At 47.2% G+C, this 118497-nt stretch overlaps 2 protein-coding genes and 1 long non-coding RNA gene across 5 annotated transcripts; 1 reads left to right on the top strand and 2 right to left on the bottom strand.

Annotated features, from left to right (window-relative positions):
- Positions 1–27693: 27693 nt before the first annotated feature.
- On the top strand, positions 27694–64417 carry GSPT1 (G1 to S phase transition 1). Of its 3 annotated transcripts, none has more exons than XM_029049633.1 (15): positions 27694–27968; positions 44366–44410; positions 44498–44539; positions 45197–45421; positions 46502–46535; positions 48406–48483; positions 51226–51406; positions 52417–52571; positions 53030–53170; positions 53703–53796; positions 54226–54306; positions 55823–55996; positions 56690–56779; positions 57032–57200; positions 59173–64417. In XM_029049633.1, exons 1-15 carry the CDS (start codon positions 27719–27721, stop codon positions 59223–59225), a joined length of 1812 nt encoding a protein of 603 aa, XP_028905466.1. In that variant the 5' UTR covers positions 27694–27718; the 3' UTR covers positions 59226–64417. The 3 variants fall into 3 exon arrangements, with proteins under 3 accessions (XP_028905466.1, XP_028905465.1, XP_028905467.1); XM_029049632.1 differs by having other exon boundaries at positions 45194–45421; XM_029049634.2 differs by lacking the exon at positions 27694–27968 and adding an exon at positions 40385–40612 and having other exon boundaries at positions 45194–45421.
- A 4328-nt stretch (positions 64418–68745) lies between these two features.
- Positions 68746–74413, bottom strand: LOC114809169. The gene is made up of 2 exons (XR_003756935.1): positions 74264–74413; positions 68746–69284 (listed from the first exon to the last, which is right to left on the bottom strand). It is a non-coding gene; the product is annotated as an uncharacterized LOC114809169 (long non-coding RNA).
- An 8275-nt stretch (positions 74414–82688) lies between these two features.
- Positions 82689–96779, bottom strand: RSL1D1 (ribosomal L1 domain containing 1). Its single transcript, XM_029083130.1, has 11 exons — positions 96704–96779; positions 95292–95310; positions 94224–94368; positions 90205–90338; positions 88526–88661; positions 86787–86935; positions 86589–86690; positions 85849–85942; positions 85639–85764; positions 84670–84909; positions 82689–83729 (listed from the first exon to the last, which is right to left on the bottom strand). The coding sequence occupies exons 1-11, from the start codon at positions 96777–96779 to the stop codon at positions 82872–82874; spliced, it is 2079 nt and encodes a 692-aa protein (XP_028938963.1). The 3' UTR covers positions 82689–82871.
- Positions 96780–118497: the final 21718 nt, after the last annotated feature.

The raw sequence follows: 118497 nt of genomic DNA, 5'->3' as shown, positions 1-118497 counted from the left end.
ACCAATCAACCAGTCACGGTATTTATCGAGCGCTTACCACGTGCAGAGCGCTGTAATAGCACTCACCCCACCCTCCACCTTCACAGCCCTTATACCGCATTTTTATACTCTTTTGCTTCCCCTTATCTGTAACTTATTTTACTTTCTACTGCATACCGAAAGCAGTCTTTAAAAACGATTGAATGAATAAGAGGAGGGAGTTTGCCTACTTATTTTATTTTAGTTTCCCAAGCCCTTAGTTAGTGCTGGGCAAACACTAAGCATTCAAAAAATACTACCGATTGATTGATTGATCGATCTCATCGAATCCCAGCTCTGCCTCTTGTCAGCTGGGTGACCCTGGGCAAGTCCCTTAACTTCTCTGTGCCTCAGTTACCTCATCTGTAAAAAGGGTTTAAGACTGTGAACCTCACGTGGGACAACCTGATTACCCTGTATCTACCCCAGTGCTTAGAACAGTGCTCTGCACATAGTAAGCGCTTAACAAATACCAACATTATTATTACTGAGAACAACTCTGCTTCCCACCTTTTAACTCTAGTCTTCAAACCTCTGTTCTGGGCCCTCTTCTCTTCTCAGTTTATATTCACTGCCTTCTGTGTAAGTCCCACGGTTTCAACTCCCATCTCCACTTGGCTGACTCCCGAATCATTAGGGAAGCAGCGTGGCTCAGTGGAAAGAACACGGGCTTAGGAGTCAGAGGTCATGGGTTCGAATTCCGGCTCCGCCATCTGTCAGCTGTGTGACTTTGGGCAAGTCACTTCACTTCTCGGTGCCTCAGTTACCTCGTCTGTAAAATGGGGATGAAGACTGTGAGCCTCACGTGGGACAACCTGATTATCCTGTATCTACCTCAGCGCTTAGAACAGTGCTCGGCACATAGTAAGCGCTTAACAAATACCAACATCATTATTATTATTATTATTATTACTATCTACCTCCCTTGTTCTGACTTCTTTCCTCTGCAGTCCTATCTCCAGGTCATCTCTACATGGAAGTCCTGCCAGAACCTCAAGCTAAATTAAGGCCAAACTAAGCTCCTTACCTTCTTTCTCAAACCCTCTCTTCCACCCAACTTTCCCATCACAGCTGGCACCACCACCACCACCCTCCCTGAATCTCCAGCTGGCACCTTGGCCTTATCTTTATCCTTATTCAAAGCCTTATCGAAGGTACGTCTCCAAGATGCCTTCCCTGACTGAGCCCTCTTTACCTTTTCTTCCACTCCCCTGACTTGCTCCTTTTATTCATCCTCACAGCACTGATGTGTATATCTGTGATTTATTTATTTTTATTAATGTCTCCCCCCTAGACCATAAGCTCACTGTGGGCAAGGAATGTGTCTGTTCATTGTTATAATGTACTCTCCCAAGTGCTCAGTTCATTGTATTGCACACAGTAAGCGCTCAAAAAATACAATTGACTGACCGACTGATTTATTCATATTCACATTCAGTTTGTCATTAAATCCTGCCAGTACTTCCCCGACAAAATTTCCAGAACCCATCCCTTCCCCTCCATCTAAGTGGCCACTGTGCTGGTCCAGACGCTCATCCCATCCTCCCTCTACTTTCAGAACATCGAAAAAGCTGTAACTTCCTCCGGGCCTGGGACTGTGGCTGTGGCCACTGCTGTAATTTGGGGCTCTGAATCACACGGAGCCCGAAACTGTGACCAGATGAGTATCTTGGAACACCAGGATTCAAAACAGTCCTTGTGTACACTAAGATACCCACCCAGACAAGCGGGCGCACACACACAGATGCACAGAATTTCTCTGAGGCTACGAGGAAATCTTCGGACAGCCACAGGCCGTGTTTGAGACGCTGCGGGACGAATCTGGACTTTTGGGAGACAGAACGGCAGGCAGCCCAAATTGGCATGTGGCACTCAGGAATGGGATAATTCTCTCATAAAGTGACCAGACACCCTGCCCTGCATTTCAGGATTCCACCCCACCACCTAAAGGGCCCTTTTCTTCCTATGGGATTTGTTAAATGCTTAGTATGTGCCAGGCATTGTACTAAGCACTGGGGTATTCATTCATTCGTTCAATCACATTTACTAAGTGCTTACTTACTTAAATCATTCATTCACTTGTATTTACTAAGTCCTTACTGTGTGCAGAGCGCTGTACTAAGTTCTTGGGAAAGTACGTTACAACAATAAACCATGACATTCCCTGCCCACAAGGTTGGACGCAGTCCATGTCCCTCATGGGGCTCACATTCTCAACCCCCATTTGACAGATGAGGTAACTAAAGCACAAAGAAGTGAAGTTATCCGCCCAAGGTCCCACAGCAGACAAGTGGCAGAACCGGGATTAGAACCCAGGTCCTTCTGACTCCCTGTGCTCTATCCACTAGGCCACGCTGCCTCTGCCTCTTAGCAGCTCCCATCAGGGAGGGCACCCAACAGTCGCAACAGAACTGGAGACAACCCAGCAGCAGGGAAGAAGAGTGTCTAAAAGCTGACCTATTTCCTCCTCTCTTTGCACCGGTTCCCGTTCCTCCTTCTGAAAATCATTCTGTGCACCTCACCCCCTTCCTGAAAGATCTCCAATGGTCTGTCCAACCGTCTCTGCATCAGACAGAAACTTCTCGGGGTCGGCTTAAAGGCCCTCGATCATCTATTTCCCTCCTACCTCACCTTAGTCTCACCCACCTCACGATAACCCAGCCCCAAAACACTTCACTCCTCTAGACCCAACCTACTCACTGGGTCTCCGTCTTGTCTCTCTCGCTGCCAACTCCTTGCCCATTATCCCCCACTCTGGAATTCCCTACCCTGTTGTATCTGACAGATCACCACTTTCCCCATCTTAAAAAACCCTATTAAAACCATAATTCCTCCAGGAAGCCTTCCCAGACTAACGTCTCTTTTCCTTCGACGTCACCATACGCTTGGGTCTGTACCTTTTAAGCACTTCGACACTCAACCCCCACTCCCACCCCCAGAATACATTTGTACACGAGAAACGGCACGGCCTAGTGGAGAGAGCACGGGCCTGAGAGTCAGAATGAGCTGGGTTCTAATCCTGGGCACTTGTCCGCTGTGTGACCTTGAGCAAGTCACTTCACTTCTCTGGGCCTCGGTTACCTCATCTGTAAAATGGGGAGGGAGACTGTGAGCCCTGCGTGGGACAAGAACTGTTTCCAACCCCATTACCTCGTTTCTCCTCCAGTGCTTAGTACAGTTCCCGGTACATAGTGACTGCTGATTCTATTTGTTTGCTATTGTTTTTACGAGATGTTCTTCCCCTCGACGCTGTTTAGTGCCATTGTTCTTGTCCGTCCGTCTCCCCCGATTAGACTGTAAGCCCGTCAAAGGGCAGGGACTGTCTCTATCTGTTACCGATTTGTACATTCCAAGCGCTTAGTACAGTGCTCTGCACATAGTAAGCGATCAATAAATACTATTGAATGAATGAATGAATGAATGAATGAATGCTGAATTAATACCACAGTCATTGTTATATATCTCTATATATTGCCAGTTCCCACATCTGTAGTTGATTTGAATGTAATTGACATTAGAATCATTCAAATCTGCCTCCCCTACTAGATGGTGAGCTTCTGAAGGGCAGGGATCATTTCTACCAACCCTATTGTACTTTACTTTCCTATGTGCCTGGTATTGTGTGCTTTGGACTCAGTAAATACCATCGATTAACTGATTAAGGACTCTTATTAATGTCTGCTTCCTTCTCTAGACTGTAAGCTCGCTATGAGCAGGGAACTGTTGTATTGTACTCAACCACATACTTAGTACAGTTCTCTGCACATAGTAAGTGCTTAATAAATAGCATCGATGATGACAATGTGAATATATATGTATATTTATATTTTAATGGTATTTGTTAATAATAATGATGACTCTTACTATGTGCAAAGCACCGTTCTAAGCACTGGGGGGATACAAGGTGATGAGGTTGTCCCACGTGAGGCTCACAGTCTTAATCCCCATTTTACAGATGAGGGAACTGAGGCACAGTGAAGTCAAGTGACAAGTGTCGGAACTGGGATTAGAACCCATGACCGCTGACTCCCAAGCCCGGGCTCTTTCCACTGAGCCACGCTGCTTCAAAGGGCTTACTATGTGCCAGGCACTGTACTAAGCACTGGGATAGTTAGTATGGATCCAGTCCACGTCCCACACGGGGCTCCTGTTTTTCATCCCCATTTTACAGATGAGGTAAATTAAGCACAGAGAGGTGAAGTGACTTTCCCAAGGTCACACAGCAGGCGTGTGGTGGAGCCAGGATTAGAATCCAGGTCTTTCTGCCTCCCAGGCCCATGCTCTACCCACTAGGCAGGACTACTTCTCATATTTCTCTTTCACTCATATACTCCTATACTCTCATATACTCTTTCACAGAAGACCACTTCCTTTTCCTTCCTGAAAACTGGAGTGGAGAATAAGACATCCCCATGAAGCCAAAATGCCTTCTCAAACACTTAAGGAAGCCAGAGTCGACAGGACAAGATTTCTCCAACTCACACACGTATGTATTTTTATATATGTGTGTGTGCTTGTATAGTGTGTGAATGTGTATTTAGTATATCTATAGATATATAAGAATACCATATATAGGTAGATATATGATATATACCTATACATATATAAGAATACAATTTTATTAGTCAATTTCAAAGTTTAAAAAGTGACCCAAAATGTTTCTGTTTGACGTAAAAGGCACTGGTTAAAAGCAGGCTGTTCAGATCACCCCCCCAATGTGTCAAAAACTGAACCACTCTTCATGTTCCCTCCTAAATCTACTCTTTCCTTCCCCTCGGCTCTTGCCATCGAATTCCTCGGCTTGGAAGCAGCATTCAGAGGAATTTGGGAGAAGAACACAGTGGCTCCGGAGTCCTTGGGATGAGTCGGGATCTCCTGGAGAGACCTTCGAGGAACAGGTGGATTAAGGTAGACTAGAGCAATGACAACCTGGACATTCAGTCCAGGTTGAGAAGCAGCGTGGCTCAGCGGAAAGAGCCCAGGCTTGAGAGTCAGAGGTCATGGATTCTAATCCCGGCTCTGCCACTTAGCTGTGTGACTGTGGGCAAGTCACTTCACTTCCCTGTGCCTCAGTTACCTCCTCTGTAAAATGGGGATTAAGACTGTGAGCCTCACGCGGGACAACCTGATCACCCTGTATCTACGCCAGCACTTAGAACAGTGCTCTGCACATAATGAGCACTTAACAAATACCAAAATTATTATCCTTATGACATCATCAGATCAGGCCATGTCTCGACATAACACATGAGTTCGCATGCATCTCTGAGCACATTTCCCTCAGGGAGCGCAAAGTGCTCACGTACAGGGAGTTTTCCTAAAAATTGGGGATTGGGTTCTTGAAGAACCTCGGATTTGGGGGGAATCGTATTATAGTAACCACTGATTTCAGTAGGAATTAATGGTTTTGGGTAGATGATTTGAAGAGACCACCGTGACTGACATTTTTCTTAAATAAATGTGCACACTATTGCTTCACCCGGCCCTACGTGAATGCCTTCCAGCCTTGTCACTCCTTGGAGAAGCAGCATGGCCTCCTGGAAAGAACCCGGGCCTCAGAGGACCTGGATTCTAATCTTGGCTCTGCCACATGTTTGCTGGGTGACCTTGGGCAGGTCACTTAACTTTTCTGTGCCTCCGTTATCTCATCGGTAAAAGGGGAATTAAAGCTGTGACCCCCCCCATGTGGGACATGGAGTGTGTCCAACCTGATAAACTTGTATCTACCCTAGCGCTTAGCACAGTGCCTGGCAGATAGTTAAGTGCTTAACAAATACTATAAAAAGTACTGCAAAGTGGCAAAAACCCAAAGGGACACAAAGAACGGAATGGCACGCGACAGCGAGGCCTAGGCAGAGGCTGAGAAGCAAAGCCGCATCACGCCTTGACCGACACAATCAATCGACGATATTTATTGGATGCTTTCTACACAGGATCAGCTCGCCTCATCTTGCAGATCGTTTTCGACCCAGAACAGACCCGGACTTTGGAAAGAACCTTCCCTAATTCTTCTACAGCCTTAGGGCCGCACCGCGTGATAAATTCACGTGTTGGAGCAGAAGTGGTGTATGTGGGCCTATTTGTCCTTCTTCACTGGAGCCGGATAGCAACCGATGTCTGCCTCGATGTAGCACGACTAGGCTCATGTTCACTGGAAAAGAAAATAACTCGAACCTCAGCGATCGCCTCAGCGAGCTTCAACGAAAGCTTGGAAATGTCTGTAAATCCCCGACCTCTAGACATGCAGAGGTCAGATTCACGTAGAGCCTATCGTCCTGAAAGGAGGGGACAGAATAACCGACCGATTCCCGATCTGTGGAGACCTAGAATTACTCCTCCCACCAAAGACCACTTCCTTTTCCATCCTGAAAACTGGAGTGGAGAATAAAACTTCCCCGTGAAGCCAAAATGCTTTCTCAAACACTTAAGGAAGCCAGAGCCGACTGGACAAGATTTCTCCCACTCTCAGCTTCCTCTGCTTTTCCACAGAGACTGCTTTGTTCTCTTTTTTGGGACAGAAGTGCCTTGGGGGCTTTTTTGCCAAATGAGAAAAGGAAACAAGCAACAGTTAAGACAAGCATCATCTGATTCAGAGATCGCACGGTGTAGTGGATAGAGCACGGGCTTGGGAGTCAGAAGGTCATGGGTTCTAATCCCTGCTCCACCACTTGTCTGTGTGACCTTTGGCAAGGCTCTTCACTTCTCTGTGCCGCAGTCACCTCATCTGTAAAATGGGGATTGAGACCGTGGGCCCCACATGGGACAAGGACTGTGTCCAACCCAATTTCCTTGTAATAATAATAATAATGTTGGTATTTGTTAAGCGCTTACTATGCACCAAGCACTGTTCTAAGCTCTGGGGGAGATATAAGGTAATCAGGTTGTCCCACATGGGGCTCACAGCCTTCATCCCCATTTTACAGATGAGGTAACTGAGGCACAGAGAAGTTAAGTGACTTGCCCAAGGTCACACAGCAGACAAGTGGCGGAGGTGGAATTAGAACCCATGACCTCTGACTCCCAAGCCCGGGCTCCTTCCACCCCAGCGCATAGAGTAAGCACTGAACAAATACCATAATTTTATTATTATAATCATTAGAAGTAAAATAATCACTGTGAGCTGAAAACATTCCCTAGACAGGAGGTGCGTATGTCAGGAGAGGGGAAGCTCTATAGAGGTTTTAGCACAGAACTTTTCACAGTTCCGACTCCAGTTCTTCTGGGTGACCTTGAACCAGTTGTCTTCATTCTCGGAGCCTTTCTGATATCACTAGTAGCGGATTCATTAGCTCTCAGCCCTTTTTAAAATAACTATTCCACCAGGAGGGTACGAAAACCAGTCCAGATGGAGATGGGCGATCTTGAAGAATCTTTGCAGAGTTCTGCCCAAAATAGGAGTTCAATAAACGTGGAAAAGTGGGATGTTTCCAGTTCAGAGATGCAATAATAACAATTATGGTATCTGATAAGCGCTTAACTACGTAGAGCCGATCGTCCTGAAAGGAGGGAACAGAATAACTGACCGATGCCCAACCTGTGGAGACCTAGAATTACTCCTCCCACAAAAGACCACTTCCTTTTCCACCCTGAAAACTGGAGTGGAGTATTAAACTTCCCCGTGAAGCCAAAATGCTTTCTCAAACCCTTAAGGAAGCCAGAGCCGTACTGTACTAAGCGCTGGGATGGATACAGGCAAGTCGGTTGAACACAGTCCCTGTCCCACGTGGGGCTCAGTCTCAATCCCCATTTTGCAGATGAGGTAACTGAGGCCCAGAGAAGTGAATTGCCCCAGGTCACAGAGCAGACAAGTAGCAGAGTCAGGATTAGAACCCATGTCCTTCTGACTCCCAGCCCTGTGCTCTACCACTACGCCATGCTGCTTCTTGTAGGTGATCCCTGAGCCTCTCTAAACATTATTAAAATTAAATCTCCTGCAGGAAGCCTCTCCTGACTAATCTCTCACCTCCCCAACCTATTTTCCCTCCTTACTCCTTCACCCACATCCTTGGATCCATAGTCCCTAAATACTTACGTATTTCTCTTTATACTTGGTTACTTCCCCTAGCTGTAATTTATTTCCGTGGCTGTCATCCCCTCCAAACTGTAAGTTCCTCGAGGGCAGGGATCGTGTCTTTATTGTACTCCCGTCAAGCTTAAACGCAGTAGGCGCTCAATAATCAATCGGTGGGATTTAGTTGGTCAGTCAGTGAGTCAACCGTATTTAGTGAGCGCTTACTGCGTGAGGAGCACTGTGCTTAGCGCTTGGGAGAGTACAGTATAACAGACACGTTCTCTGCCCACAATGAGCTTACAGTCTGGTGAGGGAGATAGACATTAATATAAATAAATAAATTACAGATATTCATTCAATAGTATTTACTGAGCGCTGACTATGTGCAGAGCACTGTACTAAGCGCTTGGAATGGACAATTCGGCAACAGATAGAGACGATCCCTGCCTAATGACGGTCTCACAGTCTAATCGGGGGAGGCAGATGGACAAAAACAAGGCAACGTAATCATGATAAATGGAATCAAGGGGCAGGTATATGCATAAGTGCTGTGGAGCTGGGAGGGGTGGGATGAGTAAAAGGAGCAAGTCAGAGCGATGCTTACTGTGTGCAGAACACTGTACTAAGCACTTGGGAGACTACACTACCACAGAGTTGGTAGGCGGGTTCCTTGTCCACAACAAGCTTACACTCCACTCTAGAGGGAGAGACAGACATTAATATAAATTAAATAATTACAGATATGTACGTGTGTTGTCCCCTCTCATGGTCGCACCTGGAGAGTTTCCAGGACTCTACCTGTCTCGGCTACGGGAGGGAGAGTCAAGCAGAGGCCTGTCCACTCCATTCCTAGCTTGGGCAGCGGTTAGGGAGCGGAAGGCCATCTGCCACAAGTCAAAACTCACCCGTGCTGGGCAGCAGCGCCATTGGAGAGAGTCGAGGCCGGAGACTCACGTTGACAGCGCGGAAGGAGGAGGTGGTAAACCAAGTCCGTATTTTTACCGAGAAAACTCTAGGGAGACGCTACCAGAACGATTGCAGATGGAGAGCGGAGGGGTCCGGGAGGGATGTCTCCATGGAGCCGCTGTAGGTCGGAGATGGCTCAACGGCATAAGACAAGAGAGGAGAGTGCGAGGTGGGCTGCAGTAGGAGGTCAGTGAGTAAGGAGTTTCTGTTTGCTATAGAGGTGGCTGGGCATCCACTGGAGATTCCTGAGGAATGGGGAGACGTGGACTGAACAGTTTTTTTAGAAAAATGATCCAGGCAGCAAGGTGAAGTATGGATGGGAGTAGGGAAAGACAGGATGCAGGAAGTTCAGCAAGGAAGCTGATGTTGTAAATGCTTGGATCAATGTGGTGGCTGGATGGATGGAGAGGAAAGGGTGTCCAACCTGATTAACTTGTGTCTACCCCAGCACATAGGAAGCGCTAAACAAATACCACTGAAAAAAAAATTTTAGTTTTAGTTTGGTCTTATTCAGATTGAGCCCTAACCTCACTCTCATAAAGTTCCTGCTTCTGGACTAACAAACTGTGGGTGAGGAGAAGCAGCGTGGCTCAGTGGAAAGAGCACGGGCTTTGGAGTCAGAGGTCATGGGTTCGAATCCCGGCTCGGCCACTTGTCAGCTGTGTGACTGTGGGCAAGTCACTTCACTTCTCTGGGCCTCAGTTACCTCATCTGTAAAATGGGGATTAATTGTGAGCGTCACGTGGGACAATCTGATTACCCTGTATCTACCCCAGCGCTTAGAACGGTGCTCTGCACATAGTAAGCACTTAACAAATACCAACATTGTTATTATTATTATTATTATTATTAAAAATGACAAATATGAGGTACCGCCCTGACACTCCTACTTCTCAGAACCTTACTTTGGTGTTATGCAGATAGGTAGCCCAATCACAGTCTCACAAAGTTCCGCTTCTAGGACCAACAAAAATCAAACTGTGGGTAAGAATCTCAGTAAAAATGACAAAAACTTCTTAGAGTTACCGGTGCTCGCTGCCTTCAGAATCGTTGTCCCTAGGGTACCCGTAAATGCAGAAAGGGATGACGAGACCTCTGCAGGTTGATGGGTTTTCCGGATTTAACCGAAAGGCCGGCCGTTAATCTCATAAACTAAGGTTATTACAGCGAGCAACATTATAAGGTTAATAGATTGTCTCGTGAGTTATAGTTTATGGCCTACATCTATTCTACGTGAGATGCTATGTTAGAGTGAAGACATCAATAACCATCCCGAAAACTTTCTATTTTCAAGATAGTTGGCCATTAATAATGTACACATCCTGCCTGAGAGGGAGGTCCACATCCTCATGCCTGAGTCATCGGGAGACGAGAGAACTGCTAAGTGCCGTGGTCGTTAGAGTGGGTTCATTCTCTGGCTCCAATTCCCCCTATTCCCTCACTCAAGAGATCCAGGATGTGGGTGACACTTGTGGTATTTGACAAGCGCTTACTATGTGCTGAGCACTATGCTAAGTGCTGGGATCGATTCAAAGTTAGGTGTCATCTTTGACTCGTCTCTCTCGTTCACCCAACACATCCGATCCGTTACCAAGATCTGCCGGTCTCACCTTTATAATATCGCCAAGATCCGCCCTTTCCTCTCCACCCAAATGGCTACCTTACTGCTGCGGGCTCTCGTAATATCCGGCTAGATTACTGTGTCAGCCTTCTCTCTGATCTCCCTTCCTCCTCTCTCGCCCCGCTCCAGTCTATTCTTCGCTCCGCTGCCCGGCTCATCTTCCTGCAGAAACGCTCTGGGCATGTCACTCCCCTTCTTAAAAACCTCCAGTGGTTGCCTATCGACCTCTGCATGAAACAAAAACTTCTCACTCTGTGCTTCAAGGCTCTCCATCCCTTTGCCCCCTCCTACCTCTCCTCCCTTCTCTCTTTCCACTGCCCACTCCGCACGCTCCGCTCCTCCGCCGCCCACCTCCTCACCGTCCCCCATTCTCGCCTATCCCGCCGTCGAACCCCGGGCTACGTCCTCCTGCGGTCCTGGAATGCCCTCCCTCCTCACCTCTGCCAAACTCATTCTCTTCCCCTCTTCAAATCCCTACTTAAAGCTCACCTCCTCCAAGAGGCCTTCCCAGACTGAGCTTCCCCTTTTCCCTCTGCTCCCTCTGCTCCCCTTCTACTCCCCCTTCACCTCTCCTCAGCTAAGCCCTCTCTTCTCCCCTTTCCCTCTGCTCCTCCCCCTCTCCCTTCCCCTCCCCTCAGCACCGTACTCGTCCGCTCAACTGTATATATCTTCATCACCCTATTTATTTTGTTTAATGAGATGTACATCACCTTGATTCTATTTATTTGCTATTGTTTTAATGAGATGTTCTTCCCCTCGACTCTATTTATTGCCATTGTTCTTGTCTGTCCGTCTCCCCCGATTAGACTGTGAGCCCGTCAAAGGGCAGAGACTGTCTCTATCTGTTGCCGATTTGTACATTCTAAGCGCTTAGTACAGTGCTGTGCACATAGTAAGTACTCAATAAATACTATTGAATGAATGAATTATTGAATGAATGAATGAAAAATATCATGTCAGACACAGTCCCTGTCCTACAAGTGGCTCCCTGACTAGAGGAGCATGAGCCTGACAGTCAGAAGGACCTGTGTTCTAGTCCTTGCTCCGCCACTGGTCTTGCTGTGTGACCTTGGCAAGTCATTTCACTTCTCTGGGCCTCAATTCCCTCATCTGTAAAATGGGGATTAAGATTGTGAGCCCCTTGTGGGAACTGGACTCTATCCAACCCAATTTGCTTGTATCAAAGCCAGCGCTTAATACAATGCCTGACACATAGTAAGCACTTAACCAATACCGCCATTATTTATTATAAGGCAGCCTGGCTTAGTGGACGGAGCCCGGGCCTGAGAGTCAGGAGGATCTGGGTTCTAGTCCGGTCCGTGACGTATCTGCTGTGTGACACTGGGCAAGCCACTTCACTTCTCTGGGCCTCAGTTACCTCATCTGTAAAATGGGGCTTAAGAATGTGAGCCCCATAGGGGACGGAGTCTGTGTTCAAACTGATTAACCTGTATCCATCCTAGTGTTTAGAACCGTGCCTGGCACATAGGTACCATTATTATTGTTATTAATATTGTCATAATTATTGTTAAGGGAGAGGGAGAGCAGGAATTTAAGATATGTGACCTTCTTCCTTGGACTCCCTGCAGGAATAAGCATGTGAGCCAAAAGGCCCACAGCCCTGACATTCTCTCCAGGATGAGAAGATGATGGTCTTGCCCATTCTGGAGAGGAAAATGGCTCCCAGGGGCCGAGGCGGGAGACCTGCCTCGAGGAAAAGAGGGGTGGAATAAGGACTTAAGGCAGATGGAAATTCAGAGAGGGATAGTGGAGGCTAGACTTGGTCCTAGTGGCCCCCAAGCTTCTGTTACCCAGGATTCTTCTGAACTGGAAAGTCAGTCACTCAGTCAGTTGTATTTACTGAGCACTGCCTGTGCACAGAGCACTGTACTAAGCACTTGGGAGAACACAATAGAACATAATAACAGACACATTCAACGGGCCTGTGGCCCGAGACCGAGGAAGAGGAGGATGGGCAGGGTGACTGTTGTGGCCAACGAGTCCCCAAGCTGAGGGAGGAGACCGTGGTGTCATGGAGCCCCCGGAGATCCCGGAGCAGCTCCACACCCGCACCGTCCCCTCGGGCCGCTGCCGCCCGCCAGGCTGGAAGCTGACCGGAACCGGGTTCAAGTTGCTCTTCTCCACCGATCACCTCGAGCCCGATTCCAGTCAGGTTCAGGTTCGGGGCCCTGAGAGGCGGAGAGCCGGACGGGACCGATCCCCAGGCGGGGCCAACCGGCTCTCCTCACCGGGACCAGACTGGCGGAAATCTGGGGAGAGGAGCGACGCCACGGGGATTCTTCATCCATCCCCGGCACAGACCTGCCACCGGCTCCAAAAACGGCTCTCGGCCAGTCTGGGACACCTGCCGGGAAGGCAGTTATGGTGGCCTAGGCCCCTCGCTGCCCCCCGCCAGACTACGCGATGCTTGGCAGACGGCCTCCCCCGGCCTCGGCGCGGAGCGGCCTTTTGGCAGGAAACTCGAACCAGGCTGGTGGAGTCTGCGGGGTTGGCACAGCAATGACAGCTCAGGACAAATGCTGAGTCCTACAGCAAGCTCTAACCATCTCTGCCTGAGGATTTTTTTTATTTTTTCATTTTTCAGTTTGTTTGTTCTCCTAATGGTATTTGTTAAGCACTTACTACGTGCCAGGCACTGTACTAAGCAAGGGGAAAAATACAAGATATTCAGGTTGGACACAGTCCGGGTCCCACGTGGGGCTCCCGGTCTTAATTCCCAGTCTAATTTGAGAAGCATCACGACCTATTCATTCATTCAATCGTATTTACTGAGCACTTACTATGTCCAGACCACTAAATTAAGTGCTTGGAAAGTACAATTTCAACAGGGAGAGACAATCCCTAACCAACAAGGGGCTCACAATCTAGAAGGGGGAGACGGACAACAAAACAAAACAAGTAAACAGGCATCACTACCATCAAAATAGATAAATAGAACCATAGATAAATGCACATCATTAATAAAATAGAGCAATAAATATGTACAAATATATACAAGTACATATTTGGATGGTGGATGGATCCCAGTGGATGGATCATGGACCTGGAAGTCGGAAGGACCTGACTCTAATCCCATCTCTGCCACTTGCCTGCCGTGTGATCTCGGGCAAGTCACTTCACTTCTCTGTGCCTCAGTGACCTGTAAAATGGGGATTAAAACTGTGACCCCCCATGTGGGACACAGATTGGGTCCAACCTCCCTAAGCTTGTATCTACCTCAGCGGTTCGTACAGTGCCTGGCACGTAGTAAATGCTTAATACATACCAGTAAAAAAATTTCCCATTTTACAGATGAGGTTACCTGAGGCCCAGAGAAGTTAAGTGACTTACCCAAGGACGCACAGGCCGAAGAGTGGTGGAGCCGATATTAGAACACGGAAGCCGAACGGCTCTTACCAATTTTTAGAAATCCCGCAAATCGCTGGTATTGGAAGATAGCTAAACCACCACGATAACAGTTAATGGTTTCTGGCTGGATGCTGAAGTGAGAATACCCGATTTTAGGGACGCACTGGCTTTTCTACCTGCCTCCGGTAGCGAGCCCATTTAGAAAATCAATCCCAGCAGAGGAGACACCTGGGAATACATGGCTATGCCTCGGGACCACTGACAGATTCTCCCACACCGATACCAAGAGGGCAGGGATGGAGGTCTTGGCTGAGATGGCTCAGCCAACCCAGCTTTCCCTCCCAGAATGATCCGAGGCAGCCTGTTGGCCCCGAACCTTTCACCGTCCCTGGCTTCAACAAGAGCCGCTTCTGATTCCATTTTCCACTGGGCTCTTGCCCAACGATTGACGCCGACAGCTGCTCCCACCGAAGATTTAATCATTTTAATGACAAGGACAAGAGAAGGAGGAAAGCTCTCTCTTGGCCCCCCACCCCCGGCCTCGTTCCTCTCCCACTTCAACCTTAATCCCAGTCTTAATCCCCATTTTGCAGATGGGGCGATCGAGGCCCAGAGAAGTGAAGCAACTTGCTCAACGTCACGCAGCAGACGAGTGAGGGAGCCGGGATTAGAACCAGGTCCCAGGTCATCGTGGGCAAGGAACGGGTCTATCAAATCTGTCGTATCGTACTCTGCCAAGTGCTTAGTACAGTGCTCTTCACACAGTAAGCCATTCGTTCAGTCATATTTATTGAGCGCTTACTGTGTGCAGAACACTGTACTAAGCACTTGGAAAGTACAATTCAGCAACAAATAGAGACAATCCTCGCCCACAAAGGCTCACAGTCTAGAAGTGGGGAGACAGACAACAAAACAAGTAAACAGGCATCAATAGTATCAATATAAATAAACGGAATTATAGATATACACATGGCATTAATATAAATGAATAGAATTATAAATACATACATATATACACAAGTGCTGTGGGGCAGGGAGGTGGGTAGGGCAAAGGGAGGGAGTCGGGGTGATGGGGAGGGGAGAGGGAGTAGAGGAAAAGGGGGGCTCAGTCTGGGAAGGCCTCCGGGAGGAGGTGAGCTCTCAGGAGGGCTTTGAAGAAGGGAAGAGAGTTAGTTTGGCGGTTGTGAGGAGGGAGGCCGTTCCAGGACAGAGGGGGATGTGGGCCAGAGGTCGACAGCGGGACAGGAGGGAACGAGGCCCAGTGAGGAGGAGAGCGGCGGCAGAGGAGCGGAGCGTGCGGGATGGGCAGGAGAAGGAGAGAAGGGAGGTGAGGTAGGATGGGGCCAGGTGATGGAGAGCTTTGAAGCCAAGAGTGAGGAATTTTTGTTTGAAATAGAGGTGGAGAGTTTTGAGGAGGGGGTTGACATGAGTCTGAGTACTTTGGATGCTGATTGTGATGAATATACACTGATCTTACACTGAGATACTCATAAAGAGCCAAAGGCATATTTGAAACCACTTTACTTCTCATTAACTAGAGATTATGTCTTGATTCTATTTATTGCTCTTGATTCTATTTATTGCTATTGTTCTTGTCTGTCCGTCTCCCCCGATTAGACCGTAAGCCCGTCAAAGGGCAGGGACTGTCTCTATCTGTTACCGATTTGTACATTCCAAGCGCCTAGTACAGTGCTCTGCACATAGTAAGCGCTCAATAAATACTATTGAATGAATGAATGAATGAATATGTCAAAGCCAGCCAATGGCTGGCAGTGTTAGAAGCTATCTGTTACTCAGGAAAAAGAAAAGCTGTTTGGGAACAAATTTATTCATAAAATTATTGTAAAACTTTCCAAAGCTCTTCATACTTCTACCCCACTAGACACAAACTCTCAGTGGGTAGCCATCACGCCTACCCACTGTTTCGTACTCTCCAAGTTCTTAGTACAGTGGTCTGCTCAAGAAAGCGCTCAATAAATACCAGTGATTGATTGATTGATTGATTAAACCATTACTATGCACCAAACAATCTCCTGAGCGCTGAACGTTTCGGTAGAAAAATGATCCAGGCAGCTGAGAGAAGTATGGACTGGAGAGGGGAAAGACGGGAGGCAGGAAGGTCAGCGAGGAGGCCGATCTAGTAATCAAGGTGGGATGGATAAGCGGTTAGTTTAACTTGGTAGAAGTTTGGATGGAGAAGAAAGGGCAGAATTTAGCGGTTCCTATTCCAGTGAGGTGGGATTTGGTAATTTGGCCTGTCCACATCCTTCAGGATTTTGAAGATTTCACTCATGTCCCTCCTCAGCCTTCCTCTTTCCAGCCTGAAGAAGCAGCATGCCCTAGTGGAAATAGCAGGCACCCGTGAGTCAGAAGGACCTGCTTTCTAATACCGGTTCCACCGCTTGCCTGCCACGTGACCTTGGGCGAGTCACTTAACTTCTCTATACCTCAGTTACCTCATCTGCAGAATGGGAAATAAGACTGTGAGCCCCCAGATGGGACATGGACTGTGTCCAACCTGATAAGCTTACATTCATTCATTCATTCATTCAATCAATCGTATTTATTGAGCCCTTACTGTGGGCAGAGCACTGTACTAAGCGCTTGGAAGGTACATCTTGGCAACAGAGACAATCCCTACCCAACGACGGGCTTATATCTACCCCAGGGCTTAGTACGGTGCCTGGCACCCAGTAAGCACTTAATAAATTCCATAAAATAAATAAATAGATAGATAACAGTCTTTTCTAACATACAAGTTTCCCCATCTCGCAATTGCCTTCTTATCTTTCTCTGAACCTTCCTAAAACTCAGGGACAAAAGGGAATGTGCACTACACCGTTAATTTAGAAGTCACAGGGATGCTGACATCACTTTCCTGACTGGTGACTAATATAGAGAGAGCTCATCATCATCATCATCATGTAGTTGGAATTAGAAATATTTCTCCCCAAGCACCTCACCTTGTCCTTGTTCACATCAAAACTTCATCTGCCATTTTTCAGTCCACTCGTTAAGGTTTATGAGGTTTCCCTGCATTTTTTTTAATGGAATTTGTCAACTTACTACATGTCAAGCACTGTTCTAAGCCCTTCAGGTCAGACACAGTCCCTACCCCACATGAGGCTCACAGTACAAGTAGGAGGGAGACAATGTAATGAATATCCAATTTGCAGATGAGGAAACTGAAGCAGAGAGCAGTTAAGTGACTTGCCCAAGGTCTCACAGCAGGTAAACGGTGGAGTCGGGATTTGAAGCCAGGGCCTCTGACTCCCAGGCCTGCGTGCTTTCCACTAGGCCATGCTATTTCTCTAGCTTATCTTCATGGTATCTCATTTTCATGGTAATTCACCACCCAGAAATGTTTAATGTCACCTGCACACCTGGACATTACACAGCACACCTCCTCTCCCTTCCGGACTCTACCCAGATTTTACCCTAAACTGGTCCTAGCATCAACCTGGGAATCCCTACTCTTTAAGCTTCTCTATCTCAAAAAGTGTAATTTTGTCTCCCCCTTTGTTTCCTAGCTTTTAGCTGATTTTCTACCCTCCAATTCCAAGATGAATCAATTTTTTAAAAAAAGCTCTCATCAAAAACATTTAGAAAATTGAGCAGCTTTGGCCCCTGTGTCTACATGCTTATGGCCAAGGAACCCCAGCAGCTGGGGGAAATGGGCTCTCCCCTCTCTGAAACCATGGCATCTTTCCCCCAACAGTTTCTGGTTTTCTAAGCAGTGTGGTGGGTAGAACCCAGACCTGGGAGTCTGAAGGTCAGGGGTTCTAATCCTGGCTTCGCCATGTGTCTGCTGTGTGACCTTGGGCAAGTCACTTCACTTCTCTGTGCCTCAGTTACCTCATCTGTAAAATGGGGATTGAGACTGTGAGCCCCAGGTGGGACAGGAACTGTGTCCCACCGGATTTGCTTACATCCACCCCAGTGCTTGGCACATAGTAAGCACTTAACAAATACCATTATTATTATTATTGCAACTTTGGGTGTCCCATATGGCTCTTTTCCGAGTTCTCTCTTTCTTCTCCCTTAACATTCACTCTGTTGAAGAGCTCTTCCACTTGAATCGCTTCAACTTCCACCGCTTTGGAGATTTTTTTTTGTGGTATCTGTTAAGAATTCACACCATGCCAGGCACTGTACTGAGCGCTGCGGTACATACAAACTAATCAGATTGGACAGAGCCCATGTCTCACATGGGACTCACAGTCCTAATCCCCATTTTACAGATGAGGTTCCTGAGGTCCAGAGAAGCCAAGTGACTTGCTCAAGGTCACGCGGCGGACAAGTGGCGGAACCGGGATTAGAACTCAGGTCCTCCTATTCCCAGGACCATGTTCCTTCCGCTAGGCCTCGCTGCTTGACGAGGCTTGAATCTACCTGATTAGCCTCGACCTGGAGCTATTCAACATCAGATTTCCTGTTGCCTCCAGGACATTTCCCCTTCCGAGGTTCTGTCAACATTTCCAAATCAACCCGTCTTCCCTCCTGAATCCTCTCCTCCTATCTCATCCCTGTCACCAACCCCACCATCTGTTACATCTACATCCTTCATCCTGCTTCTGCTATTTGTAAATCATTCATGTCTGCAGGTCACCCCACATTAAATAATAACAAGAATAATAATATTTGTTATGTGCTTACTAGGTGCCAAGCACTGTACTAAGATCAGGGGTAACTACAAGCGAATCAGGTCAGACACAATCCCTGCCCCACAATCCTTAAATAGGAGGGAGATCAGGGATTAAATCCCCATTTTACAGTTGGGGAAATTGAGACACGGAGCAGTCAAGTGTCTCAATTAAGCTCACACAGCAGACAAGTGGCAGAGCTGGAATTAAAACCCAGGGCCTCTGAGTCCCAGGCCTATGCTCTTTCCACAAGGCCGCAGAGACTGTAAGCCCCCTGTGGGACAGAGACTGTGACCCGTGTGATTATCTTGAATCTACCCCAGAACCGAATAGAGTTTTTCACGCAGAGTAAGTGCTTAATAAATACCACTATTATTGAAGTACATAAGCCCCTCGTGGCCAGGGACTGCGCCTTTTGTTTCTGGTGTTCTGTCCTAAGCACTTAGTACAGTGCTCTTCCCATAGTGCAGCGTGGCTCACTGGAAAGAGCACGGGCTTTGGAGTCAGAGGTCATGGGTTCGAACCCCGGCTCTACCACTTGTCAGCTGTGTGACTTTGGGCAAGTCACTTAACTTCTCGGTGCCTCAGTTACCTCATCTGTAAAATGGGGATTAAGACTGTGAGCCCCACGTGGGACAACCTGATTCCCCTGTGTCTACCCCAGCGCTTAGAACAGTGCTCGGCACATAGTAAGCGCTTTACAAATACCAACATTAATTAATAGTGGGTTCTCAATTGGCATGATTGATCGATTGACTTTCCATTTTTTAAAGAGTGACTTCTCCCCATGATAACTTGTTTTACCCTACCAGTTAGCTGTTCGGTCCCCTCTTTTGTTTTCTTTTTAATCTTTGGCCCACATTTTCTTAGGCCTCTGAAATGGTGGGTTTTTTTTTTCCTTTCCTTATAACAGCCTCCACGTTTCTAGAAAGTCACTTGTTATTTTAGCTGCCCTTTTTTCCTTACTAAAACTGGAAAAAAAATCTTTTCCATCGTCACCAGCTTGATGAGGTCTTCAACAGCTTCTGCTTGGCAAGAAATCAGTACTGCTTGGCCTTGGATGCAATATTAAAAGTGCAGTGATAACTTTTTTTATGGTATTTGTTAAGCATTTCCCATGTGGCAAGCACTGTATTAAGAGCTGGTGTAGATAATAATGTTGGTATTTGTTAAGTGCTTACTATGTGCACAGCACTGTTCTAAGTGCTGGGGGAGATACGGGGTAATCAGGGTGTCCCATGTGAGGCTCACAGTCTTAATCCCCATTTTACAGATGAGGTAACTGAGGCACAGAGAAGTGAAGTGACTTGCCCAGAGTCACACAGCTGACAAGTGGCAGAAGCGGGATTCGAACCCAAGTCCTCTGACTCCCAAACCCGGGCTCTTACCACTGAGCCACGATGCTTCTCAACCTGGGCTGAATGACGTCAGACTCAGTGACATAGATACAAGCCGATCAGGATGGACACGGTCCTTGAACCCACATGGGGCTCACGGTCTTTATCCCCGTTCTACAGATGAGGTGCCCGAGGCACAGAGAAGTAACGTGACTTGCCCAAAGACACCCAGCAGATGAGCGGTGGAGCCAGGATTAGAACCCAAGTCCTCTGACACCCAAGGCCGTACTCTCTCCTCTAGGCCATGCTGCTTCTCAACCTGGGCTGAATGACGTCAGACTCTGAGATCGTAGGATGTTGCTCACAGTTTATTAGTGCCACAAAAATAATGACTCCCCCACCCCGTTGACTCCCGAAGAAAGAATCGAGCTCTTCATCTGAGTAAAGTGAACATTACCAAGCCATCTTCCTCGTTTTCTTATAATGGCATATGGGAGTCTTACATTCAAGAACCAACGAGGTGAAGGGATCATCAGGAATAAGATAGAGATTTCATAAGAAAAGCGATGAGTTCATTTGAGACGGGACTCGGGCTGTTCTTCCCCCTCCAATTTCAGGCCCGAACTCTGAAAATACGGTGGGCTGAGAATGGCGTGGGCTGAGTCGGTCTAGGAAACGGGCAGAAATCGGGTCCTGACATTTCCACCAGCTGAAGCCTATCGGTCCGGAGAGTGGGAAAGTCTTCAGAAAGGAAAATAAACGAGCTCTCGTCGTGCCTCGAAGGGACGGTTGTCCCTGCTATCTGCTGGATATTAGCCGCGTCGAGGCGACGGTGACTTCCTCCAAACCTCGGCTTTCAGTCCAGGCTCTTCCGTCAGGCCTGTTGCCCTAGGATCCTGCACCCTGCCAAGCGACGTGAAGGGAGGAAACGCTCCCCGGTAGATAGCCCAGTGATCCTGGAGGAACCCGAACAACCAGTCTGCCTTGCAGTTCACTGAAAAAGAGTCAGGTCACGGGAGCTGGTGAGGCAGCCAGGGCGGAAGGTTGGATAGGTCGAAAGATGCTTGCCGCCTAGGGCACGGCTTCAGCGTGGCCACAGTAAGTAATCTTTTCGGCAGGAGGCCTCGCCCCTCTGCTGGCCTGATCTGCCTGGCATCGGCTATGGTATTTATTAAGCCCTTACTGGGCAGTGCAGAGTTCTGTACTGAGTGCTTAGGAGAGTTAAATACGATAGAGTTGGTAGGCGTGCCCCCTCCCCTCAAAGAGTCTCCACTCCGGTGTGGGGACACAAACATTAAAATTAATTACAGGTAGGGGAAGTAATGACCTATAAGGATATATAGGCATCAGCGGGGCTGGCGTGAGTTACACAGGGCTTAGGGGATTCATTCTTTCATTCAATAGTATTTTCTGAGCGCTTCCTACATGCAGAGCACTGTACTAAGTGCTTGGAATGGACAATTCAGCCACAGATAGAGACAATCCCTGCCTATTGACGGGCTCACAGTCCAATCAGGGGAGACAGACGGACAAAAACCAAGACAACTTAATCCCGATATTCAGACTCGAGGGCATAGGTGATTGAGAAAGGAGGGAGATTAGGCTGGGCGTAAGAGAAATTTAGGGAAAGCTTCCTGGAGGAAGTCCTACATTAGAAGATGGGGAGAGGGGCGGCCTGTCCGACGTGTAGGGCGAAGGCATTCCGAGAGTACAGGGAGGGCCGGGAAGTCCCCAAATCATGATGGGTGGGTTGCAGGGGACCATTCCTAGAGCCACGCGACTAATCTGCCACACAGATGGTGTTCTGTGTTGCCTTCAGCGCCTTCAGTCGGGAAGGGGGAGGTCATCTCCACTAGAGTCGCAAAATTATGAAGCTGATCTAGTCCGGGGGGGGCAAAACCATTCTCCCAAACGCTTGGCAGGGTGCAGGCTTTTAGGGCAACGGGCCTGACGGAAGAGCCGGGACTAAAAGCCGAGGTTTGGAGGAAGTCACCGTTGCCTCGACGTGGCTAATATCCAGCAGATAACAGGGACAACTGTCCCTTCGAGGCATGGAGAAAAACTTGTTTATTTTCCTTTCTGAAGACATTCCGACTCTCCGGGCCAGTAGGCTTCAGCTCGTGGAAATGTCAGAGCTCATGAGTACAACCTGCCAACAAGAAATTACTTCAAGAGGTGGCTAACATGATATTCTAATGAAAAGGGGAGGAGGAAAGAGGGAAGAATGAAACGGAGACACTTCCCTGAGTACTTGACTGTATCCATTGTTATATCAGATCTTTAGAACAAAATGGATTTGCTGTGTCTAATGGGGCTGGGCCTATTGTGAAATTAAGGTACAAGAGACTAAAGAGGGGTGGATTGGAGGCAGATGGGCCACTTGCCTGCTGTGTGACCTTGGGCAAGCCACTTCATTTCTCTGTGCCTCAGTTACCTTATCTGTAAAATGGGGATTAAGACTATGAGCCCCACATGGGACAACCAGATTACGTCCTTGGCTCATAGTAAGCGCTTAAAAAATACAATAATAATAATAATAATAGCCATTTTTATCATGAATAATAAAGCCCCAGGAAATTTTGGACGCGAGGATAGCAGAGTCTGCAGCACCTAGTGACCTTTGTTCAGGCATCAAACTACATATGTATGTGTTGAGATTTTCACCAGAAGAGTCGGCACTGTATAATCTGAGGGAGAAGCAGCTTTTTGGATTACTAATCTCACCTTCATTTGGAAGTTCATGGGGTTTTTCCATTTTCAGTGTACCAATAATCTGGGACATAGTAGTGTATCAAAAACACACCCAGACTACGAGACAGACCCAGACCCTAATCTTGTGGTGGGCAGGGAATTATACTCTCTCCGGTGCTTAAGACAGTGCTCTGCACACGGTAAGCGCTTGAGAAATACAATCGATCGATACGTGTTTCTTCTCTGTTCCACGATCACCCTGCTCAACTGCCCCCTAGCCGGCGGCCTTGCCGCTAACCTGATCGATGCATTTCCAGTGGGCCCCAGAGAGTTTATAGTTTATGTTTACAGCCTTGGCGGGGAAAGGGAACAATCCCAACCGCAGCCCAGCTTCTTCAAAAACCTCTTGCTTAGCATTCACCTGATGGCCCAGGTGCAGATTTCCTACACTTACTGCTCTCTGCATGCACCTATCTCCACTCCAGGCCGACAGCTCCAAGGAAATCAAAGATCGATCGATCGTATTTCTGAAGCACTTACTGTGGGCAGAGCATGGTACTGTGTGCTTGGGAGAGTCTGACACAGCAGTATAACAGACACATTCCCTGCATCCAGCAAGCTGAAAATCCACAAAAATCCCAAATCCTCACTTTGCTTGATCTCGAGCATTGTCGATTTTTTTTATTCATGATATTCGGTAGGCACTTACTACGTGACTGGCACTGTTCTGAGCGCTGAGATAGAGACGAGGAAATCAGGTTGGATATTATCCATGTCCCTCATGTGGCTCACAGTCTTAATCCCCACTTTACAGATGAGGTAACTGAGGCAGAGAGAAGCGAAATGACTTGCCTAAGGTCAGAGGGCAGACAGGTGGCAGAACCGCGATTAGAACCCAGGTCCTTCTGACTCCCGGGCCCGTGTTTCATCCACTAGGCTATGCTGTGTACAGTATAATGAGGATGATGCTAAAATTAAGATAAAAGATAAAATTAAGATCACTGAGATCAAGTTCCTTTCTATAAACCTGCATGACTATAATTTGGCTTGAGTCATTCAAAGGGATGCTCCTAAAACAACGTTAATGCGGCCTACAAAGGATGTTTGTTCTGAATACCAGAGTCTGGACATGAGGGTAGTTCAACCGACGAGTAAACAGTAAAGGCCTAAGATCATTTCAGTAAGCACAGATAGTGAACCTTTTGACAAATTAATAAAGTCTTCCTATAGACATAAAAGGTGGATGACTGTTTGGCCTTTAAGCCTGTCACTGTTGTATTTTATCGGAGGGGGTCTTCTTTAACGGCTTAAAAAAAAGTTTAAAATGTCGTCAGTTAAGATCCAAAATGTGGTCTATCAGTGGTATTTATTGAGCGCTTACTATGCGCAATGTACTAAGCACATGGGAGAGTACAACACAGCGGACTTGGTAGACAAATTACCTGCCCACAAAGAACCTACAATCTCCTGACCAAAAAATGCTTCACCAGGATGAACCCCCTCTCAGGGTGGCACCTGGAGAGTTTCCAGTCCTCTACCAGTCTCGGCTAGGGGAGAGACAGTCGAGCAGAGGCCTGTCCATTCCATTCCCAGTTTGGGCACTGGTTAGCGAGCGGGAGGCCATCTGCTGCAAGTCAAAACTCCCCCGTGCTGGGCAGCAGCGGCACGGGAGACAGTCGAGGGCGGAGACTCAAGTTGACTGCGCGGAAGGAGACGATGGTAAACCAAGTCCGTATTTTTACCAAGAAAACTCTATGGATCCAGAACGATTGCAGATGGAGGCGGGACGTTCTGGGAGAGATGCCTCTATGGCGTTGCTGGGGGTCGGACGCGACAGCGTAAGACATCGACAGGAGATGAACATTTTGATTTGTGGGCAGCGATTGCTCCGGCCAACTCTATAGTACTGTAGTTTCCCAGGCGTCTAGTAGAGTGTTCTGCACAGAGGAAGCGATCCAGAAATACCACTGATGGATTAACCTTAGAGCATCCTTACTCCTCCATAGATCAAGTAAAATAGTCCCAAACTATATTGCTAAAGTTAGTGGGCTTACAGAGCATGCCACAGTCTCATTAACATTCTTAATAATAATAATAATAATGTCATATTTGTTCAGCACTGTGTGCCAAGCACTGGAGTAGATGCAAGATATCAGATCATCAGACCTAGTCCCTGTCCCATAACGAGACTCACAGTCTAAGAGTGTAATCATTATTGTCCCTGATTTAGAACATCATCTCTCTCTTAAGTACAGTCCATTAAAAAGTACTTATCTTTTACTTTTCAATTTTTCTTTTTTTTTTAATAGACACAAAAACATTTGTGAGGCTTTCCACAAGCCAATGTTTTGTGAAGATCACTCAATCAATCGTATCTATTGAGCGCTTACCGTGTGCAGAGCACTGTACTAAATACTTGGAAGAGTCCAGTACAGCAGAGAGACTCTCCAGCTCTCTTTGCCTGCTTTAAAACACACACTTTTTCCAGAATTGGGACACGGAATCACTGGCAGAAATGGGAGAAATCACCTGATCCAGCTCCTGCCGTTATTACATGAGAAACGACTTAAAGCGTGACACAGTGAGACTTTAATGTGACTATTTGCCCACAATCATCCAAAAACCTGAAACACTACAGATTTTTGAGACTCGGATTCTCAAATGGTTTCTATGAGTTAAAGCATTCGATATTAGCATCCTTGTTTTTTAAAAAAATTTTTAAATGAAGAAACCGGGGTTCAGGAAAGTTAAATAATTTATCAAACATCCAATAGGGAGTCAGTGATTCTCCCGATTGCGATCAGGACTATGGCTGCTTTCCGTCAATGATATTTATTGAGCCCTTACTGCATGCAAGAGCACTGTACTGAGCGCTTGGGAGAGTCCAGTATAACAGAGTTGGTAGACACGTTCCCTGCCCAGGGAGCCCACGGACTGCCGCTTGTCTGCTGGGTGACCTTGGGCAAATCACTTCACTTCTCTGGGCCTCAGTTACCCCATCTGGAAAATGAGGATTAAGACTGAGAGGCCCAGGTGGGGCAGGGGCTGTGTCCAACCTGATGACCTTGTATCTACCCCAGCGCTCAGAACAGTGCTTGGCACATAGTAAGCGCTTAACGAATGCCATAATTATTATTATCATAATTATTATTACAGTCTACAGTCTTTGCTTTGAACGGCAAACTGTCGAGACAGCAGCGTGACTCGGTGCCTAGTGCCCGGGGCTGGGAGTCAGAAGGTCATGGGTTCTAATCCTGTCTCCACCACGTGTCTGCTGTTTGACCTTGGGCGAGTCACTTCACTTCTCTGGGCCTCAATTCCCTCATCTGTAAAATGGGGATTAAGACTTTGAGCCCCACATGGGACTGGGACCGTGTCCAACCTGACTGCCTCGTATCTACCCTAGTCCTTTAAACAGGGCTTGGCACATAGTGAGCGCTTAGCAAGTACCATAAAGCGGCGTGGCACAGTGGAAAGAGCCCGGGCTTGGGAGTCAAAAGGTCGTGGGTTCTGATCCCGGCTCCACCACGGGTCGGGCTGTGTGACTTTGGGCCAGTCACTTTGCTTCTGTGGGCCTCAGTGACCTCATCTATAAAATGGGGATTAACTGGGTGCCCTGTGTGGGACAATATTAATCATAATAATGATGGCATTTGCTAAGCACTATGTGCCAAGCACTGTTCTAAGCCCTGGGGAGGATACCAGGTGATCAGGTTGTCCCCAGCGGAGCTCACAGTCTTCATCCCCATTTTACAGATGTCACTGAGGCCCAGAGAAGCCGAGTGACTTGCCCAAAGTCCCACAGCTGCCAAGCGGTGGAGCCGGGTTTTGAACCCATGACCTCGGACTCCCCAGCCCGGGCTCTTTCCACTGAGCCACGCTGCTTCCCTAACCTGATCACCTTGGGTATCTACCCCCGGCCTTAAAACAGTGCTTGGCACATAATCAGCCCTTGAAAAGATTATCAGTATTATTATTAATAATAATAATGTTGGTATTTGTTAAGCGCTTACTAGGTGCAGAGCACTGTTCTAAGCACTGGGGGAGATACAGGGGAATCAGGTCGTCCCTCGTGAGGCTCACAGTTAATCCCCATTTTACAGATAAGGTAACTGAGGCCCAGAGAACTTAAGTGTCTTGCCCACAAGTGGCAGAGCCGGGAGTCGAACCCAGGGCCCCCGACTCCGAAGCCCAGGCTCTCTCCACTGAGCCACGCTCCTTCCCCGTGGGTATCTACCCCTGCCTTAGAACGGTGCTTGGCACATAGTAGGCCCTTGACAACACTGTCGTTATTATCATTAATCGCCGTGGGCCTAGCGCGCTTTAGGAGTAATGTCCCATGTTTTGGGGGGCTGCCACTTTTCACTGTTCTGGGCTCCCTTCCTTTATTGGGTGGTATCTAACGGGCAGGTCCCGTGTGCAGAGCACTGGCCCAAGCGTTGGGAGAGGACAACTGGGCAACCCATTTGGCTCCTGCCATATCCTGAGCGCCCGCCGAGGAGTGTGGGGCCAAGTCACGGGCTCCGCCGAGGGCGGAGGGACCGCCACGAAGGGGCGGTGGGTCTAGAGTGTTTGGGCACGTCCCCTCCACGTCGACTGCATTTTTTAGGTCCCTCCAGAGGCGCCGTTTCGCGTGTCTATCGTCGCCCCATCGCCCTTCCACCCCCATCTCCCCAAGAGCCAGCCAAAAGGCTGGGGCGGCCCGGGCCTGCCCTCGGCCCCGCCCGCGGCATGCTGGGAAACGGAGTCCTTTCCCCTCGGGGCCCCCCCCCCCGGCGGCCGCCTCCATCTCCCGTCAGCCCCCGCGGCCGCGCCGGGCCTTCTGGGAGTCGTAGTCCCGCGGCCGAGGGCGGCCCATAGGCGCCCAGGGGAGGGCGGGCGGCGGGGAACTACGCGGGGCGACGGGGCGCGGCGGGGGTCAATCGGCGCCGGGCGGCCGGGGAGGGAGCGTGGCGAGGGAGGAGGAGGAGGAGGAGGAGGTCGGCGGCCGGGTGCAGTCCCACGAGGAGGAGGAGGAGGAGGAAGGAAGGTGTCGGCGGCCTCCGTCCCCCCGCCGCCGGCCATGGATCCGGGAGGAGGAGGAGGAGGAGGCGGCAGCGGCAGCAGCAGCGACTCGGCCCCCGACTGCTGGGACCAGGCGGACATGGAGGCGGCCGGTCCCGGGGCCGAGGCCCAGCTCCTCGGCGCCGCCTTCGCCCGCCAGCTCAACGTCAACGCCAAGCCCTTCGTGCCCAACGTCCACGCCGCCGAGTTCGTCCCGGCCTTCCTCCGGGGCCCGGCCCGCCCCGCGCCGGGACCCGCCGGGCCTGACGGTAAAGGGCCGCACGGCGGGGGCGGACCAGGGACACGGGGAGAGACAGACGGACGGACGGAGGGAGGGAGCGAGGGAGCGAGGCCCCGCCAGACACGAGGCCCCAGCCCCACGCATTCCCGGGCTGGGCAACGGGGGGGAGGGCCGCACCCCCGCCTCGGGCCGTTGGGGACAACCGGGGGCCCTTCCCGAGCCTGGGAAAAGGGGAAGGACGGATCCCCGGGGTTTAGGAAGGGGGAGGGACGGGTACCCGAGGCTGGGGAAGGACGGATTCCTGGGCTGGGGAAGGGGGCAAGGACGGATCCCCGGCTCTGGCAGTTGGGGACTGCCGGGTTTCCTTCCCGAGGCTGGGAAAGGGGGAAGGCCGGAGCCCCGGGGGTTGGGAAAGGGGCAAGGCCGGGTTCCCCGGGGCTTAGGAAGGGAGAAGGCCGGGTTCCCCGGGCTTGGGAAGGGGGGAAGGCCCCATGTCTGGGGCTTAGAAAGGGGGGAAGGCCGGATTCCCAAGGCTGGGAAGGGGGGAAGACTGGGTGCCCAAGGCTGGGAGAGGGGAAAGGCCGGGTTCCCAAGGCTGGGAGAGGGGAAAGGCCGGATTCCCGGGGCTTGGGAAGGGGGCGAGGCCGGGTTCCCAAGGCTGGGCAAGGCCGGATCCCTGGGGCTTGGGAAGGGGAGAAGGCCGGGTTCCCGAGGTTGGGAGAGGAGGAAGAGCTGGATTCCCGGGGCTTGGGAACGGGGGAAGGCCGGATCCCCGGCTTTGGGAGTTGGGGAGAACCGGGTTCCCTTCCCGAGGCTGGGAAAGGGGGAAGGCCGGATTCCTGGGGTTTAAGAAGTGGGGAAGGCCGGGTTCCCAAGGCTGGGAAGGGGGGAAGGCCGGATTCCCGGGGCTTAGGAATGGGGGAAGGCCGGATCTCCGGCTTTGGCAGTTGGGGAGATCCCGAGGCTGGGAAAGGGGGAAGGCCGGATCCCTGGGGCTTGGGAAGGGGGGGAGGCCGGATCCCCGGCTTTGGGAGTTGGGGAGAACCGGCTTTCCTTCCCGAGGCTGGGAAGCGGGGAAGGCCGGATTTCTGGGGCTTAGAAAGGGGAGAAGGCCGGGTTCCCAAGCCTGGGAAGGGGGGAAGGCCGGATCCCCCGGGGCTGGGAGTTGGGGAGAGTCAGCTTCCGAGGCAGGGAAGGCCGCACTCCACAGGGCTTAGGAAGAGGGGAAGGCCGGATTCCCGAAGCTGGGACTTAGGGAGAGCCGGGTTCCCGAGACCGGGAACGGGGGAAAGCCGGGTTCCCGGGGCTTAGGAAGGGGGGAAGGCCGGATCCCCGGGGCTGGGAGTTGGGCAGAGCCGGGTTCCCTTCCCCAGGCTGGGAACGGGGGAAGGCCGGATTCCTAGGGCTTAGGAAGGGGGGAAAGTGGGAATCCCAGGGCTTAGGAAGGGGGGCAAGCCGGGTTCCCGAGGCTGGGAAAGGGGGAAGGCCGGATCCCCGGGGCCGGGAATGGGAAGAGAGCGAGCCGGATTCCCGGGGCCGGGGAATGGAGAATCCGGGGGCGGAGTAGGGGAAGCCCGGAGGAGAAGCAGGGCCGAGGCCTGGCTGGAGGAGGAGGCGGGCGGGGCCGGAGGGAGGGGGCCCGACGTGATCATTTCGCCGACCACCCCCCCCTCAATGTTCCGGCCCCCCCCACCCCCCGGGGGTGGGAGATGCTACTTAATTGTCGTCTTTGTTGTTAATTCCCTAAATGAACGGAAAGGCACCGGGCCCCGACGGTTGCTGCACAAGGCCGAGGTGCATTGCAGGCTTTCTTGTTGGCCAAAGCGGGTCTGAGGGGGTCGGGCGGCCCCTCCGGCCCCCCCCCCTTAGCCGGGTTCTCACATTTAGGAAGGATCACGAACGGCCGGAAAACCCCGACGTGTAGGGATGGCTCCACATTGACGTCGGAAGGGGAAGCAGATTGCTCCGGACGCCCCTTCTCCAAGTCCAGCCGGGGGAGACCGTTTTTGGAAAGGTTTCCTGCCCGGCTCCTGAAAGTCCATCACTTAAACAAAAAATCAGAGACGACTTCTACTGATTTTGTCTTAGAAATTTTTGCTACTCTAGCCTTTTTCTTCGCCGCCACCCCTGTGCGCTTATTCCGGCCTAAGAGTCGCTCCGAACACTCCTTTTGAGACCACGGTTTGACACCTTTAGCTTCTTGGATTTCGAATAAAAGCCTTTCAGTTTTAAACCTCCCCATATTTAATACGACCTCCACGGTCAAACACCTTCTAGATATGGATCTAAGGAGCGTCGGACGAATCAACGCAAAAGGGCTCACTTAATGGTGGTCCTTTTGGAAAGCGATCAATGTAGAAAAAGAAATGTTTTCCGAGTGGGTTTTCGAGAGCCCCAGTGTGGGAACTGGGGAGATGGATATAGTCTCCCTCCAGACTTTAAGCTCCTTGCGGACAGGGAGTGCGACTACCGACCCTTGTTAGGTTTGTATCAGTCGATCCTATTTATTGAGCATCGACTGTGGGCCGAGCACTGTATCCTATTTATTGAGCATCGACTGTGGGCCGAGCACTGTATCCTATTTATTGAGCATCGACAGTGGGCCGAGCACTGTATCCTATTTATTGAGCACCGGCTGTGGGCCGAGCACGGTATTAAGTGCTTGGGAGAGTACCAGCGCGACAGAACTTGTACTCTCCCAGATGCTTAGACCAGGGTCGTGTGCACAGTAAGCTCTCAATAAATGCCTTTGATTGATTGATTAGGGTTCACCACCTTTTCCCAGTTACAGTCTGGCTTCTATGAACTATGGACAGACTGGTGTGTATGTATGTGTGTGTTTCCCCCCAGGTTAAGTACTTAAGTACATTTTAAAGGCTGCTGGAGACTACATCAACACTTAGCGTGATCTTTATTAAAGTTGCTTCTGATAAGCCTCAAGCCAAAAAAGGATGCGTCTGGCAGGAAATGTGTTTGGAAAAGCACACGTGCACAGTCAGAGCGGCACACAGCCTGTACGTGGCTGTTTTCGTGCCTCTATACCCTAACTCAGGTTGTGGGGGTGTCCCTCTCCTTGTTTGTGGCTTTTTTTTTTATTAAGGAGCATTAAGCTTTTAAAATTGTATTCCACTTTTTAGACTTTCGACTGCCTAATTGGCCTATTTTTCCAGACCTTGAAAAGGGAAATTCTCATAATGGCCCATACTTTTGTATGATCCGGCAGATTCCTTCTTCCCTTTTTGACCAATTTTTTTTCTTTCCCCCTGCTTTGGCGTTTTCATTAGAGTTTCTTCCATTGTCTGACCCCACCCTTTTTCAAGAGGTGCAAGCTTTGCTTTTCCATTCATAAGCTAGACTTAGAACTCCATTCATTGGTTATCTCTGCCATCAGTAGAGTAGTCACCAAGAGTGGCCAGTGGTAGGGCGGGTGGGGCACCTCAGTCTGCTGCTCTGCCGTCATCTGCTGACCGACTTTAAAAACCAAAAAAAAAGTCATTTTCTGTCTTGCTCTTGTAGAAACGAGAGTTTTCAAAGAGTAGGTGATTGATTTCATTGATTGCCTGCCTCCCCCTCTAGACTGTAAGCTCGTTGTGGTCCGGGGCCGTGTCTACCAACTCTGTATGGTGCTCTCCCAAGTGCTTGGAATAGTGCTGCGCACACAGTAAGTGCTCCATAGCTAGCATCTATTGACTAGGTGAGTGATAATTAAAACTCTGAGACGCAGCATGGCTTAGTGGATAGAGCACGGGCCTGGGAGTCAGAAGGACGTGGGTCCTAATTCTGGCCTGTTGTATGACCTTGGGCACATCACTTCTGTGCCTCAGTTACCTCCTGTGGAAAAAATGGGGATTAAGACTGTGAACCCCATGTGGGACATAGAATGTGTCCAACCCAATTAATTTATAGCTTCTCCAGCGCTTGGAACAGTGCCTGGCACATAATAAGCGCTTAACAGATACCATAAAAAAAATAAAAAGCCAGCAGTGGTGTTTGTTAAGCGTTTACCGTGCACACCAAGCTCTGAAGTGCTAGGATGGATACAGGATAATCAGGTCGGACACAGTCCCTGTCTCACAGGGGGCGCACGGTCTCAAGTCGGAGAGAGAACGGGGATTCAGTCTCCATTTTACAGATGAGGAGACTGAGGCACAGGGAAGTCAAGTCACTTATCCATGGTCACACCGCAGTAAGAGGCAGAGCCGAGTTTGGAACCCAGGTTCTCCGATTACCAGCCCTGAGCTCTTTCCGTTAGGCCACACTGCTTCCGTAAAGTATTTAAAAAAAAAAATTCCTTCATCCTGCCCATTCTCTTCTACCGAGAGGCTTTTCTCTTACATTTCAACTCTGACTGCTTTGGTGAAATGCCACTTCCTAGTTTGTCTCTGCTGCGATGGATCTGTGTCGGGGAGAAAATAGGTTCCCTTGGTCAGTGTTTCCTTAAACGAGATCCACGGAGTCCCGGCCAGTTCTGCCAGATAACCTGGCCTTGTCCATCTGTATTCAGAAAATACCACTGAGAGGGTTAAATTGTGGATTAGAGAGAGAATGGGAAAAGATCTGAGGGGGACTAGTTGTTCTGGGGAGTCTGGACAGAGGTGTGATGTTATGAGAGTGTAAAGCAGCGCACGGGCTGGGTGACTCAAGAGAAGGTGAATCTTATGTGCGTGCTCCAAAACTTAATCAGATGCCTAAGGAGACCGTGGTGGAAAAATCTAGAAATCACCGCTCTAATCCTTTAAAAGTCTTCTGTTTTCTCTTTGGTGCTGTCTTTCTTGAACATGTGGTTTCCCTGGGGTCCGGACGGCTCGTTTTGTGCTTTGTCCTTTTTTTCATTATTCCGCAGAAATGCCATGGGTACTGCCACTGAACAAGCAAGCCCGCGTGGACTTGGGGGTGGGGGCTGCTGTTGAGCAACGCGTGGCTCACCTTCGCAGGAAATGAAATGCGCGAAGCCGATGCCGGTCTTATCCCATTTAAGGTTGAGCTTGATATTCAGAATCGGCTTTCCTGGCACTTGGTTTCTGGTTGAGACCTTTTTTAAAAAAAACTCGAGGGCCTAGGTAAAAGGGTAAATGACTTAAATAAACCCTTTTTAAGTTCTGGTACACCTCTGTGTAGCCAGGCAATCTGGTACACCTCCGTGTAGCCGGGCACCTAGCCTGTAGAGCATCTCCAAATTTGAATGAAAGGGGGTAGTGGGGTTTGATATTTTAGCACAGCTGGCAAAAAAACAAATTGCATGTTACCTAGTCTTGAAGTCGTGTGTCCTGACCAGTGCCACCTACTCCTTTTACGAGCTGCAGATTGGCCTGTTGCAGGGGCCACAGTGATGTTTTCAGTTGTGGAAACTTGGAAGTTAACCTTGAGTAGAAAACTTCTGCAAACTTGACTTTTCCGGGAACACTGGAAGCTGTTGATGTTTCCTTTAACTGCCTGTGCAGTGAAGGGGCACTGTGATCTTTATACACTTTCTGTCTTCCCTTGCCTCTAGACCCATTTAATGTCCTCTATAGTTGGTTTTATATTTTCCAGCTACAGTATTTTAAATTCACTGGGCAGACAGCAATCTTCAGGTAGGTTTAGTTAAATAGTAACTTGAAGTCCGGTGCTTTGTAAGTCCCATGTTTTCCTACTGTTTATCTAGGAAGAATCAACTCAACTGCTGTTGCTATTTCTGGTTTGGGGGATCATAGGGTTGAAGATGACCAGGATAATCAACTTGACCAACTCTAGGTTTACATTCATTGGGGATTTTAGAATACTTGGAACTCTGAAAGGGGATTCAGCTCCTGGGTATTAACGTGGTTTCTTTCAGACCAGGCCTAAAGGTTCAGGACCCTGTTGGTTTTCCACCCAATGCTGGTTTTAGTAGCCTCACTATAGGCAATTGTATTAAATTCTTGCTAATAATGGCATTTGTGTGAACACTTCCCATGTGCCAAAGAAGATAAACAGTGTCTCTCTCTCTCTCGCTTTCTCTTTTTGTGTATGTGTGTGTTTAAGTGCTTACAGTGTCAAGCCCTGGGGTAGTGGGGTAGATACCAGGTTGGACACAGTCCCAGTCCTACGGTGCTCACAGTCCAAGTAGGAGGGATAACAGTCGTTGAATCCCCATTTTGGAGCTAAGGGAACCGAGGCACAGAAAAGTTGAAAGTGACTTGTCCAAGGCCACGCAGCAAGCAAGTGACAGAACCAGAATTAGAACCCAAGTCCTCTGCCTCCCAGGCCAGTGTTTGAGCTAGTAGGCCACGCTGTTCACCGGTCTCACCATCTCTGAGAGGTGGGGAGAGTTAGGTATCTTAGTCCCATTTAGCAAGTTAGGAAATGGAGGAACCGGGGATTAGGTGATTTACCCAAAGGCACGGGGCAAACCCAGTGACAGAACTAGCGGAAAAGCCTGGGCCTCCGTCCGGCGCTCAGGCCCATGCCCTTTCCATCGGGCCACACTACCCCTCTGTACTCTAGGGTCTGAATTGCGGGTTTACATATTGTATCCTTTGTGGAGTCACCCCTGAGACCCAGGGTTCTTCATTACCCCGTGGCTTGATCAGGAAGGGAATTCTCTTGGACATTGGCCTTCTCTAATATATTGATACCATGGGGAGCTGTTGGTCCTTGAGCAGGATGAGTTAAGCTGTAACATATATTTAATCTAGGAAGTGTAATGACTACGGTGCCATTTTTTAGATAATTATTCAGAAGGGAATGGAAGGTAGACATTGCCACGATGTGGCTGATTTGCTGTAGAACGTGAATCTGGGCGAATCCGTGCTGTTTTGGTCAAAGACGCGCAGGGCACTAAGCACTTGTGGAGGCTCCACCACCATCGTGCTTGTTTTGCACTGTTGAGCTCACAGACCGATGACCGCTTAGGCTTCTACTGCATTTGGAAGGTGCCAGAGCTATGAAGCTAATGACTGTTCAGTTTAGAAAGGCCTTTGGGCTTTTGCCCCATCCCCTTTCTGTCCCAGAAGGGTGACTATTGAAATGGAGACCCTCCCATGAGTTTGTATTTTAATAGCTTGTTTCCGCTTTTGTTTACTTGACAGACTGTGAAATCCTTTAAATGGGTATTGTAGGGAAACTAGACTGAAGGTTTCTTTGTAGCTCTGATAGGGACACAAAAGAATTAAATGAGAGATATTCCAAATGGCTCTGGGTGAAGAGCTACTCCAGGGAAAGGCCCAAGTTTTCTCTCACCCAGGAGGCAGGCCCGGCCCCAGTTGAACCCTAACTTTGAGGAATGCAAAACAGGGCGTCTTGGAAAGAGTCTATCCCAAAGCTAGCCCTTTTGTACGGTCCAAAAGTTTCCTGAAGTGGCAAAAGGTGACAGCTGCAGTTTTCACTGAAACTCACTTCGATTGAATATTTCACAACTCGTCGTCCTTACCGTTCCGGTAGATTAGTGCTGTGGGCCCAGAGAGACCAGAGCCTGAAAATTTTAATCATTTAGGATGGATATTTGCGGAACTAAAATTTTCCAAGGGAGCCCAGAATATGAGTAGAAAGATGGATTATTCCTTCCCAAGAGATTTAAAAAAAAAAAGTGAGGTGACGAAGAGATTTTGGTTTACTGAGCCCGAGAAGTCTGCTGACCAGAATCACAGCTATCTGTTGAGTCTCTAAAAAGAAGCAGCCGTGAAAAAAGTGCCCTGTGGTATGTTCCTACCTCAACCCAGCCCGCACCGGCTTAATTTGAAATTCAGGGTAAAATAGTTTGCCTGTTTGGTGATTCTCAGCTCTGGAGGAGAATTTGATAGGAAATGAGGTCTGTGCCACTTCTCCTCAGTTTTGCAGGTGGGTTAACTGAGGCTTTTAAAGATCAAATGACTTCTACGCGGTACTCTGGTGAGTCAGAAATGCTCTTATGTCATCAGCTAAACCAAGATTTCATGGTTGGAGTCATTTGTTGTCATTGACGTCCTTGCACAAACTAAAAATTGGCAGCTCAGGAAGCCACAGGGTCTTTCCTGACACAGCATCATTCCTCCTCCTACCTCTTTTCAGGTGATTTCATTAAGACTCTCTGAAAGGAGGAATATGTTGGCACATAATGAGGGGGGAGAGTCTGAGGTTTGGACAGGTTGATAAAGGATGCCTGAAACTTAAAAATATCTGTGGTCCTTGGTGTGCAAGCAGAATTCCTGTAATACAGAGTGGGTACTTAGCAGTAACTCATAGGGTCTTTTACTTCGTGGTCTATTTTTTAAAAAATGGAAATATTGGGGGCATGACTCAGACTAATCCTCCACTTTGACAATCACAGAATATTAAGCAGAAGCCCAGAGAATGTCTCTGCCGAAATGGGAATAGTCCAAAGCAAAAGCATCCGAAGGTTTGGTGCATATTTAGGAGGCTGGGAAGGAATTATGTTTTCTTAATCACACTCTCACTTGAAGCTTACCTTCCTCCTTTCTGCATCTTTTGAAATGTTGATGGTGTGAAATATTTCAAATGATTCTGACTCGCACTATCCATAACATTATGCCATTTTATTTTTAGGCTGTTATGTAATTAAGAAGAGGCCATTGAAAGTTCCCTTTACTGCCTGAGGTGGTTTGTTTTTGTTTTTTGATTGTTGTTGTTTTTTTCATTTGCCATTATAATCCTCTACTCAGGTTTGTCTGGTTTTTCCATTTCTTTTGTCTCATTGTGTGTTACTGGGGGTGAAAATGTGGTCAGTTTTAAATATGTCAAGAAATTCAAAGGGACAGGAAGTTTTCATTCATGGCTGAAATTGTGCGTTGCTCTGCCTCTTCTGCAAATAGTGTTCCCAGTTCTCCCTCCCTGGAGTTCAGTTGGGTCCATTACACTCAGTTGGTCTTCACTGGAAAAACAGTACATATATATATATATGTGTGTGTATATATATATGTATATATACTCATTCAGTTGTATTTATTGAGCACTTGCTGTGTGCAGAGTACTGTACTAAGCTCTTGGAATGTACAATTTGGCGACAGATGGAAATCCAGATTTCCATTTTGAGCAATGGTCTACCTCCTAAGCACAGAGGCCAGTGACATCTAAAACCCTCTCCTCCTTCCTGCCTTAATGCATTCTTTCTGCCCTAACTTTATGATAATACCCAGGGGTCAGGCATTTCCTGTCAGCTAGCGGAGGTCCACGGATTTGGGTACACAAGAGCTCTAGCTGGTTGTTAGCCGTCAGGAAAATCTGGCCCACAGGAATTCGCTGCTCAAGTCACTTGTGGCATTTATCGACCCGAGTGGGAAGAGTTAGGATTTTTCCTAGGATGAGTTGGAGAGTTTTCCCAACCTCCTGTCTGATTTCTTTGTTAGAAAACACACCTGGATTAGCCATTCAAAACCACAATTAGGAGGATGGGGGATTTAGGGGGACTGATTGATTGCAGAATTTGAAATAGCCAGTGAAATCGATCCTTAGCACTGAATGAGGAAAAAGAGATCAGTGGGACCTGAAGGTGACACTAGAAGATTCCAGGACTCTGGGGGAAAAAAAACCTGTTTCAGCAGGGGCAGACAGTGGGACCTAAGAGATTTTTGTGGAACTAAATAGGACCCAGAGCCCTCGCAGAGTGCTCAGATAATAATCCACATCTCGCGCGGCCATGTCTTCCAACCTTCCATCCCCCCACCTCTTCCCTTTCAGCCCGGTTTGGCCGAAGTGGAGAAGACGGTTACTCTCCTCTAAGTGAGGCCCGGTCCCACGGACCGGGCCTTAGCTGGGGCTGGGCCAGGTGACCTAGGCTTTGCTCTACTGGGCTTGCTGTCGTTGGGGTGCAGTAGTTGTCAATACGCTTATTGCTTTGTCTAGGACATCGAAAACTCCTGCAGAGCAAGGGCGAGAGAGACATTCTGTGTTTATCAGCTCACTTGGTGAGGTCCATCCTCGAAACGGTTATTTCATTCTGCGCCCTCCCAGATCCATCCCTCCCCTGAGCTCGCGTACCCGTTGATGAGTGTCCTCCCTTCCCTGCCGCTTCTGGTGCTGTTTTAAGAGGCCCAGGGGTGAATGCGGTGAGGCATTCAGAGTAGTCTTGGGGATTTAAGGGAGGGGCTGGGTGCACGGTGACCTACTAAGCACATGCAGTCTGTCTCTGCAAAACTGCTGAACCAGAAGTGAAGCCCAGACTAAATGGAAGTAGCTGGGTAGGTGAGTGAGTGCTAGCATGTACCACAATGTGTTTGGCCCCGTATTAACCCTCTGGAAGTTTGTGATGTAGAAGCTAGTGCACTTGTGCCCTCGGGTAGCTTCACCATTTCCATTGGCTTTCACGTGTCTTTTTAAGGGGTATTCCATTTGGCAATTCTTGTTCCTTAAAGGTTTCAAAATTGGTTGAAGCATCTAGCAGAGGAGGTGATGGGGAAAATGGAATCCTGTTTGGTCCATCACAGGGCCTGGTGGTGTGGGGCTTTTGTTGTTTTTTCGTGCCAGTGACCTTGAAGAAAAATTTCCTTCCTTTGCCTGACTTTCTAACTCCAACGCACAGGTGGGTGTATTTGCGGAAGGAGCCCAGCAACCTAAATTTGGTAAAAATGGAAGTCTTCAGAACCGTGAAGGGGGGTGGTCAGGGCGAACATGAAAGCTGTAGCCACCAGATCCCACCCCAGAACCCAATGGGAGGCAACCATTGAAGAGGGAAAGTTCAAAACAAGCAGAAGGAATGATTTATTCACACAGCAGGTGATAAATGTGGGATTTAATACCACAGGAAATTGTGCAGGCAGAAAATGTAGTTGGTTCTGGAGGGTTTTGCGTAGATGAGAGGTCTGTGATAGGTCACCCTGTCTTGTCTTTTGCCGTCGGGTCGTCTCCGACTCTTTGCGACACCATGGACACATCCCTCCCAGAACACCCCACCTCCGTCTGCAGCTGTTCTGGTAATTTTTCAGTAAGTTACATTAGCTGACATTAAGATGTATCGGACTCTCCCAAGCACCTAGTACAGTACTCTGCACATAGTAAGCACTCAGTAAGTACCACTGATTTATTGGGGAAAACGTCCCTGGCCTCTAGGATGGGTGTCAAGGAAGCCAGACATCAATCACATCAGTCAGTCTGTCACCATTATTGGAAATTCTGCTGGGCTGGTTGGACCGTGACTAACCCAGTAATGACAACATCTGTGTCCTTCAGAGTATAGAGCCAGTATCCTCACATCTGTCCTTCACTCCTCACCACTTCCACAAACTTTCAACTTCTGTCGTGCCCTACAACAGGAGTAGCCCAGGTAGTCCAACTCTAGCTACAGACTTCTTCCCGGAGTTGAGGGGAGGAGGGTCTCCGAAGGAAGCAAATGAAGCTGGGAAATATTTCCTCAAAGTGGGGCCGGGGGGGCTCTGGGGAAAGCAGAAAAATGGCATCCTTGGACTCTTCCGAATGAACCGAGTTGCAAATAGAGCAACTCATCTAGTAAAACGCTCCAAAGAATTTTGAAAGGGGATCTACCGAGGAACCTCCCGGAGATAGGGAACAGGAGCAAATGTGCGTATTCTGATTTGACTAAGTAATTTAGTTTGCTTTGATGACACTTTCTCTCCAAAGGCCTTGCTCGCCAACTTTGCTGACACTTGAGGGAGTCGAAGAATCCTCCTCATCAGGAATTTTGGTGCTTTTACAAACTACTGAAAGACTCGTTAGGAAGCACTAGTGATTTTACTTGAAATAATATACTGTTGGGGGTTTTGCGTTCTGTTTTATTTTTAGTTTTGCCAAGATTACTTTTTCCTTCAGAAGATGTTACCTCCTGGAAATAGTTCAATCTTTTTGACCTACAAGTTTTTTTTTCCTTCCTCCTTTCTCAATTAACTCCCCCCCGCCCCAGCCAACCCATGTCTACCCTTCCCTAAAAAAAAAAAAGAAATCATTAGCAAATATTCCTCTTTTTTGACAGAGGTGTTGGACTCCAAAGTTCCCATGAGTTTTAATAAACATAAACTGGATTTTGTGAGAGCACAACTCCTGTGTTTTAAGGGAGGTAGTGCAGTGTGGTGGAAAGAGCACAGGCCTGCAAGTCAGAGGACTAATCCTTGCTCTCCCACCTTGAGCAAGTCACTTCTCTGTGCCTCAGTTAACTTATCTATAAAATGGGGTTGAAGACTGTGAGCCCTATGTGGGACAGGGACTGTATCCAACCCCATCATCTTGTATCTACCCTAGTGCTTAGTACAGTGCCTACCTGTAAGCGCTTAACGAATATCGTAATTATTAGTTTAGACTGTGAGCCCGTTGATGGGCAGGGATTGTCTCTAACTGTTGCCGAATTTACAGTCCAAGGACTTGGTACAGTGCTCTGCACGTAGTAAGCACTCAATAAATATGAATGAATGAATGAATGAATGAATGAATGAATGAATGAATGAATGAATGAAAACAACTGGGTGTATATTTGACAGTGTCTTAGAGTTCTATCATTAACCGTTATCTATGATTTAAACCTGAGGCAGATCAGACCTAGGTATTGTCTCTGCTTGAAGATATTAGAATTCAAGATTGCTCAGTAAATATTAAATACCCAGGTTATTAGTTTATTAACAGTTTTGTCTCTGGCAAGTCAGTATACAGGTGAATTGAGATTTCATATCTATTTTTAAAACTGAGCTCAGCTTCTGCCGATTTTCATATTGGCTTTAGAGTGGTTTTGGATTCAGAAACGCTACTAAACCCAGAGTTTGTTTGCTGTTTAAGGTAATGTCTTTTGATTTTATTCAGCTTTTCTGCTCCTTTCCCAACCACATATTATGAGAGAACTTGACTGCGTAAGTTTTATGTAACCCCTTTTTTTTGTGGTCACACCTCACTCCCCCTCTTGGGCTTAATTTTGCCACCGTCGAGCTTCTGATTTGAGACTCAGTTGTTTTTGGAGGGTCTGCAAGCCTCACCCCGTCTTGTGCTTCATGGCGTTAAGATCCAACCCCGTATTCCTCGTTTTCTCCCTCTCTCCCCAATTTCACTGTAATTATCATGATTGCCTTAATCATGGCTGCTAAATGAAGTGAGCCATTTGTTAAGAGGTCAAGGAACTTATTTAACAGTGAAGTTAATCTGATTTTTTTTTTCCCAGAATAATTTGCACTTGTGTGAGAGAAAGTAAAAAGGATTTAAATCCAGGGTAATCTCCTTTTTTTATAAGTCCTATTTATCATATGTAGTGCAGGCTTAGAATTATTCTTAACGATCACAGTACTACTTATACTTGAGCCAAGATGCCCAAAGCAGTTAGTTGGCATGGAATTGGCACCCAGGAACTAAAAACTAAAATTATGTCAACTTGACTGAAATTTGGAAACGGTCACCTCCCCTATAAATCTTCCATTCAAGTTTATTATATTTCATTTCCCCGCTACATATATCAGTTTGACTAGTCGGATATCTCATTCCCCAAAACAACTGCAGCTACTTAGCGTCCAGTATCTCTTCATCAGATTATCGAAAAGGGAACTATTGATGCGCATCAGCGACCCACCCTGGGGTTTTTTCCAGCTTTTCCTGACATCTACCTTACAACTTTGCGATAGATGTGTTAGGTGTCTTGCTCGAGTATTAGCAGATTTTTGCACTTCATTCGTAGCCTAAGAAGTTAGGGAAGGGCCTGGCCTTGCCCAAGTCCCCAGCACTCCTTAAATCTTGCTTTTACCTCACTGAATGGGAACGAGGAGCTACTTTAGGAAGTTGTCGACAGTAAATTTCCTCAGTTACAAAGGACCCGCTGGAGCAGTGATGAGATTTACATCCCCTTTCCATCAGCAGAATGACCGTCTCCCCTGGTCAACAGTGGGCGGGCCTCAGGCTTTGGGACCTTGAATCTCTGTGAAAGAATTGACTATGGGTGGTTGGCCCAGTACCACGGAGGCACTGGGTGCTTCAGGCAAGTAGCAGTCTGCAAAGCGTGCACCAATTTAATGGGCGAAATTCATTTACTACCAGAGTGACCGCGGCACAGTACTGATGCACTGCCAAAGCATCATAGATCAGCGAGAGGTTGCCAGGGTATCCGCCTCAGTAGCTTCTGTGGTCTCAGTCGCCTTCATTAACCAGCTATTTTCAGGATTTCAGTCAGAAGTCTTTACTATGATTCCATAGTAATGATATGAATTATATAATTCTAGGAGGCACCGTCCCCCTCCCCCCCACACTCTTTTTTTTTAATGCTATCTGTTAAGGGCTTACTATGTGTCAAACACTATTCTAAGTCCTGGAGTTAGGTACAGGTTAACGAGGTCGGACACAAGTCTCTGTCCCTCATGGGGCTCACATAGGAGGGAGAATCAGTATCCCCATTTTTCAGTGGAGGAAACTGAGGCACAGAAAAGTGGGCTCAGTCTAAATAGGAGGGAGAACCATTATCCCCCTTTTACGGTTAAGGAAACTGAGGCACAGAGAAGTGAAGTGGCTTGCCCAAGTTCACACAGCCAGCAATTTGGCAGAGTCAGGTTTAGAACCCAGGTCCTTCTGACTCCCAGCTCCATGTTCTCGCCACGGGGCCCTGCTGCTTCTGGGTGTTCCCCTATCCGTCCCTCCGTGCTTGAAGTATGGGTCAGGCTTGAGGAAGGGTGGAGACTTAGTATGTTGGTCTGCATGGTTGGATGTGCAACACAGCTAAGAGAAGAACGGTACTGGAAAAAGTGCTTCAGTTTTTTAACCCCAGAGGCCTTATTTATACTGAAGGGAACGTTATCTCTCTTCACTCAGCAAATTAAAGGACCATGTTAGAATGGTCCCGGAGACTAAGAAGCAGTGAGTCCTGCTCTGCAATTTCTTTTTAGCCAAATGGTAATCTTGAAAAACAACAAAAGAAAGCAACAATATAGTCTAAGTGGCAAGGAGCTAATTCTAACAAAATGGAGAAATCCAGAGGTGCCGGAAAAAAGATGCCTCATTGTCTGCTTGTCAAAGTGCTGCAGGAGTATTGGCAGATATTAAGATTGATTTTTAAAACTTGCTTGTGTTGACACAATCTTGCCCAGGACACACCACTGTTCTCCTTTTGGTTGCTGTAGTTCGTCCCTCTCGTCCCTCTTGTCTGACTGCCGAGGAGGTCGCCGTCGGCCCTTCTCCTGAGCCCTGGCTTCTATTTGGCTGCCTGGCGGGACATAGAGGCCAAAAAAAATGTTCCCACCCCATCCTGAAGAAGAAATAACCCCGACAGTCTATTCCAGGCCCTGAGACTTAAAGCTTCAATTGGTTTGGGGGAAGGAGGAGCTGTGGTTTTGCAAGCAGTGACTGGTACCTTGGCAGGTGGCCTCTCCATGAAGTGCACTGGGTCCAGTTGTGGGGAGGGGAGAAGAGGGTGCCAGTGCCCGGCTTGAGAAAGCCCTGCCCCTGTGCAAGCAGAAATCTGGGAGTGATCAGATCTCCATCTTCCTTTATCCTGGGAATAGTGGGGGAATCTACTGTTGGTGACCGTCCCCCAACCTTGAATGCTCCAAGTCAGCCTTGCTTTCTTTTTTTAGTTTCCTCTTCCCCCAAGTATGCGATTGTGTGTTGTGAGATAGCACTTAATGTGCAAGTCTGCGTGTGCACGCGTGGCATACATGTTGAGCCTAATGCAGCATTCCAAGTGGACCAAGTCTATCATCTTTAGGTGTGTTCCTGAATTTAGCCATATCTGGGGGGCTGAAAACCATGCTGGTGAAGGGAGCGAGTAGCTCCTCATCCTCTTATGTGCTAGTTTTTAATAGTTATCAAAACGGTAGCCTTTATTGGTTTTCGCAGCTCGGAGCCTTAAAAAACTGAGAAAGTGCTTTGTCTCTAGCGAAGTCAGAGTTAGTAAAATGAGGAAACAAGTATTTAGAGGTTTTTCTGTTGCTAAAACAAGGACACCAGTGTCACTAATAAGAGTAATTAGCTAACAGTAGGGAGTGGTAGGAGGATTTTGAGAACGAACTTGAGAAGGAAGGCAGCTAGCATCAGGGGCCTCTCTGACCCCTCTGTTGTTTGCTAGGTTAGAATTATCCGGCCGCTAAAGCAAACTGGCAGCCTTCAGGATCTCGGCCCGCTTTAAGCCTACCTAGTGTGGTTCCATTGTCTTGTGGAAAATGAGACGACTTCCTATCCCATGGCCCGGCACGGCACCTGCTCCCAAGCGAAGCACCCCCTCCCGCCCCCATCAACTTCCAGGATCTGGGGAGAGAGAGGGGAAGAGTCAGATCTAGGAGATCTGATCATTATAGTTGTTGGCTTATGTTACTTCCAAAGGCCATGGTTGCCACAGATGTGAATTAGCAAGTTGGTGGGTGAATAGGTCCTGAACAAGGGACATTAAAGGGAAAACTGGGGGACTGGTTTGTCCAGGATTGGAGGTCTGTCTGGGGTCTAAAGGGGTGGCAGAGAGCTCCATCTGTAGTTGTTGATTTGATAGAACCCTGGCTCCTTTCTGTTTATAAGAGAGTGAACACAGAAATGTGCTTTTAATGTTGGAATTTAATTTTCATTCAACAGCACCTGTCGAACCTTCTCAGGAGGAGCAGTCATTGTTGAGCGAAGGTAAAAAGAAAAACTAATTATCTTTGGGGTTTGAGGGTGAAGACAGATATCTTCATAAATAACTTCATAACTCGATGTTTTCTCTAGGTTCAAATTCTGCTGTTGGAATGGAAGTTTCAGAACCTGTAGGTAAGACACTTTCTGATCTTTAATATGATTCAGTGAATCGCTTTCAATCCCTTATAAGATTTAAGGGCAGGTGTAAGTATTGTTCTGAAATGGAGCATTTTTAAGTTAAAGTACTTGCTCTTGTTCCATTTTCCTGTCACAGAACTCTTTCCTTTTTGGTACCTATTCATTTAATGTTCGTTAATATTTTCTGGTTTTGGCATGCTGATTGTTGAAATTTACATCAAACAGTCACTGAAGTCAGAACACTTGAGAAGAAGAGTGGGGTTTTTTTTTCCTTCTAAATTTCAAATCTCTTTGTTTTAGTCCGATAAACTGGATCACCTCTATTTTGGACCATTATGGACTCCTAAATCCAAGTTTAATTTAGCCTTTTCCATAAAAATTCTTCTTTGCTAAAATTGAAGAGCATTAATATCAGCGACTCAGCTTTCTGATGTTGATAAAAGCCATCTTGAAAGCTATTACCCATTACCCAGTAAAGAAATTTGACTGCTTTTCGGGTATCAAGACATTAGGCAGGGAGGTTTAGCATCTTCAAAGCGATCATTTATAACCGGGAGGGTAACCATTCTTTATTTAAAGAAAAAAAACACCATCAGCAGTTGAAGTAGAGCTGAACAGTTACAACATTTAAATGTGTTTTATTTCCAGTAGAGAATGGAGAGACAGAAATGTCTCCCGAAGAATCATGGGAGCACAAAGAAGAACCAAGTGAAGCTGAGCCCGGAGGTGGCCCTATGGGGGATGGAGGAGCCCCAGAGGAAAATGCCCAAGAAATGATGGAGGAGGAGGAAGAAATACCAAAACCTAAATCTGTGGTGGCACCACCAGGTGCTCCCAAAAAAGAACATGTAAATGTAGTGTTCATAGGGCATGTAGGTAAGTGGCGCGTCGATAATTGGAGGTGTAGGGTGGTGATGACTGTATGTAAGTCCATATTGACCCGACTCTGGAGTCCTGGAGAGCTGGAGATGTAGAGTATGTAGAGTGAAGTAAAGATTGGCTTCTGGCCCTGGGGAAAAGGCCCATCGTTTATTAGGTTAGTTGACTGCAAAGTAGTACAGGATTTCCCACAGCTGATGGCTTAGGGCTTTAGAGGAAAATTGGGACAGACGTCCTTTGCTTGAAAGACTGGATCTTCAACGTTGGAATTACAGGTGGTATTAAACATCCTGCTTATTTCTGTATAAGTTAGTAGTTGGGAGGCTTTTTGCCTTTTCTGTGAAGTTCTGTTAATTATTCATGAATATAATAGTACAGAGCTTTAAAATAAATGAGTTGTTGTGGATCATTAAGTAACATAATGTACTGTGAAGCAGGAAATGAATCATCTGAAGTGATTTCTGGATTCCTGTCAGGTCTGCTAGTCCTGCAAATATTGTGTCTTATATAGTCACAGCCAGAGCCTTGTTTTCCAAGGAGAGCAAGAGTCAAAAGCACTGCTTTGGGGTTTCCTCATACAGTACTATAGTATTGCCACCTAAATGACTTCAAGGTGGGAGGGGATCCCTCTGACGTAGTCCTCGGTTGGAATAGATCGAAATATCCGGGGCTGGTGAGTCCCGTGGCGACCACCCCATAATTTGGCGGTGGCCACCAGGGTGAGTAGGCAGTATAATGTTATTGTTCTAAATTTCACTTCTCATGTTATTTTATTAAATTCTCATTGGCCGAAATGCCTCAACTTAATTTTGGAAGCATGTGGCCGTTCATCCAAAGACAGCTAGTGCCCCAAAATGAAAAATGGGTACATTTTTTGTTGATGGTTAGTTTTAGAAGGTAAAGCTTAGAGGCTCAAGTAATGATCAAACTCAGAACTGAAATAGCCAGCGTTTTCTACTACTACTACTGGTTTTAATTAAGTAAATATAACACTAGGGTCTGTGTTCATTTTCACTGAGCCTTTTTTCAATGTTTTTCACATCTGTAAAACATTTGTGAACTTACTGTTTTTGTTAGATGCTGGCAAGTCTACCATTGGAGGACAGATCATGTAAGTAGACAGCTTATCTAACTAGTTTTAAATTCTGAGAGGGGAAAATTTCCCTTTATACGACTCTTACTACCTTCCGCATTGATGTTCCGACAAACAAATGTTGACTCAGTTCTTCAAACAAAATTACCACCAGTCAGATGCCCTCTGCTTTTGCTTACCTCTTTAGTTTGATGTCTTCTCTCAATACCTTAGTATTTCAGACTGCCTTGTTTGCTAATTTCAAATATCTAGGTAGCCCCCTTGTCAACCTTGAATTGCACTTGTCACAGGGTAGAGAATAGTGAACCCTGTGGAGCTGCAAGAGGAAAAAAATGTGAGATTTTTTAGTAAATAAAAATGTGGAAATGTAGTCTCAGTTTATTTGGGAAGGATTTATAAGATTATGGTCTTCACGATTAAATTTCCTTAAACCCATTCAAAATCTGAAACTAAAAAGCAAGGAAACTGTCAGGAAGTAAAATTTCGGCTTTCAAAATGCAAGCCTCAGCATTCTGAACTGTTCATAAGCTAAACAGAGCAGGAAGGTGTTCCAGAGTTAAGTACTTAGAGGTAATTCAAGATGTTTTTCCATGCTGTCTTTAAGATTCCCACTTTCAGCAATCCTCTCCAAAGTCTAAAAGCTTTCATCTGAATGCGTTCCACATCTGAGGCATTCCCCTCTGCCTAGAATACATCTTCCCTCTTCCATGAAACCTTCCCACATTAGCCCTTTTTGGCCCGAATATGCTAACCACCTCAGACTCTCTATAAAGCATATAGTGCACTTCTGATCTGCTTACCTTCTGTCTGCCCCAGAACTTAGCAAAATGCTTGGCTCCTCGGAGTAATAGCAGTTATTGAGCACCCATTTGGTGAGAAAGGCACTTTATGAGGAACTAGGGAAATACAAAATAAAATGACACATTCCCTGCCCTCAGATTGCTTACACTCTATCAGAGGAGACAGACACAGCTCTTAGATATTGTGAGCCCCTTGAGGGCAAAAGACCTTACTATTTCTAGTCTGTGCTTTTCCCAGTGCTAAGTACAGTGATATGCAATCAGTGGTATTTACTGAGCACTTACTATGTGCAGACCGCTTAGGAGAATGTAACACAACAGAATTAGCAGGTGTGTTCCCTGCCCATAATGAGCATACAGTCTAGATGGGGGAGATGGAGATTAATGTAAAAGTTTTGTAATATAGAATTTAAATTTGCATATAGTAAACAATAAATACTGTTACTACTACATAACAGTAACATATAACATACAAATGTTACATACAGCATATAGTACATAATAAATTGAGTGGATTGTGTGTGTTTGTGTGTGTTTTTGTACAAGCGTGCACACATATACACTCTCAGGAGGGTGCAGATAAATTCCTTAAGTGCAAGCATGAATTTAAGGGATGCCATGGCTCATGGTGCTGGGAAATTAATTTGAGGTTGTTGGAAGATGTGAGGGGAGCTGTGGTCTCTCTGATATGGGAGGGTTGGGGTTCCTAGCTGGGGTAAAAGAGGCAGGAGAGGCGAGAAGGTACAGTTAGAAGATTCCAAAACCGGGTATGAAAGCTGAGAAAATTAAAAGTGTTGTGTTATATTCATTAGATATTTTTTTAAGTGCCTTATTCCATTAGCAGCTGTTTCAGATTTGTGGAATATCAGGTTTTGAACCTTGCGGGGACATCAGTTGGATTCACCTTTGCAAAGCTAATATTGACATTTTAAAATAGGGCAGTTGTCTGAAATTGGAATTTCTCTTGACAGCTTCTTCAAGGTTTGCCTCTGAGTTCACTGAGTAATTTGTCGTCGACTAGACATAATTGCAGAGAAATTGAGTTGCCAAGTATTTTAAAAGCTTTCTAAAACAATTTTATTTTTCAGGTACTTGACAGGCATGGTTGACAAAAGAACGCTTGAGAAATATGAAAGGGAAGCTAAAGAAAAAAATAGAGAAACCTGGTATGTAAGCCATTTAGTATGATGATAAAGCTTAAAAACTAGACAGATGGTCTAATGATCCCTTGGAGGAAGTAGTGATACTGTGTGTTTTATTTCACAGATCAGTCTGCCAATGCTCAAAATGAAAAATAAGCATAATTGTCCTCTGTGGCATCAGATTTTTCCTTCAGCCTCAGTGGGTGCTTTGCTTTTTAGGAGAAGGTGATGGTAGACTCCCATTTTTTTGCATTAACCTTTAAACAGTTCTCCAAGATTGAATCTTCTCCTTAGGGTTAGATCAGGGGTCTTTGTTCTCGTCAGTTTTGTCCCAAAGAGCTTGTTCCAAAAATGTCTAGATACTATTCAGAATCTTAGGTAAATAATGTCACTGTAAGCCTTGGTCAAAGTTCCTGCCTGCAAAGTTGAAACAGAGATAGTGATCCAGGCAGTATTTGTTATTAATAGTGTGTGAAATTTTGCCTAAGCATATTTGCACAGTGAGACTGTTACACAGAAGCTCATGTTATCTATAGCAGTGTTAACTCCGCCATGTTATATTTTCATTATAAATTGCCATCCTAGTTGGAGTATTACTTTTAGTGTTCTAATATGTGTTTGGATTACTGGAGTGGTTGTCTGTGGGATCATTAAAATTGAATTTTCAGCCGCTTGAAATCTCAGTTTTATCAGGGTCATATTGCTGTGGTGTGTGGGGTGGTTTTTTTCGTTTTGTTTCGGAGGGTTGGTTTTTAGTTTTTTTCATTCCGTAAAATTTCCCTTTGTTACAAAAGAAAGGATGGCCAGAAGGGGTAATTGAATCTTGAAAGAATGGGTGAAATGTGAATTTGGAATTCAGTAGAAACCCTGGCATCTTCAACTTCTCCTTCTGAGCCAGCTTCAGCTCTTCAGTGTGATGTCTTTGGCAGAACACTTGTTCACTATACCTAGGATATGGAATTGGTTGGTTTTGCTGAGTTTTTTCATAGCACTTTCACTGCCAAAGTGGATTAAAGATGACTTACAGATTCACCTCAATTCTGTTATGGAAAACTTATCAATTTAGTTCATCATGTGATGACTCATTATCACAGTGTTGCCTATGGAATAATAATTGTGGTGTTTAAGTGCTTTCCCTGTGCCAATCACAATTTTAGAATATGGGGTCTGGAAGGTTTGGGCATTTTAAAATATGTCATGGCTGGTGGGGGTTTTGGGGGGGAGGTTAGAGGGGTTTGTGGTGTTTTTCCCTTGGGGTTGGTAGTGTGCCCCTTCTTCCACTCTTTAAAAATTTCTGTGGACAGCTGGTACTTGTGGTCATTTTTGCCTTGTTTCTGTGTAATTATTCTTATTTAGAACCCTCTCTCCAAAACCAAGATTTGTATATTGTTTAATTTTGGGTCGATATCTGAGTCAAATGCCTTAAGTTAAGCAAATTATATATCAGTAGTTGAATGCCTACTCTGTCCAGAGCTCTGTAGTATTAAGCACTTGGAAGAATCCTTTGGAGTTAAAACACATGATCCCTGCCTTCAAAAAAATTTCCAGTCCATTGAGGGAGACAGACATTAAAGTCTGTGAGCCCACATCATAGGACAGGGATTGTCTCTGTCTGTTGCTGAATTGTACATTCCAAGCGCTTAGTACAGTGCTCTGCACATAGTAAGCGCTCAATAAATACTATTGAATGAATGAAGTCAGTTTCAAGGGGAGAAGCAACAGTATTAGAAGATGTGTACCATTAGAGAGCTATGATGTCCAAGTGCTTGATTGTTCATTCACAAATGTCGATACTGATATCAAAGGAATGCTTGCGATGTGGGTTAAAATCATAAAAGCTACGATAAAGTTATAAGTTTTAAAATTTTTACCTAAATTATTTTCAAAACCTGAGCTTTTTTGAAATGTATAAAGGTATTAAAAAAAAAAAACCAACCCTGAACCATCCATTTCCTATGTATAGCAAATCCTGTGGAAGTAGTTGGGTATTGAGATGTCAAAATATGAGCTATAAAAGTCTTAGATGATTTTACAAAATACATTTTCTCTAATGGTTCCCATGTATTAGACTATCTTGGAAATGTTTTCCTCGGGGATCTACAAAGCCCGAGGTCAACTCTGAGAGAACAGTATCACTACTAGTGTCATATGGTGGTTTGTTTTATGGGTGTTTTTCAAACTCTCGTATTTCATCCATATGAACTTTTGGATTGTTATTTCAATCAATCAATGGCGTTTATTGAGGACACACTCTGTGAAGAGCATTGTAGTAATAGTAATAATAATTATGGTATTTATTAAGTGCTTACAATGTGCCAGGAACTGTACTAAGCACTGGGGTTTGGACACAGTCCCTGTCCCTTATGGGGCTCACAGTCTCAATCCCCATTTTAGAGATGAGGTAACTGAGGCATAGAGAAGTGAAGTGACTTGCCCGGGTCACACAGCAAACCAGTGGCGGAGCTGGGATTAGAACCCATGACCTTCTGACACCCAGGCCCGGGCTCTCTCCACTATGCCATGCTCCTTCACTGTACTAAGCACTGGGGACAGTACCATACAACAGACTTAGCAGACATATATGTTGTCTGCCCATAACGAATTTAAAATCTATTTGTGGGGGATATAGGGTATTTATCGAATACTTCAGATACTGAACCACCATTACACATAAGCGATGTTTTCGCACAAAAAAAGGAAGGCAGTTTTGCCCCAGGTGTGAGCCTACATTTTGAATAATGGGATCTTTGATTGTTACTCTTTCAGGTACTTGTCTTGGGCCTTAGACACAAACCAGGAGGAACGAGACAAAGGTAAAACAGTAGAAGTGGGGCGAGCATACTTCGAAACAGAAAAGAAGCACTTCACAATTCTAGATGCTCCCGGGCATAAGAGCTTTGTTCCCAATATGATTGGTGGTGCTTCTCAAGCTGATCTGGCTGTACTGGTAAGCATCGCTAATTCACCATGTTACAGTTTTTGTTGCCCTCATTTTTATCCTGTTGGCCTCAAGTTTTCCCCTGGAGGCATGACGGTACCCTGTGGGGGGGGGGGGGGGCGTTCACAACACTGAAGGGGAGTAGAGCCATTGTGCTCCTTTACGATTTTATAATCCATCATCATTTTGGTACTTCAACTGGGAAGCATGATCTTGCAGCTTGATAAACCAGTGAAAGAGTATGCTGTGAACCTGCTTTCTTTTGAAATATTACAAAGTAATTCATTCTAATAGAAACTGGATTCTTTGTTTACGGAAAAGAAGCACTTTTTTTTGTGGTGCTCAATACTCAAAATAACTCCTTTAACCCTAAAACCTGGGTTTTAATCCCAGCTCTGCCACTTGTCTGCTGTGTGACCTTGGGCAAGTCACTAAACTTCTCTATGCCTCAGTTTTGTCCTACAATGGAGATTAAATATCAGTTCTCTCTCGGGTAGGACAGGGATTGTGCCTGACCTGTTATATATTTATCTACCCCAGCACTTACCCCAGTGCTAGGCACATGGTAAGCACTTAACAAATACCGCTAGCATGGCCTAGTGGAAGGAGCATGGGCCTGGGACTGTCTAACTAGCACTTAGAACAGCGCTTGACACATAGTGAGCACCCAACAAATACCATAACAATAATGAAGCAGTCGTCAAATCAACCTAGGAGACACCGTGTATGTCATATATTCAGACAAATAATATTTCAGAAAATAGGAAGAAATTTTTTCTGGGAATTACTGTTGCTAAGGCTTGTGTTAATTTAACACTTCTTAGTTATACTTGAGATTCGTTCCACTCACAATGTTCAGGTACTTGAACTGAAGAACCAAAAATATGTGTATTCTTTTTCTTCCTTTCCCCTTTTTTTGTATCATTTTTAATGTGATTTTAAATTATGGGATATTTTAGTGCTGGCGGTGGAGGTATAGAAGAATAAAGAGTGTCGTGTCTATCTTTTGCCTATAATAGGTAATCTCGGCCAGAAAAGGCGAGTTTGAAACTGGATTTGAAAAAGGTGGTCAGACAAGAGAACATGCCATGTTGGCAAAAACAGCAGGTGTAAAACACTTGATAGTCCTTATTAATAAGATGGATGATCCGACGGTAAACTGGAGTAATGAAAGGTTAGTCTGCCTTGTTGAAATTTTTTCCAGATATACATTTCTGTGTCTTTGCAGTCCTATTATAAAGAGATGAGCGTTTTTGCTCAAGTACCGCCAGTAGATTACTGCTAGGTTTTAGCAATAGAAATCAGACTGACTAGGTTGCGTATGTTGCAGCATAACAAAAGAAATGACCTGAAAGCCAGAACTGTAGTTGCTTTTTCTGGTCCAGATGATCATGTAAGGAGCCCCAGCTCAACTCTGTGGAAATGCTGATGGAAGTCCAAGGACATCCACAGTAGAGCTGGGAGTTGAATCCTCTGTCTCCAACTTTCTGCTGGGTGCTCAGCTCACTGAGCGATACTTCCACCTTGTAATGAGTGATGAATCTCTCATTACTGTCAGCAATAATGAAGCTAGGATTGGTGCGTTCCTTACTTTTTTACAATTAATTCATTCTTACTACTAAATATTTATAGATATGAAGAATGTAAAGAGAAGCTGGTGCCATTTTTGAAAAAAGTTGGCTTCAATCCCAAAAAGGATATTCACTTTATGCCCTGCTCAGGCCTGACGGGAGCGAATCTTAAAGAACAAGCAGATTTCTGCCCTTGGTATATGTAAGTATCTTTTCATAGTTTACTTGTAGTTTCGCAACTTTGGAATTTAAGCCTAGCCAGCAATCAATCAGTGGTATTTACTAAGCTGTTACCGAGTGTGGAGCACTGCACTCAGCACTTGGGAGAGTATGATGTTGTATACTTACAGCCTAGAGGCGCTACCGCAGATCTGGAAAACGGAGTCGCTCTTTTCCTTTCATTGTCCAGGAAGGTGGTCAAGGTCAGCGGAGTATACACCACCGATAACTGTTTTGGCCCTGCCTTTAAAATCTAGTCATTTGATCACTACAGATGCTTTTTTTGCAAAAATATTTCTATCCTGAGTTTGATTCCTATTCTCCAATAGGACAGAGTAACCGAGATCCTAAAGAAGGAAACAGAACTGGTTTGAACATAGTAAGACTGCTTCAATGAAAGGGTTACTGCATATCTTGGCCTTTATACTGTTGCCTGTCTTTTATCACAGAGGTTTTCCAAAATTGTCATCCAAGACAATACCGCAGTTGCAAATAAATGTGTTTTGTCTTTTCAGTGGGTTACCGTTTATTCCGTACCTGGATAATTTGCCAAACTTCAACAGATCAGTTGATGGACCAATCAGGCTGCCAATAGTGGATAAATACAAGGTATTAAACCAAATCGAGATCAGTAGGTGGGGTGCTGCGATTCTACATTCCGTTCTTCCACAGAACTGTTACTCGTCCTTTCCACATTCAGCATCGCGAGTTTTATATTAAATGGCAGCCTTCATCAGTAGCCTAAAGTAAAATACCGTTTCCAATTTTTGCACAATTAGTTTTCAGTTCTCCAATTTCCCCTTTAATTCCTTTCCTTATAATCTTTCCAAAGTAAACACGTGTTGTCTCTATCCCCTTCACTGGCCCTTTGGGGTGCAAAACAGGATAAGGATTTGACTGGGATTGTTTTGTGTTTGAGATTAGGCAGTGTTTTCAGGTGAGTTAGGTGGTATCTGCAGTCAGTCCAGAAAATAGAAAGACTGTTTTGTTGGTTGCAGACCTTAATGGTGCACTGTTTTTTTTTTTTTATTTATAAAGGATATGGGCACTGTGGTCTTGGGTAAGCTGGAATCAGGTTCCATTTGTAAAGGACAGCAGCTTGTGATGATGCCAAACAAGGTAGGCATGATAGCTTGTGACCTCTGTGATTTTTAAGCTATTTCCCATTGATTTTTTTTTAATTGGAATAACAATGAAGAATGGAAACAATGCCTTCATTGTGTGAAAATAATGAAAGATTGCTCTCACTCTGCGCCCCTTTCCTCTTCCATTTCCTGGTTACTTCCCCAGTCTCCTTATATTTATCTTTTCTTCTCTCTGTCCTTCATTTCTTGTTTCCCTACTTCTCAGCTCCCATCTTTTAAACTCGTCATCCTGTCAGTAGAGTTTAATGGAATTTATTAAGTGCTTACTATGTGCAAAGCACTGATTAAAAGTAGACCAGTCCTTGGCCCTCAAGGGATTCTCACTCACAAATAAGGATTGGGGGTTGAGAGAGAACGCTGGGAACCAGTGCACAAGAGCAAGAATTGTGTCTTCTTAACTATATTTTATTCTCCTAGATGCTTAGTAGAGTCCTCTGCATACACTGAGCTCCCAAATACCATCGATTGATTGAAGGCATATGCATTTTTTATGTAGTTGTATTCCCCGTATATATTCATTTTCTTGGGTGTTTGGGAAGTCATTTGAGATTGTGTGAGATGGAGCTAAAGTAGCCTAGAGTCAGTGTTTGGGTATGACAGTAGAGAGTTGCTGTGGACCTCCTATCATTATACCTTCATACCTTTCTTCCACGCACCCCCTTCCATTCCCAGGCTCAATGTGTAGTTGTACATTCAGCAGCAGTGGTCACAGCAAAAATTCTGGTGTCCTCGGGGAAACAGGCTTGTTCTCTGCTTTGTCTCCATCTCCGTGCACAAAACACCTCAGTTCATCACCTAGACTTTTTGGAGGTGGATGCAGGTGCGCTTCGAAGAAGGTGTCTGGGGGTGGAGAGGAGCAGCTCTTCAAAGCCTGAAAACATTTTACAATTGCTACATGCCATGTTGGGGATTTTCTTTAGGCATCTACCCTCAGAGGAACAAGATAATTAAAAATTTTAGTACCTTTTAAAAAGCATTGAAAGTGCTTCAGAGAAAGAGGCCAACATTTCATTTTAAGCACAGGGACACACTTGGGTCAGAGCAAAGGGGAAGGGGAAGAAGGGTGGGAGGGCAGAGTAGCTGGGTAGGGAAGTAACACATTGACTCTGCATCCCCATAGTGGCACGTTTTTTCTCTTTCACTGGCTATAGCCATGTACAGTTTCAGGGGGAGCTCATCGCACACCTCACAGATGTACCAAAAAAAAAAAACTATTTTGGGGGTGAGGGGAGCGATAGGAGCTGGAGAGACAGGGAGAGTGCACATGGTCAGAAGAGTCCCAAGGAATAAGGAAGGGAAAGGATGAAGTTGTGGTGTTGGTGGAGCGTCAGACGGAAGGACGAACCTATAGTGTGGTTTTTCATTTCCCGAAGGACCCGTTCATCGTGTCAGAGGCTGGATCATTCATGTCATTCCATTCTAGGGACTATCATACAGTGAAAAAGTAAAGCGTTTGATCATCTGAAAATCTCAATCTTGGTTTCTTTAAGCACAACGTGGAGGTTCTTGGAATCCTTTCTGATGATGTTGAAACTGAGTCTGTAGCCCCGGGTGAAAACCTCAAGATTAGACTGAAAGGAATTGAAGAGGAGGAGATCCTTCCAGGATTCATACTCTGTGATCCTAATAATCTTTGCCATTCTGGACGTACATTTGATGCCCAGGTAAATTGCTCTTGACAATACTTAGGATTTAAAATTTTTCCCTTTTGAGTGAATTTTCATCCCGTGACACTTGGTCTCCAACTGCCATTGTGTATTTTTATTTGCCGTCATGGCTGTCTTGTTGCAGTACCTGAAATTTGTATAGGGTTTTCATTTTTCCAAAGCCCCGTCTCATTTTTATCCTCACTCTAGCACCGGGAGGGAAGAAGACACAGGTATTCTCTCCCCATTTTAGAGCTGAGGAAACGGAAGCAGGGGAGCTTGAGTGGCTTGTCCAAGGTACACAGCGGACTGGTGGCAGAGCCAGGGGTAGAATCCAGGTCTCCTGTGTAGCACGCCTGCTCACACTCTTTCCGCTAGACCATACTCCAGGGGAGGAGCTAAAACAAGCCCTCTTGGAGTGAGTGAAAAGCCTCCAAACTGTGCGTAGGATAGAGACCAGCAGGGTCTCAGCGAGAGTTGCTTCCAAGACAACCTCATTATATATGCACTTATAAAGGTAAGCTGCTTTTTTTTTTCTGATTCAGGGCTTCTTTGGTGTTCTTCCATTGGAGGAGGGCCCAAAAAACTTAAAAGTGTGGGATTTGTATTGTATTTTGTTCATTTTAATGTGAGGCCTGTTACACCGACATTCATATCTGCTCAGTATTCCAGAAATAAAGTTGGTATTGAATGTTCTTGGTTGTTTTTCAGATAGTGATTATTGAGCACAAATCCATCATCTGCCCAGGTTATAATGCCGTGCTGCACATTCATACCTGTATCGAGGAAGTCGAGATAACAGTGAGTTGATTTTTTTACAATTGAGATGCCCCATAAAACAAGTAGCTACAGTCCAACGTGAAAAGTTTTGGTTCAGTGACAGCTGCCCTGGAAAACGAAGGCCTGATCTCAATTTCATTCATTCATTCGATCAAATTTATTGAGCGCTTACTGTGTGCAGAGCACTGTACTGATCACTTGGGAAAGTACAATTTCTCTTGCTGCATAGCTCATGTAATGTTATTTCTAAAAATGCCTCTTTTTCTCGAGTAGGCCTTAATCTGCTTGGTAGACAAAAAATCAGGAGAGAAAAGTAAGACACGACCCCGTTTTGTGAAACAAGATCAAGTATGCATTGCCCGTTTAAGGACAGCAGGAACCATCTGCCTTGAGACATTCAAAGATTTCCCTCAAATGGGTCGTTTTACCTTGCGAGACGAGGGTAAGAGTTGTATATAATGCTGGATAATTATGTTCTTCTTGGGTGCTATTTGTTCTTAATCAGTGGTATTTATTGAACGCTATGTGCAGAGCACTGTACTAAATACCTAGAGAACAATTCAACAGTAGCAGACACATTCCCTGCCCTTAACAGTTACATTGAACCACAGGCTTTTAAGATTCCCATGCTTTTACCTTTAATACAGTTTACCTTTTGGAGAGTTTTATTGGTTGTGTTAAGAAGTGTCCTGAAGTAGTCCAGTATTTTAACTGTATAACCGAAAAGTAGTCTGTGACTGAGAATTAGCATTTTGGGCACAGTGAATATAGTTGTACTTTTACTTGTAAGTATAAACTTTAATGGGAACTTAAGCCCGTGCAAATCCCATGAAGTGAAATATAATTTGCTTGCTCAGTTATAATAATGGTATTTGTTAAGCGCTTACTATGTGCCAAGCACTGTTCTAAGATAGGCTTCTGTCTCAGAATTAAATAGCGACAGTCCCATTTAACTTTGTTTTTTGATATTTTCACCATAATGAATACACTCGTGTGGGTGATGGCTTCTTATTGATTCTTGTTTCTACCTGTGGTGGTGTCGTTCACTGAGATTCTTATGCCAATGGTCACAACAGTTTATTAGAATTTACCAGTGGATCAGAAGATACTAAGTTTCCAGTTATGCACTTTTTTTTAGGCTTCAAGCATAAGCCTCCCTCGATTCTGTAGAAATTAGGATTTCCCAGTTTATGGGGGATTCACCGATCCTTTTGTTAAACTCCAACTTCTTAGCTCATGGAGTTGCCCGAGGGCAACTGGTTTTGTCATTTTACACTCGTTACTTTGTTTCCATGCTTCTGGTCCAAGTCACACTCCCAGGTGATGTTTTAGAAGTGGAATCTCGAACTAAAGTCATTGCAGATGTCATTCTGAACTTGGAGAAAGCAGACCAGTAGAGGAAAGAGGGAAAATATAGTTTTCGTCCCAAAGTGTACCTTTTCTTCCTGAACGAAGAGTTCATAAAATAACCTTTGGTTTACATTTTTCATATTTGGTGCATGTTTTGGATGAGATTTCATAATCAGCTGTGCTGATTTCCCACTTAATAGTTTAGTAGTAATTGTCCCTTTATCTTGCTAATCTCTTATTATAAGCTCTTGCCTAGACTCTGCTTTGACTTTACCCACTGTACAGACACATAGAACTTGAAATTCTTGCACGAAGAATGTCCTCCAGGTTAAACCAGAGAGTCCTGCAAACCCTGAAATTCAGCTCCTCTAGCCACAGCTCCCTACTGACATTTTTTTTAAGGGTATTTAAGTGCTGAACATGTGCCAGGCACTGTACTAAACCCTGGAGTTAGATACAAGCTAATTAGGTTGGACACAGTCCCTGCCCCTCATGGGGCTCACAGTCTTAACCCCCATTTCTAGTTGAGGAAACTGAGGCACAGAGAAGTGATCTTCCCATGGTCACACAGCAGATGAGTGGCAGAGCGGAGATTAGAACCTAGCTCCTTCTGACTCCCAGGCCCGGGCTCTATCCAGTAGGCCACACTGCTGCTTTTGTTTTTATTTTGTGTACTGCCTATTTGTCCTTATCCCCTTATTCTGTTTTCATTGGAAATGGGCACATCTGGAGCGATCCTCTCCCCCACCTCTGTTCATAGATTGTGTGTCCCTCGAGGGACAGAGTCCACCGGATTTAATTCCCACCTGAATACTCTCTCTCAGCACTTAGTACAGTGTTCTTCACACATTAAGTACGTAACAGATCCTGTTATTGCTCAAATCATTAATAGTTTTCGACTGAACCACTTGTACTCTACCATTTAGCCAATACAGTGTTGTCTCATTAAAAGTGGTATTTTTGAAGTTAGTCAAAAGAGGTGTAGGGAAAACCATTGAATTGACCTGGAAGACGTCGTTCTATTTACTAATGAAGAGGAACTTTTTTTTTTCTTTGACTTTTAGGTAAGACCATTGCAATTGGAAAAGTTCTGAAACTGGTTCCAGAGAAGGACTAAGCATTTTTCTTGATGACCCTGCACAATACTGTGAGGAAAATTGACTCTGCAAAAGCCTACTTCACACCGCCTTCTCTTATTTTCTGCCCATTGATAAACTTTTCCCATATTTTGCAAAGACAAATTTCACAGCAAAAGTCCACATTATGTCAGCTTTCTCATATTGAGAGCTCTGCTATGCCACTGTTGAATTTCCCCCAGAGTTTTGGTTTTTATTTGTTGTTGTTTTGGGGTTTTATTTTTTGGTTTTTTTTTTTTGGTTTTTTTTGGTTTGGGTTTTTTTTTCCCCCTCCCAAATTCTGCTTCCTTGGACAGATTCGGCAATAGCTTTGTAAGTGATGTGGACATAATTGCCTACAAAAATGAACACCTAAAGGAATTTTTTTTTTCATTTTTAATTTTTCCCCTTAGACACATTTAGACATCCTTTTTTTCCAGGCAGATCATTCAGAATGTGCGAGTGTGTGTGCACATGTTACAAAGACGACGACCATGTTAATAAAATATTCAATTTGAAACCCTTTTCGGTATTTGAATTGCTTTTGAATAATGTTTTTTATCTGGATGTAACACTGTTGCATTAGCTTTTTAACTTCCGAGTAATCAAATACGTTTTATTACTTGGCCTTTTCTAAAGTACCCCCTCCCATCTACCCACCCACCGTTTTAAATGAGGCATTTACAAACAAACAACATTCGAGTTTGTATTCAAGAAAACAACTTAGTCTTGTCCCTTCCTTTTGGTGGTTAATACATTAGTAAAATTAAATACCTTTATGCAAATGACACTGCTTTTTTTTTTTTTTTAGTTTGCATCCGTTCATATACTGCCAAATTATAATGAGATTTTAACATAAATATAGTAAATTATTAAAATGATAAAAAAAATTTTGTGCTGTGTTTTTAGAGGTACAGCATGATGAAAGTCTTTCTGGGAAAAATTACTAATCAGGAAAATGAATGGAATTCATAAAGAAGGAAACGTAGGGCAGTCCTGCCTTCATTCGTTTTTATTAAGAGCTGCATTCAATGTGTAAACGGGGGTCAGTTAAAAGTGCCAGTTCTACAAGTTACTCAATCCATTACTTCTTATCGGTAACTTCGAAGGCTGGGTAATGCTTGATGTTTAAAGGTAGTTTCGAATTGAGCAAATAAATGATGTATTTAAAGTCAAAAGAGTTTGCACAGGTTGAAAGTCAGAGTGAGGTAAGAGAATCAAGCACAGTCTGTAAATTGCTCCTCATAAGTTTGAACTCAAACTACAAGTTATTTTGAGACTATAAAACAAATATACTGACAACAATTTGAGTCAACTACGTATTGCAGCACTAGTTATTTGTAGATTGAAGGATGACTGTCTACCATCACTACCGTGATTCTTTTTTTATTTTTCCTTTTTTTTTTTTTTGATGAATAAAAATGGGAATTGGGAGATTAATTCATAGTATGACTGGAAGTCCTCTGGATCAGTGTCACTATTCAGTGAAGAGTCAACTATTTTAGGGTGTCAATTTCCTCTAAAAAACAAGATACTTTGTAACTGTACATTTAAACAATGGTGAGTCTCCTCCCTGAAACCTTCCCTCAGAAAAAAAGCCTGCAGTCCAGGTAGTATTTCCAGTTGCAAAATTCAAATTTCAACCAATTTTACCCTTTTTGTTTCTTTGTAACTGTGGAACTCCCATTCATTTCACATATAAAGGCTACATTGTATGGACAGAGCCAAGTTATTGTCCTTCAGTTTCATATGATTACCCTTGTAGCTACCGTAATGCATGAAATTTAAATAAATTTTATTATGTCTGCAAATCTCTGGGCTTTTATTTTTCTGGGAAATCTGACAGCTTTAATCAAAGCTTAGGAACTTTTTGTATCGTCAGGTTAAAGCAGAACACTTAGGAGTCTCATGGAACTAAAAGCAATCTAAATGTTAAAGAATCACTAAAATTCTTCCAAAGACCATTTTCCACTTTGGATATTTTTTTTTATATCCAAAAAGAAAAGTTTCTCTTGATGAATCTACACTTCAGAAAATGTGCTTATTGCCAAGACTGAGGTTATAACTGATTCCTAATGTAATTGAACATATCGAAAATGATTGCCATTAAATCGTGAAATTTTAAAAATACCTTTTCACATTTGGAGTAAATGTGGAGGGAGTCTTTAGACTGAACTGAGTCGATTATGAATAGAAGAAATATGAAAATGGACTGATGGCTGACAGATCGGGGTGGATAAATTGCTTATTTACTCAAATCTGAAACATTTCAACAGAAAGGCAGTGTATTGTAACACGCCCTGCTCCCACCCTCCCCTGACAGTGAGTCAAGTTAATGCCTCTTTTGATTTGGGTGGGGAAATGAGAAATTGAGCTACGTTAGCGGTGTGCGGAATCATGGAGATGGTAGACTTGTAACTCCAGATCAATCCAAGCTGCATGTATTTTTCTTGTCATTCCAGAGTCTTCTACGACCTTTAAGTATCGTAATAGCCAGTGACAAGGCCAAAGCCAAGGCGGTCAGCTACCGGTTTCGGTGTGAAGCCGAAACAGTTTGGTTTGTTTCTCTTTAGCGTGGAAGGGTGTTGAATGATAGTCTTCCTTGAGAGTTCCTCAGCCATTGCGTCTCTTTAGAGCAACCGGTGAACGTTCTAGATTATTTCAAGTGTGGCCTAAAAAATTATTGTGCTGAATGAAGTGTGAGTGAAGGAGGAAAAGCGAGGGCCAGCTGCTTTGTTTTGGATTCAAGTGCTATTGCCGATATGGGGTTCATCCGTGTAATAATCTTCTAAACGCCATTTTTAAATCCTTATTTCTGTGGGGAGGGGGAAGAAAACAATATACTCATTGCTTTGATTTTAAAGGAGGATTTGTCGAGCCATAGTAACGGAAAATTGATATGTGGAGAATTGAGAGTCGGACTGATGGTTTAGCCACAAAATAACGCTTATCGACTGACAGCCGTTAGTAGTGATCTGGGACGGTTTCGGCCCACGTTTGTTTATTTTCGAATTGGAAGCCTTGATCGTGTATGTAATAACTGAATGCAAGATTCCCTTTAATGTTCTATAGAAGAGTCCTGGTTCCGCGTGACGTGAGCTGATACGTTCTTGTCTCCCAGTTACCCAAGTCAGGACGCTCGGAGGACCGCACACAACATGGGACGTTGAGGGTGCGTTTGAACGGCCGTGGCAGATAACCCCTCAGCTGGAGCCTTCCACCTATTTTGAGCGGTCGAACTCTGATCCAGACAGGGTTTCCTCCCCCGGAGAATGGTGACGCATCCCGAAGAAGGATTCACTCCTGCGATGAACTGTGAGGGTTTAACCTCCCAACAACGGTCTGTAGCTCCCGTGGTGGTCTTCAACAGCACTAGCAGAGAGCCCGCCGCGATGGATTTTTGCCAGCTGCTTGACGGGAGTGCAGGCCGGCGGTCTTCCTGGGAGGCCCGGGCCAAGCGGCGAAGACAGCGTCTTGGACGGGAACTCCGTGACTTTGACTGGGATGCTAGGTGGCCGTGGTTCGCGTTGCTGGCTGCACAAGGCGGTGTGTTCGCCATCTGGCTCCTTTCGAAACCTGCGTCGGCAAGTCCCGGTGACAACCGTTATGACTGAATGTCCTAGTCTTCGATAGAGGCACCACGAGTGCAAACTACGCGGTCGATCCTCTCACAGACGTGTATTAACATAGATAGCAACCAATCGAGGGTAAAATTTTCTTCCATCCAAAACGCCTTGGCCCTCCTCTCTGCACCCCCCACCCCCAGCTGATCCTTTTAAGCCCTGCTGTACCCCCCGGGGAGATAGTAGCTCCTTACCTCCTGATCAGTCGTGTTTTTTGAGGGCTCACCGTGGGCAGAGCACTGTACTTAGTGCTTGGGAGAGTACGGTATAATAGAGTTGGTAGGCAGCTCCTTTAAAAATCCTACCAGAGCCTGACTGAACCAGAACTTAAGCGACTTGATTAAAAACGGGTGATTTGACCGAGCGGTGGGTCTCTAGGATATCTCTTGAGGCACAGACTGGGAGAGAGGATTCATTTCTGCTTTGCTCTTTATTGGTCAACAGTGTAGAACCTGCTGCCCATCGTCTACTTAACCACTAAAGCCCAGTGAAAATCGGCTATTGAGTGCTCAGTTTCATTTGGATAAAGCTCTGGTCCAAGTAAAGGGGGTTGTCTAAAACCCACCAAGTCTTCCAACTAGATTATTTTTTTCCACATACTTCTTAGCCTGTATTTGTGTGGGCCATCACTGTGCTGGGTAGGTTAAGAGATTTGTTAAGCCTTTTCGCTTTGCCTTTCCCTACAACTTTTCTTTTTTCCCCCCTGAAAGCTCATCTAGGGTGGCTTGAAGACGGGAACTATTTATTCCTCCTACTCCTTCCTTATCCCGAATTTTCTCTACCAAGTTCTACCTTTCCTAGAATCTTTCCCACCATTGTTCACCGCTTATTCACCGGAGGGGGAGCGGGAACAATGGTCCTGCATCCGATCCACCTCTGTGAATTTCTGCTCTTCTCACATCGTCCCGACTGTCACCAGAACAGCTCTTAGGACCCTTAAGGATAATTGAAGCACTTCGTATGGTGCTTTGCATGCAGTGAGCGCTCAATAATTACGATTGAATGAACGGGTGGTTCTATTTTTTCCTTCTGAGGCTTGGGTGTCCGTTTAAGCGGCCTCCTTCACTTGAGAGAAGAGTTGAAGGCCGTGTGCCTAGAGGCTTCTATCTAAATATCCACGGATAATGATGATGCCACATAACTACCTCCCTCATTCTGTCAATAATTCAGTCGTTAGACTAGATCTTTCCCCGTGGGAGCCAGGGGAAAGATCCAGCTACCAAAGTGTCATTGTGGAAATCTTGGAGGGTTTTCAATGACTTGTTTCACTGACCTCTACCTAGTTTTCAGATGCTTTTTTCAAATGGATCATGCCTTTAGGAGAGAAGACGGAAAGGTCCTGGTAGAATTCCTTCCCCTCATTGCGGAGCAGAGAGGATAAAGGCTTGGAGCAGGAATCATGAGGAGCTGGGGGATCAGAAATCTTTACTTTATGATTTGTTGCTACCTATTGTGCCTAACTTGGTGCTTATGTGAGGATTAAGCCCATAGTCTGTCCTTGTGGCTATTCATACGACAAATACAAAATTGCCTTTGTAATAACAATAAAAATTGTCATCTTCCCTTTTGAAGCATTGGTCTCTCTTTGTAACTGCCATTTTACCATTCCGTAAATCTAACTGTTCCTAGCCCATTGGCTTGTTTTTGAAGTATGTGCTGGGCTGAAAAAAAATTAATCTGAGAAGGTGCTGGCTAAACGATCAACTCAATTCTGACACATCCAGAGTTAATAAACGGGGTGTTTCGGTTATGCTTGCGTTCTGAAAGCTGGTCTTCTGGCTGGCTGTACTTGCCAAAGTAGCAAAGCCGGAAACAAGCGAGTTGGCAGGAAGATGAAGCATTTTAACCATAGAGAAATGTGGGGTGCAGTTTTATCCGAACGGTAAATTGAAAATTCAGGTTCATTTGTAGAATTTAATAGCCCTCAACTCCAGGGTCAGTGATGTGTTCTTTCATCCAGGTGATGTCCTGTCAAATCAAGTCAATCAGTGGTTTTTTTAGTGAGCACTTAGGGTGTGCACGGCACTATATTAAGCGCTTGGGAGAATACAACAAGACAGAGGTGGTAGAATCATTCCCTGCCCACAAGACAGTCTAGCAGGGAAAAGTCCTAGTGTGTGACTTACCAGGAACTTTGACATCTGTTAGTACTGGCCCCTCTTTGCACCGTACAGAAGTAAAAAGAAAATCAGTGAGCGTGTTCCTTAAGAAACCCCTTCTCCCTGTGACATGGTTCAGCCCAGTGGCAGCAAAAAGCAACTGTATTGATTTTTGCCTTGTTCTCTTGGTTCATTTTTGTTCCCACGGTTTCCTTTAGCCACATTGAAATATGCAATGGAAATCGATGACAATCTCCTCAACTTGATTAAGCAGAATCCAATATGTTCAGAGTGAGAGAGGAGAGCGATTCCATTCCGGATGGGTCCAAGCGTCCCAGTGTACTAACGATGGTCATGGTTAAGTGCTCACTGTGTACTAAACACTGGGGTGGACACAAGCAAATCGGGTTGGACAGTCCCTGTCCCTCAGAGGGTGCACAGTTTTTATCCCCATCTTACAGGTGAGGTCACTGAGGCCCAGAGAAGGGAAGTCACTTGTCCAAGGTCACACAGCAAAAAAGGAAAGGAGCCAAGATTAGAACCCAGGTCTTTCTGACTCCCAGACCCGGGCTCTATCGGCTAGGCCGCACTGCTTCTCAGAGCACACTCCCCTGAGTCACTCTTAACCCTCTGGGGGCCGGGTTAGGAAAAAGCCTACTACCAACCTCCAGTCTATGTCAGAGAATCACCCCAGGGCTCGCAGTTCAGCGCTTGGCTTAGAGTAGGATAAAAGCCCATCATAAGTTTTAACTCAGGTTTTAGCTACAATAAAAATGTAAATATATAATAAATATAAATACATTTATATATATTATATATTAAAATATAAAAAATTTTGGCCAGGTGTCTGATCTCTAGATGAGATCTTCATTTCACTGTTATCAGTGTAAGAGGGACACTTGTCATCGTGTTACAGTGGCTAATTAATAAAGGACCCTTGCAAAATTTTCTGATTTTTCCACCAACCGCCTAGTGTCACAAATGGAGTTTGCCCATCACAGGCTAAAGTGCTTCAGAAGGAATTGTCCTGTTGCCATATTAATAGTAATAAGTGTAGTATTCCTTAAGCGCTTACTCTGTGCTAAGCACTGTTCTAAGCCCTGGGGTAGATAGAGGATAATAGGGTTGAACACAGTCCCTGTCCCACATGGGGCTCACAATCTTCAGCCCCGTTTTCCAGATGAGGTCACTGAGGCACAGAGAAGTGAAGTGATTTACCCACGGTCTCACAGCAGGTAAGTGGCGGAGCCAGAATTAGAACCCAGATCCCACTAGGCTCCGCTCCTTCCTTCTATGCCATCTAACTGCATAGAGACTCAGCATTACAAGAAGGGTATAATAAGAAATAATAAAGAATTCTCTTAGACCCACATCTTTGGGGCAAAACTTAAGGTCAGACTGTGTCCAGTCTGATTAACTTGTATCTACCCCAGCACTTAGAACAGTATTTGGTTGCATAGTAATCACTTAACATAGTAATCACTTAAATGCCATCATTAACCAAATGACAACTTTTTGACTACAGGAAATACTTTTCTTGGTAAACTCAATAGTGTATGTGTGTGTGGGAAAATGAATTTAAAAGCCACCTTTATTTCAATAAGGAATCGTGGCATGTGACAAATATCCCGCCAAGAATCAACCCCAGAGCATCAACCCCAAAGTAGGAGCAGTGTCCTGAAGGTGAGACAAGCTGAAAAGCAGTGTGGAAGCAGTATAAAGGCCTGGGAGTCAGAAGAACCTGCCTTCTCACTTGTCTGCAGTGTGACTTTGGGCAAGTCACTTCACTTCTCCGAGCCTCAGTTATCTGCAAAATGAGTATTAACACTGAGCCCCATGTGGGATAAGGACACTGTCCAAACTGATTAGCTTGTATCTGCCCCAGTGCTTTGTACAGTATCTGGCACATAAGTGCTTCACCAATACCAATTTTAAAAAAAAGTATTTCCAAACAGTGAGGAACAGAAATCGCTCAGGAGAGCCTCAATTCATCAATGGTATCTGAATGCTTATTCAATCCATTCAATTGTATTTGAGAGCTATGTGCAGAGCACTGTACTAAGCACTTGGGAGAGTACAACATAATAGAGTTGGTCAACATGTTCCCTGCTCACTGGGAGCCAAAAAAGAGAGAGCATCATGGCCCAGTGGTAAGAGAAGATGTTCTCTTAGGAATCAGCTTTCTAATCAGGCTGGAGGGGGAAGGAAGATGAGAATATAGGTAACTAACAACACACACATACACACAAAGATAAAAAAAAGATTATGGCAGAAGTCCAAAAGAGTGATTTTATCAATATAAAATTGTTCAAATAATTAAGAATGATGGGAAAGTAATATAATTGTATATTTTTTTAAACAATAGGATAAAATGGCCCAGATCATCTAGAATTCACTGTAGTGATATGTGAATGAACTTTAACAGTACCCAATGGCGGAGAAACTATTTTTGCTTTCAAATTTTGGTAGCAGAATCCCTACATTGCTTTGTCTCCCTAAGATATTCAGAATCAAGCCTCTTTCGATTGGGAACCAGTGTAGCCGCTTGATTACCAAGGGATGAAAGGTAAGTAGGGGGATGAGACAGAGACTTTAAAGGCTATGGGGATGAGGGTAGGGTGAGTATCAAATTGCTCACGGGATACTGACCCAACTTCACAGGTGACACAGATGGAAGGGGAAATGCAGAGTTAATTAGAAAAGGCCATTTAGGGGAGGTATGATTTATGGAGGTCTTTGAAGACGGAGAGAGAAGTGGACTGTCAAACATGAAATGGATAGGAGTTCCACACTATGGGGGGGGGGGGGGTAACAGGGTATGTGATGTGGGCAAGGGGTCTTCGGCGGAATAGACGAGATCAAGGCACAGAGTAGGTGGTGTTAAAGGAGTGTGGAGTGTGCAGGCTGGTTGGCCTAGTGGATAGAGCACAGCCCTGGGAGTCAGAAGGTCATGTATTCTAATCCCAGCTTCGCCACTTGTCTGCTGTGACCTTGGGCAAGTCACTTCTCTGGGCCTCAGTTACCTCATCTGTCAACTGGGGATTGAGAAACATGAGACAGCTACTGTCCAACCTGATCTGCTTATATGCACCCCAGCACTTAAAGTGCCTGGCACATAGTTAAGCACTTAAATGCAATTTATTATTTTAGTAGATCAGAGAGGTAATGAAGAAGGGGGTTGAGCTGATTGGGTGCCTCCAAGCCAGTGAAGAAAGAGGTGAGGAAACAAAAGGCCTGAAATCTCAATGCTTTTCCAAAGCCCCTACATTTTATCAAAATGGTTAAGGACAAGATTACAGCACAGTCCCCGAAAGGAAACAGAAATGAGTCAAATTAGGCCCTGTTGAGAGATTAAGTCTTACACACGATTTCACTCCAATAGCATGGAATACTCTACTGGCTTATTTCACTGGGAAAAGGGAGACTGTGTGACTAAGGACTGACCCATTTTGATGAAATTATTCACTCCCAGATAGCTGGTCCAACAAAGCAAAGTCAAGTGAATGAGATACCGGTTCTAATGTCACATTTCACATTCTCAATATCTTTCAGGCCTGACTGTTTAGAAAAATGCAAGGGAAAAAGAAGATTGATAGATGCAAAAAAGACCAAGGGAGAGAGAGTCTCAAGTCTTCAAACCCGGACTTAGGCGATCAACAGATACCATGGGGGCTGTTACAGAACCTGGCTGCTATAGGAATAACCAGGATTTCTCCTCCTCTGCCTCAGGAAATAGGAAAACTAGCTAGCTGAGATTTAAAAAAAAAAAGTGACCAAAAAAAATATAGTTATGGCTTAGGTGCATTTTGGAAGAAAATATTTATTAAAGTTCCATACAAAAGTTCATTTTATGCTTGAAAGCAGAGAGGATTAAAAGTTGATTCATTAATTAAGAGCTACAAGAGGTTTCTGGATTCTGATGATGGGGGATCACTTCTGCCCGCTTCTGTTGGTGAGGACCCCTCCCACTTGAGGATGCTGATGGTCCCCTGCCGGTAGACCACCTGATCTCTTGGAGGTTCCTGATCTTCCAAGGAATTTTTAATCTTAATCATCCACATCAGTCCAATCAGGCAAGAGAGAAGTCCCAGGACCATGCAGACCGGTCCAATAGCAGGTTGCTTGTTCACATAGTTGTTGAGGTAGAGGAAGCTTGTGATGGATGCGATGACAATGAACACCATTCCCGTGGCAGTGAGGAGGATAGGCTTGTAGTACAGCCTCCAGAAGGCCTCCAGTGGGTTTTGCCTAGGGCGCATGGGAGGGGCCGTGGTGTCTGCCTCTCTTTCCACTGAGGTGGTGGGAACCCCCATCATGCTTTCCATTGTGTGGGGGGAGCCTGCCAAGGAGAACACAGTGTTTCAGGGATTTATTAATTCAGTCATACTTATTGAGCACTTACGGTGTGCAGAACTCTGCACCAGAGTTAATATACTCACTCCCTGCCCACAGAGAGCTAACAGCCTAGAGAGGGAGACAGGCATTAGTATCAGTAAATTACAGCTGTGTACATAAGTGCTGTGGGGCTGGGAAGAGAGGGGATGAGTGGAGTGAGTCAGGGCGATGCAGAAGGAGTGGGAGAAGAGGAAAGGAGGGTGGGGCTTAGTCAGGGAAGGTCTCTTGGAGGAGATGTGCCTTTAATAAGGCTTTGAAGGAGGGAAGAGTCGTCTGTCAGATATGAGGAGGAAGAGCCTTCCAGGCCAGAGGGATGACGAAGGTGAGGGGTTGACAACGAGATGGACAAGACTGAGGTACAGTGAGAAGGTTACCATTAGAGGAAAAGAGTGTGCAGGCTGGGTTGTAGTAGGAAACTAGCCAAGTTAGGTGATTGAGGTACAGTGAGAAGATTACCATTAGAGGAAAACAGTGTGCAGGCTGGATTGTAGTAGGAAACTAGCAAAGTGAGGTAGGAGAGGGCAAGACGATTGAGTGCTTTAAAGTCAAAGGGGAGGAGTTTTTGTTTCACGTGAAGGTGGATGGACAACCACTGGAACGTCTTTAGGAGTGGGGAAACATGTTCTGAATGTTTTTGCAGAAAAATGATCCAGATGGCAGAGATCCGGTTGCCTAGAGAACCTCCTTTCCTCTCTGCATTTAGACTCTCGCTGTTCTCCCCGCTTCGATTATGCCCTTGAAATCAATCTATTATTGGTATTTGAGTGCTATGTGCCGAGCACTGCACTAAGCACTTGGGAGAGTACAATACAAAAGGGTTGAAGCCCGTCTCGTTTGGTGGCCTCGAGCCGGCAGGCTGAGTTTCTGCAGAAGGTAAGGGAGGCAAGAGGGAGCAAGTCTTCATTTCAACTATGAAAGGGGTCCCTTCAGACCAGTACGTTTGAGGTTAGACTCCAAAGGCTGCCTCTTCAAAGTCCACAGTAGGTCTTTAGTAGAGTTAACTGCAGGGACTGAATAAATGGTCCCAAAAAAAGTCAAAATCACAAGTTACCACAAGCTAGAGGAAAGATGTTTGTTTGAAAACACCAGTAACACCTGAGGTCTGCAGAATGAGTTTAGCTTCATGGAAAAAGCACGGGCCTGGGATTCAGAGGATCTGGTTCTAATCCCAGCTCTGCCACCTGTCTGCAGTGTGACCTTGGGCACATCAATTCACCATGCCTCAGTTACCCCTCTCTGTAAAACAGAAATTAAGACCGAGTCCTTTATGGGACAGGGACTGTGATCTGATTAGCTTGTATCTACCTCAGCACTTAGTTCGGTTTCTGGTGCTTTGTAAGCACTTAAATATTTTGTGGAAAAAAAAAAAAAGGAGTGGGTGTGATTCTCAGAGCCTATTCAACCAGCAGGGACCCTCCCTCAGGATTGAGGGTTCCTGATTAGGTTGCTGAGGGTGAGGAAATGCATCCAGGGGATAGAATGTGAGTGAAGCTTGCTGCCCCCAGGAATCTCACTTTGGGGCCTCAACTAAGTGGAAATTTACAGAGCCTCACCTAGGACCATGCCTCCCAAATTGGAAGCTTGATGACTTCTGCTGATTAGGGACTCTAACTCAATTCCACAGCACTTTCTTTCCAAACTGCATTCCTGGGTGCTGCTTTTTTTCTTCCCACATAGCAATGAAATCACTCATAAGGCTCATGTGGAAGAGAGCAGCACCTGGAGGTTCGGGAAGGAGTTAAAGGCGTGGACTAGTCAGTGGGTGTGGCAACAGTGTTACGAGTAAGAGGGCCCACACAAAAAAGGTAAGTGAATTTTTAGTGCCTAATTATGAGCTTTTCACCAACAACACTCAGCTGAGAGAAGAGAGGGTAGAAGGAAGTGAGGGGAAGGGGAGCGATTCAGGGCTGAGGTTGATGCTGAAAGCATAAGTCTGTGTTTAAGAAGGCAGGGTGGGGAGGGGAGGGAGCTCAGATGGCTTCATCTTGGATTCCTTTATCAACTGACACATTCAGGGTGTCACCGCTCTTGGTGATTGTTTCTCCACTGACTCAAGTACTTCTCAAAACCAGTCTTGATGACTGGATCGACCTCCCATTTTTCTGCTTTCCAGTCCACACTGATCCCCGCTGGTGTCATGTCACCGTTTTTAAGGGTTTCCTCAAAAAAAAACAAAAAAAAAAAACCCAGTGGTTTCACCTTCTCCCCACCAAGCAGAAACTCCTGATCACTGGCTAATCAGCTCTCCCTTACCACTACTCAATTAGAACACTGTACACAGAACACTTCAGAGAGAAGAGTGGAATGGATAGACATAATCCCTTTCCGCAGAGAACTTGCCAGGTGGGGGGTGGGGAAGACAGATACCTTATTGTTTCCTATCTGTAAGAATATTTTAGCATCCTCCCTCACTACAGCAAGAACTCTGAAGGCATGACTATATTCTCCCAAGCATTAAGTACAGTGCTCTCCACACAACAGGTATTCAATAAATTATATTGACAGCCTTCCAAAGAGCGGTCTGCTTTCAGTCCCTCTAGACTGAAAGGTCATTGTGGACAGGGAATGTCACTGTTTATTATTGTATTGTACTTTCCTAAGCACTTAGTACAGTGCTCTGCACACAGTAAGTGCCAGTGATGGTCTCTTGGCTTCTGATACGCAGCTTCCAGCAGGCCCCATGTTCTTTTCAGTTTGCCACCTCCCCTATTTTCTAGAACAGCTTTGGCCTGCATTTGACATGCCACACCACCTAGCCTGTAAGAAGCCCTTCAAGATTCAGATGTCTTGAAAGACCCTTGAGAGAAAGATTTTGCCCTTTCTCCGAAAGCCAGTCAGGAGAGTCAGCTGGAAGCTAGGTCAACCAAAGACATCTTATCCAAGCATTACAGAAAGCACTGTTAGAGGAGATGAAAGTCAGCATAGCCTTTAGAGATCAGATTGGTTGTCATCTCATTATAATAAATTACTTAATATTAATATTTCTCTCCCCTCTAGACTCTAAGCTCATTGTGAGCAGGGAACGTCTACCAACTCTGTTACACTGTACTCCACTCCACCAAGCGCTTAATGCTCTGCACATTAGTAAGGACTCAATACCATTAATTGATGATGATGATAGTATTTGTTAAGCATTTACTATGTGCCAAGCACTCTAAGCACTGGGGTGGATACTAGTAAATCAGGCTGCCCCATGTGGGGCTCACAGTCTTAATCCCCATTTTACAGATGAGGGAACTGAAGCACAGAGAAGTGAAATGATTTGCCCAAGGTCACACAGCAGACAAGTGGCAGAGTGGGGATTAGAACCCATGACCTCTGACTCCAAAGCCCGGGCTCTCTTGCCACTGAGCCATGCTGCTTCTCAGTGGAACAACTTCTCCCCAGCACCTGTTCTGCCTGTTTCCCCATTTGTCCTAAAAATCCATATTACCTCCCATCACGCACTGAGGGACCCCTCAGAATTGATGGGCTCTCATGTCCTTATCCAGAGGAAAGGATCAACAACCTCCTTAATCTATCAACATTTTTGGCAGTTTAGAGACTGGCTTATGCTCCATATCGATTCCCATGAATAACTCCAGGATATCAATGGTATTTACTGAGCAGTTCCTGGTTGCAGAGCACTGTTCAATACTTAGAATCGGTAGGCAACGTCCCTGCCCCCAGATATCATACGGTCTTCAGCTGCAGGAAGTGAATGATTTTCGCAAGGGCTGAGTTTTTCCAGTTATCCAAATTGAAGCATCGTTGTATATAAGAGAGGATCAAAGGCTGGATAAGGAGGAGGACAAGGAATGGAGGAGGTCTGTATTACAAGCAATGGAAGTGAGAGCAGCTAGGCTGTTTAGAACAGTTTCTGTCATACTGCCTCCCAGTCAATGGTATTTATTGAGCACTAACTATGTGCTGAACACTGAACTAAGTATTTGAGACTACATTACAGAGTTAGCAGACACGTTCCCTGATGATAGTGAACTTCCAGTCTAGAAGGGGTGAGAGACATTAATATTAATTTATAGTATATCTTTTAAAGATACAATCAGAAGAGCTGTGGGGTTGAGGGTGGGGCAAATAGAGTGTTCAAAGGTTAAAGGTCCAAGTGCACAAATGACACAGAAGGGAGAGGGAACCAGGGAAAAGAGGGTTTAAATCAGGGAAGGCCTCTTGGAGGAGACATGACCTCACTAAAGCTTTGAAAGGAGAGGTACTGGTAATCTGGCACACCTGGAGTGGGGAGGATGTGGGAAAAGGATTGGCTACAAGATAGGTGAGCTCAGGGTACAGGGAGTAAGCTGAGCCTGGAGGACCAAATTATGCTGGCTGGGCTGAAGCAGGAAGGCAGTGAGGTAAGGTAGCAAGCTGACTGAATGCTTCAAAGCAGAAGGTAAGGAATTGCTGTCTGACGCGGAGGTGAACAGGCAGCCCTTGGATGTTCTTGAGGGGTGAGGACATAAGGACTGAAGCATTTGTTTTGTTTCTTTAAAAAAGAGTGATCCACACAGCAGAGTGAAATGTGGACTGGATGGGGGAGAGACAGGAGGCTGGAAAGTCTGAGGAGGCAGATGGACTAGTCAAGGCAGAAGAGGTTAAGTGCTTGGATCAGCATGACAGCCATTTGAATGGAGAGGAAAGGCAGATTTTAGCAATGTTTGGAAGATAGAACTGAGAGGATGTGGTGACAGGTCGAATGTGTGAACATGACATCTTCCCATTTGGAAGATACCAACATTAACATGAGGGGCCAAAGACTCTAAGCAGGAATCACATCTACAAAGTCTAATAACTTCCCCAGTGCTTAGGGAAGTGTTCTGCACATAGTAAGCACTCAGTAAATACCATTAATAAAAGGAGACTATATAGCTTAAGAGGCCCAGAGGAAAAGACATTCATTTTGCCAAGAGAAACAGAAGATTAACATACCTGGTATTGTTAGTCACAAAGACTCTTGTTCTAGCTCCCTTGTTCAGATAAAGAAGCAGAACTGAATGCCCAAATGAATCAAAAAAGGCATAAAAAAAAAGCAGCAAATCATTCACCCTCTTTTGGCATAGTAATCCCTACCAAAGAGAGAAAAATGGGTTTTTGAAGCCCTATGCTTCTTATATATGTTAGAAACATGATTGGTGAATTGAAAAGGCCTGGATAGAAATTGGCTTCACCTGTCCTTACTCTCACTAAGGGATGAGTGATACAGCTGTTCATCAGCAGTGTCAGTGAATGCCAATCCAAGCTGGCAAGCTACTGTCTCCCGTTGGCCCTTTTATGTGAACCAATTCCAAGTCACCCTGGGATAAAATGAGGAAGAAGTAAACCCTTTTATTCCATCACTCAGATGTTGAATGCATATTCCACCTCGTTTGAAAGCAACTGCTTTCATCCACTGCCTGCTTGGTGAAGAGGCTGATTTTCAATAATAATAGTACTAGGAATAATAAAAATGGTAATTTTATTATTGTATTGGTTAAGCGCTCCCTATGTGTCAAGCACTGTACTAAGCAGTGGGGTAGATACAAGTTCATTCATTCCTTCAATAGTATTTATTGAGCGCTTACTATGTGCAGAGCACTGTACTAATCAGTTCGGACAGTGTCCCTGTCTCCGTGGAGCTCAGAGTCTGAGTACATGATAGTCAAGTCACTTTTTATCCAGACTATTGTTTAGGCTTCTCCCAGAGAGCTTATTAATTGTGAATTTGAAAATTTAAAAACTACCAGTCTTAACGCCAGTCTTCTGTGCCTCTGGTTCTTTAAATCTGAGGAAGGGAGTGCTTTCCCAAATACAGCTCGTTCTGCTATACAGTGTGGTTTCATTCCAAGAACTGGGAGCTACACCTTGAGGGAGTTAGGAAATGACCTTCTCACAACACGGGTCGGTTCTTAGGTGGAGCAAGATCTACGATTTGACACAAGATAGTTCAGTGTAAGAAGGAACACCCGTTCATTCAGTGGAATTTATTGAGTGCATATTGTGTGCAGAGAACTGTACTAAGTGCTTGAGAGAGTACAATACAAGATAACAGTTGTGAACAGGCCCGTAGCCTCAGCCTCGCTGGGCTGGGACAGAAAGCACTGTGTTTCTTTGCCTATTTGCTGTTTTACAGTACTTAAAACAATAGAATAACAATGAGTGGCATGGGTGGAAAGCTAGTGGTGGACATAGCGATATAGATATTGGTATTGGAAAACACCAATCTTATCACCATTTATGAAATATCCCTGCTAGACTTTAAACTTACTGTGGGCAGGGAACATGTCTACCAACTCTGTTATATTGTACTATCCCAAGCGTTCAGTACAGTGCTCAGCACACCGTTAAGTGCTCAATAAATAAGAATGATTGATTAATTGATCTATTTCCTAACCTACTAATTCTTATTGACTCATGCCTATTCTAAATTCTTTCAAGAACACCTCCCCCCCACCTCTCCTTTACAGAAGAAATGACTATATTTATTTCAAAGAAGAAAGAGAGGAATAAGGAATTCTGTGCTTAACTCTCATGCTAGGACATTTCCTATATGTATAGCGATATAGATGCAGAGAGGAATTAGGGCAAGGTAGGGAAAATAATTCTCTCCAGGACTGACAAGGCCGCTAATCAGCATCATCATTACTATTTACTGAGTGCCTTCTGTGTGCAGAGCACTGTACTAAGCACTTGGGAGAGTACACACACAAATCACTAAAAACAGCCAGAGTTGGCAGACACATTGAATTCCCAGTCTAGAGGAGTAGAGGCAGACATAAGTGTCAATAAATAATTAATGGAAAACATAATTTATTAGCCTAAAATAAACTTTTTCCTCCATGAACCAGTTAACACAGGCTTGCTAAATCCAAGACTTGTGCAGCCAGGTACACAAACTTCGCTTAAATGTTTTTCCCATGTTCTGTTTTAGTGATTTAGTCACAAACCGATCATTGCCTTGCCAGCCCTTCATGGGCGGGGATGTTGTTGTATTTTGCCTTTCCTAATTTCCCTCAGGGCTTCTCCCTTTTCTAACCAAGCTGAGGAGGGTGGGAGAAAAGCAGTTCTCCGTTTTAGGGTCCCCAGAGCAAGACAAAGAGAGCAGAATGATGCCTCTGTGTTCCACTAAATTGTAATTCCTCAAGGACAGGGAATGTGGCTATTAAGTCTTTTCTAACAATAATAATAATGGTATTTGTTACACAGTTACTCTGTGTAGGGAAGCAGCGTGGCTCGGTGGAAAGAGCCCGGGCTTGGGAGTCAGAGGTCATGGGTTCGAATCCCAGATCTGCCACTTGTCAGCTGTGTGACTGTGGGCAAGTCACTTCATTTCTCTGGGCCTCAGTTCCCTCGTCTGTAAAATGGGATGAAGACTGTGAGCCTCGCGTGGGACAATCTGATGACCCTGTGTCTACCCCAGCGCTTAGAACAGTGCTCTGCACATAGCAAGCACTTAACAAATACCAACATTATTATTATTAATTTGTACTAAACCCTGTTCTAAACTGCAGGGTAGATAAATAGATGTTTGGTACAGTTCTTGGCATGGAGTAAGCGTTCAATAAATAGTACTGAGTGATACTCAACCCTCAGGAAAAGCACTTCTCAAAGAGTTCCTGCCCTTCCCTAGGGCAGGGAGGGCAGCGCTTAGAACAGTGCTCTGCACATAGCAAGTCCTTAACAAATATCAACATCATTATTATTATTATTATTGTGTACTAAACCCTGTTTTAAACTCCGGGGTAGATAAATAGGTGTTTGGTACAGTTCTTGGCAAAGAGTAAGTGTTCAATAAATAGTACTGAGTGATGCTCAACCCCCAGGAGAAGCATTTCTCAAAGAGTTTCTGCCCTTCCCTTGGAATTCCCCTGAGGCCGGGAGCTGGCGGGGCGGAGGGGTGGAACCCTCTCGACTGTAAACTCATTGTGGGTAGGAAAGGCATCTGCCAAATCTATTGTACTGTAATAATAATGTTGGTATCTGTTAAGCGCTTACTATGTGCACAGCACTGTTCTAAGCGCCGGGGGAGATACAGGGTCATCAGGTTGTCCCACGTGAGGCTCACAATTAATCCCCATTTTACAGATGAGGGAACTGAGGTCCAGAGAAGTGAAGTGACTTGCCCACAGTCACACAGCCGCCAAGTGGCAGAGGCGGAATTCGAACCCATGACCTCCGACTCCCCCACCCGGGCTCTTTCCATTGAGCCACACTGCTTCCCCTACTCTCCCCAGTGCTTAGGACCGTGCTCTGCACACAGTGAGCACTAAACAAATACCACTGAAGATGAAGATGATGATGAAGAGCCACGGGCTCAGGGAGGTTTTTCGTTCAATGGCCTTTCCTCCGGGAAGTGTTCCCCAAAGAATTTAGTAATTCATAACCCCCGAGTGATGTCCACCGGAGGCATCTATCAACCTAAACGTTTCCTGTTTCTATCGTGAGCAATTTCTGTCAGCTTCCCTGGAACTATGAGCTATTTAAGGTCAGGAAACCTGCATCTTGTTTCTCTCGGATTCTCTCCGGTGCTTAGTACAGTGCTTTGCACTCAGACCACTCAATCAGTACCTTTGATTATTAGCAGCAATGGAATTTATTGAGCTTCTACCATGCCAGCTGCTGCATATCCCCTTTTTACATGGAATTTTTAAGTCCTTACTATGTGCCAGGCAATCAGTCATATTTATTGAGTGCTTACTAAACTCTTGGGAGTCAGGTCCTCTGCCCACAGCGAGCTTACGGTCCAGAGGGGGAGACAGGCATTAATATAAATAAAATTACAACTATGTATACTGCCTTGTCACCAACTTTGCTACGGGGCTGAGGGAGGGGTGAATAATGGGTCCAAATCCAAGGGAAATATGAATGGGAGAAGAAGAAACGAGAGCTTAGTCGGGGAAAGCTTCTTGGAGATGTGCTTTTAATAAAGTTTGAAGGTGGGGAGGGCGATCGTCTGTCAGATATGAAGAGGGAGGGTGTTTCAGGCCAGAGCCAGGATGTGGCCGAGAGGTTGGCGGTGAGATAGATGAGATACTGTACTGCACAGGCGATATACTAAGCACTGGGGTGAGATACAAGCTGAACGGGTTGAACCCAGGCCCTGTCCCAAATGGGGCTCAAAGCCTTAGTCCCTATTTCACAGATGAGGTAACTGAGGCCCAGAAGTGAAGTGACTCAGCCAAGGTCACACAGCAGACAAAGTAGCGGAGCTGGAATTAGAACCTGAGTCCTCTGACTCCCAGGCCCATGCTCTTTTCATTAGGCCACACTGCCTGTGTTGTATTGCTGTTGCTTTGTCCTCTTCCAAGTGCTTAGGAGATTACCCTGCACATAGTAAGCACACGGTAAATACCATCGATTGATATCACCCACCGTGAGCTGTCAGCCATAAAGAGTCCTGGCAAAGGAGTGCGGATGGTTCGGTGCAAGCCATCACTAGGACTGGAAAAAAGAAGCAGGTCTTGCCCTGTTCCCGGAAGGAGATTCCTTTCCTTTCCTCCCCAACTCTGAATCTAAGATCCTATGGTTCAGGATACTCGCTCGGTGTTGTCTCACAATGGGGAAAGAGATAGCAGTGTCCTTGGCTGGTCCCCCACTTTAGTGTCTGAGCAGATTTATTTAGGTGTCGAGCAATGGTATTTATCGAGCGCTGTGTGCAGAGCACTGTACTAAGCATTTGGGAATGCTTAGTACATTCTACTCTACTCCCTCTACTCCCTCTGCCATCCCCCCTTTACCTCTCCGCAGCTAAAGCCTCATTTTCCCCTTTTCCCTCTGCTCCTCCACCTCTCCCTTCCCATCCCCACAGCACTGTACTCGTCCGCTCAACTGTATATATTTTCGTTACCCTATTTGTTTTGTTAATGAATTGTACATCGCCTTGATTCTATTTAGTTGCCATTGTTTTTACGAGATGTTCTTCCCCTTGACGCTGTTTAGTGCCATTGTTCTTGTCTGTCCGTCTCCCCCGATCAGACCGTAAGCCCGTCAAACGGCAGGGACTGTCTCTATCTGTTGCCGACTTGTTCATCCCAAGCGCTTAGTACAGTGCTCTTGCACATAGTAAGCGCTCAATAAATACTATTGAATGAATGAATGAAAGGAAAGTACAATACAACAGGGTTGGCAGACGTGTTTCCTGCCCAATGAGCTTGGCGTGCATTGCTCGTCCCAACTGGAGAAGAGGCTAGAAAAGCTACCCTGCAAAAATTTCAGCAGTGGGGAGGGTAAGGGGCCCGTGGATCATGACTATCACCAGAATCCAAATTATAAGTATGGATTTCTACCTCCTATTATGGAATTTAAGTGCTTACTATGTGTCAAGCGATTAGACTGTAAGCCCGTCAAAGGGCAGGGAATGTCTCTGTTGCTGATTTGTACATTCCAAGCGCTTAGTACAGTGCTCTTCACATAGTAAGCGCTCAAATACTATTGAACGAATGTTCTAAGTGCTGGGGTAGATAGAAGATAATCAGGTTGGACACAGTACCTGACCCCCACGGGGCTCACTGTCTACTCATTATGTGATGTATGAAGTGCTAACTAGTTGCCGAGCACTGTGTTGGTAGGTTTAAGATGATCAGATAGGTCTTAGAGAGCAGAAGATGGTTCCCAGGAGCAGCAGAGGGTCCTTGGTGGTTTATGGGCTCTTTATCTAGGGAGATTCAAGAATAGAGACTTAAAAGAAGTTCTGAAGTCACAGAAGCACAGGTTCACCGAGATGTTTGTGGCAGGGGGAGAATAATTTAGGCTTAGAGATACTAAGGGGAAGGAGAGGAAGAGCAGTTTAGGAATAAACAGGGAATTGTCAGTCCCAAAATTCAAAGTCAGAGGGCCGCACAATCTCTCATGGGGAAACCTTGGGAATTAGTTCTGTTGGAGAGAGCCCTGGACCGGGAATCAAAGAAGAGTTAAATCTTGGTCCCAATTCTGCCTATGGTTTTCGGTGCGGCTTTGGGGAAATCATTTAGTCTCCCTGGGCCTCATTTAGGAAACCTCACAGGGATATTGAGGGGCTAAATGAGGTTTGTGAAATGGAACAGATTCCTTGGGGGACAAAAAAAAAATTTCAAAGGATAATATCCAGGTCCTTCTGACTCCCAGGGCCATGCGCTACATGCTAGGCTATGCTGCTACTCAGGTCCGATTCCCAGACCCGTGCTCTCTTCTCCTGGACCACCACTGGCTCTTAAATGAGGGGGTCCCTCTTAATCACTTCCTAAGCAAGCAGTAATGTAGGGCAACCTTTCTTTCACATGATCCTTAAGTTCTGTCTATTGTTCTAAATTCTATTTTTTTTTTCCTGAAAGAGTACAGAAGGGGAAGAATTTTTATTCAAGGAATAGACGAATTTTTACAATCATCTTGAGTTGCCTTGGGCTTTAAAGGTTATTCTTAATAAAGGGTGACTGTCTTCAGACATTGGAGACACTATGCTGCCTGTCTGCTGTGTGATCTTGGGCAAATCACTCAACTTCTCTGTACCTGTACCCTAACCTCATCTATAAAATGAGGATTAAGACTATGAGCCCCATGTTGGGACACGGACCGTATCCAACCCGATCAGCTTCTATCGACTTCACCATTTAGTAAAGTGCCAGGCACATAGCGCTTAACAAATACCATTTAAAAAAAAAATTAAAAGCTCTAAACTCTGCTCTGCCACTAATCATCACCTAGTATCTCCTTGAAAAATGGGCATACCTGCCTCTCCCAACCTCTGACCCATGTTGAGGATGAGATCATTTATGACAGCACTTTCTGGAAAAATATAAGTTCTCTACCAGATTTTTTATCTGGGCATTGAGACGTTTACGTTATCCAAAGTGTCTTTGAGTTGTTTTGATATTTCTCTACTTAAATAACACATTCTCACAGAAGCACCATCTTCAAATTTTAACCTAAATACTTGGAATCATAAATTTCAGTGACGGAATAAAGTTCCAGAGCCTAGTACGTGAGCCACATGGACATCTTTAATTTCTGATTTGTTTAAAATGAATTTTGCGGCCCATTTAACTACAGATGGTGAAAGACTCTGCTCAGAACCCTTATCTTGCTAATCCAGGTGTCCTTGCCAGTGTCCCATCTGATAATTTTGTATCTACCCCAGAGTTTGATCAATGCCTTCATTATAATTAAGCTAGGGTAAACCCAGAGACTATAACCTAATTCTGACAGGGCAGCATGCTTACAAGTATTTTGAATTTATTAAGCACTTTCTATGTGCTAATAATAATAATGTTGGTATTTGTTAAACGCTTACCATGTGCAGAACGCTGTTCTAAGCGCCAGGGTAGATACAAGGTAATGAGGTTGACCTACGTGAGGCTCAGGCTCACAGTCTTAATCCCCATTTTACCGATGAGGGAACTGGGGCCCAGAGAAGCGAAGTGACTCGCCCACAGCTGACAAGTGGCGGAGCTGGGATTCAAACCCATGACCTCTGACTTCCAAGCCCATGCTCTTGTCACTGAGGCACGCTGCTAGGCACTGTACCAAGCCCTGGGGTAGATAAAAAACAGTTGGGTTGGACACAGTTCCTGTCCCACATGGAGATGTCTTGATGCCCATTTTGCAAGCGAGGTTGACTGAGGCACAAAAGCTGAATGATTTGCCGGTCCCTCAACAAAGGACAGACCTGGGGTGAGAACCCAGGTCCTTCCGACTACCAGGGAGGTGCTCTACCCACTAGACCAAGCTGCTTGATTAATCTCGAGTCTGTCTAGCCTCAAACCTCCAATATATCACGTTTCCTGTTGCCCCCAAGACGATTACAAGGAGGCTTGTAAGTCATGGGCACGATTAATCAATCACTGGTATTTATTAATCACTTTATTAATGGAATTTATGATGTGCAGAGCCCTGTATTCAGCACTGGCAGAGTATAATACAATACTTGGCAGACATTTCCTGCCTACAAGTAACTTAGGAGACAGGCCCGGGGGAAATTTCTCTCCATCGTGAATGGGAAAACATGGCATTTGGGAAAAAGTCCTTCATAGTAGTTGACGCTACTGCATTAAAATCCTAAGTAAAAGCCCTGATTTTGCTGAAAGAGGACAGGTAAGAAATTTTATGAGGAAAATAGACATCGGGATGACGATGGGATTGGTTGAGTTAGGAGTGCTAAAGAACCAGAACGACTAAATACACCTTGGACGTGAGCTCGTTGTGGGCAGGAACACCTCTCCTCGTTGTTTGTAGTGTCTTCTCCCAAGTGCTCTGCACGCAGTAAGCGCTCAATAAATACGATTTAATGAATGAATGAATTCTGGAAGGTTTTGAGGTAACATTACCTATCTGAGATTTCCTTCTTGATTTTTGAAATGTGAGATGAAATACTCTCTGCCCTGAGACTGAAATTAAACCTCAGACAACCCAAGAAAAGTAGGTTTATTTTAAAAATATCCTCAAGTGGTAATACACACCATGGGCAATGTATTCCTGAAAATAGAAGATTACAGGGAAAGGCTAGGCTGGTAAAACCATCGTATGGGGAAGGGGCTAGGGAAACAATGAAAACATTTATTTCCAAACGAGCCACTCATATGCCAAGTCTTTAGGCCGACTGAGGCACTTGTGGCTTCTTGGGGTTTTGCTTTGGGGTTCGGGGAGGTTTCCTAGCTGACTTCATCAGCCTCCCGCCTTTGTTAGGAGTGGCAAAGGACCTGGCCTCCGGCTTCCTGGGAGTCTTTTTCGGGGTTGCCTTCCTTAGGGAAGAAGGGGTTTCTTGCTCGGCCACTTCTGAGATCGTCGCCTTCTTGCCTGGCCTTTTGTGAGGAGTAACAAAGAAGCTGGCCTCTGGCTTTCTGGGAGTCCTTCTCCGAGTTGCCTTCCCTAAGGAAGAAGGGGTTTCTTGCTCGGCCACTTCCGAGATCCTCGGCGTCTTGCCCGGGCTTTCGTCAGGCGTAGCAGAGGAGCTGGCCTCCGGCTTTTTGGGAGTCACTTTCGGTGTTGCCTTACTTAGGGAAGAAAGGATTTCTTGCTCGGCCACTTCCAAGATCCTCGCCTTCTTGCCTGGGTTTTTGTGAGGAGTAACAAAGAAGCTGGCCTCCGGCTTTTTGGGAGTCTTTTTCGGGGTAGCCTTCCTTAGGGAAGAAGGGGTTTCTTGCTCGGCCACTTCCGAGATCCTCGGCTTCTTGCCCGGGCTTTCGTCAGGAGCAGCAGAGGAGCTGGACTCCGGCTTTCTGGGAGTCTTTTTCCGGGTTGCCTTCCTCAGGGACAATGGGGTTTCTTGCTTGGTCACTTCTGAGATCCTCAGCCTCTTGGCTGGGCCATCCAGCCATTCCGTTCCTTGATTCATCTCTTTTGGAGACAGTTCAGTCACGGAAACCTTCCGCTTCTGGCGGGTGGATTGACTTTGAGGACTTTGGACCCCGAGACTCTTTTTGGGCCATTTCTCTTCGGGTTTCGCTTTCTGCAACAGAGGGTGGAAAGAAACAGTAAGAGATGAGAGAATACAAAGATTTGGGGTTGGGGGGAGGGCGGGAATCGAGTACGAACTGATTGTCGCTGGGGGAAAGTGAGGTGATTTGGGATCTCCCCAACCCAGTCGGTCAATAAACTAGAAACAGAGGAATACCCTGTGGCAGAGGTCGGTGCGAGAGTCGAACGGATGGAAAAGGCGGTGCCCGGAGAGCCGGCCCCACCAAGTCACGGCCCCTCGTGTGACGTCCGACCTCATTACGCCACACGATGCCTACGCAGTGCGAGGGCTCAGGCCAAGGTTGGATCTAATGTGGAACTCCTACCTTAGGGGGACAATGTGGGGAAATGCGGGAATATGGGCGAGGCTCCAGGCCGACCCAATCCCCCAGGGGTGGAACACAGGACGTATAGGGTTCCCGAGCCATGTGAATATTGTGCAGGGTGGGGTTTTATAAGGGTTGGCGGGGCATAGGGCAGTTGGTCACCACAGAGCACACCATGCACTTCACTGACACCGAGGGGGACTTCCCTCTGCAGAAGGTCTGGGTTCAGTCCCTGTCCCTCCCTCAGCAACAGAGCGCCGGCAGCTTTCCCCTTCTCGCCAAGGCCTGCAAAGCTCTCTGGCATAGGGGGGTACCCCAAAAGGTTGCCATCCTGCCACCCACCTCTTCCCAAGGGCAAGTAGCGTGTGGAACACGCCGCCGTGACCACGTTAAGGGGACTTGGGACGGCGAGTTCTCCCCACGATGCCCTGCCCTTGCCGCCTCTGTGGTGCCCCCGATGCTTTTTCCCCCGGCTCAGTGAGGCACCAAAGAAAGGGAGAGTGACTAGCAGGGTTTCCTGGACTTCACCTGGCTCATCTGACACAGAGTCGACCATAAAACATTTTCTAGCAGAGACTGTAAAATGCAAGTGCTAAAGAATAATACCCGGGGGGTCTTTTTAGAAGGCCCTATTTGGATGGGAATTAACTGTGGAATTTCCTCTTCAGGCTCCTGTTCTTGCACTGCTGTGGTTTTGGCCTTTTCTTTCTGTTCTTTTTCAAGGCCGGCGACAGACGGAACCCCAGCACCAGGACCGGCACTGCGTTGCTTCTTCACCTCTGGGCGAGGGGCGGGTTTTTTGGAGGCTTTTATTTTCTCTGCTTTCATTTCTCCTTGTGTTTCTTTCTGCGAATTAAACCAGACAGATTTTAGCAGCACGCGGGGCTCCGACCTACGTCACGGCTCCGATCACACCGTGACGAGGGGCGTGGGTGCCCTAAAACTCCAGGCAGCCCAGCGGCACGTCCTTCGGCTGGCCAACTTCAAGCAACCCTTCCTTAAGCACACGTTTTTCCGGGTGTGATTTAGTCCAGGATTCGAGAAGACAGCGCCTGCCCTACCAAACCTTTCGACGGTGCTCCTGCCAAATGGCACCGGTGACCCTTCCTCTCCCTCGCTGCCCAAGGAGGGGCTGAATGCAAGCTGAATGAAGGCCGGGAGCGAGGGAGGAGGAACCGGGCAGAAAGTCCAAGCCACGATCGTGGCGAGTCGCTTCCCTTCTCTGTGCGCCTCAGTTTCCTCACCTATCAAACTGAGATTCAACACCTGTTCTCTCTCCCCCTTACAGGGACCGGAACCGTACCCAATCTGTCTACGCCACATTTAGTTATACAGTAATTGGCACACAATAATCGCTTAATACCACAATCAGTACTATTGTGTTCCCAAAGGCTACGGCACCCGAAACCAACCCTGCCAAAATTCAGGAACTGTTTTTTCCCGCCTCGGTCTCCGCTCCCAGATCCCTCCGGGTCCCAGAATCGGCCCGGGGGCTGAAGCCTGCTGCGGCGACTAGATCCGAGGTGGCCCTCGCCCACCAAGGCCGCCCCGGACAACTGCCGAATTCAGCCTTACTTGTTTTTTTGGTTTAGCGAAGGCGGGTCTTGGGAGATCCTTGAATTCATTGAGAAAGGAAGAGAAGATGGGAAGAGAGACAGATCTTTCTGTTTTCATGTAAATCATTTTTACATTTTTCCATTTCTGCAACCAGGAAAAAGTATACGTTAGCACACCGATGCTTTAGCAAATTCAGAATTCAAATCAGAGAGAGACACACTTAAGTACCTCCGGCAACTTCTCCGAGAGCACTTCTACTGTGGAAATCACATTAGCCACAATCTCCTTAATCTTCATTCCAGTGTGACCGACCTGAACCGAACTGAAAGGGAAGGGAAATTTTCGTTTAAGGCCAAAGTGGCTCTCAGAATCCCGGAGCTTCGGAGCGAAGCAACCGCTCGAGGCCTGAACCCCTGGTGGGAAGCTGTTTGACTAAAGGAGGAGGAGGAGAAGGGTCTCTGAGTCCCATAAGCCTTGGGCAGCTCACAGAATCCTTTCCTTCTCTCCCTCCACTTTCCCTCCAAAAGTCAACTCATTCAGGATGCATGTGGCTCCCGGATTTGGGCCCTTGAAGCGCTCTGTGAGGCCTTGCTTATGATTCTTCAAATAAGGTGACCTTTTTTTTCCCCAGGTGCTAAGGGTGGACAGACCGTGTCACGGACTAGCCGAAGGAAGGATTCACCAGCAAATCTGGGGCAAAAAGCCACACGCAAAAGGTAGGGCAGGAGGGCGGAGGAGAGGGTTGGAATCGCCTTAAAACGCCCAGGCTGGATATTAGCTTGGTTGCCTGAATTCCTCGACAGCAAGATATTCTTTCCCAAACCAAAGAACTCTGTGCCTTGGACAGATCGATGCCTCTTGGCCAGTGTCACTGACCTGATCCTCAATGAAGGAAGTGACTGAATATTGTGACCAATCACCTCGTCGAGCAGGGCTCAACCGAATCACCGCCACGCTCTGAAACCTACCTGCAACCGCCACGATTAGAGATGGCCATCGAAGTTCCTTGGATAACTTTTTGCAACTGCTGGGCCAGATTCGCGCACGTCATATTTACAGGTAAAGGGTCTCTTAAAAAGAAACAAAGAAAAGAAAGTCCAACCGGGCACTGCCTCGGGGGGGCCGAAGCGAGTCCCTTCAACCATTTACACGAAGGAGCGACTTACTTCTTGCGCAAATAGAAATGTTTCCCTAAATGGGAGGGCAGAAGCCGCTTGATTCTGTCATCACACAGGAAGACACTGAAACTATTCAGGAGGCGACGCTTGGCTTCGAACGGTTTATATTCTGTTTTTAAAGTCTTAAAGGGAATCACCTGGAAAAAGGGTAGAGAGAGAATCGGGTCTCGGAAATGGTCTGACCGGTACACTGCCCCTTCGATCCTCACCCACCGCAGGGGGACCACCACCACCTTTCTGCAGTCATCTCACTGTCCCCTCCTCCTGGCCGACCCATAACCTCCACATTCTGACACCCACCTTCTCCTCAACACCCGACTGAGCCGAAGAGCTCCCTGACACTCTGCCGGGCGGCTGTCATCAACCGGCCGGTCCGGTGGGCGTATCGTATTGGCCACCCCGGAGGGAGCCGAGTTTCGGAGAGCTACGGGCTCCACGGGGCTTCCCTTCCTTCCCCTCGACACGCCCACATCCTACCCGGCCCGTCCTCGGACACGTTCGGAATCCGGATACGCCCAAGGAGCCAGACATTTGTCCCTCGGCCTGAGCCACATCCAAAGACCTCCTGACATCTCCCCTCTTCCAAAGAGCAGGTAAGGACTTAACTATACCTGTTCTCAGCAGACCCTGCATTCTACCTCAAGAGCTCACGAAAATGTCATCTTTGCTCTTGGCACTACAAACAGCTCAGCAGACAAGACAGGAGTACTGAAGTCTACTTCGGCACAAGAGGATAATTTAGTAAGTGCTCATCAGGTGTCCAGTATGGTGCTGGGGGGTGTACACAGAAGCTGTGAGATCAAACGGTCCCCAAGAGCATCACAATTCCATAAAAGTAGGGACCTGAAAAATTCCCATTTTACAGAGGAGGAAAATGAGGTTGCAGAAGGGTTACGTAACTTGCCCAAAGTCACACAGCAGGGCAGTGGTAGAGATGAGGCTAGAATCCTGGTCTCTCGCCTCCTCTCTTTTGTGATATTGGGTACGCTCTTACGTGCCCCGTAGTGGGCTCGTTGTGGGCAGGGAATGCGTCCGCTACACTGTTCTCTCCCAAGTGCTTAGTACAGTGCTCTGCACACGGTAAGTGCTCAAAAAATACGACTGATCGGATTGATTGAAGTACTGCAGGCAGGGCTGTGGTGGATGGGAGACAATCAGGTTGGACACAGTCCCACATGGGGCTCTTTGGGTAAGTAGGAATTTTCCTTTCGCAAATGAGGACAGTGAGGCACAGAAATTAAGTGACTCACCCAGGGTCACACCGCAGGCAAGTGGTAGAGCCGGGATCAGAATCCAGGTCCTCTGACTCCCAGGCCTGTGCTCTTTCCACAAGACCACACCGCTTCCCAAAATGTTCAATACAATAGCCATTTTACCTGCTCCATAAACACACAGAATATTAAGAAATTACATGGAGAAGCAGCGTGGCTCAGTGGAAAGAGTTTGGGCTTGCGAGTCAGAGGTCATGAGTTCAAATCCCGCTCTGCCACTTCTCAGCTGTGTGACTGTGGGCAAGTCACTTCACTTCGCGGTGCCTCAGTTACCTCATTTGTAAAATGGAAATTTAACTGTGAGTCCCACGTGGGACAACCTGATTACCCTGTATCTACCCCAGTGCTTAGAACAGTGCTCTGCACGTAGTAAGTGCTTAACAAATACTAACATTATTATTATTATTGACCCGGCACTTTCCCAGCTTTTTAAGAATGACCACTTTTGCCCTTTACCTGACTAATGTTGACGTTTTGCTGTCCCAGAAGTTTTCTGTAGTGGTTTTCTGTCTGTTCTGCAGTTAACTTGGGCTCATCCCTGGTAAACAGGCAAACTTCAACTGTATCATGTCGAATACTAAAAGGCAGGGGTCTAAAATTAAAGAGAACATTGGGGAAGGGGAGAAGTGAGCGCTGAATTCTATTAAAATAGATGAGAAAATGCAACCAAGAGCTAGGCGTACGAAATGCAAACAAAACTCTCTAACCTCGACTTCCTAGATACACCCAAGAGTCATCAAGCCTACAGAGGTCCTTCGGCTAGTCTTCGGCTGACAAAACTGATGTTAAATCAAGATCACAAAAATCCCATTGGCATCGCGATTCAGAATGCTTAGAGCACCCCCATCACGACCTTCTTATCCAAGAAAACAGCAACCACTCGGGCCAGGAATACAGCCAAAACACAGGGACGGGGCATTAAATAATGGTATTTATTCACTGTGTGCACAGTACTGTACTAAACCCGTGGGAGAGGGCAAGAGAATTAGTAGAAAAGATCAAGGTGTTTACCTTACCAACTAGAGGGGAAAGAGAGACACTAAGAACACATAGGAGGAAGGAAGAGAATATGAAGATGTGTACAACAAGAGGAGGCTGTGAGGACTTTGGTGTTTAGGCGATACAAAAGCGCTGATGTGGGAAATGGGAAATATGTGGTGGACAAATTAGAAAGTAGTCAGGGAAGGGCTCCAGGAGGAGGCCAGACGGGCTTCTGAAGATGGGAAGGAGAGCTGTTTTCAGTCAAATATGGTGGGGGGAGGGCATGGGCACGGGGTTGACAACTGGAGGGACAAAAATGAAGCACGAGAGGAACAGAGAAGTTGAGCTCCGATGCTGTGGGAGAAAAGAGCAGGGAGGTCGTGAAGGGAGAGGGCTGACTGAGTTCCTTCAAACCAGTTGTCAGGAGTTTCTATTTGATGTGAAGATTGGGCATTCGGGGGGTTGAGTGGAGATAAAATAATAATAATGGTTCTTGTTACGTGTCCAGTATCCAGCTGGGGTAGATAGAAGACCCAGCCCTTGTCCCTTATGAGGCTCTCAGTCTAAATAAGTACCATTATTATTAATGATTATCTGGTCTAGAGAGGAGAGAAAATAGTGGAGGAGAGATCACCAAGGAAGCTGATGCAGTAGTCACACTGTGGGGACACGCCAGAAGGCAGTTTGTTGGAAAGGGCAGATCCTGCAAATATTAGGACAGAAGAGCAGAGGAGGATATAGCTGAAGATGAGGGGCTGAAAGAGAGGGAAGAGTCAGGGCACATTCACGAATAGGCTAATAACCAGTAGCAAATATCTAGATCACTGCCTTAAATGCTTCGCTGCCAGGTAAATTCTACAGGTGTGTGTAAAAAAGCCAAAGAAACGCTCACAGAAACCAAACCGGTGATGGGCCTGCTGATTACCCACCGGGAAATAAGGACCGTATGGAAGAGTTCAGTGTATGGCCAACCTAGATTTTGTGAGTACTGACATTATGATTTTCTTTCTATCTTACAGGTGTGTAAAAAAGCCAAAAAAAGCTCACAGAAACGAAACCGGTGATGGGCCTGCGGATTACCCACCGGGAAATAAGGACCGTTTGGAACAGGAAGAGTTTAATGTATGGCAAACCTAGATTTTGTGAGTACTTACATGCCGATTTTCTTTCTGACTTGGGGTATTTTCCATAATACCACCATTAAAAAGATATTCTCGTAGTCACTCAAGAGCAAATTATTCTTCTGAATTCCCGGATGTTTTAGGAGAGTCTCAACCGCTTTTTTAATCTGGTAAATAAACAAATATTAAAATGTGATTATTCTGTTCAGCTTTTTGGCCATACCCACAATTTCCACTCTATCTCCACCCCAGAGACCTGCATCTTTATATTGCCCTTTCAAGATACTTTTCTTTGAGCACAGCAACAGAAGAATCCTATTAAATCGGTTCACCGATCAGGGGTTTATCCGCCACATTTGGAAGATGTGACCCATCGGTTCTACGTATTCCAGATGGCTTTTCTGCAATTCCCTTCATTGCTCAACCTCTCCTCCAAGAAGCACTCCCAGATTAGCCCCACCTAATTATGTTAGAATCTGGATATATCTGTGCACATACCTATGTGACTGCTTTGTGGTCTTGTGTACTCCTTAGATAGCTAAAAATCGGGTCATTTTTGTCAGCCCGACAGGCTCGAGGCAGGAACCGCTTGATTTCTACGGTATATTCTCAAGCACCTACCTAGCTCTGCACGAGGTAGCTTGGCTGCTCAATAAATGTAGTGCTTTTTATGGCATTTAAGCGCTTACCATGTGCCAGGCACTGTACTAAGCACTGTGGTAATCAGGTGGGACACAATCCATGGAGCTCAGTCTTAATCCCCATTTTGCGGAGGAGCTAACTGAGGCACAGAGAAGTGAAGTGACTTGCCCACACAGCAGACCAGAGGTGGAGCGGGGATTAGAACCCAGGCCCACGCTCTACCCAGTAGGCCGAGTTGCCGGACATAATAACGTTGGTATTTGTTAAGCGCTTACTATGTGCAGAGCACTGTTCTAAGTGTTGGGGTAGATACAGGGTAATCGGGTTGTCCTACGTGAGGCTCACAGTCAATCCCCATTTTACAGATGAGGGAACTGAGGCCCAGAGAAGTGAAGTGACTTGCCCACGGTCACACGGCTGACAAGTGGCAGAGCCGGCATTCGAACCCAGGACCTCTGACTCCCAAGCCCGGGCTCTTTCCACTGAGCCACGCTGCTTCTCCGGACATGCGCTACGATCTTAGTTCCTGTAGCTCCTCTAGATGGTAAGCTCCAACAACTCCGGTATACGGAACTCTCCCAAGCGCTTAGCACAGCGCTCTGCATATAGTAAGCGCTGACTACAATTGACTGATCGATCGTGGCGCCGGCTAATGTCACTTTCCACGACGGCCGGAGGGGGAATGGTGGTCGAGGTCTCCAGGACAGGAGAGAGTTGGCCTGCAGGAGTTTGGGGAAGGCAGGTATAAAAAGAGAAAGGGGGGAGCGGCTCCTCTCCCTTCCCCTCTGGACACAATTCCTCAGGACCTTGCAAACTCTCTACCCACCTTTCCGCTCTACCTCCCCGCAGCACTTGTGTATATATGTAAATATTTATTATTTGCTTTATTTTAATAATGATGTGCTCATATCTGTAATTCTAGATGCTATCGATGCCTGTCCACTCGCTTTGTTGTCTGTCTCCCCCGCCTTCTAGACTGTCAGCCGGCTGTTGGGTAGGGATGGTCTCTCTTTGTTGCCGATTTGTCCTTTCCAAGCGCTTAGCCCAGTGCTCTGCACCCAGTAAGTGCTCGATAAATATGAGTGAACGGATGAACCTCTCACCCAAAGAAAAATAATGATGATGCACTTGTTAAGCGCTTCCTAAGGGCAAAGCACCGTTCTAAGCGCTGGGGAGGAGACAAGGTGATCAGGTTGTCCCACGTGGGGCTCACCGTCTTAATGCCCACTTTACAGATGAGGGAACTGAGGCCCAGAGAAGCGAAGTGACTTGCCCCAAGTCACACAGCTGACAAGCGGATTTGAACCCAGATCTCTGACTCCCCAGGATGGCGGTAGTGGTCAGAGCCTGGACCTGGGAGTCAGAAGGTCGTGGGTTCTAATCCCCGGCTCTGCCACTTGTCTGCTGTGCGACCTTGGGCAAGAGACTTCAGGGAGGGATGGAGCTCGGCGGGAGAGCGCACGCTTTGCATGTGTGAGGTCCTGGGTTCGACCCCCGGCATGTCCAGGAAGCGGATATTTTCCAGCGCTTAGAACAGCGCAAGGCACATAGTAAGCGCTTAACAAATGCTTTTACGTGCTTTAACAAACGCTTTAATGCTGGTCGAATTGTTTGGTTTTGTTGTCTCTCTCCCCCTTTTAGACTGTGAGCCCGTTGTTGGGCAGGGATCGTCTCTTTTTGCGGCCCAACTGTCCCTTCCAAGTGCTTAGTCCTGTGCTCTGCACATAGTAAGTGCTCAATAAATTCAACTGAATGATTTTATTAATGATGTGTCTATATTTATGATTCTACTCTGGGGCCCAATTGTACCTTCCAAGCGCTTCGCCCAGTGCTCTGCACACCGTAAGCGCTCCATAAATACGACTGATTTTATGAATGATGTCTATATATCTATGATTCTACAGATCAATTTTGATGCTATTGGTGCCCGACTGCTTGTTTCGTTGTCTCTCTCCCCCCCGTTTAGACCGTGAGCCCATCGCTGGGCAGGGCTGGTCTCTCTCTGGGGCCCAACTGTACCTTCCAAGCGCTTCGCCCAGTGCTCTGCGCACCGTAAGCGCTCAAGAAATAGGACTGAATGAACGAATGAGCAAATACCGTTATTATTATTATCATTCCTCCGCTTCTGCGGGCCTCAGCTCCCTCACCCCTAAAGCGGGGATGGAGCCTGTGAGCCCCACGTGGGGCCGGGATCCTGCGTTCATTCCGAGGCGCCTACTGTGTGCGGCGCACTGGACTGAGCGCTCGGGAGGTTCAGTTTGGCGGTACAGGGTGGCTGGCGCAGAGTGAGCGCCTCACAAATGATAAGAACAACGATGATGATGGCGGTATTTGGTGGTATCCAAGCCCGGGCTTGGGAGTCGGAGGTCATGGGTTCAAATCCTAACTCAGCCACTTGTCAGCTGTGTGACTGTGGGCAAGTCACTTCACGGCTCTGGGCCTCAGTTCCCTCATCTGTAAAATGGGGATGAAGGCTGTGAGCCCCACGTGGGACAACCTGATGACCCTGTATCTTCCCCCAGCGCTTAGAACAGTGCTCTGCACCTCGTTTAACAAATACCGACATTATTATTAAGTGACTTCATTGCTCTGGGCCTCAGTGCCCTCATCTGGAAAATGGGGATGAAGGCTGTGAGCCCCACGTGGGACCACCTGATGACCCTGCATCCTCCCCCAGCGCTTAGAACAGTGCTCTGCACCTCGTTTAACAAATACCGACATTATTAAGTCACTTCACTGCTCCGGGCCTCGGTTCCCTCATCTGTAAAATGGGGATGAAGGCTGTGAGCCCCACGTGGGACAACCTGATGACCCTGTATCTTCCCCCAGCGCTTAGAACAGTGCTCTGCACCTCGTTTAACAAATACCAACATTATTAAGTGACTTCACTGCTCCGGGCCTCGGTGCCCTCATCTGGAAAATGGGGATGAAGGCTGTGAGCCCCCCGTGGGACCACCTGATGACCCTGCATCCTCCCCGGCGCTTAGAGCAGTGCTCTGCACCTAGTAAGCGCTTCACGAACACCGACATCGTGATGATTATGGGCGGAGCGCTTACTAGGTGCCAAGCCCTGTTCTAAGCGCTGGGGAAGGCAAGGAGGTCGAGGCACGTGGGGCTCCCGGGGCGGTGACTTGCCCAAGGTCTCCCAGAGCCGAGAGGCGGCGGGGATCAATAATAATCAAATGTTGGTATTTGTGAGGCGCTTCCTATGTGCGCAGCACTGTTCTAAGCGCCGGGGGGGGGGGGGGATGCAGGGGAATGAGGCGGTCCCACGTGGGGCTCACGGTCCTCATCCCCATTTTGCGGAGGAGGGCACTGAGGCCCGGTGAAGTGCCGGGTCCCCGGTCCCGCTGCTGACGGGTGGCGGGGTGGGGATTCGAACCCAGGACCGCCCGCGGCGATCCCGCTACCTGCGGCTTGGGCACCAGCTCCGTCCGATGCTGCTTCTTCTTCTTCTTCGTCGTCGTCGTCTGCTCGCCAGGCGGGCTGCTGATGATGATGCTGCTGCTGCTGCTGCTGCCGTTGCTGCCGTTGCCGCTGCCGCCGCTGCTGCTCCTCTTCCTCGCCGCCGCCGCCGCCGCCGCCGCCGCCGCCGCCGCCGCCGCCATGATGCCCCGCACGCGTGTGGGCAGCGAAGGGACCTCGGCGCGCCTGCGCAGTGACCGCCCGCCCGCGCGCCGCCGGAAGCGGACGAGGCGCCCTTCCGGCCTGCGGGCGGCACGCGGCCGCCGGGGAGCGCGTGCGCGCAGCCGAGGGGGAGGGGCCGGAGAGGGAGGGGGCGGAGGGGGGGACGGTGTGCCAAGGAGGGGCCGTCACGGGGCCGCGCCTGCGCGGGCCCCCTTCATTCATTCATTCATCCATCCATCCATCCATCCATCCATCCATCCATCCATCCATCCATTCATCCATCCATTCATTCTTCATCCATTCTACACCCATCCATCCATCCATCCATCCATCCATCCATCCATCCATCCATCCATCCATCCATCCATCCACTCATCCATTCATTCTTCATCTATTCTTCATCCATTCTTCATCCATCCATCCATTCTTCATCCATTCTTCATTCATTCATCCATCCATCCATTCTTCATCCATCCATCCATCCATCCATCCATTCATTCTTCATCTATTCTTCATCCATTCTTCATCCATCTATTCATCCATCCATCCATTCTTCATTTATTCATCCATCCATCCATTCTTCATCCATCCATCCATTCATTCATGCATCCATCCATCCATCCATCCATCCATCCATCCATCCTTCATCCATTCTTCATCCATCCATTCATTCATCCATCCATCCACCATTATTCATCCATTCATTCATCCATTCATCCATCTATCCACTCATTCATCCATTCATCCATTCTTCATCCATCCATCCATTCATCCATCCATCCATCCATCCATCCATCCATCCATCCATCCATCCATCATCCTCCTACCTCACCTCCCTTTGTTTGAATTACCGTACTTTCAAATTCATCTCTGGAGGAGAAGAGAGAGAGGAGGGGGCTGCCACCCCCAGCACAGAGGCTGGTCCTGGAAATGGGAACTGGCACTCTGCACAGGGAACTGGTTCTTTCTGACCCGACTGTGGAACGGAGAAGACCCGGGGCCCTAAATTCTCTAGGTGGATCAAACCTCCCATTGCCCTCAGTCCTGTCTGCAGACTCATCTTGCATATCTTCAGACGCGGAGAAGGGGCATCTGTGGCCTTGACAGTGGTGGCTTCTGGGGGTTGGGGGAGGGAGAAGTCTAGTGTCAGGAGTAGGACAGGGTGACATTAGCATGTCACCCCTGTTCCTCTTTGAGGATCAGAGCCGTGTGGACTTAGGTTCTACAGCAGGAGTGCAGGGACTGAATTCTGTCCAGTCTTTCATTATTCTGGGCATCCAGTCCCTGGAGAATGACTAACAGACTTGAGAATATGAAGATGGGGTTAGTTAAGGGTTTTGAGCTAGCTGCGGGATGTAGTAGTCTGCTTAATAATAATAATAATAATTATGGTATTTGTTAAGTGCCAAGCACTGAGATAGATATAAGGTAATCAGGTTGTCCCATGTGGGGCTCACAGTCTTAATCCCCATTTTACAGATGAGGCAACTGAGGCACAGAGAAGTTAAGTACTTGCCCAAGGTCACACAGCACACAAGTGGGAGAGATGGGATTAGGACCCACATCCTCTCACTCCCCAGCTCTTGCTGTTTCCACTAAGCCACACTGCTGGGGAGATAATAATAATACTCATGCTATATGTGAAGCACTTACTATGTGCTAAGCGCTGTTCTAAGTTCTGGGATAGATACAAGGTAATCGGGTTGTCCCACATGGGGCTCATAGTCAATCCCCATTTTACAGATGAGGAAACTGAGGCACAGAGAAGATACGTGACTTGCCTAAAGTCACACAGCTGACAAGTGGCGGTGCCGGGCTTAGAACCCACGACCTCTGACTCCCAAGCCCGTGCTCTTTCCGCTAAGCCACGATGGCAAGCTGCAGTTGTTAAACGTCACCTCTATTGGGCAGTCCACATTTCAGGAAGACTCATGTTTGTAACCTAGATGGTTTTCGTGGCTCAGTGGAAAGTGCCCGGGCTTGGGAGTCAGGGGTCCTGGGTTCGAATCCTGCCTCTGCCACTTGTCAGCTGTGTGACTGTGGGCAAGTCACTTCACTTCTCTGTGCCTCAGTTACCTCATCTGTAACAATGGGGATTAAGACTGTGAGCCTCACGTGGGACAACCTGATTACCCTGTATCTCCCCCAGCGCTTAGAACAGTGCTCTGCACATAGTAAGCGCTTAATACCATCATTATTATTATTATCATTATTTATTTTTTCGCCAGCCTATCTCTCCCTTTCTATCAGTCAAATGGCTCACCTGGAGTCTGAAGTGTCCAACAGATGTGATCCTTAGCAGGTGACGGAGGGCAGGACGGGGAGACCTTGGCCTCCATAGTCACTCACTCAGGCGAGTCTTCCGGGACCAGATGTCTTAACACCAGATCTCACAACGCCAGACATGATGGAGTGCTTACTGTGTGCAAAGCACCGCACAAGGTGCTTGTGAGAGTACAATAAGACAGACACATTCCCTGCCCACAACCCCAAGGCCTCTTGGTAAGAGCACCGGCTTGGGAGTCAGAGAATGTGGATTCTAATCCCATCTCTGCCACTTGTCTGCTGTGTGACCTTGAGCCAGTCACTTAACTTCTCTGTTCCTCAGTTCCCTCATCTGTAAAATGGGGATTAAGACTGTGAGCCCCTCATAGGACGATCTGATCACCTCGTATCTATCCTAGCGCTTAGAACAGTGCTTGGCACATAGTAAGTGCTTAACATATAGCATAATAACTCAGTATCGTACTCCCCCAGCACATCCTACAGTTCTCGGTACACAGTCCACGCTCAATAATCACCAGTATGTTTTCACCTCGTGCTCTCCTTAGTGGCTAGAGCCCAGGCCTGGGTGTCTAAAGGTAAAGGCCTCTCCCTTCCCATCCCCACAGCACTGTACTTGTCCGCTCAACTGTATATATTTTCGTTACCCTATTTATTTTGTTAATGAATTGTACATCGCCTTGATTCTATTTAGTTGCCATTGTTTTTACGAGATGTTCTTCCCCTTGACGCTGTTTAGTGCCATTGTTCTTGTCTGTCCGTCTCCCCCGATTAGACTGTAAGCCCGTCAAACGGCAGGGACCGTCTCTATCTGTTGCCGACTTGTTCATCCCAAGCGCTTAGTACAGTGCTCTGCACATAGTAAGCGCTCAATAAATACTATTGAATGAATGAAAGGCTTCTAAACCTGGCTCGGCCACCCGTCTGCTGTGTGGCCTTGGGTTTTTCCTCGGCCTCAAGGATCTCGTCTCTCGTATGCTGTGAGCAGACTCAACTCCCAGATTTTCCCTCATACTGCATGGACTGCATTGGCTACCCTAAAGAGAGAGGGTGTGGAGTGGAGTGTGTATGTGTGTCTATATAAATAATGGGGGGAAGAAGAGTGATGAGGCAGATGCCACTCATGGGAGAACAGGGGCCTGGGCTCTGGGCAGAAAGCTAGTTCTGTCTGATTTGCCTGGGACTGAGAAGACCCAGGGCCCTTAATTCCATAGATGGGTCAAGCCTCTCTGGGACTACAGTCCTGACTGCAGGGCCATTGCGCATCCTCACTCTCTGGAGAAGGGACCCTTTTGGGCTCATTGTGGAAGTTTTTGGTTTCTAATATCAGGAGGAGATCAGGGTGTCTCCCCTCTATCTCTCTGAGAAGTAGAGTTGGGCAGGTTCCTGCCTGAAATCGAGTTCATAGCGGTGTGGGCCGGGAGGACAGAAGGCAGGTGTTGTACCAGAAACTGAATTCTATCCATTGTGCATGCAGTTCTGCACCTTCAGTCAATCAATTGGATTGATGGAGTGCCTTCTGTGTACAGAGCACTGTACTAAGTGCTTTGGGGAGTACCCGTAGGACAGACACATTCCCTGCCCATAACAAGCTTACAGTCTAGAGGGGGAGGCAGACATTAATTTCAATATGTAAATTAATGAAAAGGGCAGATTGTTGCAGTTATCTTAGTGAGGTGGTCTGCCTATATGCCTCACCTCTCCAGATGATAGTTTCAGTGTTTGGTGGAGGAGAGGGAAAATAGTGTCTGCTAAAGAAACCTATGTTGCCTGCGGTCTCCTCCCCCTCCTTCTCCAGCTATGAGACATCAGAATCTGTGGAAGACTGAAGGGTTTGGCCACAGAAACAGAGGGCAGGGCAAAAGGCAGGGTGAGGGAAACTGACCCCTCACTAATCCACATGTGTCTCTTAAGGTCAGGTTCCACAACTCCAGATGTGTTTTAGTCAGGACTGGGGGAGAAGGTGCAGTGACATTTTGCTTCCATTAGACCCAAACTCTACTGCCTCCTACCCAGAGGAGAGCTCTGCAGTGAGTCCTGCTTTTTGGAGGGAGCATGAGGTGGGTGGGAGGGAAAAGAGGAGCACGAGTCTGTCCTTTTGGCTCAGACATAGAAACAGTGTTTGCCCCCAAACCCCTTCGAAAAAACTAGCTTTTCTGCAATCTTCTGTGCCTCCTTCTCCAGCTCTGAGAAAGACTAGAGATGGACACGTTAGGAGCAATGAAACATTAAAACACAACACACATGCACAAAATAAAATCAAGATCAGCTCTTTTCCTCTTTTCTCACACCATTCTGTGACAGATAACAGAAATGAGGGCTTAGCTGGGGAAGATTTCTTGGAGGAGATGTGATTTTAGGAGGGCTCTGAAGGTGAGGAGAGTGATGGTTTTTCTGCTTTACAGGGCCAGACTGCTCTGACTCCTCCTGCGGTCCAGTGTCAGCAAGTCGGATGTGAGGGCTGTGAGGAGGGAACTCAGACAGGAGAGAAAGGTGGGGTGGGGGTCAGGCCAGAAATGAGACCCCCCTGGAGAGCTGTTTGGAATTTGTGTTTCCCTGGACAAATCCCTTCATGCTAGGGATTCAATCCAATCCTATCCCTTATCCCCTCTCCCATCCTACCCTATCTTTCCCAAAGCCATCCCCTCTTCCAACGAAGCTGCTAGGGCTTCCTCCCGGGACACCTGATCTCTAACCCAGCTGTTTCCAATTAGGAGGATTACTGACCGGGCTCCACCCCTTCCGCCCTGTATAAACCTCCAGAGCCTAAGATTATTTGGAGTTGAGTGTTGGGTTTTAATGTGAGGGGTTGTGGAGTTTAGGAGGATAAGAGGAACGCTCTGGGGGTAAAGGGGGTGTGGAGTTTGGGGTAACTTTGAATCTGCTTTCTGGCTTGCTTACTAGGGGCTTTTCTGGGCCAGGTAATTTCCTTAAAGGTGTCCTTCGCAGGCTATGTGAAGATATAACCTTTCCTGACCTTATTTGTGTCTGTGAGGGAAGTGGGTAGTGGGATGAAGGGCCAAACACTCCATTTCAGAAGGCTTCTTAGCCACTCAAACTGCCTCTTTGTTCTCCAGCCTTTCTCTGTGGCTGTGGAAATTCCAAGAGACACTTCCTTTCTGCAATTGATCAGTGGTGTTTACTGAGTGCTTACTATGTGTAGAGCACTGTACTATATGGTTAGGAGAGTACAGTACAATAGAATTAACAGACATGTCACTGCAGCCTTGACTCACCACCTTAACAGACCTGTCCCCACTTTTCTGTTCTACTTCCCTTACACCTTCAAGACATGCTTCTCTCCCACGTACTTCCAGAGTTCCCTTTCAATCTTACAGGTCCAGCATCAGTTGAATGGGGAGGACCCAATTAATACAATACAGGTAAGGTAAGGATCTAAGTGGAAGGATATACACCTAGTTTGTTGTGGGATGTATAGTTGAGTGCTTGGTGGGTGTGCCTAAGAGCATAGGTGAGTTGAAAGGGTAAATAAACTGTGTGTGTGTGTGTATGTGGTGGAGTTGGGTGTGGGGAGGATGTGAGTTTGTCAGGGAAGGTTTACTGAAGAAGAAACAATTTCAGTAGGCCTCTTAAAGATTTGGGAGACGACTGGTATGTCCACTATGAAGGTAGGCTGTGTGGGGGATGAGTTGGGGTGGACGGGGTCCACATGAGACACGATGAGCAGGCTGGATCTTGCAGGAGCTTCCGAAACTCAACTCAGAGCCTTCTGGAAGTGGATGTCTAAGGGGTTCTGGTGATGGGAAGAGAGGGATCACTTTGCCTACCAGAAGCTTCTTATACTACCTGGCTGTGAAGACTGTTCTTCCTTTAGGGTGGGTGTGGAAGAGTTGAGTTTCCTTCTCTAAGGAAAGGTGATGGGGCATGTATGGATGATTAAAGGTTATGGCAGGAGAGCAAAGAGGTGGTGAGCAGAGTGGCCTATCACTCTCAGCACTGAGGCTGGTCCTACAAACTGGGGCTCAGGGTCTGTGGAGGGAAGTGGTTCTGTCGGGCTTGATTGGGGAGCTGAGAAGATCCAGGACCCTTAATTCTGTTGTTGGGTTAATCCTCCCTGAACCCACAGTCCTGTCCACAGGGTCATCATGCACATCCTTAGTCCCTCCAGAGCTGGAACTCCTCAGTGGATGTCTCTGGTGGAGTTGGGCGGGTGCAGGGGGGTGGGGGGCAGTCTAGGGTTAAGAGTGAAGCTGGCTAGGTGCTTTCTGGCTTGCTAGCTGAGAGAGCTTCTAGGTCAGGTAATTTCCCTAATGACCTCCCTGCAGGACTGTTCTGTGTGTGGTGGTGGGGTATCATCCCTCACCTATCCTGACCTCATGCCTTTGTTGTGGGTGGGAAGATGTGTAGCGTCACTTAATGGAAAGAACACAGGCTTGGGAGTCAGTGGGCATGGGTTTGACTCTCGGCCCCACCACTTGGCTGCTGTGTGACCTTGGGCAAGTCATTTAACTTCCCTGGGCCTCAGTTACCTCATCTGTAAAATGTGGATTAAGACTGTGAGCCCCACATGGGATAACCTGAATACATTGCGTCTACCCCAGCACTCAGAACGGTGTTTGCCACATACCGAGTGCTTAAAAACGTACCATAATTATTATTATCATTAATGGGGTGAAGGTTCTAATAATCCAAAAAACAAAACAAAGATGACACCGAGGTTGCGGGCTTGAGAGACGGGAAGGATGGTGGTACCATCCACAGTGATAAGGAAGTCAGGAAGAGGACAGGGCTTGGGAGGGAAGATAAGAAGCTCAGTTTTGGACATGTTGAGTTTTAGGTGGTGGGCAGACATCCAGGTAGAGACGTCCTGGCAGCAGGAGGAGATACGAACCTGAAGGGAGGGGGAGAGGACAGGGGCAGAGATGTAGATCTGTGTGTCATCTGCGTAGAGATGATAGTTGAAGCCGTGAGAGCGAATGAGTTCACCAATGGGAGTGAGTGGAGATAGAGAACGGAAGAGGGCCAAGAACTGACCCTTGAGGAACCCCAACAGTTAGAGGATGGGAGGTGGAGGAGGAGCCTGCGAAGGAGACCGAGAATGAATGGCCAGAAAGATAAGAGGAGAACCAGGAGAGGACGGATTTCAGGTTTGGCCACCCGGCCTTTCCCTTCCAGGATGGACCCCTCCCCTCGTGCCTTTGCCTCTGAACCCTTCACGTTCCAGGTTGGGCCCCCTCCCAGCCTCTGGCTCTGGTTGGCATCAAAACAACATGGCATAGTGTCTAGAACACGGACCTTGGAGTCAGAAGGTCATGTGTTCGAATCCTGCCTCCACCACCTGTCTGCTGGGTGACCAGGCTCAAGTCCCTTCTCTGGTCCTCAGTTACGTCATCTGTAAAATGGGGATTGAGACTGTGAGCCTGTGAGCCGTCGCCGGGGACAGGTTCTTTCAGAATCGGCGCAGCGAGAGAGAGAGAGAGAGGCTGAGGATGGAAAAACCTGAGTTTTGTATAGAATTTATTCCGCGGGGCAAATTGAATTAATTAATTATTTAGACGCGACAATTGGCCTTCCCTTTTGGGGGAAACATGGTGTAAAAGCTTCCCCTTTGGGAGGAATATGGTGTTAGAGCCTCCCTAATGGGAGGAATACACTATGTTACTTGCGTGTGGCCGGACACCCGAGCCCACTTATGATTTCCTCGCAACGTGGCGAGGCGGCTGGCTCCCACCATGTGATTGCCCCACCCAGGAGGAATCCACCTTTGCCTTAAATACACTTATGCGTTAAACACTAATGTGATACGTACGCTTATGCGTTACATACACTTATGCGTTAAACCCAGTTATGCATTACCCACTTATGGTTACTCGCGCTTGGTGAGGCGGCTAGCTCCCACCCTGTTCACGTCCCCCTGGGGAGGCACCCACTTAAACATCAAATCTGTTTTAAACGTTTCATACCCATGGTGAAGCATCTGGCTTCCAACCCCACGAGTGCTCAGCAGGACAGGACACTCACCCATCCCACGGCTCCTCACATGGTGCAGGCAGAGCGGCCTTCTCACGCTCTGGACAGAGGCGACCTGCAGCCGGCTGCTGCAAGTCCCATTCCTCTGCACAGAAGGTTAGAGGCAGCAGGTATTTATCACATGTGCCCTTAGGCCATTCCAGCTTCCGGCCTCTGTTTATCCAATCTCTGTCCCCCCCCCCTCCTCCATTCCTTCTGATTGGCACGGGGGCGAGGGGCACCTTCTGTATTCCCATCTGGGGCTGTCAATCTGGCAGTTTTGATTGTGGGGGCCGTGTCCCACCCTCACTTCCGAGTTCCCCCTGCTGGCTCAGGAAGTCACGAGATAGCATTTGACCTTGAGATGGTCAGTACCCCAGGGTCACCTGGGACAGAGCCCCACATGGGACAGCGACTGGGTCCCACCCGATTTGCTTGTTTCCACCCCAGCGCTTAATATAGAGTCTGGCACGTGGTAAGCTCTTAACAAATACAATTATCATCATCATTATTATTATCAAGGGGAACGTGGTCAAGGCCAGGAAAGTCATCTGACTCGAACCAAAGGCGCTCAACTCTGCCCCATCCTTGACACCCAAATCTGCTTCACCCCCATCCCGGCCCCCTCCCCAGCCCTGAATCCAGCTGGGCCGGAGAAAGGTGTTGGAGGTCTCCCCCTCCCACCCGAGTTCCCTTCCCTCCCTGATTCCATGTATGGAGTCCCAGCAGAACTGGGCTCCTGCTGGAGCCAGGCTGAGGTGGGCACCCAGGTGGGCCCATTGGGTTTGACATCATGAACTGGGAGTTCAGGCCCCTCGGAGGCATGGAGATTTGAGGAGCTGTCTGGCTCACTGAGTCCTTAGCAATAAACCCATGTTCCCCGTGGAGGTTGAGGTATGTGAGTGAGTGAGAGACAGAGACAGAGAAAGTGTGTGTGTGTACATGGCATGGGTGTGTCTGTCGAAAATCTGATTTCTACTCGAATCCTTCCCCTATCCATAGTTCATTGCAATGCCTGTCTCCCTCACTAGACTTTGAGCTCCCTGAGGGCAGGGATCATGTCTACTTAGTAATAATAAGTAATGATGGTATTTGTTAAACGCTTACTATATGCCAAGCCCTATTCTCAGTGTGGGGGAAGATACAAAGTAATCAGATTGTCCCACATGAGGTTCACAGTCTTAATCCCCATTTTACAGAAGAGGCAACTGAGACAGAGAAATTAAGTGACTTTCCCAAAGTCACACAGCTGACAAGTGGTGGAGTCAGGATTAGAACCCAAGACCGCTGACCCCCAAGCCCGTGCTCTTTCCACTGAGCCATGCTGCTTCTCTAGTTATTATTCTCTCCCAATCACTTAGTATAGTACTTTGCACATAGTGAGGGCTCAATAAATAACACCGAGCGATTGTTTGTACTGTGTGATCATGAGGGTGTGTGTATGTCTATGTGTGCGTGGGCACGTCTGTACGTGTCTGTGTACCTCTGGAAGCTGTTCTATAAAACTACTGGGTGACCACCCCCAGGCCTCCGCATACAATTTTAGTGACTATGTCTAAGGCAACCAGAAGGTGGGACAGAGAAGGGCAGCGGCCAGGCAGTAGACAGAGAGATGGCCTGAAGGGGCCAGGATTCTGCAGGCTGAGAGGAGCACAGAAATGTAGTTTGCAGATCCAGGAAGGGTGCGAAGAAGGGGGACCCAGCATTGTTTTTTTCCCAACCAACCCCAGAAAGATGGGGACCCCCAATCGTAGCTGGATAGTGGTAGGTCTAGAACCAACAAGCAGCAGGAAATGCTCTTGTCGTGGCAGAGAGCGAGCACACGGAACACATTCTGTCGGGAAGCCACATGGTGCCAGACCCAAGGCCTAGCCGACCGGTCGCTGTAGAGTCGGGGATGGAGAGCGGGGAGACAGACGGTCCACCCCCCGACTGCGAGGACGAGGGTCCTCCTGGAGACCCAGTGCACCGGGTCGTGATAGGATGTCTAGTTGTTTCTCGACACCTCCCATCAGTTTTCAGGAAATGCTACTACGGCGAGCCCTTGGGCGGCCACCCCGGCCGACGGAAGCATCCTGCGACCTCCCCGGCCACGACCTCAACACGACTCTAGTGGTGAACTCATCGGTCGGTGGCTCGCAGTGCCCTCAGAACCAGACCGGCGGGCACAAGCTGGCGCACTATGGGTGGGAGACAGCTGTGCTGAGCCTCATCTTTATGCTGGGGACCCTCTGGCTGGGCCACACCCTCTACCAGTTCAAGAAGAGGTGAGGAGGTGGAAGACCCGGGGCGGCTGACCCGGGCCCAGCCGGACAGTGCACGGGGCCCAGGAGCAAGGGAAGGGATGGGGGGACAGAGGGCGGATGGTCTGCATGTGGGGAAGGCCCTTCCCCTGCCCCCAGTCCCTCCCCCACACACTTGGATGTTGGGGGAGAGGCAGAGGGAGGAGATATAGTCCCTGCCTTCAAGGTCTGATGGGTAAGTAAGGACACACACACACACACACACACACACCCCAGCCCCCCTCTCCCCGGAGTGACTGGAGTCAGGCCGAGGGTCAATCCAGGTGGAAGTAGTGCTTAGCTTCAGAAGGAAATGGTTCCCGGTGCACTTGCCCTCCTCAGCCCCTACCTGCACTCCCGCATTTGGGAGATTCTGTCCAACCGTGCGCTGCCCATCTCGGTGCTCACTTTCTCCCTCTTGGGCTCCTATTTCTTCCAGAAGATAGAGAGTGAGTGCGCCCCGTGGGTGACCTGCGTCCACCCACCCCGCCCTGCCCGAGGGCACCTCCGCCAAGCTGAGGCCTCTTCCCCTGCTGCCTGGGTTCGGGGCCCACCTTCCGAGCCCCGGCCTGAGTCTGAGCTGGGCCGGACGGGTCATTCCAGCCGTGCTGCAGATGTCCGACGGACGTGTGGGGTGGAGGGGCCGGGGGAAGAGAAGTGGGGGTGTCTGGACGGGACCTGGCCACGCAGATCAGGATTCCACTGCCAACGATGGGGGCAGGAACCACATTGCTAGCAGACCTGAGTGGCCTCGGGAGGAAGCGTGGGGGCAGGCGCGGTTGGCCGGGGGACCCTCTGGCTGAGTCCAGGTGGGAAGAGGAGAGGGCGACGCAGCGATCGGGGGTGAGGGTGCCATTTGTTCTGCTCTGTGCACCAACTTGGCTGTGGTACTTGCCCCTTCCCCTGGCGCTAGAGCAAGAGGGCTCGGGGGCATGAGGGAGTCGGGGAGACCAAAGCAAGGATGGGGATGGGGAAAGAACCAGGATGAGAAGGGGTGGGCTCCTCACAGACCCTCCCCCCCACCCTCCCGTTAGTGTCCAAGTTCAACTACAACTCCAGCGAGAGCCTGTTGGAGCTGGCATCGGAGCAACTGCTGTCCACCGGTGCAGCCCTGAGCGCTGTGGGCCTGGGCTTCTTGTTGTCTATGCTCTTCTTCACAGAGCAGAACATCATGGTGCCTTTGGCCAACGCCCCCCGAGAACAGGTACGGCCTCCCCCGGCCGGTCCCCCCATCCCCGCCAGGCCGGCCCTGACTTCCCTCCGCCTCCTCTTTTGGATTGGGTCAGAGGTGGCTCCAGCAGGAGGAAGCACTGCCAGGGACTGGGGTCCCCAGGCCTAGAGAAGCAGTACGGCCTAGTGGAGAGGGCCTGAGAGTCAAAAGGACTTGGGTTCTAATCCCGACTCCCCCACTTGTCTGCTGTGTGACCTTGGGTGAGTCCCATCACTTCTTTGTGCCTCAGTTACCTCATCTATAAAATGGGGATTAAGACTGTTCTCCCCATGTGGGATAGGGACTCTGTCCAACCTAACAATGTTGTATGTACTCCAGCACTTATTACGGTGTCTGGCACATAGTAAGTGCTTAACAAATACCATTAAAAAAATAAAATGTTAGGGAGTGAGCCTGAGAGGCAGTTGCAGCCAGCCGCCGTGGAACCCTGGGGCAGCACTCTCCCTCCTCATTTAGTAAGGGAGAGAGGGACTCAACTCAGTCCCTCCTTGTATTATCATAATTATTAGTGATATTAGTAATAGTATAGGCGTTAAGGTATTAAGTATAGGTTTCTATCTGCCAAGCACTGTTCTAAGTGCTGGGGCCCCTAGAAGTTAATCAGGTTGGACAGAGCCCCCACCCTACAAGGGGCTCATGGTCTAAGTAGGAGGGAGTAGGATTTAATCTCCATTTTACAGATGAGGTTACCCAGAGAGGTGAAGGGACTTACCCAAGGCCACCCAGCAGACATGGGGAGGGGAAGCCAGGATTAGAACCCAGGTCCTCTGACTCCAAGGCCCAGGGTCTGGCCGCTAGAGCCCACTGCTTCCTGCATGGCTTGTAGAGCGGGTGTGTGTGTGTGTGTCTGTGTGTGTGTGTAAGTGTGTTTTGGGGGTGCCTGACCCTGGATGTCTGTGGTTCATACCACAGGTTGGTGAAGGGCACAGCCTGCCACTGGGACCTGCTGCTGGTGGCTCTGATCAACACGGGGCTGTTCCTGTTCGGTCTGCCCTGGGTCCACGCCGCCTACCCTCACTCCCCCATGCACGTCTGAGCCCTGGGCTTTGTGGAGGAAAGTGTGAAGAATGGACACATCTATGAGACGTGAGCGCCTCCGTCCCTCCCCCAACCCTTGTCCCCACCTTCCCCCGCATACCCTCCCAACCCCCACGAGGGCCTTGGGGCCAGAGATGTTTCAGGGAGATGGTTGATGCGTATTTTCTTTTGATAAAAGAGTGCTGAGAAACCCCAAATTCCTTGATTGTCTAAGGAAAGAACAGAGCCCGCAAAAAACAACGATAAATTATTTCTACAGCTGTCCTGCATTCAGAGCTCCCTTCCCGAGTCCTGCCTGGTCTTAGGGGGTGGCAGTGAGCAGCCCCTCCCTTTATCCCATCTCATAGATACCATACCAGGGTCCCAGAGACCCCAGCCCCCCCCCCACCGTCAATCCATCATATGTATTCAGCACTTACTGGGTGCAGAGCACTGTCTTAAGCACTTGGGAGAGTACAGTAGAACAGACACAATCCCTGCCCACAATGAGGTTACAGTCTACTAGTCCTAACTGACCCGGCCTTGGCCCAACCGGAGGGGCTTCTGACCCTGAGAAGGCACGGAAGACCCTCCGCTTCAGGGTCTCCTATTGGACTACAATGTGGGGGTTGGGAATTCCAGGTAAGAAGAAGAAGAGTGATATTTACTAAGAGCTTACTGTGTGCCAAGCACTGTAATAAGCACTGAGGTAGGTAGAGGATAATCAGGTTGGACATAGTTCCTGTACTGTATGTGGCTCACAGACTGGGAGGGGGAGCAGCATGGCCTAGTGGATAGATCACAGGCCTTGAAGTCAGAAGGACCTGGGTTCTCGTTCCGGCTGTGCCAAGTGTCTGCTGTGTGACCTTGGGTAAGTCACTCTACTTCTCTGTGCCTCGGTTGCCTCACCTGTAAAATGGGGATTGATTGTGAGTCTCATGGGGGACATGGATCGTGTGAACCTGATGAACTTGAATCTCTCCCAGGAACAGCGCCTGTCACCTACTGCTTCACAAATACCATAAAAAAGGGAGAAAAGGCATTGAATTCCCATTTTACACATGAGGAAACCAAGGCCCAGAGAAATGAAGTGACTTGCCTAAGGTCACATAGCAGGCAAGTGGCAGAGCTGGGATTAGAACCCAGGTCCTCTGACTCCCAGGCCCAAGCTCTTTCCATTAGGCCATGCTGCTTCCTTAGTCGATGACTTTTCATCCCTGGAGTTCTCCCGCCAACCTTCAGTTGGTTCTATCTTCCTCTTGTTCCCTGAGACCCACTGGGCTACCCAAAAGTGCCGAGGCAGGCCATTTAAAAAGCCTTCTGCTTCTGACTTGGCAGTAGTCATTGCCCTCCCCGACAGGCCTTGTGGATTTCTACAGTTGGTTTCACCTGGGGTCTTTCCCTGGCAGAGATTCCAGCCCCTCCTGTTCTCAGACCTCTAGACTCTTGCTGGTTACGGGCAGGGAACACGTCTACCAATTCTCCCTGCGGTTGCCAACACCACCAGCTCGCCAGGTTTGTGCTTCTGTGGTCTCGGCAGAGACATGAGTGCTGGGGATGGGGGGTAATGAGGAGGAGGAGGAGTTATCTGGTGGTTCACGTGGTGCCACGCTACATTCAATTCATTCAATCATATTTATTGAGTGCTCACTGTGTGCAGAGCACTGTACTAAGCGCTTTGGAGAGTACAGTATAACTAAACACATTCCCTGTCCACAGTGGGCTTACAGCCTAGAAAGACAGACATTATTATAAATAAAATTACAGATATAAGTGTAGTGGGGCTGGGGGCCAGGATGAATAAAGGAAGCAAATCAGGGTGAGGCAGAAGGGTGTGAGAAAAGAGGAAAGGGGGGCTTAATCAGGGAAGGCTTCTTGGAGGAGATGTGCCTTCAATAAGGCATATGCTGGTCCCCTACCTCAGCCTGGCCCCTCATGCTGGCGGTGTCTCCCACCGTCAGTCGATCCCCTGCTCCACAAACTGAGGTTCTCAACTCTCGAGCACAAATGGTCTTTGCTAACTAACCATTCTGCTGACTGAAGGCTTTTTGCTTAAACTGTTGGTTTCCTGAATGACTGGAAATATTAACTGTCAGCCCTATCCAACCCTATTTGTTTGTATCTATCCCAGGGCTTAGTATAGTGCCTGGCACATATTAAGTGCTTAACAAATACCACAGTTATTCTTATTATTATCTTGATTGCTATTATTAAGTACCCCATCTGTGCTCACACCCACCCACCCACCTCATTTCTGTACACACAGTGCCTAGTTTACGGATAGGCATAAAAATGCCGTAGGGAAAACAGCGAATGTCAAAAGGGTGTAGGCAATGCGGAAGGTGGCTCAGTGGAAAGAGCCCGGGCTTGGGAGTCAGGGGTCATGGGTTCTAATCCCTGCTCGAATGATTGTCAGCTGTGTGACCTTGGGCAAGTCACTTAACTTCTCTGTGCCTCAGTTACCTCATCTGTAAAATGGGGATGAAGACTGTGAGCCCTACAGGGGACAACCTGATTACCTTCTATCTACCCCAGCGCTTAGAACAGTGCTCTGCACATAGTAAGTGCTTAACAAATACCAACATTATGAGAAGCAGCGTGGCTCAGTGGAAAGAGCACGGGCTTTGGAGTCAGAGATCATGGGTTCGAACCCCGGCTCGGCCACTTGTCAGCTGTGTGACTGTGGGCAAGTCACTTAACTTCTCGGTGCCTCAGTTCCCTCATCTGTAAAATGAGGATTAAGACTGTGAGCCCCACTTGGGACAACCTGATTCCCCTGTGTCTGTCTACCCCAGCGCTTAGAACAGTACTCGGCACATAGTGAGCGCTTAACAAATACCAACATTATTATCATTATTATTATTAGAAGAGAGAAGGAGCAGGGGCGGGGGGTTCAGGGGAAGAGGGCTTAATTGGAGAAGGCCTCTTAGCGGAGTTGCGACCTTAATAATTCATTGAAGACGGTGGGGAGTGGTGATCTGGTTTAGGTGGAGAAGGAGGGAGTTCCAGATTAGGGGGAGGCCGCGGGAAAGGAGCCGGAGGCCCAGGGAAGAAGCCGGCGCAGTAGGAGCAAAGTGCCACCAGGTGGCGATAGAGAATCACCATGTGGGAGAGAAGCAGCGCCGCCTGGTGGCTACAGGCCGGGCCTGCGCGTCGGAAAAACCCGCCTCCTAATCCAGATCCCTCCTCTTCTCTGTTGGGTGACTTTGGATAAGTCACTTCACTTCTCTGAGCCTCAGTTACCCCATCTCTAACATGGGGGCTAAGAGTTGTGACACCCATGGAGAAGCAGCGTGGCTCAGTGGAAAGAGCACGGGCTTTGGAGTCAGGGTTCATGAGTTCGAATCCCAGCTCTGCCACTTGTCAGCTGTGTGACTGTGGGCAAGTCGCTTAACTTCTCGGTGCCTCAGTTCCCTCATCTGTAAAATGGGGATGAAGACTGTGAGCCCCACGTGGGACAACCTGATTCCCCTGTGTCTACCCCAGCGCTTAGAACAGTGCTCGGCACATAGTAAGCGCTTAACAAATACCAGAATTATTATTAACGTAGACTGTGTCCGACCCGATGAGCTTCTCTCTTACCCCAGCGCTTAGTTCAGTGCCTGGGACATAGTACGTGCTTCAGGAACACCATGAAAAAACAACAACCAAAACCCATCAGTGGCCCCCGGGGGCTGTGAGAATGGTAGAGAGGCACAGCTTTACAGCGTAACGCCTAATACCACCTTGGGACATAGAGAAAAGCAGTCTCCCAAAACAAGCCTAGTGCCATACCATACTACTACAACTACTACTAACAATGATGGCATTTTTAAGCACTTACTACGTGCCCAGCACTGTTCTAAGCTCTGGGGGAGGTAATCAAGTTGTCCCACAAGTTGGCTCACAGTCTTAGTCCTCATTTTACAGATGAGGTAACTGAGGCACAGAGAAGTTAAGAGGCTGGCCCAAGGTCACACAGCAGGCCAGGGGAGGAGATGGGATTAGAAATCACATCCTCTGACTCCCACGTCCGGGATAGTTCCACTAAGCCACGCTGCTTTTCTACTATTAATACTGTACTATACTAAACTCAACTGAACTGTACTATACTGTACTATAGTATATTTTTACTATACTTTATTATACTATGGTAGACTATACTATACTATAATGCCACCAGGCGGCGATAGAGAGCTGTAGTCTCCCGGTATAACAGTTGATACCACCAGGGGGCGATAGCGAGCTGCAGTTCCACTACTACTAATAATGATGATGGTGATTATTATTGCTACTAATATACTGTATATACGATCACTAGAGCGATGCCTAGTACCACCAGTGAGCGATGAAAAGGTGCAGACTCCCTGAACAAGGCTGCTGACACCAGGAGCCATGTCCCAAACTGAACCCCTTATCTTCCCTCCCAAGTCCTGTCCTCTTCCTGACTTCCCTATCACTGTGGATGGTACCACCATCCTACCCCTCTCTCAAGCCCGCCACCTTGGTGTCATCCATGATTCGGCTCTCTCATTCACCCCACACATCCAGTCTGTCCCCAAGACCTGCCGGTCTCACCTTTATAATATCGCCAAGATCCGCCCTTTCCTCTCCACCCAAACGGCTATCTTACTGCTACGGGCTCTTGTTATATCCCGGCTGGATTATTGTGTCAGCCTTCTCTCTGATCTCCCTTCCTCCTGTCTCTCCCCGCTCCAGTCTATTCTTCATTCAGCTGCCCGGCTCATCTTCCTGCAGAAACGCTCTGGGCACGTCATTCCCCTTCTTAAAAACCTCCTGTGGTTGCCTGTCGACCTCCGCACAAAACAAAAACTTCTCACTCTAGGCTTCAAGCCTCTCCATCACCTTACCCCCTCCTACCTCTCCTCCCTTCTCTTTTTTTACTGCCCACCCTGTAGGCTCCGCTCCTCTGCCGCCCACCTCCTCCCCGTCCCCCGTTCTCGCCTATTCCGCCGTCGACCCCTGGCCCACATCCTCCCACTGTCCTGGAACGCCCTCCCTCCTCACCTCCGCCAAACTAACTCTCTTCCCCTCTTCAAAGCCCTACTGAGAGCTCACCGCCTCCAAGAGGCCTTCCCAGACTGAGCTTCCCTTTTTCCCTCTGCTGCCTCTCTGCCTCCCCTTCACCTCCCCTCAACTAAGCCCCCTTTGCCCCCCTTCCCTCTGCTCCTCCCCCTCTCCCTTCCCCTCCCCTCAGCACTCTGCTCATCTGCTCATTTGTAGATATTTTTATTACCTTGTTTATTTTGTTAATGAGATGTACATTCCCTTGATTCTATTTACTGCTACTGTTTTTGTCTGTCTGTCTCCCCCTGATTAGACTCTAAGCCCGTCAATGGGTCTCTATCTGTTGCCGAATTGTACATTCCAAGCACTTAGTACAGTGCTCTGCACATAGTAAGTGCTCAATAAATACTATTGAATGAATGAATGAATGAGTGAATGAATGAATGAATGAAAGGAGGGTGATAGAGAGGCACAGTCTCCCCAAATACCTACTAGTGCCCCAAAGGGGGCCTGGGGACAAGGGGGAGGGGAGCAAGTCTTAATAGGACACAGCAGCAGTCAGCTACATCTATCTGTCCGTACACATCCTTTCTTGGAATTGGGGTCAGTGGATATGGAAAGATGAGTGTTTTACCCAAACTGAGCTGTCTACAATCCACTATGTAGCTCTTTCCAGCTCTGATTCTGCTGCTTTCTTCGCCCCCAGCCCCGAGACTGAAATGTCTGGTAACAAACATGGTTCTCAGCTTCTTCCAGAAGGTAGGATGGGAGACTCTGGACCCCCGTATCAGTAATCCACTCATCTCTCAAAACGGGGTTCCACAGCTCTAGATGAGGATTACAGGCAGAATTTTGCCAGGGACAAAGTCAACTCTTCTGGTATCTGTCCGGACAGGCCCAGGCTCGCAGACCAGCAGCTTTCTGGGTCCGAGAGAGGGATGAGGCCAAGGAAATCTTCTCAGGGCATGGGGGCCGGGGGGCAGAACGGGCAGCCCACGGTCACCCAGAGCCTCGGACCCAGAGCCTCATGTGGTAGCCGGTGCATCACTCCCCCCAAGCTCAGGATATCCGGACCACACACTCGTCCGTGGCCATGCACTGTCACCGGTGAACCACAACTCCTGACTCCCAGAGCAGGACACTCACGGCACAAGTCACACAGAGTAGTGGGGTGGGAGGAAAATGATGGAGTCAATCAGAGTGGGCTTCCTGGAGGAGATGAGCTTGGAGCTGTGCTATAGTAACAGTAGCAGTCGTAGTAAAGGTATTACGTTCTTACTGGGTGCAGAACACTGTACTGAGCATGGGGAGAGAAGGCACAGGTGGGAACTAGACTTGGGGGCTCACAATGTAAGAGCACAAGTGGGGAGCAAAGGATGCTGAAACATGAAGACACAACACCTGAGCTTCAAATCTAGTGACAGAGATGGATACTGCAATACCTCATAAGCAGAGGGAAGAAATGGAGTTTAAAGATGAGCTACAGAGAAAGGGGGGAGAAGCAGGGAAAGGAGGGTGTGTGGTTTTATGTGTGCGTGTGTGTATTCCCACTCCTCTCAACTGTCCCATGTGCCTGCAGCAGAAGCAAGGTGTTGTATGATAATGATGGCATTTACTAAGCACTTTTTTTACACCTAAAAACGGCACCAAGGCTGGACAAGATAGAAGATTTCCTTCTGCTTCGCACTTGCACTCGGATTTGCACACTTTATTCACCCCTCCCTCAGTCCCACAGCACTTATGCACGTATCCGGAATTTATTGATTTATATTAATGTCTGACTCCCCTTCTACACCTTAAACTCCTTGTGGCCAGGGAACACGTCTAGAAACTCTGTTCTATTGTCCTCTCCCAAGCGCTTAGTATAGTTCTCTGCCTACAATAAGTACCCTAAAAATACCACTGATTGATCAATTTAGTGTATCTACCAACTCTGACCTTTAGTTCTCTCCCAAATGCTTAGTACAGTGCTGTGCGTATAGTAAGGGATTAGTAAATACCACTGACTGATAGACTGATTAGTGACAAGCAAGACATATACATGGACTTGAGCTGGAACTGACATCCCAAAGGTCAATTAGCAGTTTCGCAATTCCTGATTGGTTTCAGTTAGAGGCTTAGTAATTTTTCAGTTTGGCTGCTGACCAATTCTCCTAGCTGAAAAAAACTACTTTCTATGGAATTAGTTAAGGCCTTTTCAAAGAGAAAGCAACCTAACCACAGATTGCAAACATTCGTGCGCACGATGAAGGGCAGATAATTGGGGTGGCCTGTAATATATAAAGTGTTTAGATCAGAAGACAATCACCTCAGACAAAGTTTCTGGCCCACTTGGGACCCAGAAACTGTTCCCCACCATTGAGGTGTCTGTTGGCAGCACAAAAAAGCATAATGGGACCTTGCCCAGGCTCCAGACTTTAAATCTAAGGGCCAATCAATCAATCAATGGTATTTATTTAGTGCCTACTGTGTGCAGAGCACTGTACTAACTGCTTGGGAGAGTACAGTACAGCAGAATTGGCTGACACATTTCCTTTCCAAACAGACCTTCCAGTCTAGAGGGGGAGACCACCATTAATATAAATGAAGAAATTATGGATATGGACAAAAGTGCTGTGGGGCTGAAGGAGGGGGTGAAAAAAGGGAGCAAGTCAGGGTGACGCAGAAGGGAGTGGGAGAAAAGGGAATGAGGGCTCAGTCAGGAAAGGCCTCTTGGAGGAAATGTGCCTTAAATGAGCCATAAAATTCCCCCATTTCCTCAGGTTTGAGGAGAGTTTAATCGGAGAAGGCTCTCGGAGGAGGTGTGCCTTCCCTAAATTCCACCTCCCTAAAATGAGAAGCGCAGATGAAGGGTGAATTTGAGTAACATAGTGGCATGCTGAAGAATGAGTGGAAAGGAAAGGATCAACATTGTGAGGTTCAAAAGAGTCAGTCATAAAAATGCTGGCATTTGTTAAGTGCTTACTATGTGCAGAGCACTGTTCTAAGCGCTGAGATAGATACAGGGTAATCAAGTTGTCCCACATGAGGCTCATAGTTAATCCCCATTTTACAGATGAGGGAACTTAGGTCCAGAGAAGTGAAGTGACTTGCCCACAGTCACACAGCTGACAAGTGGCGGAGCTGGGATTCAAACCCATGACCTCTGACTCCAAAGATATGGCTCTTTCCACTGAGCCACGTTGCTTCCCAATCATACACAGGCCTGAGAGTCCTAACAGTCCTGAGGTCAAGAGTTCTAACCGTGGCTCTGCCGCTTGTCTGCCGTGTGACCTCGGCCAAGTCACTCTCCTTCTCTGGGCCTCGGTTCTCCTGTTCTCCTCCTGCTTAGACTGTGAGCCCCATAAGGGACAGGGACTGTTTCCGAACTAATTCACTTATTTCTACCCCATCGATTAGAACAGTATTGAACACATAGTAAGCACTTAACAAAGAGCAGGAAAAAGGGTTCCGTGAGACACGTGACACCCTGGTCAACAGACCTTCATGCAGTGCGTGCTACCAAGTAAGCTATTAACACATATCATTATTATTATCTGCCGGTCCAAAATCTGCAAGGGCCATCAAGGGCCACCCAAGTGGCCAGCCTGAAAGCTGACCCGTCCTTCCTTCCTGTCTTCTTCACCTTCCCTGCCTTTTCCCTCCCCTCTCTCCAGGGTCTTGGATTAAGAGCCCTCCAAACTTGGCCTCCTCTAATTACTTCTTACCGTTACCAAGACCTGCCGGTTTCACCTTTACAATATCGCCAAGATCCGCCCTTTCCTCTCCACCCAAACGGCTACCTTACTGCTATGGGCTCTCGTTATATCCTGGCTAGACTACTGTGTCAGCCTTCTCTCTGATCTCCCTTCCTCCTCTCTCGCCCCGCTCCGGTCTATTCTTCGCTCCGCTGCCCGGCTCATCTTCCTGCAGAAACGCTCTGGGCATGTCACTCCCCTTCTTAAAAACCTCCAGTGGTTGCCTATCGACCTCTGCATGAAACAAAAACTTCTCACTCTGTGCTTCAAGGCTCTCCATCCCTTTGCCCCCTCCTACCTCTCCTCCCTTCTCTCTTTCCACCGCCCACCCCGCACGCTCCGCTCCTCCGCCGCCCACCTCCTCACCGTCCCTCAGTCTCGCCCATCCCGCCGTCGACCCCCGGGCCACGTCCTCCCGCGGTCCCGGAACGCCCTCCCTCCTCACCTCCGCCAAACTGATTCTCTTCCCCTCTTCAAAACCCTACTTAAAACTCACCTCCTCCAAGAGGCATTCCCAGACTGAGCTCCTCTTCTCCCTCTACTCCCTCTACCACCCCCCTCTTCACCTCTCCGCAGCTTAACCCTCTTTTCCCCCCATTTCCCTCTGCTTCTCCTCCTCTCCCTTCCCATCCCCTCAGCACTGTACTCCTCTGCTCAACTGTATATATTTATTACCCTATTTATTTTGTTAATGAAATGATATATCGCCTCGATTCTATTTAGTTGCCATTGTTTTTACGAGATGTTCTTCCCCTTTGACTCTATTTATTGCCATTGTTCTTGTCTGTCCGTCTCCCCCGATTAGACTGTAAGCCCGTCAAAGGCAGGGACTGTCTCTATCTGTTGCCGACTTGTTCATTCCAAGTGCTTAGTACAGTGCTCTGCACATAGTAAGTGCTCAATAAATACTATGAATGAATACTTCTTTCACCAACAGCCTGTCCCCAGAGGCTGAAAGGAACAGAAGCAGGGAGGAGCGAAGCAGAGTGGCCTAGCGGAAAGGGACCTGGCCTGGGCGTCAGAGGACCTGGGTTCTAATCCCGACTCCACAATCCATCTGCTGTGTGACCCTGGGCAAGTCGCTTCACTTCTCTGGGCCTCAGTCACCTCATGTGTAAAATGGGGGATCAAGAGAGCAAGCCCCACATGGGACGGAGACCATGTCCAACCTATCTTGTATCCACCGTGGTGCCCAGCACAGTGCCTGGCCCACAGAAAGTGCTTAACAAATATCATTAAAAAGAAAACAAAAAGGTGAGAAAGAGTGGAGAGGACAGTGGGACCTGGGAGCTGGGGAGACCTCAGGAAGAGCTTGAGTTTATTGACTGATTGATTCATTCATTCATTTGCTCATTCATTCTTATTTATTGAATATCCTCCTGGGTGCAAAGCACTGTACTAGATGCTGGAATAGCCCTGGATGAGAATTAGACCCTATCCTCAAGGAGTATGTGAATGGGCTGCGGTTGTCTATAATTAAGGATGATTTTCCAGATCCTTTTAACAGTGAGCAGCTGTAAATCCCCTTCTCTTTAATAGCCTTCTGCCTCTTTTTCTTCCCTGCTCCTATGCTCCCCGAACCCCTCCAGGCAATCCAGGCTCTCCCTTAGGTGTTCTCCAATAGGGTGTGGCACCTCCCCTTTAAAGCCCTAGAGGGTGGGTTTTTTTTTACATTAGGGTAAGGCTGGGGGCTTTACTTGCTGTAGGGCTGTGGAGAGAAGACAAAATGTGTTTTTCTCAGGTTTTGATGAGCAGGGCCTGTGATGCTCTCTTGGTTAGCATATCTTTCCCTTAGCTATGGTAATTGTTGGCTGATAATTCAGCTGTGGTAGATGACATATTGGATTAAAAGCCCCCCAAAGTTGGCTTTCTCTATTTTTTATACCAGTGGTGCTGAGGTGGGTCTGGCAAATGGTTTGGCTTTGATGGTTCAGCAGTGAGTTGGGTTAATGCTTCTGGGGGACAATTTAAGGCTGGGCTAATTGATGTTGACTCCAATGGTGATGGAGTGGCTTTTGAGGGGAGTTGGTTTTTTATATGAATGACTCAGCAATGACTTGGATGTTTAGGCTTGAGAGATGCTGATTGAAGGGATTGAAGAATGGGCTGGGCGCAAGGTTTGAATTCAAGGACTAGGGAAGGGAGACCTGGGATAATTGACATAATGGTGGTGGCCCTTTAGGGGAAGGGGCTACAGTTAGGAGTGACCTTGTACTCCCCAAGTGGCTTAAGATAGTGTTCTGCTCTCAATAAGTATTCCATAAAAAAGATTGACTTTGGTATATTATTGATAAAAAATAATGGTACTTGTTAAATGCTTACTATATGCCAAGCAGCCTGAGCACTGGACGGATACGAGGTAAGGAGTGGATAGCAATGACTGGAGTTGATAATCTAGGGTTGGGAAAATGATACCACCTTATGAATTATCCAAGAGGGGGGAAGAAAGCTGGAGTATGTGTGTGGTGGGCAGCAGGAGACTAGGGCTGGAGAATCAGTCAATTGGAATTAAGGATGATATGCAAGAGAG

This window comes from Ornithorhynchus anatinus, chromosome 2 (assembly GCF_004115215.2).
Source record: "Ornithorhynchus anatinus isolate Pmale09 chromosome 2, mOrnAna1.pri.v4, whole genome shotgun sequence".
Taxonomy (NCBI): domain Eukaryota; kingdom Metazoa; phylum Chordata; class Mammalia; order Monotremata; family Ornithorhynchidae; genus Ornithorhynchus; species Ornithorhynchus anatinus.
This window is presented reverse-complemented; position numbering and strand designations above follow the sequence as displayed.

What these genes read in the sequence shown, in the direction of transcription:
- GSPT1 (XM_029049632.1), top strand. Translation starts at nt 27,719, where the DNA reads ATGGATCCGGGAGGAGGAGGAGGAGGAGGCGGCAGCGGCAGCAGCAGC. An exon ending in GGGACCCGCCGGGCCTGACG is followed by an intron (nt 27,969 to 44,365) that starts GTAAAGGGCCGC and finishes TTCATTCAACAG; the next exon opens with CACCTGTCGAACCTTCTCAG. An exon ending in AGTGTTCATAGGGCATGTAG is followed by an intron (nt 45,422 to 46,501) that starts GTAAGTGGCGCG and finishes TGTTTTTGTTAG; the next exon opens with ATGCTGGCAAGTCTACCATT.
- RSL1D1 (XM_029083130.1), bottom strand. Translation starts at nt 96,779, where the DNA reads ATGGAGGCCAAGGTCTCCCCGTCCTGCCCTCCGTCACCTGCTAAGGAT. An exon ending in TCTCGGAGAAGTTGCCGGAG is followed by an intron (nt 85,765 to 85,848) that starts GTACTTAAGTGT and finishes TCCTGGTTGCAG; the next exon opens with AAATGGAAAAATGTAAAAAT. An exon ending in CTTCTAAAAAGACCCCCCGG is followed by an intron (nt 83,730 to 84,669) that starts GTATTATTCTTT and finishes CCTCTGTTGCAG; the next exon opens with AAAGCGAAACCCGAAGAGAA.